This window comes from Balaenoptera acutorostrata, chromosome 11 (genome assembly GCF_949987535.1).
Source record: "Balaenoptera acutorostrata chromosome 11, mBalAcu1.1, whole genome shotgun sequence".
NCBI lineage: Eukaryota > Metazoa > Chordata > Mammalia > Artiodactyla > Balaenopteridae > Balaenoptera > Balaenoptera acutorostrata.
Window position 1 is genome coordinate 91480590 of NC_080074.1, and position 144179 is coordinate 91624768.

General features: G+C 39.5%; 1 long non-coding RNA gene across 1 annotated transcript; it reads left to right on the plus strand.

The window, feature by feature from the left end:
• The first annotated feature begins 7986 nt into the window (after positions 1 to 7986).
• Positions 7987 to 80102, plus strand: LOC130709251 (uncharacterized). Its single transcript, XR_009009763.1, has 3 exons — positions 7987 to 8132; positions 14668 to 14729; positions 80031 to 80102. It is a non-coding gene; the product is annotated as an uncharacterized LOC130709251 (long non-coding RNA).
• The last annotated feature ends 64077 nt before the right edge of the window (positions 80103 to 144179 follow it).

Genomic DNA, 144179 nt, shown 5'->3' on the forward strand with positions numbered 1-144179 from the left:
TTTGAAAATGTTCCGTAGATCCATGTTGTTATGGCAATGTAGTGGAGCAGCTGTAGAATGAGATTTGTAAAGGAAAAACAAGATCTAAGTCTTAATGCTTACAGCCTGTCGTATCAGTCGATTTCATTTCTCTTTGAAAACGTGGAGGGAGTTAGAAAATGTAAGTTAGAAAATGTGAAACCATTGAGAGATTGTTCTAGCCTTTGGATATCCATCAGGCCGAATATTCTAATACACAATTACATTAAAGCATGAAGGTCCCTTCTAAGTTTATCAGTATTAAAGCAACAACTCTAGAGGTTTTTTTTTAAAAAAAAGAATCACAAACTAATTAAACAGGAGGAAGTTTTGCTTGAGCAAAAGGTCAAGATGCTTAAAATTATACCTTTCCATATATCTCTAAAAATCTCAGAAAAAAATATTACTGTTTTTGTCAATCATTTGATTATTTGCTTTTAAATTCCAGTTATTACATTTAGGCTGAGAAATGCTTTGTACAAAAGTACATTTCAATTAAAATTTTTTTAATACCTCCAGTTGGGTGTTTATCTGTAGACAGAAATAGGACATTTCAGACACTGATTGGGCTGATTAATGGTGCTCATCAGGAAGAACCAAGGGATCATAATTAAACACCAAACCTACATGGTCTGTTGGTTTTATGTTGTATAAATTATGCATGTGTTTGGCATTTATATTTCACAGAAGAATTACAGTGCTGTTTCCCTGATGCATTTTCTACATAAAGAATATTATATGTGTGTGAATGTGAATTTTCAGTCCCTGATGTATTACCTTTTTTTTTTTTTTTTTTTTTACCTTTTTTTTTAATAAGCAAAAATTTCAAACAAAGATTCAGTAGCTTCACCTTGAGGATGCAGGAGGCTCTACTGCTTGCTCTATACTATTGCCTCTTACAAAATAGTCAACTATTTAAGGTAAGAATCAATCTAGACACTGTTGCCTTTTGAGTCAATTGTTCCTAGACTTGTTTATATCACAGAACACAGGAAGAAACCCCAAAGTCAGATGAAAATAGTTTCTGGGGTGCAATAGAGTTGCTACCTTTCTACTTTTCAAGGTAAAGGCATTGAAAATAAAACCGACTATCATCACTATTATTCACAAAAACTAGTAAGGACATAATTATAAAATTCAAAATCACATGAATTTATTAACAATTCTCTACATTGTCCCATTTTTCTTGCCTCACCTCGAAGCACTAAAATTTATTATTCACAGCATGGCACGAACCTGTGGACCACCTTTTGGAAATGATTTGCTTCATGGGTCATTAACTTCTATTTCCTAGGTAGTATTTGCACATTGTTGGCAATTGGTCATACCATGGCCATAGTACTGTATACCTAGCCTCTCAGGATAGGGGTTCTAGGCTAGCTATTAAGAAAAACACAAGGCTTATCTCTTAGTCTCTTATTATACACCCCTCCTGCTTGCTGACCAGGCCACAGCAGCCTTCTTTCAGCTCTAAGAATGTACAAGTCCTCTCCTGCTTCAGTCTCATGCTGCTGTTCCTCTGTCCATACCCATCTCTCCAGCATTCTTCACCGGGTTAATACCTCCTTATCTTCTTCAGACTCAGTTTAAATGTTTATCAGAGAAACTATCCTAGACCATGCATTTCTTTTTTTAATAAATTTTATTTATTTATTTATTTATTTAATTTATTTATTTTTGGCTGTGTTGGGTCTTCGTTGCTGTGCGCAGGCTTTCTCTAGTTGCAGTGAGCGGGGGCTACTCTTCGTTGCGGCGCATGGGCTTCTCATTGTGGTGGCTTCTCTTGTCGCGGAGCACGGGCTCTAGGCGCATGGGCTTCATTAGTTGTGGCACGCGGGCTCACTAGTTGTGGCTCACGGGCTCCAGAGCGCAGGCTCAGTGGTTGTGGCTGATGGGCTTAGATGCTCCACGGCATGTGGGATCTTACCGCACCAGGGCTTGAACCTGTGTGCCCTGCATTGGCAGGCAGATTCTTAACCACTGCATCACCAGGGAAGCCCAACCATGCATTTCAATAAGGTGTCCTTGTTAGGCTTTCTTACTAAACCTGTAGCTTTCCTCTGATGAACTTAATACAGTACAGTTAATAGACTATAAGATCTCAGAAAGTGCAGTGCAGGGATATGCTTATCTTTGTATCCTCGCCACCCATCATATGCTTGTCACATAGCTGATGCTCCATCAACAGTTGATGAATGATTAATAATTAAACAAAATATAATAACAATATTACCATTTATTGAGTGCAGACTTTGTTTCTGGTACTTTATATGTAATAATTGTCTCTAATCTTCACAATAAACTTGGGAGGTCCTTCTTTCTATGCTTGCTGTGTGAAAGAAGAAACTGAGGTTCACAGATTTTTTAAAAAAATTTAATTTTATTTATTTTTTTATACAGCAGGTTCTTATTAGTCATCCATTTTGTACACATCAGTGTATACGTGTCAATCCCAATCTCCCAATTCATCCCACCACCACCACCCCCCACCCCTGCCGCTTTCCCCCCTTGGTGTCCATATGCTTTTTCTCTACTTCTGTGTCAATTTCTGCTCTGCAAACCGGTTCAGCTGAACCATTTTCTAGGTTCCACATATATGCGTTAATATACGATATTTGTTTTTCTCTTTCTGACTCACCACTCTGTATGACAGTCTCAAGATGCATCCACGTCTCTACAAATGACCCAATTTCGTTCCATTTTATGGCTGAATAATATTCCATTGTATATATGTACCACATCTTCTTTATCCATTCCTCTGTCGATGGACATTTAGGTTGCTTCCATGACCTGGCTATTGTAAATAGTGCTGCAGTGAACATTGGGGTGCATGTGTCTTTTTGAATTATGGTTTTCTCTGGGTATATGCCCAATAGTGGGATTGCTGGGTCATATGGTAATTCTATTTTTCGTTTTTTAAGGAACCTCCATACTGTTCTCCATAGTGGCTGTATCAATTTACATTGCCACCAACAATGCAAGAGGGTTCCCTTTTCTCCACACCCTCTCCAGCATTTGTTGTTTGTAGATTTTCTGATGATACCCATTCTAACCAGTGTGAGGTGATACCTCATTGTAGTTTTTTTTTTTTTTTTTTTAATTTTATTTATTTATTTATTTATTTATTTTTGGCTGTGCTGGGTCTTCGGTTCGTGCGAGGGCTTTCTCTAGTTGCGGCAAGTGGGGGCCACTCTTCAGCGCGGTGCGGGGACCGCTCTTCATCGCGGTGCGCGGGCCTTTCACTATCGCGGCCCCTCCCGTTGCGGGGCACAGGCTCCAGACGCGCAGGCTCAGCAGCTGTGGCTCACGGGCCCAGCTGCTCCGTGGCATGTGGGATCTTCCCAGACCAGGGCTCGAACCCGTGTCTCCTGCATTAGCAGGCAGATTCTCAACCACTGCGCCACCAGGGAAGCCCCTCATTGTAGTTTTGATTTGCATTTCTCTAACAATTAGTGATGTTGAGCAGCTTTTCACGTGCCTCTTGGCCATCTGTATGTCTTCTTTGGAGAAATGTCTATTTAGGTCTTCTGCCCATTTTTGGATGCAGTTGTTTGTTTTTTTAATATTGAGCTGCATGAGCTGTTTATATAATTTGGAGATTAATCCTTTGTCCGTTGATTCATTTGCAAATATTTTCTCCTATTCTGAGGGTTGTCTTTTCATCTTGTTTATGGTTTCCTTTGCTGTGCAAAAGCTTTTAAGTTTCATTAGGTCCCATTTGTTTATTTTTGTTTTAATTTCCATTACTCTAGGAGATGGATCAAAAAATGTCTTGCTGTGATTTATGTCAAAGAGTGTTCTTCCTATGTTTTCCTCTAAGAGTTTTATAGTGTCTGGTCTTACATTTAGGTCTCGAATCCATTTTGAGTTTATTTTTGTGTATGGTGTTAGGGAGTGTTCTAATTTCATCTTTTATATGGAGCTGTCCAGTTTTCCCAGCACCACTTATTGAAGAGACTGTCTTTTCTCCATTGTATATCCTTGCCTCCTTTGTTACAGATTAGTTGACCATAGGTGCGTGGGTTTATCTCCGGGCTTTCTATCCTGTTCCATTGATCTATATTTCTGCTTTTGTGCCAGTACCAAATTGTCTTGATTACTGTAGCTTTGTAGTATAGTCTGAAGTCAGGGAGTCTGATTCCTCCAGCTCTGCTTTTTTCCCTCAAGACTGCTTTTGCTATTCGGGGTCTTTTGTGTCTCCATACAAATTTTAAGATTTTTTGTTTTAGTTCTGTAAAAAATGCCATTGGTAATTTGATATGGATTGCATTGAATATGTAGATTGCTTTGGGTACTATAGTAATTTTCACTATATTGATTCTTCCAATCCAAGAACATGGTATATCTCTCCATCTGTTTTTGTCATCTTTAATTTCTTTCATCAATGTCTTATAGTTTTCTGCATACAGGTCTTTTGTCTCCCTAGGTAGGTTTATTCCTAGGTATTTTATTCTTTTTGTTGCAATGGTAAATGGGAGTGTTTCCTTAATTTCTCTTTCAGATTTTTCATCATTAGTATATAAGAATGCAAGAGATTTCTGTGCATTAATTTTGTATCCTGAAACGTTACCAAATTCACTGATTAGCTCTAGTAGTTTTCTGGCGGCATCTTTAGGATTCTCTATGTATAGTATCGTGTCATCTGCAAACAGTGACAGTTTTACTTCTTCTTTTCCAATATGTATTCCTTTTATTTCTTTTTCTTCTCTGATTGCCATGGCTAGGACTTCCAAAACTATGTTGAATAATAGTGGTGAGAGTGGACAACCTTGACTTGTTCCTAATCTTAGAGGAAATGCTTTCAGTTTTTCACTGTTGAGAATGATGTTTGCTGTGGGTTTGTCATATATGGCCTTTATTATGTTGAGGTAGGCTCCCTCTATGCCCACTTTCTGGAGAGTTTTTATCATAAATGGGTGTTGAATTTTGTCAAAAGCTTTTTCTGCATCTATTGAGATGATCATATGGTTTTTCTTCTTCAATTTGTTAATATGGTGTATCACATTGATTGATTTGCATATATTGAAGAATCCTTGCATTCCTGGGATAAACCCCACTTGATCATGGTGTATGATCCTTTTAATGTGTTGTTGGATTCTGTTTCTAGTATTTTGTTGAGGATTTTTGCATCTATATTCATCTGTGATATTGGTCTGTAATTTTCTTTTTTTGTGGTATCTTTGGTTTTGGTATCAGGGTGATGGTGGCCTCATAGAATGAGTTTTGGGAGTTTTCCTTCCTCTGCAATTTTCTGGAAGAGTTTGAGCAAGATGGGTGTTAGTTCTTCTCTAAATGTTTGATAGAATTCACCTGTGAAGCCATCTGGTCCTGGACTTTTGTTTGTTGCAAGATTTTTAATCACAGTTTCAATTTCATTACTTGTGATTGGTCTGTTCATATTTTCTATTTCTACCTGGTTCAGTCTTGGAAGGTTATACCTTTCTAAGAATTTGTCCATTTCTTCCAGGTTGTCCATTTTATTGGCATAGAGTTTCTTGTAGTAGTCTCTTAGGATGCTTTGTATTTCTGCGGTGTCTGTTGTAACTTCTCCTTTTTCATTTCTAATTTATTGATTTGAGTCCTCTCCCTCTTTTTCTTGATGAGTCTGGCTAATGGTCTATCAATTTTGTTTATCTTCTCAAAGAACCAGTTTTAGTTTTATTGATCTTTGGTCTTGTTTTCTTTGTTTCTGTTTCATTTATTTCTGCTCTGATTTTGATGATTTCTTTCCTTCTGCTAACTTTGGGTTTTGTTTGTTCTTCTTTCTGTAGTTCCTTTAAGTGTAACGTTAGATTGTTTATTTGAGATTTTTCTTGTTTCTTGAGGTAGGCTTTTATAGCTATAAACTTCCCTCTTAGAACTGCTTTTGCTGCATCCCATAGGTTTTGGATCGTCGTGTTTTCATTGTCATTTGTTTCTAGGTATTTTTTGACTTCCTCTTTGATTTCTTCAGTGATCTCTTGGTTATTTAGTAACGTATTGTTTAGCCTCCATGTGTTTGTGTTTTTTATGGCTATTCCCCTGTAATTCATTTCTAATCTCATAGCGTTGTGGTCAGAAAAGATGCTTGATATGATTTCAATTTTCTTAAATTTACTGAGGCTTGATTTGTGACCCAAGATATGATCTATCCTGGAGAATGTTCCGTGCACACTTGAGAAGAAAAGTATAATCTGCTGTTTTTGGATGGAATGTCCTGTAAATATCAATTACATCTATCTGGTCTATTGTATCATTTAAAGCTTGTGTTTCCTTACTAATTTTCTATTTGGATGATCTGTCCATTGGTGTAAGTGAGGTGTTAAAGTCCCCCACTATTATTGTGTTACTGTCGATTTCCTCTTTTCGAGCTGTTAGCAGTTGCCTTGTGTACTGAGGTGCTCCTATGTTGGGTGCATAGATATTTATAATTCTTATATCTTCTTGGATTGATTCCTTTATCATTGTGTAGTGTCCTTTCTTGTCTCTTGTAACATTCTTTATTTTAAAGTCTATTTTATCTGATATGAGTATTGCTACTCCAGCTTTCTTTTGATTTCCATTTTCATGGAATATCTTTTTCCATCCCCTCACTTTCAGTCTGTATGTGTCCCTAGGTCTGAAGTGGGTCTCTTGTATACAGCCTATATATGGGTCTTGTTTTTGTATCCATTCAGCAAGCCTGTGTCTTTTGGTTGGAGCATTTAATCCATTCACGTTTAAGGTAATTATCAATATTTATGTTTCTATGACCATTTTCTTAATTGTTTTGGGTTTGTTTTTGTAGGTCCTTTTCTTCTCTTGTGTTTCCCACTTAGAGAAGTTCCTTTAGCATTTGTTGTGGAGCTGGTTTGGTGGTGCTGAATTCTGTTAGCTGTTGCTTGTCTGTAAAGCTTTTGATTTCTCCATCGAATCTGAATGAGATCCTTGCTGGGTAAAGTAATCTTGGTTGTAGGTTCTTCTCTTTCATGACGTTAAATATATCATGCCACTCCCTTCTGGCTTGTAGAGTTTCTGCTGAGAAATCAGCTGTTAACCTTATGGGAGTTCCCTTGTATGTTATTTGTCGTTTTTCCCTTGCTGCTTTCAATAATTTTTCTTTGTCTTTAATTTTTGCCAATTTGATTACTATGTGTCTCAGTGTGTTTCTTCTTGGTTTTATCCTGTATGGGACTCTCTGTGCTTCCTGGAGTTGGGTGGCTATTTCCTTTCCCATGTTAGGGAAGTTTTCGACTATAATCTCTTCAAATATTTTCTCGGGTCTTTCTTTCTCTCTTCTCCTTCTGGGACCCCTATAACGCGAATGTTGTTGCATTTAATGTTGTCCCAGAGGTCTCTTAGGTTGTCTTCATATCTTTTCTTTCTTTTTTCTTTATTCTGTTCCACAGCAGTGAATTCCACCATTCTGTCTTCCAGATCACTTATCCGTTCTTCTGCCTCAGTTAGGCTGCTATTGATTCCTTCTAGTGTATTTTTCATTGCAGTTATTGTATTGTTCATCTCTGTTTGTGTGTTCTTTAATTCTTCTAGATCTTTGTTAAACATGTCTTGCATCTTCTCGATCTTTGCCTCCATTCTTTTTCTGAGGTCCTGGATCATCTTCACTATCATTATTCTGAATTCTTTTTTTGGAATGTTGCCTGTCTCCACTTCATTTAGTTGTTTTTCTGGGGTTTTATCTTGTTCCTTCATCTGGTACATAGCCCTCTGCCTTTTCATCTCGTCTATCTTTCTGTGAATGTGGTTTTTGTTCCACAGGCTGCAGGATTGTAGTTCTTCTTGAGTCTGCTGTCTGCCCTCTGCTGGATGACGCTATCTAAGAGGCTTGTGGAAGTTTCCTGATGGGAGGGACTCGTGGTGGGTAGAGCTGACTGTTGCTCTGGTGGGCAGAGATCAGTAAAACTTTAATCCGCTTGTCTGCTGATGGGTGGGGCTGGGTTCCCTCCTCGTTGGTTGTTTGGCCTGAGGCCACCCAACCCTGGAGCCTAGCCGGGCTCTTTTGTGGAGCTAATGGCGGACTCTGGTAGGGCTCACGCCAAGGAGTACTTCCCAGAACTTCTGCTGCCAGTGTCCTTGTCCTCACGGTGATCCACAGCCACCCCCGGCCTCTGCAGGAGACCCTCCAACACTAGCAGGTAGGTCTGGTTCAGTCTCCTATGGGGTCACTGCTCCTTCCCCTGGGTCCCAATGCACACACTACTTTGTGTGTGCCCTCCAAGAGTGGAGTCTCTGTTTCCCCCAGTCCTGTCAAAATCCTGCAATGAAATCCCGCTAGCCTTCAAAGAATGATTCTCTAGGAATTCCTCCTCCCGTTGCCGGACCCCCAGGTTGGGAAGCCTAACATGGGACTCAGAACCTTCACTCCAGTGGGTGGACTCCTGTGGTATAAGTGTTCTCCTGTTTGTGAGTCACCCACCTAGCAGTTATGGGATTTGATTTTATTGTGATTGTGCCCCTCATACCGTCTCATTGTGGCTTCTCCTTTGTCTTTGGATGTGGGGTATCTTTTTTGGTGAGTTCCAGTGTCTTCCTGTCCATGATTGTTCAGCAGTTAGTTGTGATTCCGGCGTTCTCGAAAGAGGGAGTGAGAGCATGTACTTCTACTCTGCCCACATATTGTTTTTTTTGCCTGTGTTTGTCCAGGTAGTAAATGGCAGAGCCAGAGTTTTAACTCAAATATGGCCCATTTCAGAGCTCATGATCTTGGCTCTGTAATGCTAAAGTATTCTTTTACTAAAGAACAAGGAATTATTAATACCCAGAATAATTTCTTACTTTTAATTTTTCAACTACTTATCATACAAAAAGCATTTATTGATTGTTACGATAATCACCCCACATGCTTAGTGTCTTAAAACAACAACAGTCATTATTTGCTTATAATTCTGCAATTTGAACAGGACTTGATGTGCCAGTTCATTTCTGCTCCACATGACATCAGTTCTGGTGGCTTAATTGTGGCTGAAATATCCAGTTCCAAGAAACCTCACTCATATGCTGGCAAATTGATGATTACTAGGAACTCAGTTGGAGCTGTCAGCCATGGTCTTGATGGTCCTCTGTGTGGCCTTTCTACATGGCTAGGTTGGACTTCTCACAACATGGTTGCTGGGTTCTGCGAGGGAGGGTGAAGAGGGCAAGCACTCCAAAAGGATGGGCTCCATGTGCAAGACTCTATTTTCATCATGCCCATTAGTGGACCACTGGCCAAAGCCAGTCAAATAGCCAATCCCAAAGTCAAGGTTGAAGAGTTCTACCCAAGGAGACATGGTTCTCTGGAGGCCACCAAAGAAACAATCTGCCAACTTGCTGTTCAGTGCAGAGTTGGAACAAAGCTCTTGGTCTCATCTGTTTTTAGCCTTTTTTTCCTTAAAACTGTGAAGTGATGGCTGACTCATAGATAGTTATTTTTTTAATCACTACTCTTCTGAGAAAAAGATCAGTCATCTCTGTATTGCTCAGTTCCAAATTATTATTATTATTATTATTAAAAAATTTTTTTTGGCCACACTGTGCGGCTTGTGGATCTTAGTTCCGCAACCAGTGACTGAACCCAGGCCCTTGGCAGTGACAGCACAGCAGTGAAAGTCCTAACCACTGGACTGCCAGGGAATTCCCTCTGTTGGTCAGGATAAGCTAAGTGTCTAGTAGGAATAACAAAAAAATACCCAAATTTAACTAACTCAATGCAACAAAAGCTTATTTCTTTTTCTTGCTGTATTCCCAATGCAAGTCAGAAGGGAAGCTCTGCTTGTTATATGATAGTCCTTCAGTGACACTGGCTGATGGAGGATTGACCTTGACATATACCTAAGCAGAGGGGAGAGAATGTGCTGAACCATGCACTGGCCTTTAAAGCTTCATCTGGACATGGTATATGTCACTTTCATTCACATTTTATTGGCCAAAGCACGTCATATGGCTACACATAACTTCAGAGAGGGTGAGGAAATACAATTCTACATATGCTCAGAAGGGGATGGCTAGAAATATTTGGTGAACAGCACTTTTATGAGTTGAATTATGTGTCCCCCAAATTCGTGTGTTGAAGTCTTAACCCCTAGTATCTCAGAAAATGACCTTATTTGGAAATAGGGTCATTGCAAAGATAATTAGTTAAGGTGAGGTCGTAGGGTGGATCCCTGACCCAGTGTGACTGGTTTTCTTATGAAAATGGGGAATATGGACACAGACATGCACAGAGAGAGAACACCATATGAAGATGAAGGCAGAGATTCAGGTGATGCAGCATTAGCAGAAAGGAACACCAAAGATCACTGGTAAACCACCAGAAACTGAGAGAGAGGCAGGGAACAGATTCTCCCTCATAGCCCTCAGAAGGAACCAACCCTGCGGACACCTTAATCTCAGACTCATAGCCTCCAGATCTGTGAGTCAATGCTTCTGTGTTGTTCTAAGCCACCCAGTTTCTGATACTTATGGCAGCCTTAGCAAACTAACACAAGCACTAAGGACTACCACAATCTCTAACCTCTCTCCTATTTTCCCTTTAAAATACTTTCTCTTTTGAGATTTCCTTTCTGTTCTCCTTCTGCACATATTGTGCACTTGGGCATTAGTATTAAAGAACAACCCATTTTTCCAATTTAAGACTTTGAAGTTATTTGCAACTCCTTTTTCTTTTTTGCTTCTAATTAGAGTCAGTTTCTGAAAATATTTCTCCACAATGTTTCTTGCACATTCTTATTTTTCTCTCTTTTAACCTAAGCCTTGTTGCTTCTTGCATGGAGAAGTGATAGGTTTCTACCTCTACTTGTCTCAAGTCATGCCTACTTCTATTCACTTTACATATAGTTTTCAGAATAGCCTACTTTGAACACCAGTCTCTCTATATCATTGCTGTACTTGGTCTAACGTGTCCCATTATTTCCTAGTCTAGTTTTTACATCTCTGGACTTATCACCTCTCACCTTCTCTTCCTCCATAACTTCTTTCTCAATTTTCTGTCTAACCCAGAAGAATATACCTGATGGTTACCCATTACTATATTCATCTTGGCAATTTTACCTCAGTGCTTTTGCCTGACATTTTCTGTATGGAATGTTCTCCCCAATAATTCATGTCTTTCATTAATGGTTTTCTCAGAAATCACCTCCCCAGGGAAACTTAATGGATAATACCATCGATACTACTCTTAACCTTCTCAGCAGTTATTTAGGGTACATTATTATTATTACTTTGATCCAGGCATGGTGCTAAATGGTCTATATGAATTATTTAATATAATTTTCTTGCCAGTACAATAGATAGTATCATTCATATCTTTTAGACAAAGTTTCAGTGAGGTTGAAACCCACTGAATCTTTTATAACTAGTGAAAGTGGTCATGATTTAAAAAAAATCACTTCAGCTATAATTTATATAAAATAAAATGCACTAATTTTAACAGTACGGTTTGATGAGCTTTGGCATATGTGTGTGTATATTCCCTATAATCATCACTCCAAACAATATATAGAATATTTTCATAGCCTCAAATGCTTTTCTCATACTGCTTTGAAGCCAATTCTCCATCTCCAGGCTCATGATCTGATTTCTGTCACTATTGGTTAGTTTTGCTTTTTCTAGAACTGCATGTAAATGGAACCATGCAGTATATTCACTTCAGTTTTTGGCTTCTTTTGCTCAGCATTATGGTTTTAAGATTCATTCATTTTATGTATGCAGTAGTAGTTCTTTCCTGTTACTGATGAGTAACATTCCATTATATGACATGCCACAATTTCTTTACTTATTCACCTGTTGAATGCTTTTGTTTCCATTTTTGACTATTTTTTTAAATTTGACTTTTTTTGGAGTATAGTTGATTTACAATGTTGTGTTAGTTTCAGATGTACAGCAAAGTGATTCAGTTATACATATACATATATTCATTCTTTTTCAGATTCTTTTCTGATATAGGTTATCATAGAATGTTGAGTAGAGTTCCCTGTGTTATATGGTAGGTCCTTGTTGGTTATCTATCTTATATATAGTAGTGTGAGTATGTGTATCCCAAGCTCCTGATTTATCCCCCCTTCACATTTCCCCTTTAGTAACCATAAGTTTGTTTTCAATATCTGTAAGTCTGTTTTTGTTTTGTATATGTGTTCATTTGTATCATTTTTAAAAATTAGATTCTATATATGAGTGATACCATGTGATATTTGTCTTTCTCTGTCTGACTTACTTCACTTAGTATGATCATCTCTAGGTCCATCCATGTTGCTGCAAATGGCCTTATTTCATTCTTTTTTATGGCTAATATTCCACTGTATATATGTACCACATCTTCTTTATCCATTCCTCTGTCAATGGACATTTAGGCTACTTCCATGTCTTGGCTATTGTAAATATTGCTGCAATGAATATTGGGGTGCATGTATCTTTTTGGATTATGGTTTTCTCTGGATACAGGCCTAGGAGTGGGATTGCTGGATCATATGGTAGCTCTATTTTTAGTTTTTTAAGGAACCTCCATACTGTTCTTATAGTGGTTGTACCAATTTACATGCCCACCAACAGTGCAGAAGGATTCCTTTTTCTCCACACCCTCTCCAGCATTTATTGTTTGTAGATTTTTTGATGATGGCCATTCTGACTGGTGTGAGGTGACATCACATTGTAGTTTTGATTTGCATTTCTCTTATAATTAGTGATGTTCAGTGTCTTTTCATGTGATTTTGGGCTATCTGTATGTCTTCTTTGGAGGAATGTTTGTTTAGATCTTATGCCTATTTTTTTTGATTGGGTTTTTCTTTTTTGACATAGAGCTGCATGAGCCGTTTGTATACTTTGGAGATTAATTGCTTGTTGGTCGCATTGTTTGCAAATATTTTCTCCCATTCTGAGGGTTGTCTTTTCATCTTGTTTATGCTTTCCTTTGCTGTGCAGAAGCTTTTAAGTTTAATTAGGTCCCATTTGTTTATTTTTGTTTTTATTTTCATTACTCTAGGAGGTGGATCAAAAAAGATATTGCTGTGATTTATGTCAAAGAGTGTTCTGCCTATATTTTCCTCTACGAGTTTTATAGTATCCAGTCTTACATTTAGGTCTTTAAGCAATTTTGAGTTTATCTTTGTGTATGGTGTTAGAGAATGTTCTAATTTAATTCTTTTACATGTAGTTGTCCAGTTTTCCCAGCACCACTTATTGAAGAGACTGTCTTTTCTCCATTGTATATTCTTGCTTCTTTTGTTGTAGATTAATTGACCATAGGTGTGTGGGTTTATTTCTATGGTTTCTATCCTGCTCCACTGATCTTTATTTCTGTTTTAGTGCCAGTACCATACTGTTTTGATTACCGTAGATTTGTAGTATAGTCTGAAGCCAGGGAGTCTGATTCCTCCAGCTCCATTTTTCTTCCTCAGAATTGCTTTGGCTACTCGGGGTCTTTTGTGTTTCCATATAAATTTACAGATTTTTTTGTTCTAGTTGTGTGAAAAATGCCATTGGTAATTTGTTAGGGATTGCATTGAACCTGTAGATTGCTTTGGGTAGTATAGTCATTTTGACAATATTGATTCTTCCTATCCAAGAACATGGTATATCTTTCTGTCTATTTGTGTCATCTTCGATTTCTTTCATCAGTGTCTTATAGTTTTCAGAGTACCGGTCTTTTGTCTCCTTAGGTAGATTTATTCCTAAATATTTTATTCTTTTTGATGTGATGGTAAATGGGATTGTTTCCTTAATTTCTTTTTCTGATCTTTCATTCGTAGTGTATAGGAATGCAAGAGATTTCTGTGTATTAATTTTGTATCCTGCAACTACTGAATTCATTGATGAGCTCTGGTAGTTTTCTGGTAGCATCTTTAGGATTTTCTATGTATAGTATCATGTCATCTGCAAACAGTGACAGTTTTACTTCTTCTTTTCCAATTTGGATTTCTTTTATTTCTTTTTCTTCTCTGATTGCCATGGCTAGGACTTCCAAAACTATGTTAAGTAAAAGTGGTGACAGTGGACATCCTTGCCTTGTTCCTGATCTTAGAGGGAATGCTTTCAGATTTTCACCATTGAGAATGAGGTTTGCTATGGGTTTGTCATATATGGCCTCATTTTTGACTATTTTGAACATAGCTGCTATGAAAATTTTTGTTGAAGTATTTGTGTTTACATACATTTTTCTCTTGGGGAAATATCTAGGAGTAGAAATGCTTGGTCATATGATAAGTATACATTTAACTCAATAAGAAACTGCCAAACTACTTTCCAAAGTGTTTACAGTATACTATTTCATATTCCCACCAACAACATACCAAAGTTGTAGTTGTTTCACATCCTTGTCAACACTTGGCATTGCCAGTCTTTTAAATTTTAACCATCATGTAGTGGGTATGTTGTGATATGTCATTGTAGTTTTATTTTTCATTTTCCCGCTGTCTAGTGATGTGGAGAATTTTTTATATGCTTCTTGACCATTTCTATATCTTGTTTTTAGAAGTTTCTGTTTAAATATTTGGCTCATTAAAAAAACTAAGTTGTTTGACTTCATATTGAGCTGGAAGAGTTCTTTATATATTCTGGGTACAGTACTTTGTAAGATATATTAATTATGAATATTTTCTCCCAGACTGTGGCTTACCTTTTCATTTTCTCAATGATATTTTCCAAAGAGCAAAAACTTTAATTTTGTTGAAGTCTAATTTATTTATTTTCCTCTTATAGGTAGTGTTTTTCATGTCCTGCCTAAGAAAAATTTGCCTTCCCCAATGTCATGAAGAGGTCTGGTAAGTTGTGTCTTTCAAGACATTTGTTGATTTCATCTAAGTTTTCAGGTTTATTGGCCTAAGTTTGCTGAAAGTACATCTTTAATATCATTAAAAACTGTGAAGGGCTAAGCTTTTACTCTACTTGTAAGTTAATGAGTTGCCTGCTACAGCTGCATGGATGCCGGCAGAAGACACAAGACTCTTGGGTCAGAGATGAAGGATAGTTTATTACTTATAGCAGTAGCAGTAATTAGAGTATTAATACTTCTTTACCAGTTTCCAGAATCTAGTTCCCATAGGGTGACGTAAAGAAGGCTGGATGACACTTGCACATGCAATGTGTTGTATTACAGGAATCAAACACCAAGTTTAGGAAATCCAAAAAGTTTTTCTTGAGTGGTAATCATACCTGCCCTTTGTTCCAGAGGGAATCACTATCTATATCTTCCAAGGCTGCAAGAAATCCCTAACCCTAACCCTAACCCTAACCAACCCTAACCCATCATTAGGGAGTTCATTAATTAGCCTAAAAGGTGCCAATTTAATATATTTAATAAGTACTAATATAGCCCTTATTAGTTGCCAGACACTGATGTTAGCACTTTGTAAACATCAACTCATTTAATTCTCATAATGACCTTCAAGGTAGGCATAATTAACACCCCTATTTTATAAATGAAGGAAAAGAGGCACAGAGAACTTAAATAATTTGCTCAAGGTTATGTGGCTAGCAAGTGGCACAGCCAGATTTGAGCCCAGGTGGTCTGACTCCAGAGCCTACATCCTCTAAGATTGTACTGTGCTGCATCTGTTAGAAATAAATTTTTGTTGGCGAAGTAAGCGGTATTTAAGATATGTTTGTTGACTAGAAATGATATGCAGATACCTCTATAAATGTTGCATAAGAATATTATATCATAATATATATTAATAAGAATTAGGAAGCCCATCAGCCTAAAACTCTTTAAAAAAGCACTCAGTCCATTTAGTTCAGCACTCTACCACTTAATGGAAGATTCTGTTGTCTGCTCCAAGTAGAAGATTAGCTGATTCTGTTGCTAAAATATTTTCATGTCTGTAATGCTTGTGAGATACATGTTTGAATGTCTAAAGGACTTCCACCAAGCTCCAAGATTGTATGGCATTTTTAGTGCCCACTTACTAATAAATATTTGTATTTGTCACAATATTTGGCCCGAGATTTGCTTTCATTATAGTATCCTAACTGTTAATAAGACTGTAGATAGAGTTCTCATCTACTATTAATTTTCAGAGATTATAGACATCTACCAAAAAGAACCAGAGAATTCTGAAAGTCTTAACAGGCTTAGATCAGTTAGCAATGCCAGGTTTGTCTGACTCCAATGACTTATGCTCTTGTACAGATTATAGCTAGGTTTTAATACTTTATTCTGTACTTCCTTTAGAAAAAGACAACTCATTTATTTTGTTTTTGAAAGGGTAATACACACACATGGCAAAAAAGTTCAAACTGTACAAATGCCTAAGCATGAAATGAAGCTGCCCCAACCATGCCTATCTTTCAGTCCTCCTCTGCAGAAGAAACCGCTGTCTTTATGTATTCTTCCAGAAGTATTCTGTGAGCACGTTAGCATATATTCTTGATCTATTTCTTAATTGTTCTTTATGTGTCATTTCATGTCCCCAAATACATTTTGTGTTCATTAATGGAAGACTATTAAAATTTTTTTTTCCACACTGCTCAATGTAGTTTCTCAAAAAAAAAAAAAAAAAAAAAGCATATTGCTGTTTTCTATTTGGGTAAAATGAATAATCAAGAGAAAAGAGAGTTGGATTAAATTAAGGATTATATTCTGGTATCCAAGTAGCTGAAAACTTCAGACTCATAAGTGAAATCATACACACACACACACGCACACATCCTAGAATGGTTAACTTTGAATAAGAAGGATATCAATTTATACATTATGACTATAAGACCACATATCCCCAAACTTCAGTGGTTTTGGTTCCAAATGAGGCCATGCTTGCTTATATGTTTATTTTGTTAGCTAGTTGATTTCCATCTGCACAACCTCTAAAACTCCCCAGTCATTCTTGGGATTCACTTGTGCTCCTAACACCCATCTGGTGCTATTCCATTTAACTCTCCCTGTTGAGAGCTGCTGGCTGCAAGCTGCTTTCCAGTGGCCTCTGTGGGAAGGCTGCTTCTCTAGCCAGCATACTTTCTTACAGTGCTCCCAAAGCTGCAACATCTCTGCCAAATCTGACTGAATTCCTCGCCATTTTTACGGCCACATTGGAGCCATGTTGTGTTATTTACAGAAATGATAAAATGCCCTTTCCCCAGCTCTGCCTTGGAGATTGTTAACCTGGCACCAATCTCATGAAATTCCTTCTGCAAACAGCCACTTCAACTTTTCTCTGCAGCCCTTTTCTCTATGATAGCTCAGACTGAATCTTGAGGGCAGACTGTAAAAAGGACTAGATATTATCCTGTGTCTTTGGTCCTCTCTGGACCCTGGACTCCGCATATAAAACCATTCTTTTCTATCCCTATTTTCCATCTGGCTCCCACAAATGGATGCTGAAGCTGGGCGGTGTAGGGATGGGTGTTGCCAACCAAACACATCTGATCTCAGCTATGTAACATTTATTCTAGCTATTTAGTGGAAATATAGAACATGATTTACCAAAATGTGGCTTTACATCCTATTTGATGACATTTAGAACTCTATATTTTGGGGTATCTCTATAACATCAACGTTTTTCTTATTTTTTTCAAGGGAAGGATCTTTGAGCACTGGACTGGAAACAACTGTGTTTTGGTAGTTCACATATTAACTATTATGCTGAAATCAGTGGAGACATACTCTGAATACTGATTTGACAGAAATGCTTCACTGATTTTACTAGCGCTGAGCCAAATTCATTAACAGCCTGGATTCATTAGGAAGGCACCATTAATCCAAGGAAAATAAAAAAGATTAAATTCTTTTATTGTATTTTATAAAGCATTACACATTAATCAGAATTTAGTATGTTTGGTTTTGAGACTACTTCCATTTCAGCTGTGAATCTTACAGAGAACACATTTATTAGTTTACTTACCAAATATTTATTTGTGCCAGTCTCTGTGTTGAGTTTTGTAGGACTATGTGAATTGCAGGATGGGATTTTAAAATCCTCACCCTTTCATAGGTAGAGTGCTTACCCTTCCCTCCTGGGGGTTCTGGCTTATTCCATACTAGAATAATAGGAAATGGTAAAAATGGGAAAAAAGACAGAAATTCTTTAGAATCAGAGCTATGCAATCAGATGAAGAGGCTTCATCTGGCTCTAGTCATAGAGAGATAATTTCCCTTTGTTCCTTCTTTCTGCACACAAGACCAGGCTGAGGGGATGGAGAAGTGGAATTAGAGAAGAGGGGCAGGTGGGTAAGGAATCATGGGAGGAAGAGAGAAGGGGAGAAGGAGGCAAGAAAAAGGGACGGCTTGACATTCTTCTGAGCTGGACTCAGTAGGGACAGGCTGTGACTCCAGGGAAATGTAAAAGGCTCTTTTCACCATCTCTAGAAGCTGGGTTTATTCCTGCTCTTTCCTTAATACAATTTATTTTTGGGCAATGTGCTTATCAGCTGAGGCAGTGCGAAGGGATCTTAGGGGTCTTTAGAGCCATCAAAATCTCCATCAGAATCCCGAAGCCACCTAAGCAGCCTAAGTGAAAACAGTGTGCTAACCATGCAAATGCTGCTTCCAACGAAGTCTCCTGTGTCCTCCCTGCTCCCACAGCCAGATTGCTAAACACCTTCTTTATAGAAATTCTGGAGCCTACTGCTTTTGCCCTTCTAGCATTCAGTGGCACAGCTAAAGGATTACACGGTATGAATAAAACACAGCCGCTTCCTTTCAGGAACAAATAATTCAGAAGAAAGAAATGACAGCTGAAATACAGCTGAAATAAATACAGCTGAAATAGCTAAAATAAAATCAGAAAGTAACCCTTGGTAACTTCTGTTGTATGCTAGGAACAGTGTTGAAAAAGAAGGTAGAGATTTGAGAATGTTGTGAGCTTGACTGATTTGAAGTACGGGTCAAGGGGAAGGAGTAATTAAAACCACTCCAAAGTTCTGTATCAGGTTGATCTGAAAGTTAGTGATGTTGTTAATAGTGAGTTGGTGTCTGGGGGGAGAACAAGAGGATCTCCACTAGGGAAATGTTGAGTTGAAGGAATGAAGGGACAGATGGGTGGAGATACAGGAGGGCATCTAAATGTTTGAGTATGGAGATCAAAAGAGTGTTCTGAGCCAGAGGCATGGATTTGGTGTTACTGAATATGGTGAAACCTGAGCTCTGATTAGGATAGTGGATGGTGTTACCGCAGAGAAGGGGCTGACCATTATGTTCAGCAGGTTAGAGGAGGAAGAAAAGATACAATTGAAACATAAAAGAGCAAATAAAGTTTTACCAAAGCCAAATGAGAAAAGAGAGAAAGAAGAGGGAAGGAATCGATTGTGTGAAATGTGGCTGAGAAGTTAAAAGGGATGAGTGTTCAGGAAAGTCCATTAGACTTGATGACAGGGAGGTTATTGGTATCAGAAGAGTGGATGGGAAAATGGAACCAGATTGGGTTGGAATGAGGAGTGATGAGTAGAGAGGAAGTAGAAGGAGTGAGTGCAGATTTCAAAAGGATTGTTACAAGAATGAATGTCTTGCATGAAGGCGGATGTTAAAAGTTTGTGTTATCTATATTTCAAAGCTCACCAATGGTGAGCAAGAGGAGCAATTAAAAAGGGTTTTAAATGCTGTAAAACAATAATTTGTCTATCAGAAGACAGTTGGAGTCAGAATTCTTTTTGTGGAGAGAGAAAGGTTAAATAATTTGTGTAGGGTCAAGTAGTGATCAATGTATGCAGAACATTTTTAAAAAATGAGGCAATGGTGTCTTGATCCTGTATGTGCCTTATCTGAATTGCTCTGAGATCTCAAAGGTATGTGCTATACCTTTAGGGGAAAGTAATTTTATATTATTTTATAACAGGGATAAAAAGGTAGTTTTGATATCCAGTTCCTTAATCCCAAATCAGCTAGCTAAACTATTCCTTTTCCAGAATTATATTTTAGAGAGTAGGTTTCCAAGGTCTTAACACTTATTAAGAAATAGATCTTGGTATAAATGAGGTCTTCTTTTTTTTTCAAATACCTTAGATTTCTGGAAACAATTAGAAGACTAATGTAAAAGAAACTTAATTAGAAAAAGAAAAAAGTCCTAAATGTTTAGCTGCTCTTCTGGGTCTTCAAGTTGAATTGCAAATATAACTTGATGAGAAGAATCTAATTTGTCATAATTAGTTAGAAGACACTTAACATAGCTCTAGGAAAAATATAAACTAATTTAAAACATAGGAACACATATCAAGCTCATGTATAGGGAATATTGATTTTAGTGAACTAGTTTCGGTGTCTTTAAAATCCTCCTCGTGAATTCTAATCCTGCAATTAAGAGTAGGTCGAGAGTTGCAGAGGGCAAGACTATTTTTTTAGACTGACATCACATGGAGAGAGAACCTAGCTGGAGACAGTCTGAGAATTCTTCAAGAACAATTTTAAAGCAAAAATAGTCTCACTCTTGAACTTTATAGCACGTGAGAAAGCTATAGTACTCATATTAATCTTTTTTTTTTTCTCTAAGGACTAATTCAAAGTACTGAATAGATATGAAAAATGTCATTCCCCATGAATTTACAGTCCGAAATCTACAGGATTTTGAGTATATGTCAATTCGGAAACATTTCCATTGCCCGGTCACACAGAGATGACAGATATCTTAAGATATCAATCAGTCACTTAATTATTTTTACAGGGAGGCAGGGATTGGCTTGTTCCTCCAGTACGCTACACTGGCGCGGGAAATTGTTAGTAAGGGCATCAGGTACCCTCTTTACTACGTTGTGACCTGGCAAGGTTCTTTTCTGACCATCAGTTTCTACATGGAAAAAATGAGGAAATGTGCATCTCGCAGGATGGCTGTGAAGAGTAAATGAGGACACGGACGTGTGGTTCCTGGCTGAAAGGGCACCATTCTGGTGAGCATTTATTTCCTTTTAAAGGAAATAACTGAAAACAGAAATGCTAAATAACTCCACTCAGCAGAAGCTTTAATTAAACAGCCTGCTTTGTGCCAGCACTGGAACCTCGTTCATGGATTTCCATTCCCCATGTGCCCTGTTGCTACGGAGTCCAAACTTTCTTTTTCACATAATAAACGAGACTTCCCAGCTATTAGGTTGAACCATATGAAATGGCTGATATTCAACACTTTTGACCTATTAAAAAAAACGACCGTTTCATATGATCCTATCTTATAATTCTATTCAGACTATAAAGTCCAACTCAGATCCCAACATCCAATGTGAGATTGGAGAAGGAAAGCCCCCGGGACACAGCCATTTTTTCATGCCACATTTCCTGTACCGTTTATTTGGACACTTCTTGTATACTATTTTGTATTGTTGGCAATACTTTCATATGAATGCGTCTTGCTTTCACAAGTATTTTGTGTATTCCTTGAAGGTGTTCATTGTCTATTCTCTACTATGGTACCTGGAATTATGCATACCACATAATATTTGCTGGGTAAATTTTTTTATGATGCTAATAAGAAAGAGTAATCATAATTATTGACCTGACTGCTCTGAGGATAAAAAATTTATACTGTGCTTTCTTCCAGCATTTAACCTTTTCATCCATGTGTCTAACATCAAAGAAGGAAATTTCTTTGGTTTTGAGGAGTCTTTTAGTGATAATATATGTAATGATAATGCTGTCCTTGATACACAAAAAAGTCTGCTACTGATCAGTAGTGCAGCACGAGTCTTAGGCTGTTGTCCCACTAAAGGTCCTGGAGTCCTGTTAATCATTATGGTTTCCCTTTAGGTTCCACTTGGTTGGAGAGCTAAGAGAAGTAAGATGTTAGCTAAGATGATGAGGAACCACGTTAAATTAACTAGCCCACGTGGGGACTGATCCCTTGTTCTTGGTATGATTTATATTGTACTTTAATCAACAGACAAAGATGAGCACCAAGTAAAGCTTATTTTAGAAACAAAAATGATATTTTTCTTGGGGATTCTAATCTCCTATCTTCAGCAAGAAATAGGGAGGGGGAATCAGGGTAGTTGTATGTCCCATAGGGCAGGAACTGGCAGAAAGATTCTCTCTTATGTAGAGTTAGGTTTGCTAAATCTGAGGAAGCAGGCACAAATCAAGAGCTGAGCTTCAAAGTTAAAGGAAAAGGTCTAAGTGAGTCACCAACATGAGGAGAAGGGCTTAAGCCAGGGCATTGTTGAAGTTTGAAGGGTCAATGAACCACACACCTTTCTACTCTGGGTTCAGTTTTACTAGTAAATATGAACTTGAAATGTGACTGTCCCCAAGGTCTAAGTAGCTTCCTGCTCTTTCTCCCAGTGAATCAGACTGGTTTGGTTTAGGGCAGGCAGAGCAGCTGGGCACCTACCTGCAGGGCAACCCCTGTACTTCATGCAGGCTGGGAACAGGCTGATTATAAGAGAAGAAGATGCACAGAGGAGGACAGGCCACCTACCTACTTAGAATACCTCCTCTTGCAATCTGAACCCCTAGTTATGTCACTTTTCTTCCTATGTGGAGAAGCCAGTGAGAGGTAGAGAGAAGGGAAGAAATTTCTCCTTAAAATTCAGTCAGTGTAACAGCTCCCAGTTTCAAGGCTGACAAAGGTGTACAGCTAGGGGGAGAAACTGCCTTCCCCTCTCTCCAACCCAATGAGAATGAACTTGAAGGATTGAGGAAAGAGGTTAAATGTCAAACTGGCAGGCAGTCTGGACAAATGCCAGAGAGAGGGGGTCGGCTGCAGCCAGCACTTATGGGCTTCCTGAGGAATGAATGTGGGTACCTGGCCTCATAATAAGGGTCTGAGACAAAGCAGATGCCGGGAGTGTTATTGAATTTTCACTTTGTTGTTTCAGCATCCCCTTAAGGTTAATGTCTTTAGTTTTCTGCTTCCGGCTGTGTCGGAGTTATTGGTACAAGGATAACCTCATGCCATAAACAGTCATGAAACCGGACAAGATCTATATGCCATGGCTTTTTAGGCTTTGGACAACAGGTAATGCAAGACCATGATCCCTGAAAGAAGGGACAGTCACAAGATAAGCCCCGTGCTTGACCTGGATGTCTGCCTGGGAAACATTTCCCAGTCACAGCAGAGGATGCTGGAATTCGCAGTGGTTATTTGCTGAAGAGATAAAGATTAGAGTTCAAGACAGCAGAAGCAGGTGGAATGTGTGGGTACTGGAGAGGAAAAAGCGAACCTCAAAATGTGTATGGAGGGCTTCCCTGGTGGCGCAGTGGTTAAGAATCTGCCTGCCAATGCAGGGGACACGGGTTTGAGCCCTGGTCTGGGAAGATCCCACATGCTGCGGAGCAACTGGGCCCGTAAGCCACAATTACTGAGCCTGCGCGTCTGGAGCCTGTGCTCCGCAACGGGAGAGGCCACGATAGTGAGAGGCCCGCGCACTGCGATGAAGAGTGGCCCCCACTTGCCACAACTAGAGAAAGCCCTCGCACAGAAACGAAGACCCAACACAGCCAAAAATAAACAAATAAATAAATAAAATTAAAAAAAAATGTGTATGGAAGTTCCCCATACATACCTTGGCTGAGGATTGGGCTGCATATGTGCCAGGAGAGACTACTCAAGGCTTACTTGAGAGCTGAGACTTGCAGTTGTGGGGATGAAAGCGGAACAGAGATGCTGGAGGTTGAGCAGTGCTGGAAACATTGGAGTTCCAACCCAGCTGTGGGGAGAAATCTAGTTAACATCTCACTAATATTTGTTAAAATCCAGTTAAGATACTAGAAAACCTCTAAGGACCACATCCTAGAGTAAAACCTAGGGGAGACAGTGTTTGGAAGTTGAATTTTGCCAACTTAGAGGGGCTTGGAAAACACCTTGTGCCTTCTACAGATCCTCCCTAATGAAGCATAAAACCAAAGCCCACAAGGTTTTCATATAAGGTTCAAGATAATCATTAAGTAATTGAACTGCCTAAGAAAACAGGTCAACTTTTCAAGGGAGGATAACAGAATTCAGAGTCTTTACAGTGATTTATCCACAATATCGAGTGATTAAAAAAACCCATTATTATAAAAAAAAAACAAACCCAAAATGTGGTCCATAACCAGGAAAAAAGTTTAATAAAAGCCAACTCCAAAATGGCTCATGTGTTGAATTTAATAGACAAAGACTTTAAATTGATTATTATGAATATATTCAAAGAAGGAAGGGAAAATATTATCTTATTAACAGCAGATAGGAAATCTTAGCAGAGGATTTTAAACTTTAAAGAAAAACCAAATGGAAATTCTTGAACTGAAAACTAAATTTTCAGTGGAAAATTCACTGTATGGTCTTAGCAGCAGATTGAATGAAGATGGCAGAAGAAAGTTTATAGTCTTCAAAATGAAAATTCACCCAAATCAGCTTTGGTCGAAATTTCCTCAGTGATCTATGCTAAAAAGTTTGGAAGCATTTTGGAGGTAATTTACTCTTTTATTAATTGTACTCAGTCAGTCTCTAGGGCCTATTGATCTTTTCTTTACAATATTTTTCTTATGGTCCCTTGCCTCTTTATTTATATTTCTACTTCCCTAGTTCAAGGTATCACACTCTTGTGTCTAGATTACTGCTAGAGCCTAACATTCTGGTCTCTAATCCTTTTAGTCCATTTTCCAGTCCATCTAGTCTTACTGCTTTAATTGTTTAGTCATTCAACAAATTTTTATAAATCACCTTGTCTGTTTCTGATATGCATCTCTATTCTGTTCTGAAATCTTTAATAGTTCCAATTTTCCTTCAATAAGAAGCTAAATTCTTTGGGATTTCAGGATCCTCTATATTCACTTCTTCATCCTCCATTAATCATCCCAGTCATATTTCTGCTTGTCATAAACACTGTAGTAGACTTTTGGCCAACCACTAATGGAATGCTCTTAACTATGGGCAATCCCCCACCTTATGAAGCAGGGCTATACCCCTGCTGTAGAAACTGCAGCAGTCACTTTTCCTGCCTTCCTTGCAGTGTCATCATATGTCATAGCATATGATCTAGGTTCTCTCCTTTGGACATACTTCTCCCAGACTTTGAATCATAAGATAGAGACACAGAGCGATAGGGCCCTCACAGAACGCACTGTGATATGTCGTGGCAGTGGCAGCACCCACCCACTTTCCAGAGGCATCAGCGACAGTATCTGGGGTCAACAATGCAAACTGAGGTGTCTATGTCCATCAGTGGCTGCACTAGAATCTTCTAGACCAGTCCTGCATTACAATTTTGGTCATTGACTCTGGCCGCTTAACCTCTAAACCTAGCTCTGTAGATTTTTGTGATGTGTCTGAATCCTTAAAATAGCCAGATTTGTTTTTTTCACTGCATATGGCTAAGAATTTTGACCGAACACATATAACATACTCTACCCTAGACAGGTCAATCTTCCCATCCCAAAAGCATGCCAGGCTCCTCCTGGTCTGCCTGCTTTGCCGGGGTCATTGTAATCACTAGGAATTCCTCCATTTTCCTGTGTCTCTGTTTAAATCTTGCATACCTCCATGCTCCACTGATTTTTTCCTGACTTTCCTAGACTTGAATAATCATTTTCTCCCCTATAGTTCACATCTTAGCCCTAGGTTATATACAGTTTTCTGCTTTTCACTAATTTTAAATATATATTAATTTTCATTGTTTACTGAAGAGACTACAATGCATGCCCCAGACGCCTGTATCCCTCCTCTTGCTTAGCACTGTGTTCAGAACATTGTAGTCATTCACTGTGTCTTAAAAGGAGGATGAATTTTATGAAAGACTTTGCTTTTATTTAGTATTTCATAAGTAGCGATAATACCCAGGATAATGTTAAAATATGACAGCCTTTGTGTAGGAAGATGGCACTATTGACTGATTGAAACCATCTGACATGAGCATGTTCAGTTTCTTCCCTTCCCATCACAATATTTCCTGAAGGCTAATTTTTCTTCTCATTATTCTTGCCTCAGAGGAGGAAGTGCGAGTCTTTTTACCTTGACCCTCTTCCAACTCTTTTGAAATCTTATTCTATTAATCTGTTTCTCGCCTATATTCCTTTTTCCTTGGGACTGCTTTCCTGTACCAAAACAACAACAAAGGCTCTCACAATCTAGTTCTTTCTTCTATTACCTTCAAAGTTGCTGAATCCTTTCTGTCTTTTCATGACCAGATTTACTAACACAATTATCTTGCAGAATACGTCACTTTTTTCCATCCTATCACTTCTTGGCACCTTGCAAGACAGACTTTTTTCCTCACCACTTTGTTGAAGCTGCTTTCTTTCTTTCTTTCTTTCTTTTTTTTTTTTTTTTGATGTGGACCATTTTTAAAGTCTTTATTGAATTTGTTACAATATTGCTTCTGTTTTTATGTTTTGGTTTTTTGGCCACGAGGCATGTGGGATCTTAGCCCCCCACCAGGGATCGAACCCACACCCCTTGCATTGGAAGGCAAAGTCTTAACCACTGGACCACCAAGGAAGTCCCCGAAGCTGCTTTCTTGATGGTTCCCCAGAATCCTGGTCTATCAGTCAGTATGGGCTCTATCTTAGCCACTTAAAACTGCAAAGGTTAGCCTCTCATGCACGCTATACAGATGACCGCTGCAACATTGGGGGTGGCCTGGGGATGCTGGCCCATGACAGCTTCACTCTGAGATCCAGGCTGATGAAGCAGCTGATACCTGGAACGTTGCAGGTTGCCTTGGCAAAGGAAGAGAATTCCACAGGGTTTTGTACTCGCAAATTACATTTTCTCACCTGGAAATGAGACGTCACTTTTGCTCAAACTGATTGGCCAGAACTAGTCACATGGCCCCATCTAACTAAAGGGGTCAATTGAGGAAGTACAAACTCACATGTGCTCAGAAGGAAGAATGGAAATGTATTCAGTGAACTACCAGGTCTCCTTATTATCAAATCAAATAGAGTTTTCTCTCTCTTCGTTCTCCTTTTTTTCTGCAGCATTTGATATGATTGACTTACCCCTTCTTACAATTATGGATCTTCCTCAACTTATGAAGGGATTACCTCCTGATAAATTCCTCATAAATTGAAAATATTTTAAGTTGAAAATGCATTTTAATACACCTAATCTACTGGACATCATGGCTTAGCTAGCCTACCTTAAATGTGTTCAGCACTTACATCAGCCTGCAGTTGGGCAAAATCTAACACAAGGCCCATTTCATAATAAAATGTTGGATATTTCATGTAATTTATTGAATACTCTACTGAAAGTGAAAAACAGAATGATTGTCTGGGTACAGAGGTTTATAAATGGTATTTATCCTTGTGATCACATGGCCGACTGGCAGCTGAGGTTCGCCGCCGCTGCCCAGCATCATGAGAGAGTATCGTACCGCATGTTGCTAGCCTGGGAGAAGATCGATAATGAAAATTCAAAGTACGGTCTCTATTGATGCAAATTGCTTCTGCACCATCATAAAGTAGAAAAAAATCATAAGCTGGGGGCATATTTAAAGCCTGCTGTATGAATCCAACTATTCTCCCAGTACTTCAAACTCAGTATATATAGACACAAATTCATCATCATCATTTGCCTTTCTGACTCCTCCTGGCTAAATCCATCCCTTTAATTTCTATTCTTTATTTCTGTTTGTGGTACTACCATTCCCCATCACTGGATTTTGAATCCTCATATATTTTTAATTTCCTTTCCTTCAGTCATTTCTTCCATCTGATCCATTGCCAAATCCTGGCGATTTCTATTTTCCTAGTATTTTCTGAATCTGTTTCCATTCTCACTAAGATCTTGGATACAGCAGTCAAAAAAGCCTCATTTTCTCTGCTTTTGTCCCAATCCCCACTCTCCAAGGTGTCCCATGCCACCACCAATGTAGTCTCAGAGTTCTCATCAGGTTGTTGCTATATTAAAAAAATTCTAATATTTCTGTTTCTTAGAAGATAGAGTGTAAATTATTTATTTGGTATTCAAGGCCCTCTATTATCTAGTTTTGACCTATTTTCTAGACTTTTCTCTCAATTTTTCCTGTAAGCCCCAGACCAAATTTTATTTTTTTCATTAAGTCACTTTTGGTCACACTAGCTGAATATGAACTCTCTGTCTTTTGTAAGACTATGAAGCTTTTCAAATTTCATGGTTTATCATACACCTTATTATGCCTATTAATTACTTCTTGCTTGTATTGTAGTTTCTTTTTATATGTCTCAGCCTCAATATTTGACTTTATTTCTTTGTTGGGCAGAACCTCTTCTGAAATTGAATGGCAGATTGTAAACTGCTCTACCCACCTTAGTTTTCTTCCGATCCACCACTTACCTGGCATATTACATTGCACAGGGCAGATGTGGGATAGTTATTGCTGAATGAATGACCCACTAATTTTTCTCCGTTCTCTAAGCAGTAATGGTGACTTTCCTTGAGCTACGCGCACTCTTTCTCTTAATATTCTCTTGAGCTCACTGGCATGTTTTTCACATGGCTGGCTGGGTTTAGAGGTTTAATCTGCATCTGTGGAATGGTGGTTTTGTGTAAGTGAAGTTAATTGGCTCACGCAGAGATTGAATCCACAACCTTGGCCTCATTAGCACCTTGTTCTAATCAGTTGGGCTTTCTGGCCCAACGCTGTAAATTGTCCACAAAGACAAAAATATAGATAAGTTTTAACCAGGCTCATGTTTTTCCCTTTGTATATGGCAGAGGTGAAAATTAGTTGCCTATTGAGCTTGGACAACTGGTTTAAATTGAACAGTGGAATTAATAAATGCAATTTTGAATGAATGAATGGATGAATTTAATTGGGTCAGAATAGGCTAATTAAAAGCAATGGAGCAGATTGAGCCTTTGAAATACATAAGAAAGACACCTTCATGTGATGTTTTGCACTTTGCCCACTTCAAAAAATGTCAGACAACTACTCAGTGGGACTTTAAAATTTTTGAAGAAACTGCCTAAATGCCCCAAAGTGGTCCAGTGCAGCAAGAAACTTCTCCAAAGCCCTAACTTGCAAGCTTTCGGTGGGGCAAACTTGAAAGCAGCTGCAGCTTGGTCGTGTTGGGTTGGGGCCAGTCTTGAGCCACAACTGTGAAGAGCAGCTTTGCTGGGGGACTTTGTGACAGTATTAACATGGCAGTGCTTTAAAGTTAATGGGCTCACGCTCTGGGCTAGGAAGGTACCTGATACAGAGGGCCATGGCTGACTTGTCTGTAATCTATTGCTTTGTCTATTCATGGGAGACAGTCCAGAGCTGTCAGAGGGCCAAATCACAATTTACCTCCAAAATCAGAGGGTAGAAGCCCACATAAGGGACCAGGCACCTGGTCTGAGTTAAGTGGATTTGAAAAAACCCTTCTATTATTTATTTGCCTGCTGTGTATTTCAAACTATATTTATATCATTGTCCTGAAACAGCTCATTAACTAATATCCTCAGTTGAAATTTTAAATATTTATCATGGATGCATTAGTTTGTTTATTTATATGCCACCTTGTTACTGATTTAAGGTGGAACTGGGAATACATGTCTAAATTTGACATAGCATTAATTTTGCTTTAGGATAATAATTGCCAATTTTCTCCTCATGTACTTGAAATATTGAGAATTGATGTATTTGAAGTAATTTTGTTCTGAATGGGGAGCTCTGAGGGCATCATCGCTATCTCTGAAGTATGAACTTGTATATTCAAGGGCCCTTTTAACAGATCTGAGAAGTTTGTGATAGGAAAATGTTCATTAAGCCCAGGCCTTGGGGGAAAAGGTCAGTCTAGGCTATTGAGTGAAAACATTTAAAAGGGGTCGTGCAGTCTCAATGACATCAAAATAATTGGCAGAAAGTACTCTTGAAAAGAAGTTTTGGTGAAAAATTTGAAATACAGCCAGGAAGATGAATGTCTTTCCTTGTTTCCTATAATGAGCAGTTTAAGAAGAGTTTGATAACTACACTGCCTTGACTATAATGTCTTTGTTATTAGTTTATTTTTCCTGATTATAAAAGTAATCAATGTTCAGTGTAGAAAAATGAGAAGTTGCTAAACTAATTGCAAATAAAATGCTGAAATAAGCTCATGAGGAAAATGAAATTAGACAAACCTTAATAGCTTTTAATACTGTATCCTTTATACTAAGTGCATCAAAAGAGTATTAGGAAGAAAGCTTATGATTTAAAGGGAAAGAGTCAAAATTTGACCACAACAGAGCTTCCCTCCTGAAATCTCTACTGGCTGGTATTGATTCCATTTAGAACTGGGGGATGAAAACAAGTCTAAAAAACAAGTCTAAAAGAGCTTAGAATAAAAGGCTTTGCCTGAACAGTAGTTTTCACTGAAAATAGTGAGGTCTTTGTCTTTTCTTTCCTTAGAACTCACTTCTAAATTGCAGTGAAACACTGCTAATACACCTGTATTTGCAGTGAGATGTTATAGCTCAGTGTAGGAAGAGTAAGATAAAGAAAAATAATAGTTCTTTGGGTAACAAGCGCAAATGAACGAGTTTATTACCTAATGAATGTTGTTTAAGAGAATGTCAGGAGTGGATTGTTTCTGTGCCTTTAATGGGAATTCATCTTTGAGGCGCTTTCAAGTAGTGAAACTATGACTTCTTTGTTTTGTGATCAAAATAAAACCAAAATTTGCAGGTGCAATAGAGTAGGTAGTTGGACTTTGCTTTATCTCCTAAATGAGAGGAGCTTCTGAACATTTTCTCTTTTCCTTAAGGTAGCTTTTGGACTGAAAGTTTAGAGTAAAACAGTCTTGTGATGAAGTAGGAACAATTTACATGAAGTAAATATTGGTTCCGGAGTAATTCTATTAGCAAGACTTTCACATAATCAGAAACTCTTAAACTAGAGCTCGGGCACTGCTGTGGTCTAAATGTGATTAAAACTATGCTAGAGTACACCTTAAGAGGCTGGGCCAGTCGTGGTTGATGATTTACCCTCTTCCAAATAATTGTTGAGCAAATATCATCAGTTGACCTGGGAACCAAGACTGGTCAGATTCCCAGCGTGTATCTAGATTGTAATCAATTTCCGGCTCTTTGTATTAAGGAAGAAGCTTTGGTGTTTTTGTTTACCTAAGTAGCTGCTTCCTGTTTATAGAAGGCCACTTTTTAAAGCCATAACTTGTATCTGGCTAAAATTTATTTGGATGAAAACAACATCTGTACATAATGAATAATCTGTGTGGCACAAACAAGATAATTGGTGTCAGATGATTAGCTCCCAGATTGGTTTTTATAACTGTAGTTACTTAACAGAGGGTAACTTTGGACCACTAAACATAAACAGGCATACAAAACAACAAAGACAAAAACAGTTAAGCATCTATAAAACAGAGAGCAAGCAGGTCTGCGTGTAATAAGCCACAGAGCAATCGTTTACAGCATAATTATCTGATGGTCATATTTGTCAAGTTTCTAGTGAGAAATATCTCACTTTAAAATAACTTGTACAGTTTGGCTGAAATGTATAGGAATTTCAGAAAAGGTGATACTATGCAACTAGCTCATTGTCTACCCTGGTGATAAACTCTTCAAAATGGCCCTACGAGGTCTACTCTGGTAGGGTGAGGTTTAAACTGTTTTGCACAGCCAAAAAGGCTCTGCGTGGCTTGGCCTCTGCCCTATGATTCTGGCTTCCTTTTTCCAAGGGGCTTTCCTTAAACTTGTTTCTTTGTCTAGCTAAATCCTACATTTTTCTTAAGAAAAAATTTCCCTGCTCCTCTGGGAAATGTTTTCTTGTCTTTTTGCCCACATGGCACTATTCAGCCATAGTGGTTATTACTAAAATTTCTGTATGGTAGCTACATTACACTGGGGTCATAAAATGCTTGTTTATTCCTTCCAGAGTGTGCATGTCAGCTAGAGAGTTAAGGTTACAACTCTATACACATAGTTTTCTGGTATTTTATTCTCAGAAGGAAGACATTAGAGAAAGGATAAGTGAATACAGTAGCTCTGAACCACTCTTGTTAGGTCTGTAGCCCAAAGAAGGAGATTTGGGGAAGGATAAGACAAACTAACCTTCATTTTAAAGCTTCTTTTAGAGTGGTATTTTAGAAACCTTGTTGATCCAGCTTTTTCCCTTAGAAATATCGCCAGCACTTAATGAAAACTTGACTAGGGTGGTGAAAAACTGCTAGATTATGTTTTTTTCCCTAGGAACGGAGTATTTAACTTTGAGATCTCATTTTTCCTTCCATTTCTTTGGGGAATTCATAGATTTCCATAGATTTTTCTTCTCAACTTTAATGTTAAATCATTTTTCTAATACTGTAGAATTCTTTTTTTTTTTTAACATGTTTATTGGAGTATAATTGCTTTACAATGTTGTGTCAGTTTCTGCTGTATAACAAAGTGAATCAGCTATACATATACATACATCCCCATATCCCCTCCCTCTTGCATCTCCCTCCCACCCTCCCTATCCCACCCCTCTAGGTGGTCACAAAGCACCAAGCTGATCTCCCTGTGCTATGCGGCTCTTTCCCACTAGCTATTTTACATTTGGTAGTATATATAAGTCCATGCCACTCTCTCACTTAGTCCCAGCTTACCCTTCCCCCTCCCTGTGTCCTCAAGTCCATTCTCTACGTCTGTGTCTTTATTCCTGTCCTACCTGTAGAATTCTTCTTAAACCCTCAAGAAGAGAGTCTGTTGCTTGCACTGTACTATTTGACCATTACAAACTCATGTAGGAAAAGATCTCTGGATTACTAGTTCTAGAGGCAATATATGTCCATATCACTCTCATCTGCTTTTAGCTATTTAGTTATAGCCTTTGACAGCATTAAAAAAATAAAACATTGATTTTTTCCGCCCTTGTTTTGGAAGGGGTTGGAGGGTGAAGGAGGAAGGGAGCAAGTGGAATTTTGGAGCAAGTTCAATCAGTGAAGTCTTTCAGGAGCAAGTCTTTTCCTATATGCTTTTAAGGCTGCTCATGTAATACTCCCTCTTAGAGGAGGAGGAAGAGATGGTTTGAAACTCTGTTAAATTCTGCATGGAAGCTAGTGGAAGGGGCCAAAAAGAAAAGGCACAGACTTCTTTTCTTTATGGCCTTTAACACTGTAAAAAAATGACAACAATATCATATACTATGTTTATAGGGCTGGTTTTTTACAAAGCACTTTGTCTCACCTTATCTCATCTGATAGGGAAGGAACATCAGGTCTAAAAGTAAATGTTTCAAAATGTTTATTTGTTTCTCATAAGAGTTTATAAACTATTATATAATTTGCAGTTATTAAAAAACCTAGCTTATAGGTCACTTGTCCCAAAGTATACATTCCCTGGAAATAAGAAATACCCCCATGACAGTTTTTTTTTCTGTCTTCAAAGAACTTAAAATTCTAACAAATAATGACTTACCTTCAAAGACTATTTATATCCAAGAAACTGAAGCAGATGCTTTGTAGGGAAATTTGTAGAAAACTGTAAGCCCCATAGTGGGAACTGGAAATCTTACTTTACTTCATTTATTCATTAGCTGCACATGAAGAACTTAGTGCTTACTAAGCACTGTGTCACCAAGGCTTGAGACCCAATTTTTGCTATCGGGGTCTTAGGAACTAGCATGGAGAGACCGATAGACATCTGTGATGGTGTTATTTTGAAATGTTTCATTACTGTTATATGTTGTGCATTATAAGGAAAAATTGTGAAAAACCTTTAAATGGGCAAATATCGTGTGTTGTGTATCCACTTGCTATAAAATGTGCTGTTATTATAGCATAGTCAATTTATTTAGAATCTTGACAGTTTGCTCTTTAGAACTTCAGGATTTTCCATCCATCCATCCATCCATTTAATTAACAAATATTTATTCAGTGCCTTCCGTGTACTAAGTACTGTTCTGGGCCCTCATGATACAAGTCGTGAATAAAATAGAAAAAGCCCTGCTCCTATGGTGCTCACATTCTGATGGCTAAGGCCTTAAAAAAAAAATGAATATGTAAAATATATAAAAGATTAGATAGTGATGTGTGTAAGGGAGAAAAAAACTACAAGGAATGAGGTTAGGAAGTGTGTGTGTGTGTCTGTGTGTGTGTACGTGTGTGTGTGTAGGTGGAGAGTGGTGGTTGAGATGCTTTGATAAGGTGGCTAGAGAAGGCCTCAGCTAGAAGGTGACATTTAACTACCTTCAGGTTTAGACTCCTTCGGGACCTCCCTCTTCTATTTGTCACTTCTGCACGTGGCACATATCCCTTCAGAGATGGCTGTTCTCTGGGTACCCATTTCATCAAATAGGTGCTCAGAGTTCTGTAGGAAATGCCTTTAACATCTTTCAGAAAGGTTCTGCTATTTCAGAATTCTCATTGCCTTTTGAAACGTTGTTTTGACATCTTGCAAAGGGTACTACTCATCTTTTAGTAAAACTCGATCACTGTAGCTGGACCTCAACCTCAACTTTTTTTTTTTTTTTTTCTTGAGCTAAGAAAACCTGCCAATCTCAAAGCCTCAGAGCCTTGGAGGGGGGAGCAATTTGAATTCAGCTTTGAGGGTAAACTGCTCTTTCATTTTAAGAAAATCTCTTGACTAAGGCTTTTAGATATGCAAATGAAAGGCTTCTTTCAAAAGTTGTTCTTTTTTCTCCCCTGTTAGTGTCTGGGAAGGCCTAAAGGTGGTGCAGTAACTGGAAGCAGATGTTTCAGAGGGAGATGGTGAGAGTTCTGTATAGTCATAAAAATCAAGAGTATCCTTCATGTTTTCTTTAGAGAATTTTTTCTCCTCTACATGTAGACCCCATAGTCTCTGAAAATTATTTTTTCTTGTGAGGATTGAGTGTATATCCTATTCATGCCTTTGTCCAAGCATTTGCCAAAGATTAGAGGGAAGATGCAATTATAGGAGAAAGGATGCAAATGGACACCACAAACTGGGGGAGAGGGACCCTAAAAATGAGTTGGCCGAAGTTGTTGCAGCTTATTATTCTGGACTGTTCTGTTGAAGCCCCACAAAGGATGTTATTAAAAATTGAATAGCTTTAGACTTTAGAAAATGCGCAATTATTGAACGGTAGTGGATTGTTCTGTTACAACTCTTAGGGCATATGGGTTGGAGACGGTATATCCCTCATAATTTACTGTGGGACGAAGCCAGTTCTAGGGCAGAGAAATAAAAATTCTTGGAGGCAAATTTTAGGTTCCTACTCTCTCTGAGTCAAGCAACAGTTTTGTCTGGATTCTGGGGTATAAACAGAGTTCCTAAACCTCCCATGTGGCGGAAGGGGTGAACTGGCCTCTGTTACCTGGAGGAGTTATGGAAACTAGGCAAGAGATTCTGAAGCTGAGTTTGTGTTTTTAGGTTCTAAGAAGAGTGGGCACTGCTGGTAGCAGTTTAAGCCACTCTTTGTTTGGTTTGTCCCTTAATCATTCTAAGTCTCTGTTCAATATGTTGGTCTGGTTTTGAGCTGCGGAGAACTGTGCTTAGGAAGGAGGGACAGAAGTATCATAGTCACAGTGGGGGACAGATGTGTCCCACAGAGCAGCCTTCTCATTGAGGAATTGGCACCTCCAGTTGAACCAGACGTGGTGAGGATTTAATTTCTGAAACTGAGACTGGTGGAAGCATGAGCTATTATCACTTGACATTGAAAAACGTGACCTGCTTTTGGCGTGCTAGGTTTGTGAGGTCTATGACATATTTACCTATTCACCCAACATTTATTGACCTCCTGATGTGTGCCAGGTACTGTTTATGTGTTTGAGATACACCCATGAACAAAGCAGGCACAGTGGCTCACCTCATGGAGACAGACAGTAAATAAGTAAATTACGTAGTATGTTGGAAGGTGATAAATGCTATGAGGAAAAGGTAGAGCAGGTGAGGTAAGGGGGAGGTAAAGGGAATCAGGAATACAGGGGTGAGGAGTTGTCCACTGCTTTATTTTACATAGGGTAATCAGGGTTGGCCTTGTTGAGAAGGTGACACCTGAGAAGAAACTTGAAGGGGGTGAGGGAATCTGCCATGTAATTATCTAGAAGAAGTGTGTTCCATGCAGAGACAATAGCCAGTGCAAAGGCCCTGAGGTCAGGATGGTAGGCTAAATAGTGCACCCCCCAAATATGTTCATGTCACAATGCCCCAAGTCTGTGAATGTTACCTTATATGGCAAAAGGGACTTTGCAGATGTGATTAAGGATCATGAAATGGGGAACTTATCTGGATTATTAAAATGGACCCAATGTAATCACAACTCTTCTTACAAGAAGCACACTGAGGAGTCAGAGTCAAAGGTGAAGTGATGAGGGGAGCAGAGGTTGGAGTGATGCAACTTAAAGTTGGAGGAAGGGGCCACAAGCCAAGAAACACAAGTGACCACTTAGAAGCTGAAAAAGATAAGGAAATGGACTTTTCCCTCAGAGCTTCCAGAAGGAACCAGTACTGCTGACAACTTGGCTTTAGCCCAGTGAAACTGATTTCACACTTTTGACCTCTAGACTGTAAGAGAATGAATTTGTGTTGTTTTAAGCCACTACATTTGTGGTAATTCGTTACAGTGGCAAAGGAGATTAATAGTGTGAGTGTACCAGTGATTGTTCAAGCAACAGAAAGGGCAGCGTGACTGGAGGGAGAGAATGGTAGTAGGAAAGGCTAGAGAGATAACAGGGGTGGGGGCAGCTCTCATGAGTTTAACTGAGGTTTTGTTCAGAGGGGTGAGGTGATCTGTCTTTTACAATAGACGTGTTTGTGTGTGTGTGTGTGTGTGTGTGTGTGTGTCTGTGTGTGTTGGAAGGAGGTTAGGGGAGCCTAATGTGGTAGAAGGAGACCAGTTTAGTAGCCTAGTTCAGTAGTCAAGCAGAGAGATGACGGTGGGTCAGATCAGGGAAGTAGCAGTGAAAGTGGTGAGATTTGCTTTAAAGATAATTCCAACAATACGTCCTGACAGATTGGGTGTGGGATATGAGAGAGAGAGAAGGGTCAAGGATGGCTCCAAGATACTTGGCCTGAGCAATTGGAAGGATAGAATTGCCAGTCGACTATGCGGAGGAAGCCACAGGTAGAACGTGGATCTAAAGTTTTGAGTCTGGATTAGACACCCAAGTGGAAATATTGAATGGGCACTAGGTACAAGTTTGGAGTTCAGAGGATGTTCTGGGATGGAAATACAAATTTGGGAGTTGTTGGCAATATAAATGCTATTTAAGTGATGAGATTGGATGAGATCGCTGATGGGGTCATGGCAGGCAGGGAAGAGAAGTATTAAGACCTGGAGCACACCAATGTCCAAAGGTCTGGGAGAAGAGCGACCAGAGTAGAAAACGAAGAAGAGCCATGAGTGAGATAGGAGGAAAAGAAAACATTTTCTTGTCCAAGTGACAATAAACCCTTGTATTTAAAAAAATGCACACTACTCCAGAACCCAAGTAGAGCGGGGACATTTGGGGGACACTTCTCCGCGAGTCTTTTGTTTTTGTACATTTTGTGAGCAGAGGCACTGACGGTCTTTATTCCAGGCTATCTTTGTAAAGATATTTGTAGAGTGAACAGCTTTGGAAGATACGGTGTCTCCCTCTGGAGCAGAGAACAGTTTTATTTACTGTCCAGTATAACAAGGACAATGCCTCCTCTTTCCAGAGCTAAGTTCAGGCCAGTTTGCTAACTCTCATTATAAAAGGTTGGGGATTCCTATGCTTAAGTTTCCTCAACTATGACACAAACCCATCTAGGCCCCCTCTGCCCAGCCCTCAAGGGACTTGGGGTAGAAGGAAACTGACACAAATAAGAAGCTCATACTTCCTGCTGTGCTGTGACTAACAGGTTCTTCGTCTCCGACCCAGGAATCTCCAGTCTTCTGCCAGCATGAAACTGTAGCAGTTGCAACTAGGCTAAAACCTCAGGCCATTCAGTTTGGGACAGTCACAATTCTTCCATTATCTGGATGTACTGATAATTATCCTGCCACACATGAAGATAACAAAACGCTAAAATGTTTGTATATTAGCAATTTTCGAGGATAACCTTTCTCAATTGATCACATACCTTACCACCTTCTAAAAGAGGTTCTGAAATAATCTTTGACTTTTGGGGGGTTGGTGTACGGTCCGGCCCTGAAGGCCTACTGAGTTATGTAGGATTGTCTGTGTCTACACCTGTGATTCTCAAACTGACCTTCAGGAAAGAATCACCCGAAACGCTTGTGAACATTGCACTTTCCCACACCCCCAAAGATGCTAATACAGGGCTCAGGACCTTACCGGTTTAATAGCTCCCCAGGTGATTCTAATGTAAGTGCTTCATTACTTTGAGAAACTCGTGAAATGGCTCTGGATTAGCTAGGGTTTCACCTCTTTTGACGGCATGTTATAATTGTGTACCTTTTTCCCTTGCTGTCATTGCAAATTATTGTTGTTAACAGTGTAACTGCTTCTAGCAGCTTCTCCCTCCTGCTTCATATTTTCTGTGCCCTAAGGAACATGATAACCAAATTCGTTAACATTGTGTGTAAATGAATTAAAACAAGCTTTAAGTGAAGGACAGAGGCATTCTCCTGGTGCAACATGGGTGGTCTTTGGTGCAGAGCTTTTGTAACTAGATTCAAACTGTATAGAGTTTTTAAATTTTACTTTCTTTGATGATCAGAACTGTGTTTTAGAGAGTCAGTGTTGCCATGTATGTGCTCTCTGGATAATTTAATATGCTGATTCCAGTCCTTTCCCCAGAAGAATATGAAGTAGCTTTTGCAACGTTAATACAACATAATAAAATAGAAATAGAAAATCAGAACTATGGAAAAATGGAGAATGCAAAATGATGTCATATGGATTAACTTATTACCATATTGAGCTTCATACTTAGTTGTGGGATTCCTGGCAGTCAGTGCAAAAGGGGAAATAAAATAAACTACCTGCTTCTTCTTATTTAAGAGCAAAAAGCACGTCTTAGAAAAGATACAGTTTTTCCTGGTAGCATTTTCTAGAATAAATTTTGTCCAAGGGCTTTTCTTTATAGGAGACATTGAATGATAGGTTCCATTATCTACCCAATTATTTTTTTAAACAACAAATGAAAAGGCAAATTTCTTTTGAATGTTTCTTATTACAACATTGCATAGATGCTTAAGGCATCATTAAATCATATTTCAATCAAAGCAATGCTGGGAGGTGCTGAACTCCTGTGGTCAAAATATGTATCATTTTGGTAATGTAATAAAGTAAGGCATAACTAAGTTTAATTTTTCAGGAAAAAATGCTTGCAGAGAAAATGTTCACATTCCTCTTCTGGAATGAATGGCTGGTATCTCTCAATGAGATAATTTAACTCTGATCTATAATGTACCTACCTCTCTGACCCACCCATTTAGTTTATACATCCCACATTGTGTTGCCTTACTTACCTAAAGGTCTGTAAATACTGTATATGGATCCTGTCTTGTTGTGGCTTTTGTTTTCTAGATTGTTGTTCTGCTCACCACATGGATTAAAAAGCTGCCTACTTTTAACTCAAGCCTGAAAACCTTAGGGTACTCTTGCACTATGATCATTTGTGCTTGTGCTGTATGTTTTGCATACGTCATTCACCACACGGTTCTCCGAGGCACCGCATAAAACTTACCACCTTGACTCTAAGACATTATGTTAGCCAACTGTGACTAAAAAGGTGTTTAGATACTAGCTGTCAGCATGGTTTGAAACTCCCACTGAAAGATGGAAATTGCAGCAACAGCAAAAAATCCAACATGCCTCTAAACACAATGCTAAAGAAACAACAGTTGTCAATATCAGTCAGAGCAGAACAATTTTAGACAGGGAAGTACCAGTGAATAGAAATTTGTAAGCTCAAAAAAATGTAGGCATTTGTCTTTGTAAGTATCCTGTTTAAGTTGGAAATAGACAGCTGGTTACACAGAGCTTTATGATGTGTTACATCAAGATAAAATTTCTGGGGTGGGTAGAGCCAAACCCTTCTGTACATGGTAAATGTTTTGCTCTTGTTGTTAAGTGCAGTTTTCTTTGTACTTCCTATGGATCTCTCAGTTCGCACCAATCAACTTCCTTCATAGGATATGGAGGCTTTTCTCCAGCTAGAATTATACTTGTGTTTTTAATTGAAGGGCCAGCATAAAATATCTAGCATTTCTACTTGAGCAAGGTTTTGATGTTATCTTGAGATGCTTTTTACCATTCACCAGCAAGAAGCATAGCAACCAAGATAATTATATAAACACTCTATGTAAAAATATTCTCTCTAAATCTGTGTAATTATATAATAACATAATATAGTAAGCTATATATTCAGACTACCTCTCAGAGAGAGATTGCAAAGCTTGTATATAGACGTGCTCTGGGATATACAGGAATCTGCAGACAAGGAGGGATTTTAAAATTGGAAGCAAGGTTGAAAACAGTTTATGTTTCCAGGTTTCACAATTGGTGCCTTGAATATTAAAATGTTATAGCAATACAAAAATTATTTTCTACTTCTCAGGAAAATTTTATCTACTAATGATAATCTGAGTCAAATGGTTCAGCATTCTTGTCATAAATTCTTACCCTCTGTATGAGCAGGTTAGATATTTTCCAGAATGCTCGACTGGGCATTGAAGAACCTTTCAGGGCTGTCATGGTGGGCAAAAGGGGGACCTACAGTGGTGATGAGCTTGGATTTCAGTAGCTAAACACATCCTCCCCTAGAGGAGTTCCTGCTACTTCTTGCAAGCCAGGACATTTGGGAAAGAGCCTCGGTAGGCCAGAGAAAGCAGAGGATCAAAGTAATTAATAAGATCAACAAAATGGTTTTTAGGCGACTATGATTGAGTGATAAAAAGCAATACAACAGGTAAAAAGCAATCTTCTTTTATCGCTTCAGTTTTGGGGATTTATTGATCCTGTCATTAGGTTTGTGGTTCATGAACTAAGAAAAGATGAAATTGGAAAAAAAAAAAAAAAAGCTCTTACTATTTAAATAGGAGACTAAAGTAGGAAGAGCAATGACTCAACTTGATTCTCCTTCCTTTGACAGCTTGGTGTTAACGTTCTTTTTCCCTATTGTTTTTGCATGAAAGTAGTAAATAAGGGCTCATTAAAGCCAAACTGTATTTTAAAATAAGTAAAGCTACTACTTATGAAGCATTATTATATCTTTTTAATGGGAGCAACATCACAAATTGTCTTGAAGTTCCACTTGAGCAAAATTTTCTATGTAACCTTGATATGCTTTGCATCATTCATAAAAAATAAGAAAAATATTTAAAAAATACTATATGAAAGTAAAGTACTAAGCATTCTACTCTGTATTCTGTTCATTCTACTCTGTATTCTATTATCAATCATTGTAGGATGGGCATTATACCATATGTTCTGTTCCAACTTTACAGGTTAACAAAATTGAGGGTAAGTGGGTTTAGGGAATTCACTCAAGGTTATGTAGTTATTAAATATATGGTGGGGATTATAACCAGGTTTGTCTAAATGGGGAATTTAAACTCAGGTTTACCTAATTCCAAGGCTGACATTCTTTCCATGAATTTCCTAAATAATGAGCTCACACAGCTTTAGCTTCAATGATTATATTGGAATTAGCTAAGCTGAATGACTTTTACTACAGAACACTTATAAAAAGAAAAGTAGTCAAAGAGACTTGCTTCATCAGAGGTGTTCAGAAGAAAACAGATTTACTCCAGGGAAAAATTCAAAGGGTTCAAAAGTTCAAAGACCCATAGGAAGGAGGCTTTCTTTCAAAGGGAAGGATTTAAGTTTAGGACAAATGTTGCTGTAGGGCAGTGTGGCCTAAATCTACCTTATTAGAAGGCTCACTTGTGATGCTTGTTAAAAAATATAGATTCTTAGCCTTCCCCCTTAGAGAATCTGATTCAGCAAGGTTTATGTGGGACCCAGCAATCTGTATTTTAACAAGGACTCCTCCTCCCAAGAGTTTAGTTTAGTCTATGATCAGGCAAGTTTAGAAAACATTGCTTAAAAAGGATGGATCAGTATTCTGAACTCCCAGAATCTAACAGAGATATGTATTTTAAATAGATGTTAGAAAAAGAGTTTAACAGCAACAAAAAAATCATCAAGGAGAGTTTGTTTAAAGGTAGGTGTAAATACCAGACTGTGTGAGAAAAAATAAATCAGAGTAAATGGAGTTCAAGTAAACTAAAGGATAGTACACATATTATTCAGGACTTTTTCAGATGCATGTGACCAGAGACCAGCTCACACTAGTTTAAGCAAAATAATTTGGGGGGTGGGATCTACTGGCTGACAAATACTGGAAAGATTCAAGGGCTTAAGTAATGTGTGGATTCCACTTCCCTGATTGCTGCTTCATTCTCAGGGAAGGCAGTGATTGGCCAGCATGAGTCACCTGCCTGCCCAGGTGGTGGTGTTTTATGGTAAGTGACTGGCAGTCACATGCACCTCCTGGAGAGGAGAGGCAGGGTTCTTCAAAGAAAAGAGTGGTGATACAAGAAAAGGGCATGGGGAGAGAGATCTAGAGCTGGGGAGAAAGTGATTTAGGTCGGTCACTACTGTACTGTCACACACTGTCATTATTATTTTCCTGTTATTTTGTGCCATATTTAAGACTTTGCATAAATTGTAATATTAACTGCTTAAAGTATTACAGATAAAGTTAAGTATTGTGAAATACTTCATACATTAAACATGCGGGAGGGCGGAGTCAAGTTGGTGGAGTAGGAGGATGTGGAATTTGCGTCTCCGCGCAACCAGGGCGCCTACCAGGCACCGATGGGGGACCACGGACACCTAGGGGACGGGAGGAAACCTCAGTGACCAGGTAGGATGTGGGGCGTGGGGGGGAGTGAGGGGAAGGAGAAGTGGAGGTGGGGCGGACCGGCAGCCCTGAGGAGCGGCTGGGGGAGGGAAAGGGATCCCACGCCCAAAGGGGGAAATTGGGGGACCATTGGGAGGGCAGAGGAGCAAAAGGGAGAGTGGCCAGGTTTCCCCTGCCCACTTGGGCCCCCAGGAGCCTGCTGAGATCCTGGGCCTGATCCTCTGCCCACTGAGGCCCCCTCAAGCCTTGCAGGTCCTGAGGGAGTGGGAGGGAGGGAAGGGGAGCAAAAGTAAAGGCCGGACCTACAGGATGGCACCCCTGAGGGGTGGCTGGGGGAGGGGGGGAGTTCCTACATCCAGCAGGACCCACCCACAGTTAGGGGTCCAGCGGGGACAGGGGAGACCCTGGGGAAGAGGAGGGTGGGGAGCGTGGAGGAAAGGAAGGGAACATGGCCAGCACTTTCCCTGTCCACTTAGGCACTGGGAAGCCTGTTGGGCTCCTGGGCCTAATCCTCTGCCCTCGGAGCCTCCCTCCTGCCACGCAGAACCCAAGCCCCACCCTTACACCCCCACCCAGGGCCCCACCTCTACACTCGGAGACCCCTTCTGAGACCCCCTCCAACATGCTGGGCCTAAACCCCACCCACACACCCTCACCCAGGGGCTTCCCTGCAAGCTCTGGAACTCCACACTCCAGAGGCCCTCATTTGGACATGCTGCCTCTCCCCTTCCATGCAGGTCCTAAGAAGAGGCCACACCCCAAGCTTGAACGTCACCTCGACTAGGCCCCACCCATGCTCAAATGTCACCTCCCACCCGCCAAGGTCCCACCCCACCCTAAACCCCGCCCCTGCCTAAGTTCCACCCCTGCCTAAACTCTGCCTCCATAGCCAAGGCTTTTTTTTTCTCCTTTTTACCTCTTTTAGATTGGGGTTCTGTTTTACCTTGTTGATTCATCGTTATTGATTCATTTATATTTTCATTTTTTCTAATAAATCTTTTATTTTTCTAATTTTATTTTATTCTTTATACTTTGTTATTGTTCTGCTCCTTTTGGCTTGTTCCCCCCCCCCTTTTTTTTTTCTGTTAGGGTTTCATTTTAACTTGCTGCAGTTGTTTCAATTATATTTTTATTTTTCCTAATATATATATATATATTTTTAAAATTTTTAATTAATTTATTTATTTTTATTTTATGGCTGTGTTCGGTCTTCGTTTCTGTGCGAGGGCTTTCTCTAGTCGCGGCAAGTGGGGGCCGCTCTTCATCGTGGTGTGCGGGCCTCTCACTATCGCGGCCTCTCTTGTTGCGGAGCACAGGCTCCAGACGTGCAGGCTCAGTAATTGTGGCTCACGGGCCCAGTTGCTCCACGGCATGTGGGATCTTCCCAGACCAGGGCTCGAACCCGTGTCCCCTGCATTGGCAGGCAGACTCTCAACCACTGCGCCACCAGGGAAGCCCCTCCTAATATATTTTTTATCTTTCTAATTTTATTTTGTTTTTTATTCTTTGTTGTCATACTGCTCCTTTTTTTTTTTTTTTTTTTTGCCTCACCACATGGCTTGCGTTCCCAGGCTGGAGGTCGGGCCCGAGCTCCTGTGGCGGGACCTCCAAGTCCAAACCACTGGACTAACAGAGAACCTCAGACCCCAGGAAATATTAATCAGAGTGAGGCCTCCTGGAGGTCCTCTTGTCGGCACCAGAACCAGGCTCTATCCAACTCCCTGCAAACTCCAGTGCTGGACACCTCAGGCCAAACAACCAGTAAGACAGGATTACGGCCCCACCCACCAAAAAAAAAAAAAAAAAAGAAACAACAAAAAAATATGTTACAGATGAAGGAGCAAGGTAAAAACCTACAAGAGCAAATAAATGAAGCAGAAATAGGCAAGCTACCCGGAAAAGAATTCAGAGTAATGATAGTAAAGATGATCCAATGTCTCGGAAACAGAATGGAGAAAATACAATAAACATTTAACAAGGATCTAGAAGAACTAAAGAGCAAACAAACAGTGATGAACAACACAATAACTGAAATTAAAAATACTCTAGAAGGAATCAATAGCACAATAACTGAGGCAGAAGAACGGATAAATGAACTGGAAGATAAAATGGTGGAAATAACCACCAGGAAACAGAATAAAGAAAAAAGAATGAAAAGAATTGAGGACAGTCTCAGAGACCTCTGGGACAACATTAAACACACCAATATTCGGATTATAGGCACCCCAGAAGAAGAAGAGAAAAAGAAAGGGTCTGAGAAAATATTTGAAGAGATTATAGTCAAAAACTTCCCTAAAATGGGAAAGGAAATAGTCAATCAAGTCCAGGAAGCACAGAGAGTCCCATACAGGATAAACCCAAAGACAAACATGCCAAGACACATATTAATCAAACTATCAAAAGTTAAATAACAAGAAAAAATATTAAAAGCAGCAAAGGAAAAGCAACAAATTACATACAAGGGAATCCCCATAAGGTTAACAGCTGATCTTTCAGCAGAAACTCTGCAAGCCAGAAGGGAGTGGCAGGACATATTTAAAATGATGAAAGGGAAAAACCTACAACCAAGATTACTTTACAGCAAGGATCTTGTTCAGATTCAATGGAGAAATCAAAAGCTTTAGAGACAAGCAAACACTACAAGAATTCAGTACCAGCAAACCAGCTTCACAACAAATGCTAAAGCAACTTCTCTAAGTGGGAAACACAAGAGAAGAAAAAACCCCACAAAAACAAACCCAAGTCAATTAAGAAAATGGTAATAGGAACATACATATCAATAATCACCTTGAATGTAAATGGATTAAATGCTCCAACCAAAAGACACAGACTGGCTGAATGGATACAAAACAAGACTCTTATCTATTCTGTCTACAGGAAACCCACTTCAGACCTAGGGACACATACAGACTGAAAGTGAGGGGATGGAAAAAGGTATTCCATGCAAATGGAAATCACAAGAAAGCTGGAGTAGCAATACTCATATCAGATAAAATAGATTTTAAAATAAAGACAGTTATAAGAGATAAAGAAGGACACTACATAATGATCAAGGGATCAATCCAAGAAGAAAACATAACAATTATAAATATTTATGCACCCAACATAGGAGCACCTCAATACATAAGGCAAATGCTAACAGCCATAAAAGGAGAAATCGACAGTAACACAATAATAGTGGGGACTTTAACACCCCACGTACACCAGTAGACAGATCATCCAGACAGAAAATAGATGAGGAAACACAAGCTTTAATGACACAAGAGACCAGATAGACTTAATTGATATTTTTAGGACACTCCACCCGAAAGTGGAAGAATACACTTTCTTCTCAAGTGCACATGCAACGCTCTCCAGAATAGATCACATCTTGGTTCACAAATCAAGCCTTGGAAAATTTAAGAAAATTGAATCATATCAAGCATCTTTTCTGACCACAACGCTATGAGATTAGAAATGAATTACAGGGAAAAAAACCAGTAAAAAACACAAATACATGGAGGCTAAACAGTGTGCTGCTAAATAACCAAGAGATCACTGAAGAAATCAAAGAGGAAATCAAAAAATACCTAGAAACAAATGACAATGAAAACACGACGATCCAAAACCTATGGGATGTGGCAAAAGCAGTTCCAAGAGGGAATTTCATAGTAATTCAAGCTTACCTCAAGAAACAAGAAAATTCTCAAGTAAACAATGTAACCTCACACCTAAAGCAACTAGAAAAAGAAGAACAAAGAAAACCCAAAATTAGTAGAAGGAAAGAAATCATAAAGATGAGAGCAGAAATAAATGAAATAGAGACAAAGAAAACAATAGCAAAGATCAATAAAACTAAAAGCTGGTTCTTTGAGAAGATAAACAAAATTGATAAACCATTAGCCAGACTCATCAAGAGAAAAAGAGAGAAGACTCAAATCAGTAAAATTAGAAATGAAAAAGGAGAGATTACAACTGACACCGCAGATATACAAAAGACCATGAGAGACTACTACAAGCAACTCTATGCCAATAAAATGGACAACCTGGAAGAAATGGACAAATTCCTGGAAAAGTACCACCTTCCAAGATTGAACCAGGAAGAATTAGAAAAAATAAACAGACCAATCACAGGTAATGAAATTGAAACTGTAATTAAATATCTTCCAACAAACAAAAGTCCATGACCAGATGGCTTCATACGTGAATTCTATCAAACATTTAGAGAAGAGCTAACACTTATCCTTCTCAAACTCTTCCAAAATATAAAAGAGGGAGGAACATTCCCAAACTCATTCTATGAGGCCACCATCACCCTGATACCAAAACCAGACAAAGATACTACAAAAAAAGAAAATTACAGACCAATATCACTGATGAACATAGATGCAAAAATCCTCAACAAAATACTAGCAAACAGAATCCAACAACACATTAAAAGGGTCATACACCATGATCAAGTGGGATTTATCCCAGGGATGCAAGGATTCTTCAATATATGCAAAACAATCAGTGTGATACACCATATTAACAAATTAAAGAATAAAAACTATATGATCATCTCAGTAGATGCAGAAAAAGCTTTTGACAAAATTCAACAGCCATTTATGATAAAAACTCTCCAGAAAGTGGGCATAGAGGGAACCTACCTCAACATAATAAAAGCCATATATGACAAACCCACAGCAAACATCATTCTCAATGGTGAAAAACTGAAAGCATTTCCTCTAAGATCAGGAGCAAGACAAGGATGTCCACTCTCACCACTATAATTTAACATAGTACTGGAAGTCCTAGCCACAGCAGTCAGAGAAGAAAAAGAAATAAAAGGAATACAAACTGGAAAAGAAGAAGTAAAACTGTCACTGTTTGCAGATGACATGATACTATACATAGAAAATCCTAAAGATGCCACCAGAAAACTACTAGAACTAATCAATGAATTCAGTAAGGTTGCAGGATACAAAATTAATGCACAGAAATCTCTTGCATTCCTATATACTAAGAGCGAAAGATCAGAAAGAGAAATTAAGGAGACAATCCCTTTTATCATTGCAACAAAAAGAATAGAATACCTAGGAATAAATCTACCTAAGGAGGCAAAAGACCTGTACTCAGAAAGCTTTAAGACGCTGATGAAAGAAATCGAAGACGATACCAACAGATGGAGAGATATACCATGTTCTTGGATTGGAAGAATCAACATTGTGAAAATGAGTATACTACCCAAAGCAATCTACAGATTCAATGCAATCCCTATCAAACTACCAATGACATTTTTCACAGAACTAGAGCAAAAAATTTCACAATTTGTATGGAAACACAAAAGACCCTGAGTAGCCAAAGCAATCTTGAGGAAGAAAAATGGAGCTGGAGGAATAAGGCTCCCTGACTTCAGACTATACTACAAAGCTACAGTAATCAAGACAGTATGGTACTGGCACAAAAACAGAAATATAGATCAATGAAACAGGATAGAAAGCCCAGAGATAAACCCACGCACATATGGTCACCATATCTTTGACAAAGGAGGCAAGAATATACAATGGAGAAAAGACAGCCTCTTCAATAAGTGGTGCTGGGAAAACTGGACAGCTACATGTAAAAGGATGAAACTAGAACACACCCTAACACCATACACAAAAACAAACTCAAAATGGATTAAAGATCTAAATGTAAGGCCAGACACTCTAAAACACTTAGAGGAAAACATAGGCAGAACACTCTGTGACGTGAATCACAGCAAGATCCTTTTTGACCCACCTCCTAGAGTGAGAGAAATAAAAACAAAAATAAACGAAAGGGACCTAATGAAACTTCAAAGCTTTTGCACAGCAAAGGAAACCATAAACAAGACGAAAAGACAACCCTTAGAATGGGAGAAAATATTTGCTAATGAAGCAACAGACAAAGGATTAATCTCCAAAATATACAAGCAGCCCATGCAGCTCAATATCACAAAAACAAACAGCCCAATCCAAAAATGGGCAGAAGACCTAAATAGACATTTCTGCAAATAAGGCATACAGATTGCCAACAAACACATGAAAGGATGCTCAACATCACTAATCATTAGAGAAATGCAAATCAAAACCACAATGAGGTTATTACCTCACACTGGTCAGAATGGCCATCATCAAAAAATCTACAAACAATAAATGGTGGAGAGGGTGTGGAGAAAAGGGAACCCTCTTGCACTGTTGGTGGGAATGTAATTTGATACAGCCAGTATGGAGAACAGTATGGAGGTTTCTTAAAAAACTAAAAATAGAACTACCCTACGACCCAGCAGTCCCACTACTGGGCATATACCCTGGGAAAGCCATAATTCAAAAAGAGACATGTATCACAATGTTCATTGCAGCACTATTTACTATAGCCAGGACATGGAAGCAACGTAAGTGTCCATGAACACATGAATGGATAAAGAAGATGTGGCACATATATACAGTGGAATATTACTCAGCCATAAAAGGAACATTGAGTTATTTGTAATAAGTGGATGGACCTAGAATCTGTCATATAGAGTGAAGTAAGTCAGAAAGAGAAAAACAAATACCGTATGCTAACGCATATATATGGAATTTCAAAAAGTGGTACTGATGAACCTCGTGTCAAGGCAGGAATAAAGACGCAGACGTAGAGAACAGACTTGAGGGCATGCGGGAGGGTCGGGGAATCTGGGATGAAGTGAGAGAGTAGCATTGACGTATATACACTACCAAATGTAAAATGGATCGCTAATGGGAAGCTGCTGCATAGCACAGGGAGATCAGCTCGGTGCTTTGCGACGACCTAGAGGGATGGGATAGCGCGGGTGAGAGGGAGGCTCAAGAGGGAGGGGAAAGGGGGTATATGTATACATATAGCTGATTCACTTTGTTGTACAGTAGAAACTAACACATCATTGTAAAACATTTATATTCCAATAAAGATGTGAAAAAAAATTAAAAAAATAAAAATGTATACACAACCCTGGTGTGGCATTTTCCTGGAAATTTCCTGTAAATTGACAGCTAAAAATCAGAGCTCAAATTGACCATGCTGCTCATTTTCCATTGCAATTGAACAGAAGAAGGACATGGCTTCCAGGGCAACTATAACAAACCTCTTTTTTTTTTTTTTTTTAAATTGGAGTATAGTTGACTTACAGTATTATATTAGTTTCAGGTGTACAATAGAGTGATTTGATATTTTTATAGATTATGCACCATACAAAGTTATTATATTATTGACTATATTCCCTATGCTGTACATTACATCCCTGTAACTTCGTTATTTTATATCTGGTAGTCTAACATGTCTCTTTAGGGCTTGCTCCACTCCCAAATAATGAGTACATCATTATTTCATTTCCTTTTACACCCAGTCCTTCCTTAAAGGACCTATTTGAAGTGATAAGTGCTCTTTGGAAATTGATTTCTTTCCAAAATTAAAAGCATCGATTTTGCTAGAGTTTTCCAGTGATGTTTCCAATAAAAATTCGTGACTTTACTTCCTTGAGTATACATTAACCTCCCTTCCAAAAAAGGCTTTATTATCAGCAGTTGCAGTGATAGAGTGATTATATTTGAGTACCTTTTACTGAAAAGTTGTGGAGGTTTTAAAATATTTTTAGCAGACTAAAAAATATAGGTTATATTAGCAACTTTTAAAAGCGAAATGTCCTTTAAGATCAAAGACAAAAGAGACAGTGAAAGAGAAACCATTCATTGGTTGAACAAATCTTAAATACCCACTGTGTGGCACATTATAGTAAATAGTTTGGGAACGTTGGTATGTGTTACTTGTTATCTAGGATAAGATAAGTGTTTCTAGAATATTAGTTCTCTAAGTCTCTCGGAAATCTGTTGCATAACAGCTTTTGCTCTGTAAAAACTGGAGATTCATGGTTGTTGCCATCACCAGAAACATGAGGAGGCAAAGCCGGTCCTTGGTACTTGCTCAGTTCCCTTTTGGGATTCCTTCCTTGCCTCCTGTTCTTGCTCCTTCTGGTCAAGTTTCTGCACAGCTCATTCCCTGAGTGCTGTCCCTCTGGGGCTCCAAAGGGTCTCATTATTTGCTCCCTGTCTAGCTCTACTGTCTCACAGTGTGCTATCTTCCTGAATTACCCCTTTTACCAGTTATGATAAGTATTAGTTGGTGTTAAGATGGTATTATGGTTAAGAACACAGTAATACCTGAATCCTGCCAGGCTTTCCAGCACCCTTTTTCTCCAAGTTCCCAAGGGAGAATGCAAGCATTGCAAAGTAAAGGAAGAAAATGCTTTGCTCACTTATGCTAGGAGAGAACCTGGTGAGGGAGGGTGGACTTGGTGGCTGAAGCTAGAGGACCACGGAGCTTTCCTCTCCTTCAGCCTACACTCAAACCTTGAATCTTCCTGCTATATAATAAAAGGCCCATTAACATACTCAACAGCTCCGAGAAGATGGAGCCAGAGAGACAGATGGCAAGAGAGATGGCAAGTGTCCCTACTCTCCCAGGAGGCTCTGGCCCTGCTGCCTTGTGGGACAGCAAATCCTTCAATGTGTCTTTAAGATTTGTCTCCCTTCCAAGAGCACAGTTTAGAGATGGTGAGCGTTTCCTAATAACCATGAATTGTTCTGTACTTGCTTTTTCCTTGCACTCTGCACAGACTGATATTAGTGGATTAGACCTCACTTCTGAAATGCTGGCTGTCGGCATTTGTGTGACCCTCTTAACTAAGGCACTGGGGTGACTACAGAGAGGATGAAGCTGAAAGGCAGGCAACTTGTTCCCCTCCTGCTACTTGCCACCACTTGACTTGAGGCAATTCGCTCAAGTTCTCTGATCTGTAATCTAAGATATTACTACCTTTGATATTTTTTCTGAAGGAAAGATAAACTCTCGACATATCTGCCACCTCCCAAATCCTAAACGTCTTATTTAGGCTTTTAGGGAGCCCAGAGTGTGAGGAGTTTCTTTTTTCTTTTTCATTTATTTACTTAGAAGGGAGTGAAAATAAAGGTGGAAGCCTCATCTGCTTCTACGGTGTCAGGACAAGTTACCCAAGAGGCTTGCTTGCATCCAAGTCTCCAGGCCTCCTGGGAGAACAGATGCAAAGACCTCGGAGGCTGAAGGCAAGGCCTTGGGAACAGCAGGACGGAGAGGTTCTAAGGAGAAGGGACTCACTGTGGCCCCAGTGTCTGGCAGCAGTGCTTTCAGTGGCGCGAGGCTGCAAAGAAGGGCCCAGGTGCTCCGTGCCAGCCTCCGGTTCGTGGTTTGGCAGGAGCAGAGTTCGAAAACCATGAAGGGTTCCTCAGGAGATAAAAGGCAAACAAATGAAGGACAGTAGAATAAATACCTTCCCCATCGAAAGGTCACCTGACATAAAATTATAGAATATGTTAATCCATTTCTGAATACCTTCCTGATAACCTTGAGGACTTGTTGGGAGCATGGAGAGTTGAGAATCCCTGCTCATAAAAATCATGTAATATTTGGAGAAAGGAAGGTTGCAGAAGAAAAAATACGATCTGAGAATGAACTCTTCCCTAGAGAGATTCTCATTAGTTCCTGATGAGCAAGGCGTTCGTGGTAGAGCAGAGGGCATCCCTGTCTTTACTGACACACTGAACACGCGTTCCCTGGGCCTCCCCGTCTGTGCACACACACGGGCTCAGGCTGGCGGTCTTGCCTATGGTTCTCTGGTTCTTGCCTTCACTGGGCCACGGCCAGCTCTCTGGTGCTCCTCAACTTCTCATCCACTTATTTCCGCCCATATCTGACATGTATCTCTTGTGCTTAAGAGCAATTCTGTTGGCTAAAGATGTTGCCAAATCCGCCATACAGTAAGTCCCCTACATACGAACGAGTTCTCTTCCGAGAGCACGTTCGTAAATCCAATTTGTTCGTAAGTCCACCAAAGTTTGCCTAGGTACCCCACTAACACAATTGGCTATATAGTACTGTACTGTAATAGGTTTATAATACTTTTCACACAAATAATACATAAAAAACAAACACAAAAAATAAAACATTTTTAATCTTACAGTACAGTACCTTGAAAAGTACAGCAGTACAGTGCAACAGCTGGCATACAGGGGCTGGCATCGAGTGAAGAGGCAAGAAGAGTTACTGACTGGAGGAGGGAGAGGAGGTGGGAGATGGTAGAGCTGAGGGATCATTCAGCAATAGGAGACGGAGGGCAAGCTGCACTTTCACTCACGCCTGACGTTGATGGTACAGCATCTGGTTCCTCGCTGGAATCAATTCTATCTACCCTCTTGAAAAAAGGATCCATCGATGTCTGGGTAGTAGCTCTTTTTTTCTCGTCATAGATGACACGGTAGCACTGGATTGCATTCTGAACGGCTGCTGCAACCTTCATGTACAGTTCTGTGTTCGGGTTCTGTGCCTCAAAAACTAAAGTGCCTCCTCAAATAAAATCCCCTTACCATTTCCTGCATCTTGAACCTCTTCGGTTTTTCAGTTACTTCTTCTTCCTTTTGTCTCTCTTCATCCTTTCTCTGGGCCTCCAATTCCTGGCACTTCTTATCAGTACCAGCTATATCACTGCTGCTTTTACGCTTGCTTCCAGACATCCTGGCTTGAAATAAAGATACTGTACTACTGTATTCTATACAGTACTGTACAGTAAAGTACACAACAGCACAATCGCTTGTAGAGGATGCACATACGTGACAATGTACGCTAGACATGTGAACTAGCTTTCGTGATTGGACATGAGAACGCATGTTCGTATCTTTGAAAGTTCGCAACTTGAAGGCTCGTATATAGGGGACTTACTGTATTCTTCTTTCTGGTCCTTTTGCTCATTGTGATCACCCTGGGGGGTCACTGCTGTCTGGCTGCTGTGGCTAGAATCAGCGAGGGTGCTCCAAGCATGGTCAGTGAGGGGCATTCAGTGCTCCCAGAGGGCTACCTCTGAAGTCTCCAAGCAGCAAGGTGAGAAGTGGAGGGAGGCTTCTGTCCTATCCTCTAAGTCACATTGTTACTCAGTGTTACATGTTACTTGGATACAAGTGCACTGTAGACCTCTACTGGGTGATTTGTAGAATCTCTCATTCAGCCTGGGGCCTATAGTCAGTCCCTATAAAATGGCTCAGCGTGAGTCCCTGGGGCCAGGACTGGGAATCCAACCGGCTACAGATGCTGTGTTCTTCTCCTTTCCCCATTGTCTCCTCCCTCTCTTTATGTGTCTTTTCCCCAATGTAAATCAATTCTTGCAAATAGATGCTTGCCGACCACCTGCCCCCTTTTCTCATGTATATGCCTTGACCAGTAAAATTTTAGCATTTGGGACCCCTGCTATACTAACAATGTGTTTCGTTGCTATATTCATTCAACTCTGCTGTCTATATTTAGAGTTCCCAGATAAAATACAGGATGCCCAGTTAAATTAAAATTTCAGATGAACCATGAATAATTTTTAAAGTGTAAGTATGTTCCAAATGTTGCATGGGACATACTTATACTAAAAAGTATTTGTTGTTTATCTGAAATTCAAATTGAACTAGGTGTTCTGTATTTTTATTTGCTAGATCTGGCAACTCTAGTCTTTATTACCTTATTTTCATGATTATAAAATATTTAAGAAGCTTTTTATGATCATTATGGATGTTGATCCAGTTTTTTTTTTTTTTTTTTCTGTAAGGTTTCCTTTAGCCAAAATCCCTCTACAGAAGAGTTTTCGTAACCCAAGCTCAAAATTTGGAGAGTTGGCTGTCATAATCAGTTTCTTCCCCAAAGCTGAGAACCCTGCATTGGAAAGTAGAGATGGGGGAGACTGGGAGGCCTGGCTTCAACAGCAGGAGGGTGGTCTGAGGAGCTTGGAGATCTAGGATGACATTTTTCAACAGAGGTTTGGGAACAGAGACCCCTGGGATATTACTCATGTCCTTGGTTATTGCTCAAAACAGGTGTGCCCTGTATAAGAAGGATTTACCCAAAGTTAACGCTTAAGCAAACAAAACAGGAAACCTATGAGAAGAGCATCCAAGCAATTCTGATGTTAACAGTTATATCTCCTGAGTTCTAATATTCTATGTTGAAAAATTCTGAACTAAGGCTCTGTGGATTTATATAAAATGACAGAAAATACTTTTCCCGTAGAGAGATATGAAAATAGAAATAGTGCCTTGAAAACTTTAGCCTTAGAAATACAGTCTCTATCGATCTGAATTGCTAATGCAAAAATATTGTGCTTTTATTTTTAAATCTATATGCCTCTGCCTTAAATTTTCATAAATATTGTAGCAGAATATTAACTTCCATTATTTATGAATCTGTTGAACTTTGCAAGGATTTGCGGACAGTTAAAAGATTACAATTTTAAGGATAGTTCGTTTTACATCATAAATAACCTAAAAGGTCATTCAGTATTCTACAATAACATCCAAAGAGTAGATATTGAGAGTATTAGAAGAGTTGACAATTACTTATAAAACAATCCATTGATTTAAAAAATTTGGAAATTAAAAAAAAGTTCAATCAGGGTTAATATGTACTGCAAAGTGGTTGTTTTTGTTTATAACTTTTCTGAAAGTCCTATTATTTTTCTATATTCAAGGTCATTGTTTTTTGGTTTGTGGCATTAATTAGGGTACAGGCTAGGCTGCTCTAACAAACAGACTCAAAATTAAAGTGACTTAAACAAAATAGAGTTTCTTTCATTCTCTCACACAGACATAGACACACACAGACACACACACACAGACACACACACAGGCCTAAATGTCCTGGGCTGGCAGGCACTTTTCCTTTTCTCAACCTGTAGCCTCCACGTTTGGGTCCAAGCTGGCTGTTTCTCTCAACCAGTGGAAAGGAGCAAAGGAACCAGGAGGTTCATGTTCAAATGTGTTGAGAGCAAGACCCAGAAGTGACACACATTATTTTTGCTGACGTTCCACTGAACAGAACTTCAAATGGTCGCACTAGCCACATGAAACACTGTGAAATAATCTGGGTCCATCTCAAAGTGTTATTTTCTGCTTTATTTAACTAACAGGTGTTGACAAAATAAGCAATGAGATTTTTTTAAAGCAGAAACTCCTTTTTGTTTTTTTTTTTTTAATTTTTATTTATTCATTTATTTATTTATTCATTCATTTATGGCTGTGTTAGGTCTTCGTTTCTGTGCGAGGGCTTTCTCTAGTTGTGGCAAGTGGGGGCCACTCTTCATCGCGGTGCGCGGGCCTCTCACTGTAGCGGCCTCTCTTGTTGCGGAGCACAGGCTCCAGACGCGCAAGCTCAGCAATTGTGGCTCACGGGCGTAGTTGCTCCGCGGCATGTGGGATCTTCCCAGACCAGGGCTCGAACCCGTGTCCCCTGCATTGGCAGGCAGATTCTCAACCACTGCGCCACCAGGGAAGCCCCTCCTTTTTGTTTTAATGTCTTTTACTTTCTAATAAAATAATCTTATCTTGATTAACTTTCACTTAAGGTAATAATAAAATTAATTCTTATTATGTAACATTATAAATAGTATCTGTTCATCTGGGTATTTTTGTAGTAATTATGAACTCCATGTAGGATGGAGTTAGAAAAGTATAATTGTTAGAAAAGTATAATTGTCACCGTAAATGGAAAATAAGCTAATATCTAGGTTTAGTCCTAGATGGGGGTTTACATGCTTATGTTTCTATTGGATTTATGATTTAACGTGGAACTTTCTGTTTTCAGAAGTCTGGTATACTGAAAGTGGTTTTCAAATATTATGCCAACTAAAGCATTTGTTTTGACTTTTTTTTTTCCCCACATCTTTATTGGAGTATAAATGCTTTACAATGTTGTGTTAGTTTCTGCTATACAACAAAGTGAATCAGCTACATGTATACATATCCCCTCCCTCTTGCTTCTCCCTCCCACCTTCCCTATCCCACCTCTCTAGGTGGTCACAAAGCACAGAGCTGATCTCCCTGTGCTATGCAGCTGCTTCCCACTAGCTATCTATTTTACATTTGGTAGTGTATATATGTCAATGCTACTCTCTCACTTCATCCCAGCTTCCCCTACCCCCGTGCCCTCAAGTCCGTTCTCTATGTCTGCATCTTTATTCCTGCCCTGCCATGAGGTTCATCAGTACTGCTTTTTGAAATTCCATATATGTGCGTTAGCATACGGTATTTGTTTTTCTCTTTCTGACTTACTTCACTCTGTATGACAGTTTCTAGGTTCATCCACCTCACTACAAATAACTCAATTTTGTTCCTTTTTATGGCTGAGAAGATGTGGCACATATATACAATGTTTTGACTTTTGAATCCAAAAACACTTTGAGAGACTTAATGGAAAAAACTTCTCTAATGAAACACTGTTTCCTTCTGTGCTGCTTAATTGTATAGTTTGGTTTATATCATAGACGTTCTGTTTTTCTGTGACATGTAGGCTGAGCTGCTGAAAGTGTCGACTAATATGAGGGGTCCGTGATGCCTCTGGAAGCTTGGTGACAAGGTGCCTCTCAGGCCAGGCACAGGGCCTGCCACCCCATTGGTTAGAGCCCAGAAGTTTCAGAGAATTATGAACAAGGACTTAAACTGTACTGTTCCCTAGCCTCTTCGAAAATAAGACTCTCCTGGGGGCACTTATTCAATATTTAACTTTCCAGCCCCCTCGCCTAGAGATTCTGATTCACTGGTTCAAGGTGGGGCTTGGGGCTTTGTCTGTCTAACAGGTACTCCAGGTGGTTCTTACCATCAGGGGAGTTTGAAAATCACTGCACAGTGAGAGACTTCATCCACTGTGCTAAAGGGCAAGGCAGCATCCTCGTTCAGGGGGTCCTCAGCTCCAAGTGCTAGGCGGGGTGGCCGCCAGTCACCACCCAGTGGCTTCTTAACCTTGTCCTCTGCCGTGGAGGAGCTGAGGTGACCGTGGCCACTGTCCACTGTGTGCACCTTGAGGGACACACCTTTGTTCTTTGACAGTGAGTCGAAAGATAGCATAAAGTGTTTTCTCTCTGGTTCCAGACTCACTACCTGATGGCAACTACTTTCACCCAAGAGGAAATCGTTTCATGACTATGGACACTGCCCTAGCTGTCCTTCCTTACACTCCAGTCCTGAAGCAGAACTGACAGTAGTTGACAGCGATCACTACCTCAGCGTTGTGGGTTCCTCAGTCTATCAGTGATGGCTATCTTACTTTTTTTTTTTTTTTTTAAGGATTTTCTTATTTATTTATTTATTTATTTATTTTTGGCTGTGTTGGGTCTTCGGTTCGTGCGAGGGCTTTCTCCAGTTGCGGCAAGCGGGGGCCACTCTTCATCGCGGTGCGGGGACCGCCCTTCATCGCGGTGCGCGGGCCTTTCTCTATCGCGGCCCCTCCCGTCGCGGGGCACAGGCTCCAGACGCGCAGGCTCAGCAATTGTGGCTCACGGGCCCAGCTGCCCCGTGGCATGTGGGATCTTCCCAGACCAGGGCTCGAACCCGTGTCCCCTGCATTAGCAGGCAGATTCTCAACCACTGCGCCACCAGGGAAGCCCTATCTTACTTTTTATAGTCCTTTCATCTCTAGATTCTTGGTATCAGAATATTTTCCTTTTCTTTTCTTTTTCACTCATGGGAGCAGGGAAAGTAATGGTCTGTGTATTGAAACTCTCTAAACTTTCTCTGGCTTTGAAGAGTTCAAGTTAAAGCCAGAGCCCATAATAGGATAAAAATAGTCAGGGCCTCTGATAAGCAGACATGTGGAGACTATTTTTTTTTTTTTGGAAACTTTATTAAACATCTGAACTGGAAACCTCTTCTTCTAAGATTCTGAATCCTTGGTCACCCAAATGGGGCACTATTTAGAATCTGATTTTAAGCAGGGGTTTTTACACAAGTATTTCCACCTTTGCTCTCCAAGTTCCAGTGCATCTATGCTCCACAAAGTGGGGTGGCCATAGACTGCCTAGTTAATTCTAAGTGGAATTGTGCTACCATCCCATGACTAAAGAGCCTTGAGTCAATAGTGAGAAATTTTTTAAAAAGCATCATCCTTTACTGTGGTTTGCAGTTGCCTTGAATAGTTAGTAGGCAAGAGCATTCTTGTCTGATGCAGGATGACAGGTGGCTCTAAAAGCACACCTCTATTCTCAGAGTGTCTCCTTGAGGCAACCCAACTGGGGCAGTTTCTGTTCAGTGTGGGGTAAGTACCAATTTGATGAGATGGCTCACTAAATTTTAGAAGGTGCAGAAAGAGTCATTTTGAAACCCTCTTACAGTCCTAAGCAGGCCCTCAGATATAGTAAAATACTGGAAACAGCAAGTATGTTTTTACAAACTGCAAAATGAACATCCATAATACCCATCTTCTGGAGCTCCGGAAATTATCGTCATTCATGGTAATGGGGTGACGTCTTTTCTGGAGAAATAGTGGCTATTCAGTAAGTATGGAACAGCAGTCTTTCTTCTTGTGTTTTCTTCTCCTCTCTGCCATTCCTTAAATGTGACTTTCTTCTCATTTCTATTGTAATTCAAAGGGAAAGGACTAATAGAATCACGGGATCTTATGGGCTTGAAAGAATCTTAATGGTTGTCTCGTTGGCCAACCGTCTCCTTAATGCTGGGGAAACTTTTACATCCCACCAAGTTGCCCTGCTGGTACTTATCCTGCTCCAGGGAGCTGGAAGCAGCTTCCCAGTTCTTGAGACAAATCATTCTCCTCGTGAATGACTCAGATTGTTCAAGAGCTTGCCCCCCAACTGAGCTGGAAACTGTTTCTGATCTCTACCTATTTTCTCTCTTCCACACGGCCACTCTTTACATGTTCGCTGACACCATTCATAACCTCACGTGAGTCTTTTAATAATAATAATGATAGCTGCCATTTACAAATAGCCAGGCCCTGTGGTTAGTACTTTACAGGCATCATCTCACTTAACCATCACCATAAACCTGCATGTCAGGTGCCGCTAGGATCTTCATGTCACAGATAAAACCCTGAGGCTTAGAGAGGTTAAGTGATTGGCGTAAAGTCACGGAGTTAAGAAGCCACAGAACTGAGACTTGAACATGACTGTATTTGGAATTTGATTTCAGGTCAGCTTTATAGTGAATTCCCATTATTTGTTTAAGAAGCTCAAGTTGCTCTCTGCTATTGGTGGCTACAATTGGCCTAACAAATGTAATTGCTAGTCTGCACTTTACAGTATCCAGCTTGGATTTAGAAAAAATGGCAATTTTTTGTTTCCTGTCTCCAGTCTCACAGCCTTTTCCCCCTTTACCTGGATTCTTAAAGATCACTGAACATGGTTTGAGCTACTTCTAACAGGAACGAACTATGTCTACAGAGCAGGACATGTACATTCCCACTTTGCCAGGCCTTTGGGCAGTGTTTCAGGGGTCGCCCACCACTGCTGCTCTACCTGCCCCTCCTTTCACAAAGTACAAAACATGCATGTCACCCAGCAGGGGAAGGGAGAAGAGTTGGCAAGATGGGGAAAGGAATACATTTCCTTCTTGTTTTATCCTCTTGTTTGAATACATCCCCTTGTGGCTTAGAAACAAAGCAAGACTTATGAGATACTCTATTTTCTTTTTTTAATTTTTATTGGGGTATAGTTGATTTACAATGTTGTGTTAGTTTCAGGTGTACAGCACAGTGAATCTGTTATACAAATACATATATCCACTGTTTTTTACATTCTTTTCCCATATAGGTCATTACAGAGCACTGAGTAGAGTTCCTTGTGCTATACAGTAGGTCCTTATTAGTTATCTATATTATATATAGTAGTGTGTATGTGTCAATCCCCATCTGAGATACTCTATTTTCTGAGCAAATTTTTGGTGTTTATAAAGCCACTGTTTGAGTATGTTACAACTCTGGGTTGAGTCAATCTAGACAGATCACCCCAGTCTTTTATCAGAGAAAACATAGTACCCACCTGACTACTGTTACATGAATGAAGAGATTTCCCAAGAACCTGGGAAACAGAAGAGACCCTAGAGGTAGGAAAAGAGGAAACATGTTTGGCCACAAAAGCAAAAAAGTCAAACACATAGTTACACACTACAGTTACATCTTTAAAAAAGTGTGTGATCACCAATATATCTGTAATTCCTCTTTCGCACATTTTCCTGGGAGTAATATTTTTTTTTAACATCTTTATTGGAGTATAATTGCTTTACAATGGTGTGTTAGTTTCTGCTTTATAATAAAGTGAGTCAGCTATACGTATACATATATCCCCATATCTCCTCCCTCTTGCGCCTCCCTCCCACCCTCCCTATCCCACCCCTCTAGGTGGTCACAAAGCACCGAGCTGATCTTGCTGTGCTATGTGGCTGCTTCCCACTAGCTATCTATTTTACATTTGGTAGTGTATATATGTCCATGCCGCTCTCTCACTTCGCTGGGAGTAATGTTTTTAAGAGTGATATTAAGGGTAGTAATATTTCCCTGATTCTTATCCACTCAGATCCACTCCTGGTGCAGCTCATGCACACTCAGATTCAGGTCCTCTCTGCTTTCATGTGTTGGGCAATCCATTTCCCTATTTGCTGCATTGGCTGCTCTCAGTAATGTCTGATGCAGAAGTCTTGCCTGCCCGCCAAGCTGGACGAGGTGCACTGGCCATTGCTGCTAGCTGCCAGTGACTGGCATCCAGAGAGCTAATGCCGCTCCAGGCTCCCAAAGTTGCTCTACCACCTCCAGGCAGGCCAAATGTTTGAGTCCTAGCCAAAACCACAGACTCAAGTTCGGAAACCTCCTTCCCCCACCGCAGAGCATTATTTTTTTTAAAAAGGCCTATTGAGATTTAGCCAACTCTCATTACTGCAGTGGAGAACAGGCTCATTTGTATGTCGATTTTGATTCTCCTGTTGTTGTCATTTAATAATTTATCTAATTATTATTATTATCACTTCCACCAATGAGTTAACACGGTCAGGAGCAGAAATTGGAAATCCAGTCAATTTTATTAGCAAATTTTGTGGAATGTTTGGTGAAGAAAAGTCCTGAAAATGTAGTGCTGGCTACAGAGAGATTTTAGGATTATTCGCGGGCTTTGCTTATCTACGCCCTTCCAATCATGCACTACCGCAGATAATTGGAAATGTGCCGTGTATGCGTTACCACGTCAGGACACAGCAAGATGACACAGTGTGAAACGGCAGATTTGGGTGATGATGGTAGCTTGGTCTAAAGCAGCGTGATAAAATTAGTTAGCGAAAAACAAATTTAAAAACAAAGAGATAATGTTACTGAACTAAACAGAATGCAAAATTAGTTTGGAAATATAACAGAAAAAAATCCATGTGTTTAATATTCAGTGTATGGACCCGTAAAAAGTCAATTAAAGGTTTAAAATTTCAGTGCCGATCCATATGTCACTGCATATTTCCTTAAGCCCTGGTGCAGAAATGAATATTTCTAATAATAATCCTTTCCTCATGAGGTCCCTTAGGCCTACCATGCTCACGAGTTAGAGCCTGTAGTGAAAAGAACTGATTGAAAAATTATGATAGTCCTCCAAGATCTGAGAGGTGCAACATACGAATGTATCACAGCCAGTACAATTGGTATTATTTTCAGCTTCAAACAACTATGGATTTTCTTCTACCATCGTTTGTTTGCAGCCTGCAAACAATAGTGACCTGTAATTTTATTCATTAGTTTTCTTACCCCTCCCAAAGGGGAAAAAAAAGAAGTTAAATGCCACAGAGCTGATGTGATAAAGATGGCAAGGAGGTAAGAGTTCTAAATTCAGAAACTCTCTGCAGGAAACAGTGCTTCATTAAGAAGGTGCACACATGGGGAGGGTGGGAGGGAGGGAGATGCAAGAGGGAAGAGAAATGGGAACATATTGTATATGTATAACAGATTCACTTTGTTATAAAGCAGATGCTAACACACTATTGTAAGGCAATTATACTTCAATAAAGATGTTTGAAAAAAAAAAAAAAAAAAAAAGAAGGTGCACACAAAATTATTTCAACTCTAATTTCAGATTCTGTCTGAAAAAATAAAAGAATTTGATTTTATTATCACTTGCCTTCTTCTTGGGTTGGAGAGCTGATGACTGACACAGTAGAGTCCAGGCAATGAAAGCAGAGTTTGAAGGCTCCGGCCCCTCTCCTGGGGATATGGCCAGGCAGGCTGGAACAGTCCCAAGAGCTGACACCCTTGAAAACTCACTTCTGCTGTCCCCTGCTCTGCCTCTCCTGGCTGTGTGCCAGGACAGAAAAGGCAGCAGGAGCGACTGTGCTATTACTTGATTTCTCAGCATTCAAATGTGACTGACCCCTGATTTCCAAGACACACAGGCCCCTGTCTTTACTCTGGTTCTTTGCCTTCTCAGCGTGATAGGAGAAAGGAGAGGGGCAGCAATGCCACTTGAAGTCATCCCATGATACTGGAATGTGGAAAAGACAGAGAGAGGCTTCTGAGCGGCAATGATGGAGTCATCTCTCAGGAAATCTGCAGCAATAATTATTTTAAAGAGGGGAAAAGGGTGGTGGGACTTAGAAAGAGACCAACGTGGCATTGTGAGGGATGGAAGAAGCCAGGTGAGGTCAGTTTAAGGGATTATGAAAGGATAGGTTTGGAAAGACAGGGGGGAGGCAACTTTATGACCTTTTTTTGGCAGATGAAAGAACTGAGATGCATGGAGGCTGTGACTTTACCAAAGTTTCAGAAAAGTAAGACTGATTATTTATGGGTAGGTTTTGATGTTATGATAACAGGTTCCAGCACTTCTACAAACAGGCGTGAGTGCTGACAGGTGAGGAGGCCAGCGCATGTGTCAAGAGTCTTTGCAAGAGTCTCGATATACTTTTATTGTGCCTCCAATCAGGGCACTGTTCTGAGGCTAGATCTTATCCAAACAATAAGCTCTATACTATTCTGAGCTTCACTTTCAGAACAGAGTAAAAGGAAGCTTTCCGAGCTTCAATTTCACTTTGCATTAGTGCACTACTGTAGATGCACGTGACACGCATACCTTGGAGAGCAAAAACCACCACCTTCCAAGGGATAAGACAACCCTGCCTTTCTGCCTTTTCCTCCTCTCCTTCCCCAGGCGAGATTGAGAGTGGGGTGGAGGTAAAGGCGTTAAGCATCCTTCTTTTCAAAATGCCAGTTTTCTCTTGGTTCCATGATTCTTTGTATAATTGGAAGAGTTCCTAGAGCAAACCAAAGCCGCAGTGGTAACCCAGTCATCCCTGAATCGTATTAGTCAGACCATTACAGCTGCCTGTCGTGCAGAGATTACAAACCTCCAGGGCACGGGCTAGGTCTTCTCTTCTGTTTTATATTACTTCAAACTCAATATGGGCCCTTGAGAAACCACAAATATGTGATTTAGTATATGATTTAATATAGTATATGATTTAATGTGTCACCTCAACCACTATATATAAAAAATTGAGAAATTTAAGAAAAATCCTGCCTAACTCTGTAAGTGAATTTAAAATTGAAACACAAAAATAAAACACTCTATGAACCTCTCGTTTTAAATTAATGTGTCATTCTAGTAGACTACTGCTTAGCTCAGAATAAAAATGTGGCAATAGCTTCTAGACTTTGACCAACACCTATCATTTGACACCTGTGTCCAATTAGTTTTCAACACCCGTAGCTTCCTACGTAGTACTGCTGGTGTCTACTCCTTCTTACCTATATGGGATGATGAACGTTCACTAAACTTATTGTGGTCATTATTTCATGAGGTATGGAAGTCAAGTCATTATGTTATATGCCTTAAACCTATACAGTGCCGTATGTCAGTTATCTCAATAAAACTGGAAAAAAAATAACCACTCATAATTACCTAGTTCTAGAATTCTAGTATCTGGCAGGTGCAGGCATTCATAACATCATTTAAAATTACACAGTAATTTAAAAGTTTTAATATTATATTGAATAGAACTGACAACTGCCTGTATCATTCATCCATTTATTCTTTTCTGTATGAAACTGGTTTTGTATCTACATCACATTGTAATATAAAGTCTTTCCAAGAACATGATACTTTTAATTACAGTTAGTGGCAATTTTATCCTTCACACTTGCTTTTCAGGTTGTGTTGGAAGCTCTGAAGAGTTTCTTGTGGCTTTAGGGCCATCCGTTGGGCTCCAAAGCAATCTAGATAGGAGTGCTTGTCGGTATCACCCTTTCCTCCTCGCATTTGATTGTTTCCTTGTTCTTAGTCTTACATAAAGACACTTAACCACCCTCTCCCATTCTCCTTGGTTACTTCCTCTTATTTCTTTCGCTTGACCCCTTTTCTTCCTGTGCCCAACTGGAGCCATTCATTAACTCTTTTGTAAATGCTTCATTAATGGCCATGCTTAATCACAGCAATTTCCCTCCATGAAGTTCATCTTCCTCTGTCATTGGCCAGTGTGTGAGTCTTGACCCATTTCTTGATGAACTTGTGATGCTGTTCGTCTTTGAAGACCTTGAGTAGTTAATTCCAGTGCCGGCCTCTGCTTCAGGCACAGGCACAGCCGTCAGAGTGAATATTTGTACAGTGCTGAGAACAGCACCTGGCGGGTAGTAAGTGCTATGCAATTCCTAAATGTATAAATAAATAAATTGTGCCCTACACGTACTCGGTTTCCGAGACCAGACTTTGGTTTGCTTACACTCCTTTTCACCCTCATTAAGTCCCGTGTTGTGAACTGTAGTCAGTGGTGTGCTGAAGCTGGCTTGCACTGGCTTACCAGTAACTTGTTAAATTTTCAGGGTTTTTGTGAGCTGGTTATTAAACGAGGCCATAATTAAGGATTAAGTTCTAGGAACTTAAGATTAATAATTTATTTTAAAAACGGAGGTAATAAATACTCAAAACCCATCACTTCCTAATGATATTTCTGCAATTTAGTATCATCTATGTGTTGAGGTTATTATGTCTGTCATATCTGTACCACAGGTAGCTAACTCGACAGCACACGGCAATTGTTGTTTACTTCAGTGGCTGTTCTTCTTCAGTGGTTAGAAGGGGACATCTCATGCTTTTTCATATATCACTCTATACCAGAAACTGGCTTCCAACCTATTCTAATGAAATCTTTTCCATTAAAAAAAAAATTGTTTAATATAGCATACATCCAAAACAGTACGGAAACATAAATGTATAGTTTAATAACTAATTTGTAGTAAATACCCATGAAACCACTACCCAGGTCAAGAAATGGGACATGATCAGCACCTCAGAAACTCCTAGTTGCCTCTCCCCAGATTGAGGAAACCCTTCTCCTGACTTAATAATCTTTTACTCACCTTTCTGTAGAGTTTCACCATTTCTTCTCATGTAATTCTACACCACCATTTATGTCTGATTTAGAATTTTATATCACTGAAATCATACAGGATGTATATGTCTGGCTTTTTTTCTTTTCAATATTATTGTTATGTGCTTCAGACATGCTGTCGTTTTTGCTAAAAATTTTAATGCTTGTAACTCTTGTGACAAGCGGGCATTTGGTCCATTTTAATGAACTTATCCCACTAAATGAAGGTGAAATTTAACTGAGGTGCTGAAAAGGGGAACCTTCATGTATTCCAGGTGTTTCCTGGCCCCAAACTGCCTTCAGGCTCTTTCCATTTTCTCCTCTCGAAGCCAGGCCACCAGAGCCAAAGCACTCAGCCATTTTGTGCAAAATGGCCTCATTACCTACGTATTTGCTCTCTCCTTCTCTCCTCTGTGCTCTCAGAACCAAAGTCCTATGGAGGTATAGACCCCACAGCAATCTTCTAAGGGCAACACCTGCCTGGTGGCAGTTGGTCATAACCTTGGGGGCCCAGGTAGGAACTTGTCATTTACTTGAAGGATGCCAGTATTGCTGCCAAGGAAGCCTCCCTCCCACCCTGTGTTGGGGGGGTCAGACCTGCTCAGGTTGGAGCATATGTAGGGGTGGGAGTGACATGTCAGAACCATGGTGAGTGGCCAGAGACAAGAAGACACTGAAACTAATAAGCTACCCTAGGAAAGGAGCTATTAGAGAAAAAGAAGGAATTTTTGGTAGTTACAAATATGGTTGCTGATTAGGGACAAATTAAGACAAGTGGAGAATCCATCCATGAGCTCCAACAAACATCTAATAGGAGTTCTAAAAATAGAAAATTGAAGAAAAAAAGAAAGGAAAAAACAATATAAATATATCTCAGGATAGATGAAATATATGAGTGATCGGATTGAAAGGGCCTATGAAGGGCCATACTGAATAATAGTTTTTAACATCTTACATTAGCTATATCCCTGATAAATTTCAGAAGACTAAATTTATTCAGATGAATAAAATGAACATTCTGAAAATTATTCAGAGGAAAAGCTACTTACCTTCAAAGGAAAAGGAATTACATTGGTTTCAGACTTCATCAACAGCACTAGATGCAGGAAGATAATGGTTCAATAATTTCAAGTTCTGAAAGGAAAGATTTTATTCTAGAATTCTAGACCTGGCCAAAAAGCCATTTCCAGAAATTCTAGCAAGAGGTCCAGAAATTTTGTCTCTTATTAACTTTTTCTGAAAAATGTATTTGCAGATATGTCAAGAGAAGTAAAAATGAATCTAAGAGAAAAGACGATATGGATCCAAGAAACAATAAAACTAATCTAGTAATATGATAAAATCCTTGGATGATCCAAATTAAGATGAAGCCCAAGGTATTCAGAAAGAGTGTCTTCAAGAAGAAAGCAAATTATACTACAAAATTTTATCAAGAAGTTATGTCATCTTGTTGATAAGAGAATGATTTGTTTTACCAATCACAAGAAGGAGGGACAATTAAGAGCTGGGTAAAGGAACTGTTTTTTTTTAAAAAATCATAATCCAAATGTTGAGCAAACTAAAACGTGACATGGCTTTGAGTAATTGATGAATTGTAAGAAAAGTGAATTGATTTGACCCTAATGTTTGGAATATTTTCCTTCCACACAGTGTTAGCTGAGATTTGGAGTTTGTTGAGAAGTTTAAATGTGATAACATTTGAAGGTACCCACTATACAGTAACCCACCCACTATGGAACACCTACTGTATAGTAATTGCTCAAACATTAGTTCCTTCATTATTCCTACCCCAACTCCTAGCACTTCTAAGTACTTATCAGCAAAACTTGTATTTTAAGTAAGCATATAAGCCTTCCTAAGTATATAGATGAGGTTTCAATCATTTAAAAAAATTTTTAAATTTCCCTTTGGGAAGAAATGAAAGCAGCTTGACCAGATATATAATCAAATGATTGCATTGGGTTGACTACAAAGTTCTAAAGCAGAAATAATATTTAGAAAGAAGATTTTTTTTTGGTGGGGTTGTTAATACTCTGAGTACCTTAAAGGAATAATGTAGTAACTGAAAATACAATATTAGAACACAAGTACCTGTTCTCTCTAAAGGAACATCAGTGTATCATAAAAGACCAAAGTGATACATTTCTGATTGCTTTAGTCTTTTTCTTTCTTTATATATAGCAAAGCATATATTCCCACTGCTCCGTTGCTGTAGACATTTCAAGGAGATTGGTGTGTTTCAATAGGTTTCCTGTCCTTCCTTCAAAAGAAGCAGAGTGTATGAAAAATCCTAGGCAGATCATTAAAATTGTAATAATACCCCAATGTGGAAGATGAAAGGGAAGATCTCTGCCTCATGCTGGATTTATTTTTAGTACTCAGTGGTGTGTTTTTTGTATGGTACTTGGATCAGGTTGTCCAGAAGGAAAGGATCACATTAACATTGGTGTTTGCGGTGAGATATAATATTATTTACTGGGACTATAGCCTTTGAAACCTAGATGAAAATGAATGGAGATGATCCTGCGTCAAATCCCATTTATTGTAACCAGTTATTTTGGCCAGTGATGTGCCTGACAATTCAGTGTAAACTCATCTCTCTTTTTTTTTTTTTTAATTAATTAATTAATTAATTAATTAATTTATTTTTGGCTGTGTTGGGTCTTCGTTTCTGTGCGAGGGCTTTTTTCTCTAGTTGCGGCGAGCGGGGGCCACTCTTCATCGCAGTGCGCGGGCCTCTCACCATCGCGGCCTCTCTTGTTGCGGAGCACAGGCTCCAGACGCGCAGGCTCAGTAGTTGTGGCTCACGGGCCCAGCTGCTCCGCGGCATGTGGGATCTTCCCGGTCCAGGGCTCGAACCCGTGTCCCCTGCATTGGCAGGCAGATTCTCAAGCACTGCGCCACCAGGTCCCCTCATCTCTTTTTTATCAATTTATTGCCCAATTTCAGTTAGCAGTCTATTGCCTGAAACATGCCAGACCACATTCAAAGTCTGTCAGATTTACCCGAGAGTCTTAGATCATAATCTATTTGCTTCCACGTCAATAGAGCCCTAACCGCTCCTCAGAATTTTCTAAAAATGCAAAGTCAGTAGGGTTGGATATCCTAACCGCTAATAAGAGGTGGCTCAGTTATTGATGGCCCTGTGACTTCAAGTGAATCCTGTAGCAGCTACCCTTCCTCTTTGTTTCTGCCTGACTTTTCCAGCTCCCCTGTTGCGTTAGGGCCTCAGCAGATTGAGATTTGAGGAACACATAGGTGGCCGAAGGAAGCCAGGCTAATTTTAATATCTGGGGAGTTTTGGAAAAGGTTGATGGAGAGGAAGTTTTAGAAATGATCCAGAAACTAGAAATTTGCATTTGATTTCATCTACCATTGGCATTGCAGGATTAGCTTTGAATGTTCACATAAGAACAGTATTTTTCACAATGACCTGTTTTAAAGAAAATCACACTACTCAAAAATGTTAGTAGACAATGTTCTTTTTGCTAACATTGTGATTCTGGGCAAGATACTTAACTATCATCCTAGGAAGTAGGTGCTGTTTTTACAAATGAGGAGACTAAAGCCGAGTGAGTTAAGTATCTTCACTTAGTTCATCTTAGTTCATAACTTAGTTCATCTCCCCCATGAAGATGAACTAAGTTATAAAACATGTGTATGGTGGTACTTGTGCATATTAAATATAAATATAATACATTACATGATGTAAATATTTACAAGATAGAGAAGAGTAACAAAAAAGTATGACCTTTTAAATAAACGAAAAGGTGCTGAATCTTTATGCTGTTAGATTTTAATTTAAAGATTTGTTAAATGCTCCAAGTTTCAGGTCTAAGCAATTTAAAATTTTAGTAGGAGGCAGAGTTTCACCAGATTTCTTTCTAGGACTACAGCATAAAGTGCTAAGGCTGCTTTCATGTCGTTTACCTCCCTTTCTTTTTCCTGTCCATCACAATAACCAATCTGTTCTCCTCTTCCCCTATGGATACGGTTCCCCTGCGGGTTTTGACTTTGAGAACTTGAAATCAGTCACAAATTTGTACAACTAAATATTGCTGTCAGGAATGCCAATTTTTTTAATCTAAAAATACTAGAATTCTATTAGGTAATTTTTATACTGAACACTGTGCATCATGGAAAATGATCTCTGAAAAAACGTAAAATGTGCCTCAGCTGAGTATTGCATGTTTAAAGCTTTAAAGCATGTGACTGTACATCAGTATGAACACATTTTTTTCCCAAAGGCTTTTCTTTTTAGAATCAATTTCACCAGATTGTTTTCTAGGTCAGGCACAGTATTTTTATTCGTTTTCTATTCTCTTCTTCAGTAATTTTAATTAGAATTATGTTAGTCATTATTCGGCTTTCCATATGTCTTAGTATCTGCATATTTTGCATCTCTCTGTCTTCTCTGCTTCATTCTGGGTAATTTCTTTGTGTGTGTGTACGTGTGTGTGTCTGTGTGTATATTAGTTATTAATTTTCTCTTCAGCTGTGTTTTATTTTCAGTTTAGCCCATTGACTGAGATCTTGATTTCAACATTATATGTTTCCTTTCCACAAGTTTTATTGCAGATATATCTGTCATTCTTTAACAGTCTCATTTTGATAGGTGATCTCTGATTTTATCCTCTATTTCTTTAATCATTTTGTATGTCATTGTTCTGTATTCTGTAGCTACATTTGTAATCTCTACAGCCCCTGGGTCTGTTCTTTCCCCTCTCTCTCACTGGTGGCTTGTTTTCAACTACGTTTGGCATCAAATATTGTGAGTTTCTTGCTTGATCCTTTGTGCCTAAATTGAAAATTTGAGAAACTGTTCTGTAGAGAATTTCCTTTTTTTTCCTGCTGGTGGTACCCTCCAACCTGGAGCTACCTAAGCTCTGCATGTGAGTTGTAGGTCCTTGTTCTGAGACTCATACTGGCCCAAAGCTGGCTTAAGGCTGACTTTCCAGACAGCGTTGCTACTATAGCGCTGCCTTCTGGGAACTCTGCTCCTCCTGGATGTCTGCTACCAGTCTGGACCCAGTGACTTTTTCAAAAGAGAGTATGTCCCTGGGAAATGTTCCTATTCCTTTGAGGTTAGCAATATTTCACACAATATTTTGTTTCCAAACTTCAGTTGTTCTATAGAGGGATGTTTCCTTGAACCTTCTGGTCAGGCATATCGCTGGAAGCAGAAACCTGTTATTACTTGTCATGTATACGCACACTTCACAGGCAACCTGAGCATGTTTTGCCTTATCATTCGTGAGTATTTATAGTTGTTTGGATGAGTATATGTTAAATAAATGACATATATCTATGTATGTATGTATCTATCTATCTTTCTATCTATCTATTATCTCTCTCACTGTTTTATTAACGTTTTAAATGATAATATTATCTGTTAAATCTGAAACAGTCAGATTTTAAAAGTAAATATTCAATATTTGTTTTGTTATTTTGTGTCATGACTTATTTATATTCTTTTGTATATACCAGATATTTCATTTACCTAAAAAAATGGCTACATAGTATTGAAAGGAGATGTAGGAAGAATTGTTTGTCAGTGACCTCACAGAAAACTTTAGCATGCTCAGACTGATTGTTTATGAGTATTTTGCAGTGCTTTGGGCGAGCACTTATTACATAAAATGACATCAAGGAGGAAAGAGAACATCTGGAAATAGGAAGATAAGATTATTAGATGAAACTGAGGATCACAAAAGGCTTGGATTATATGTATAAAAAGAAGAAAAAAACCCCCAGGTATATTTCCAAGGCACTGAGCCACCCAACGAACTGGGCAAGTTCAAGAATATAGTGAATTCTGAGGCCAACTCGAGGGAATGGGCAGTGTCCTCAGAGATGCGTCCGGGCTCACTTGACTGAATAAATACACATAGACTTCGTTCTGGGAATCGAGCCAGCTCACATCAAACGGCAGATTGAAAATTTCAGCAAAACTACTAAAGTATTTTATATTTGAATATTTACAGTATCATCAGTTCCTATAACATAATCCTCTCCATAAGGCTTTAAAATAAAAATCTTCTTTCTACTGAAGTTAACTTTTCTGTTATACTCAATAAAATCAAAAATGAAAAATCACAATGAAATCATGCATTGGTATGAAACGAGAAGGCTCATAATCTAGGAGTCTAGAATGTAGTTTTTCTTTCACCCAAAACAAATTCTCAAAATATATTGAGGTCTTAGTTCTTGAGAAGAGTTATAGCACAACTTGCCAGAAGTGGTCTTTCCAAAGCGCTAATCATCGTTCTGTAGCTGGATTTTAGATTTTAATGGGTCTCGTTGTTATTTGACAGTAACAGTCGTGTAACAACCATGTGCTAGGTCCCAAGGAATTCCAAGGCAAATAAGACACGTCCTCTGCCTTTTGTTTGCTTACAATCCGGCAAATCACAAAGAAGCAATTAAGGTGCAAATTTTATGACACATTCGGGGCAAAGAAGGTGCTTTTTGATTTGTATTTGTGCACTTGACACGATAAGACCCAGTTGATAAACATATATATAGCTTTATAAAGCCCACATTTTAATGAAGTTTGAAAGAATATACAAAAATATTAACTGAGTGATTATTTCTGGGTGGTGGGATGGTCATGTGTGAATTTTACTTTCTTTTTTTGTCTCTTTAAAACATATTTTCTGTAATGAACATAAATTACCTGTTAATAATCATTAAAATGGATTATTCTTGTTTAAGTATTCAACAAGCAATGACAATGGCCCTTTTAGGTAGGGATTAAAGTGTTGTCTTTAATCTTTAAATTGTGGCCCTAACACAGACCAAATGCTTGTTGCTGTGGTTACAACGGTGAGTAAGTTATCACAGTTCTACCTTCGTGGAGTCTAAAAGTCCAGTGGACAAGGCAATTAAATGACCAATTACAAGTGTGGCAAGTACTGGACTGAAATAGAAAATGTACAGATTTTATGGGACTTAATAACAATAATAACAGTTATATGCCAAGTATTTAAAGATGTAATCCTCATAGTAACTTTATTAAGAATGCCTAATAATCACCCCCTCCCCAGGTTTCACTTATGAGGAAACCAAGGCTTATCGAGGTTGAAGTAAGTTGCTCAAGATTACACAGTTTAGGTGCCAAAGTGTCATGAGGTCTGCAGCCTCTTTTCAGATGGTTTGGTCCAAGGGCAGTGTGTGTGTGTGTGTGTGTGTGTGTGTGTGTGTGTGTGTGTGTGTGTTGGTATCCATCTCTCTATATATTATCAGTATGGCAAGCTATTAACTGTGCTGCTCTTTCAAATTTACTGTGGGAATAAAAAATTTCAAAATTAAAAGGAAGGTTACACAACTGGTAAGAGTTGGGAGTCACATCCAAATCTAACACCCAAACTCATGTACTTAAGTGCTCAGCTACTGCCATCTTGTATGTAATCTCTCCATTCTCGGGCATATGTATCATTTTATATGAGGAAGCAGGAACAACATATAATATGTAAACCGACTGAAATGTCATAATTCTCTCGTAGCTTCAGTTGAATATTTTTAAAGATTATATGCAGTTTGGACCTTGGAGCAGCTAACTTGTAATCCTGTTTTGTATCTGTTTTCTGATACATGCTCAATTTGACTGATTGTCATTCAATGGGTACTTATTAATCACCTACTCTACATTCAATCCTGTGGTAGATGTAGCTAACACAGAAAAGTTCAAGAGTTCAAAATATCTATCTTTTAAAGAGTTTAGAGTCTGGTTAAGTAGACATGATGATACATGACAAACAAGAATGACCAACACCAACACAAATATATGAGCAGAATTTTGATGCAGACTCTAAGTGCTCTAAGAAGTGAAAAGACAGATACTGATGTGGTCTGGAGTAATTAGAGAATGCTTTGTGAGGAAGGCAGTCTTAGAATCTCTTTGAAAGATGGTTAAGATTTGAAAGTTTAGGAAAGGACATTCCAGATGGAAACAATATAAGCAACGACACATGAGTATTTTGTATTCATGGATCAATGATGCAGCCTGATGGAAAGGATTTGTACAGAAAGGGTGTTTAATAGTGCGATGAGTTGGATTGGAAGATATAAATTCTAAGGTGGAATTTCTTGTAATAGAAAAAATTACAAGTAAAATAAACTAAGGTTATATTTATCCGAGGTGCACATGATGAAGCTTTCTTTATGAAAATCTTTATGCTCTACTTTTTATTGTTGAGGCTGCCATCAGAACTCCTTTCAGTGAATCGGGTTTTTTGTGTTACAATTACAGGTTTCAGTAAGACACATATATATATATGTGTGTATATATATAATATATATATATATATATATATATATTTTTTTTTTTTTTTTTTTTGTTAAACTGTATTCACTGCAGGGAAGTTGTCAAATACCTTGCTTGCCACATCCCTCAGGGACCCTGATGTTGGGAACAAGGAACTTTTCTCCCATGTTCTTGATTCCACATGGAGGAAGCTGCAAACTATATATCTCTTTGCCCCTCACCTGCTCCTCCTTTGGGGAGGGGTGAGTTAATCTGATGGGTGATTTTGGAAGGAAGAACTGGGCAAGGGCAGCTCATTCCCTCTCTCTGCTCTTCTTTTTGGGAGTGAGTCTGTCCACAGAGTGTGCTCTCAACTGTCCTCTGCTGTTCTGGAAGCCGTGGTAAAGGGGGGCCCTGCTGCCTTTACTGGGGGCCACGGCAGGGACTGGCAGAGGGAGTCGACCTAATTCTGGGTTCAGTGTGTTAAGCCTATTCGTCTACAGATATAGGTCACATTCTCAAACTGCAGCTTTATCAGTGGTAATCTTGTTATTGTAGCTTCACTGGCTTGTTCCTTTCTTCTAATTTCTCAGCTGACAGAAAACCTGGGTAGGAGAGAAGGTTGCTATTTGTCGAATTTCTTCCACACCCCATCATCTTATGAAAACAATGTTCATATTTGGACATTGAAAACTATGAATGTACATCTTTCATTTCATTTTCTTCATCATATTGTTCAAAACCAGTTCTTTTACTAAATTAGAACAATTGTATATGCTTTTATAATCTACGTATCTGTGTTTTAGTCCTCCCCGATACTGTATTTGTATTCTAATTTCTACTTTCTTTAGTTCTGATTTTTTAAATTTATGATGAACTATTTTGTTTATGTGCTTTCTACATGCCATCTTAAATATTTCTGTGGAATTAGGCCAAGTTTAAATCATATAATACTTCCATGATATGTTGACAGACCTGAAAGATTGGCTGGGTATAGAAAATGAAGGAGAGAAGTTAATTAGAAGTGAGTCAAAATCTCACATAAATGACTGTAAGTAGGTGGCATTGCTGTGAGATGTCACCATCTCACAGATGGCAGGTGATGGTTTTCAAGTGAACAAGGGACATCTGAGTGAAATACCCAGAAGATGGTGCATTAGAGAGGAGCTTGGGCTAATGAAAGAAAGAGAACAAATTGATAAAGAATGAATGAGGAAGGTTGGAGGGGAGAGAGAGAGAGAGAGAGAGAGAGAATAACCATATGTTTTGGAGGAATTTCCATAGTTGATGTAAATAAAGAGGAAGCACAACTAGAGAATAAAATGAAAAGGATCAGACAAAGAAGGAGGAGAAAGTAATGTTCCTGAAACTGGGGGAAAGAACAGGTAGTAAACATGCAAATGCTGCAAGTTCTGTCCACTGCAAAACAAAGTTTTAGGAGAATGATGATTGTAAGCCCATTGCTAGGCAACAATCTCTTTGAGGGATTTATTTCTTCTTTCGCTAATTTGTTTACCCCATTCCAGAAATGTTTATACAGTGCCCAGCATAATACTATATAATTTGTGCTTGGACGTGATAAGAACTAAATAAAGGATTCAATGGATGAATCTAGCTAGCTGGTATGTTTTGTAGGGTGGTTCTTCCTACAAGGCTCTCCCCTGCTTTGGAAGGCTGGCTGTGAGTGTATAGTATGCGGGTGTGGGCGTCAGCTGGAATGTGTGAGCAGGAAGTATATAGTCAAGCTGGCCTGTCTACTGGACGATTAAATAAGAAGCACCTAATTCTGTGGTATCCCATGCACTCTAGGAACTCTGCCCTTTCCAGGCGTGTTGTTCAATGTTTTTAGAGAGCATTTCTTTGATTTTAGTCTAGGGCAAATGCTGCTGCTGCCAGTCACTTTGCACACGTGGACGTGGAGGCAAGTTGGGGGAGGGGGCTGCTGTTGCAGCTGCTGTAGAGACTGTCCTTTGATTGATCACCTGATTTCTACCCCCTTCCCACTCAGTTCAGGGTTTGGAGCTTCTCTGGAGCTGAGCTGGGAAGAGTGGCTTCTCCTTCCCCTGCTGCCTTCTCCTCCGCATGTTCTTGACCACAGTCTGTTCTCCCAGCCCCTCCTTTTCCATCTGCATAATTCCACCTGCTTTCTGTTTTCTAGAAATCATTCAAATCTGTTAATGTCACTCCTTCTTGGGGCTGCTATGAATTTGTTCTCTCTTTTTTTGGCATAAATTATTGTCATTTCAATTAAATCTTTGCAGGAAGGGATGGTAAATATATGTATTCAATCTACCATCTTGCACTGGCGGGCAACTCACTTTGTTTTAGAGCAGAAACTAACACACCATTATAAAGCAATTATACTCCAATAAAGATGTTAAAAAATAAATAAATAAATTGCCAAGACCCTTACTCTGTTATTGTTTTCCTTATGGACGTTTGAAAGATCTTCATTTCTCAAACTGCGTTTATGATAATAAATTAATTGTGATGATAAAAACATATGTTTCCCCTTAAAAAATCATTGTATCTAAGGGCCAAACAGAGCTTCCAATCAGCAAAAGTAAACTATGACATCAAACTGAATTGATGCAATTCCAGGCAAGAGCAAGAAATTTGATATTTTTATTTTTTAACACAGCTATTGTGTCAGAAAATAAATTATTAATGTCAAAAGCTGATTCAGATATTCCAAATATTTATCAAACAATAGTTACGTTTTATGCACTCTGCTAGACTCTGGGTGTATTGGTGAATAAAATGCCCTCAAGGCATTTGTGGAATAGTGGGAGAGACATTAAATACACCTAAGTATAAATAAAATTGTGGTCTTTTAAAGGAAAAATGTAGGTTACTATGAGGAAGCATAGTAGGAGGAGCCTAATTTAGTTTGGAGGATCAGGAAAAATCCTCTTTGGGAGGTGACATTTAAGCAGAAGCCTAAGATATTAGCTAACAGAATAGCAAGGGGAGTATTGGAGGTGATGGAACAGCAGGTCAGTTGCTCAATGGGGTAGGAATGGGCCAAGAATGGGGGAGAGAGGCCCAAGATGAGGCTGGAGAGAAGGGCAGAGACCAAATCAAAATCCTGCAGAGTCTTGGATTAATATCCTAAAAGCTGTCAAAAGGTTTTACCCTTGGCATTGATTTGACCTGCTCTGTACTTTTAAAGGTTTGCTCTTTTTAGCTTTGTGAAGAACAATTTGGCAAGGTGGTACTACCGCAGTAGTATAGGTGAGAGATGATGGTGGCGTGGCTAGAAAATGGCCATGGACATTGAAAAAGGTAGATAAAATTGGAGACATACACACACTCACACATTGTATTGAATTGATAGAACTTAGTGATGGTTGTGATAGGGTTAGGAAGGGAAGTTGAATAACTTCTAGGTTTCTGATTTGGGCAGCTGGGGAGATTGAAGTGCCATTTACCGAGATGAAGGGTATAGAACAAGGATGAATTTGGGGAGAAAAATTAAGAGTTCAGTTTCTAATTTTTACTTGGGAGGGAGAAAAATCCAAGTAGAAATGCTAAGAAGGCAGTGGATCTGGATCTCCGAAAAGAGATCTTGGCTAGAGATATAAATTGGGGAATTGTCATCATATAGATATTATTTAATGCCACAGGAGTGGAAGGTATCAGGGAGAAAAAGAAAAAGAGAAAAACCACACGACTAAACCCCAAGGAACCTCAACATTCAGAGGTTGGACAGAGAGGAGAAGCTGCTCTGAGAATTTGAAAAGAGTCAAAGAGGTCGATGTCAAGTTGATGTCAAGGTTTCCAAGAAAATAGAGTATTTTAAGAAGGAGGGTATAAATGGTTACCCCTTTAAAATATTCCTAATATACCTTGTATGTTCAAGGATCCATATTACCTTTTTCCTGTAAAGGTTTCAGACAGAGATGAAACCACATTCTAAAGCCAGGGAGAGATTCTGGGAGTGGAGCTGGCCAGGCGGTCTTGGTGGTGTGCGTCACTGGTTAATGGGAGACCAAGCAAAGAAGTGTGTGTCAAGGCTCTGGCTTATCTAGTGCCTCCCCCTCCTCCACACTGCTTCCCACCTCAAACATCTTTGCATCATAATCTCAACAAATACTATGCTAACATATTACTTGAAAAATTGTTGTGAAGACAATACCACTGGAGAATTTCTCAAAGAGAGAAATTTCTCCTCCTATTCCTGTCTAATATGGTGCTCTGGACCAGACTGAGAACAACTGAAACAGTTAATACAAGTAGTTTTATTTTACAAGTAGTAGGGGAAAAGAACATTTGTTTTTAACTCAAGTTTTCTGACTGATTTTATGTGAATTTATGTGAATCAGATAAGTCTTTGACCATGTGCATCTGAACATTAGTTGAAAATTGAATATCAACTTCTCGAGTCCTTCTACCCCTGGCTAGCTTACCATACTTTATGAAGATAAGATTATAAAGTATTGTCTTTTTTTTTTTTTGCATGTTGTTTTTCAAATCAGCATAACAACCAAATATTACTTTTCTGAGTTTTGTAGTTGTGCAAATGTAAGAGAAAATACTAGGTGAAATCATATGAAATTGTCATTTGATGAAAAAATGGCCAAACCTGGGCAATTTCATGTAGTTCAACTTAATACTTGACATGTGTCTAGCAGCTTATCCCAGAAATGGCTCTTTGTTTTTGTTGTTCAAATAGTCTCTCTTAGTTACTGTGAGCTATGGTAAATTAACTTGTACTAAATTTAATTTATTTTATTTTGAATTTTTATCTCCTTACATACTTTCTTTGTTAAATGGTTTCAGACAGTTCTAAGGAAGGAACTTAATCCAGAATGTAGTGAAAAGCTTTCAAGTTTTACTCATTCTTTTCTAGTCCTTTCCTTATGCCTAGGATGTAAATGGATGAGATTTCATAGAAGCTCGTCCTGTGCCTCAGAGCTATATTCTAGTATGTTCTTGAGCAGTGAAGGCAACAGCTCAGAAAGATACCTTTGGCTCTCTTGAAGGATAGTAGCTTTTATTTTATTGCTCTTCTCAGGCAAGATGATCTTTAGCTATTTTATGAGAAATTTTATAAGAGAGCAAATTTCCAGTGCTTAACCATGGTCTTCTAATAAGGTCTTTCATTCTTGGTCAGAATCAGCTCTCATATTGTTGAATTTATCTTTAAAATTTTTTTATTTTTTACTTTTAAAATTGTTTATTGAAGTATAGTTGATTTACAATGTTGTGTTAATTTCTGCTGTACAGCAAAGTGATTCAGTTATACATATACATACATTCTTTTTCATATTCTTTTCCATTATGGTTTATCACAGGATATTGAATACAGTATTGTGCTATATAGTAGGAACTTGTTGCTTATCCATTCTATATATTATAGTTTGCATCGGCTAACCCCAAACTCCTAGTCCATCCCTCCCCCACCCAGCCCTCTTGGCAACCACAAGTCTGTTCTCTATGTCTGTGAGTCTGTTTCTGTTTTGTAGATCGGTTCATTTTTGTCGTGTATTAGATTCCACCTATAAGTTTTATCTTTAAATTTAACTGAGGCTGGAATTGTTTGGGGGCTGCCAGATAGTAATTTAAAAAATTGTGAATAGATTCAATAGTGAGTAAGATTAGATATTGATTTTATGTTTGCATGAATACACATGAAAAAAAGAATTTCAAGTTTTGTTATAGTTGTAAATAGGTAAGTAGTATTCTAATTCACGGAATTTGAGTTATAGTTACTCGTGTGCACGTGTTTTAAATTTGAAAAACTGTCAATGGGAAATAAATTGAAATCGAAGTTAACAAGGGCCTGTTAGTTCCTTCCTCCTAATATAGACAAATTATTTGAAAAACCACAGAGTCCACAATCTATGGACTCTAAAATGATACACATAGTTGCATTTTCTTGAGATTGTACATGTAGTATCTTTCAGAAGATTGGGGAAACAGAAAAGAATAAAGGAAATCAGAACCCTTTGTAAATTTACTACTAAGAAATAAAACCTATTAATGTTGTGGTGTGTTTTGTTTACACATATGTAACAGAACGTGGCCATTTAGACTGTCCTGATTTATTTCTTTTTTCTTTGCTGCAAATGAAAGGTGGTACACAACAATTTCTTCTTATCTTCTGGAAGGGGCTGAAGATGAAACTTTCCCTACACTCAAGAAAAGGCAAGCTATTGTTAAATATAGTTAAATAGCTTTTAATTGTTTAATTTTGTTAATTGCTTAATAGTTAAAGATATGAATTGCAGGTTTAATGGGGCTTCTGGGTGTATTATAAAAGAGAAGAGGAGTGTAAGTTTTGAGGAGAGATGAAGTGCTGCTCAAGAAAGCCTGAAGAGAAAAGGTGGGCTGGGGGGATGTGTGGCATGGGATGGCAGTGGAGATGTGAAGAGTTAACAGAGATGTACCTATTAAGGTGGGAAATTTTGTCCAAGGAAGGAGAGGGCCTGATTTCTGGGAAGTCTCAGATGAGTGAACCTGACAAAGGGATGCTGTAAGGGGCGTTATTGAACTTACCAGGATGTGCACTGGACCTGAGTCTCTGCCCATTGATAACCCAGCCTCCTGTAGCCTCCCACAGCACTTCACCCTTTCCAGCAGGGCCAGAGAAGGGTTTGCATTCTGTCTGTAGCTAGCGTTATCACTCATTGCCCAGCAGAAGTGATCCTGTCCATGACACAAGACTTTGCTTGGTCCCTGTTTGAGTATCACATGTGGACATCCCTCCAACAGGGACCTGGGAGTCTTTCTTAGTTTGGCTTCTTCTAGAAGTAAATCCGAGATGAAGACTGAAGTATGAGTAATTTATATGAGGATGATTCCAGGAAACCCTGGTAAGAGGGTGGGAAGATGAAATAGGGGAGAGATGACAGCCAATAAAGGGATCCTAGTCAAGCAAGTAACCCCTGTAGATAACTGGAAACTCACTGAAGAACTCTAGGAAACTGCAGAACGTGTGCCTCAGGGTTATCCTCGCCCCACGTGAAAGGAAATGTGGCATTTATACCCCAGTTCCCTTCAGTCATTGGTTGAATGCTGCTCCTGTGGGTTGTTAATTCTCTGACACTTCCGACCTACCACGTGTGTGGACAGAGAGGCTCTGGCCACCAGAGAGGGTCATTAGACAGTTGGAAGTCAGCTTTGTGCACTACAATGGTAAAGTTTGAGGGTGTATGGGTGGTACACTGACAATCTCTGCTACAGTCTGCCCCTTGGCACTGCTCAGATCCACTCATGCTCCATGATGAGTTCATTCCATTCTGTCATTCATTCTTCAAGGTGGCGACCAGTCACAAATGCTTAAAAAATTTTTTTCAGCAGGTGCCCTCTAAATCCCTTGAGTCCCAAACATACTTAACCCCTGTGCCTGTTTTATAGAAGAAATTCCAGCTCCCCATGAGATTCGGTCACTCTTGCTTGTATAATAACTCACTTTGTCTGCTGATCTATTAGCATGAATGATGAAAATGCCTGGGAGGCAGTCATAGCTTTAGGTTTAGTGGACCCTTACTTTGTCCTTTACTGTATTTCCACTCACCCAGGAACCAGGATCTTTAGTCCAGTTGACCTTAAAGCTGAAGGAGCAGTAAGCACAAACTCCTTGAATAATTTACTGGGACTAATGGTGAGAAGGGCCACGTTTACTCTCATTCCTTGGTGCCCGGACCTACTTCAATCCTAACTGTTGACACAGAGCAGCAGATAATGGCCATTCATTCAAAATATGTACTGCATCCTAACCTCATAGGCTATTATCCCATAGCAGGCAGCTCAGCTGTGCCTTTAAGATGTTGTTCAAACATCCTAAAAGGCCAATAGCTTTTGGCGTGAAGTATATGGTAGGAATGAATGTGAGCTGCTCTCCAATCCAAGCAAATGCAAACTGCTTCAGATACTCTTTCCTGTAGGGAATCGAAAAGAACTCCTTCAAATCTGTAGCTTCATTCCAGACTCTGTGCTAATTTCTTCTAGTAAAGATACTACATCCAGCACTGCTCTAGTGACTAAGATTGCCATTTAGTTAAGTTTACTGCAGTCCATTATCATTTTCTGTGACCCATGGGGATTCTGTGTGGCCTAAACTGGTAAATTAAAGGGAGATTAGTTGGAGACCACCATCCTGACTCCTTTAGAACTTTGAGGGTGACGCTAATTTGTCATTCTTTCCAGGATGTAGTATTACTTTGATTCACAGTCTTGGATGGGGAAGGGGCAGATTTAGAGACTTACAGGTTGCCTTTCTTACTACTGTAGCCCTTATTCCATAGGTTAGAGAACAGAGGTGAGGGTTATACCAACTGCTAAAATGTATCTACCATAATTATGCACTCAGACTGGGAGAATGACCACAAGAGGATTCTTGGTCCAGATCTCCAACTATTGCTTTGCCTCTGTAAGTTCCCCTTCTAACAGTGGGACTATGACGATGTTTTGAATCTCCTAATATCTCAAGAGTGTCCGCTCAGACCATGTAGCCAACTGTTCTCAAATAATCTGGGTGTTATCGTCTTTTTAAAAATAAATTTATTTATTTATTTTTGGCTGTGTTGGGTCTTGGCTGCTGTGCATGGACTTTCTCTAGTTGTGGTGAGCAGGGGTTACTTTTCATTGCGGTGGCTTCTCTTGTGGCAGAGCACAGGCTCTAGGTGTGTGGGCTTCAGTAGTTGTGGCTCACGGGCTCTAGAGCACAGGCTCCGTAGTTGTGGCTCACGGGCTTAGTCGCTCCGCGACATGTGGGATCTTCCCGGACCAGGGCTCAAACCCGTTTCCCCTGCATTTGCAGGCGGATTCTTAACCCCTTCGCCACCAGGAAAGTCCTCTGGGCGTTATCTTTATTGTAATGAATATCCACAGGTCCCTTTGTAGAAGGATTGGGGAATTTGTTATGTTTATAATTGCTATGGTATCACGGTGTCCTTCCTCAAGAAGTCAGACTCTTCTTCAACCAGTGGGCTTTGGGTCTGAGAATTGGCTTGGACCTGGAATCAATCTCATCCAAGGAACACTGTGATATATTAGCCATTGCCACAGATCTTGGTGGGTCAGGATTCTCTGATGCCATTTTAGACTTGTTGCTGTAATGGTTATTGTTAGTGTTGCTACTTGGCCTCTGCAATTCTAGAATCCATTCATCCGCATTGATACCACGAAGCCCAGTTGCATACCATTAACCCTACCATCAATCCTGGCTTACAGAGAACATCCAGCACTGAAATTTTCAAAAATGTCTTGTACACCTCAGTAGCATATTACTGTTTCTTTAGTGAAGAGTGTTCTCTGGCCTCCTGGGGAACATATACAGCTGATGAGTCCTCCGATTTTATGTATAATAGACACATCCTGGCATGTCCACCTTTGGACCAACCTTGGGCCCCCTTCCTTAAACATCTGCCAAGGAAATTCTGACTTACATCTCCTTTACTGTAGACCATCATTTTGTTCCTAGCTTCAAGTAGCTATTCCAGCAAGGTATTAGAACAGGTTACAGGTATCTGTCTCTTCCAGATGTTCAATCCTGAGTCACAGGAGAGTACTCCTATATTATAAATATTCCCTTTACTCAATAGTATTTTCTGCTTCCTTTGGTTTAGTACCATTAAATCCATTCCCAGGCATGTTCTCCCATTCCTGGCATGACATAGTAGCCAGGTCCTACAGTTCTTTTCATAGATAATCCCTTTCTTCCAATCAGAGAGAACCACGTTTAATCATGCTGAGACTTAACCCTAGTTATTGGCCTGGAAGTAATCAGAGGAGGTGGGAGCAAATCTTGAGGAGGCAAGTGTTATCTTGTGAGACATCCGCCATAGGTGTGGATTTTGCATGATCTGTAGACAAGAGAAAGCTGCTATCTTAGCAGGGGGATTAGACAATTTCTGCCAGCCCAGAAGATTTAGGGGAACGTAGGTGTTCAAGTTTCTCAAGTGCGTCTAACCAGATGTCCCTGTTTCAGTTTTCTGAATCCCACTCCTTCAATATCTAGAGTCTTCTCTAGACTTGCTGGTCTCTGAACTCAGTCTCTCATTGTAATGGCTAATCTCAGATTCTAGGCTTGATATTCAGCAGCTGCTCTTTTAGCTGCAAGAGTTAAGTGTCTCTAAAGGCTGTCACGGAGGCCATCTTTTCGTTTCCTCAGTGTGCTCTGATTGGTTGACCTGAGCCTGTCAATACTTTTCCTTTAGTGCATCAGTGATGTTCAACAACAACGAACTAATCAAAAAACCTCACAGTCTTTATAATTTCTCCCTAATTCTGTGGATATTGCATAAGTGAGTACACCTTAATCTCATCCCAGTTCACCACAGTTGAGAGTCTTCCTTATTATGATTCCACAGCTAAGTTATCACTCCCCACAATTTATCAGTATCCAATTCCAGAGTCCATGATAAGGATCTGCTTCCTAGAACCATTTGTGTCACCAGCTGTTTCAGTATGGGTGTCCACAGAAGTATAACCTGAGATGAAGACTTGGTACAATCTTTGGGGATGATCTTAAGGAAACACCAATAATGTTGCGTTATCAAGCCAGTTAGCTTTGTGGGTAACTGGAGTTTAATTCTGCTGGGAGAACACAAACAGTCAGGACAGAACATGTGTCTCAGAATTGTCTCTCTGGAGGGGTGAGAAGTTGGCTTATTTATACCACCACTCTAGTCAGTCACTGGTGGAACACTGGTAGAGATGGAAATGTTAACTATCGGTCACTTCCAGCCTGTTCTAGGTGCAGGCAGAGTAGACTCTGGATGCTAGAGAAAGCCCAAAGGCAGTTGGAAGCCAAGCAGTGTAACCTGCCTTATATGACCTGAGGAAAGCTGCTGGGGTGCTGACAGTGTCTGCTCTGGGACCCAATGACTCAGCAGAGAGCCCTGGATGCCTTGTGGGCTTGTGGGTCACATGTATATTTGGGGGTGTCTGAACTCAACATGTTTGAGATCCCCAAGCTGGGACATGGCTAGATGCTGCCATATACATATACATGCTGCATGTCCAATTTTGTACCTTTTTATCACTTAACATTGTATACAGTGAGTATGGTCATATTACCCAAAATATTATTAAAACCATTCTTTAGGTGCCATCAGGAGTTTCATCTTCAAATGAGAAGCCACGTTATACTCTTTAATGACCATTTTTGGAAATTAAAAAGCATGACAGAATGTTGACAAACATATTTTTATGGCTATATCTAGATACAGTTTTGAATCTGTAAGCTTAGAGTGCGTCCCATATTTTAAAAATGCAAAATGCACACCGAAGTCCAGATGTAGTTTGTACGTACTTTATCATGAGGACGGTTCCCTTTCCTCCCTGCCTCTGCTCCCTGTTTGTTCTCTCACAACTGCAGAAGCGTCATCTACATGAATGCTCCTGAGAGACAAATTGCTTCCTATCCTGGGCCTCCATCGCTTGTCTGGAGTAGCGCTTAAGAAATAATTACTTTGGGGATTTCAGAGTACTCAGACCTAATGAGTTCTTCTGGCTGTTTCTCAAGTAGTCATAGGACTTGCGACTGAGGCACCAGAAGACTGATTTGAAACATAGGAAGCAAAGATGTGATGACTATGGCACAACCAAGAAATGCAAAAGGCGTTTTGTGATGCCCAACCCAACGTACCGAGTTATATACTCATCAGGTGTGCAAAGCTGGGAGTTGCTAGTTTCTCATAAGTAGAGGTGGGGTGGGGTAGGGTGGCCAGATAGCTATGAACAAAATGATGGAGGGCTGTAGGGTAAACAGTGCATGCCGTACATGACCCGGCAGACCTTTAGAAACTTAATCCCCCCAAAGAGCATGCCAAGGAGGAGGGCATTCCATAATTCATATGAGGCAGCATCGAGTGTGTATAAGCTACCCGTGGAATGAGCTGGGCTCAGAGCGGCTGAAAAGCATAAAGTAACTTTGACTCGCTTCAGAAATGCCTCTTATACAGGCTCGGTGGCTCTTCCCTCTCCCTGGTTCCTGTATGACATTTCAAGCAGGTTTCATAGTTTTAAAGCTACTTTTAGATGGATCAATGATCCCCTTGTTTTAGTGCTAAAAGCCCAGATCAGTCTAATAATCAGATGATTCCTGTCTAGTCCACTGTTTTATAAAAATAAAAAATAAGCCCAATGTATTTCAAATTCACTTACCCAGCTCAAGGCTGCTTCAGGCTTGTCAACCAGCAGTGGGAGAGCAGCTGTGGTCAGCTTCTGGCTCTTGATGTATTTCCTTCCCCTGGGAAGCGGCTGCTCTGACCCCTCCAGAGCTGGCCCAGCCAGAGAGCAGATCGGGAGCAAAGGGGCCGTTTTATGAGGAAACATAAACAGCTTTTCTTCAGATAAACCTACCCCTTTCCTGCGTCTGTAGCAGGACAGCTCACTCCCAATATAGCCCCCTTTCTTCCAACTGCCATCTTTTTCCTTTAGTTTTGCCCAGTGGGAATGAGCTATTATTTTTCAAAGTCAAAGGGACACACATCAGACTTTTCCAGTGTCCTGTGATGTTCCTCTTTTCGGCTTGAGGTAATGGGGACCCACCCTCCTCCTCAGTCCCCAGGAAAGGAGAGGAGAGGTGCCATGGTAGCCCAGCAAGTCTCTCTAAAAGAAGCATTTTCTCTAGTGTCTTCATTCATTAAACCCTTGAGGTGTGAGATAGGCTAACACTGACAGAACTGGTTTGATACTTTCCCAGCACGCCCTACATTTATTGGTGCTCTAGAATCTCACTTGAGGATTTGGGCAGTACTTGCCACTTCTATTACTCTTGGTCTTTGGAAACTCAGCTGAAACTGAGATACGTGTAATTTTACCACCCATCTCCTGTGCTTTGGCGTCAGATGGGCATAGGTTTGAATGGGAGCTCTCTTGCTTGTAACTGAGCAACCTTGGACAAGTATCTTAATTTCTTTCAGCTTCAGTTCTTACTTCTGTATAAAGGGGAAAATAGTATTTCTCAGAAATAGGTTTGTGAGGACTGCACATGCATGAGTTCAGGACGTGGGGCTCCTAAGATGATGAACATAATGATGGCAGGGGCTGGGTTCCCTTAGGTTCTTGAGTAGCTTCCTGCCACCACCTACTAAAGAGAAAGCTGCGGCCATTGATGAGATTTCCTGCCTACAATAATTCCCCCAGCTCTCCACTCTTAGGGTGGTGGAAATGCCTGGGCAGTGGCAGGGTGGCACTTCTAAACATCTTCCTCCTTCAGCAGAATCTTGGGAAGAGATGAAAAGACATAAGAGATGGTCATAGTCCGTTATTCTTTTCTCTAGTTATTCCCGTCATGTACCCATTGGAAGTGTTGGAGGAGTCCTCTCCCTGGACATTCGTTCTCTCACCAGCCTCCCTTACCGATCAGGAAGGGGGTTCAAGGAAACCCTGGCTGGTGGTGGGGTGCCAGGCAGTCTCTGCTTGCAGGGAAATTTGATGTGGCAGCTATAACTTATTATCCTTGCAGCTGCCCTGCAAATGCCAGAGAAAAGAGCTTTGTAAATAAGTGCGAGGAGCTGATAGCAAAAATTTGAGACTGCCCTGCAGTACTTCAAACACCTTTATAGGGCACTGGTTTAGTACTGGCTCACAGAAGGGTAAGCTACCTTGAGTACTGAATTAGCATGTCCCCAGGGCATTCTTTGGCATTCTACCCAGGCCGCTAACCAAGTCCTCCATGCTTCATTTATGGAATCTGACACTATCACAGACTCCAGCAGTCTAGCTGCAGGCTCTAGTAAACTCCTAAATTAAAAGTCAACCCAGTCAAGGATATTTTGATGTCCAGGTATTTGTATGCAGCTCCCATGAGGATTAGTGCCCAAGTAACTTCTGACTTATTGAAGTAAATGCAGATCCTTCTATCCTAGCTTTATGTTTTTGCACAGGAATTTTTTAAAGCTGAGATGAGATTTTTTTATGTAGGTCAATCACTTTAAGAATGCTTCATTTTGCAGAAGGAGGCATATTACATATGTAAGGCACTATTTTGCAGAAAGGATAAAAATACTATCCTGAAAATAAACTATTCTCTTTGGTTTTGTGCTTTATAGCCCCCATTCTAACAGAGTCCACCTAACAGAGCCATTGAGGAAAAGGGAGAAGGAAAAACCTGTTAATGAAACAGTCATGAATAGCATTGAGGTGGACAGAGAGAGGCTTTCTCAGCTTCTTAAGTCATGGATCTAGGTGGTTCATAGATCAGGTAGTTGATCAGAAGCCACCAAACATTTAACTACGGTGCTATTTAGGTGTCACAGACCAGTAGTGTGCCAACCTGTTGGCAAGATTAAAAAAAAATAATGTACCTTTCAGAGCAATGCAACCAACTAAAGTTTTTATTGGTTCCTTTTTTCACCCTCATCCATGACATGCAATTTAGAGTGGAGTATTGTCCCAGTTACTCACCGGTGATGTGTAATCAATGTGCGCAGCGGCCACTCAGTCATGTGGGAGAAAACTGCACTTAGAGTCTTTGATCTTACAATGTCTGGTTAGCTATCAATTTACAGATATGGTAAAAAGAGAAAAAGAAGCAAAAACAAAAATAGAAGCAGACCTTCTGAAACTTCTGTTGTTTGTTGGTACTTTTTTGGGTGCCGGATCCTTTGCTTATACTATGTTGTACTTAGAAGAGGTAAATGGCTTAGAAAAAAGGACTCAGTGGAAGTTCTACTGTTTACATTTTGATCTGTAGGGGAAATAAGTCATTTCAGTTCAGTCTTCTCCTCTACTGCAAATTATGGCAAATGATTCCAAAAATTCCAATGGTTTGTAATATAAAATTGTAAAGCAAGCACTTTTTATGAGAAATGAGCATACTGCTGATTAAAACACCCAACAAGAGGTTTGACATTGAACTGAAAAACTTTAGAACTGGAAGGTATCTTAGAGAACATCTATGTAGAACTTTTTCTCCTTATCTGTGTCCCTATTCTGTCAAGGGGAAAACTAAAACCCTAAGAGATGCGGTGGCTGTCCCAGTTCACAGCACAAGGTAAGAGACCGTTGTCTAATGCTTATGGCTTTTTGTTTCATTATATCTAATGGGGGAATTTTAGGACTGTGATAAGACAAACCAGTATGGAAATATCTGGGAGGGGGGCAAGGTGGGATGAACAGAGAACTGTTTCTAAATTTCCTGTGCAGCCACAAATAGAATACTCAAGAAAACCATCTGAAAGAAGAGCCATGGTGATGTGGAGGAAGGTGAGGAAGAATTAACCCTGCCAAGATGTTAAAATATATTATAAAGCTTTACTAACTAAAAGATGTGGTACTGGTTCATAGACATATAAACCAATGGAACATACTAAATCCAAATATATATAGAAATTCTATGATAAAGTCATCTTCAATAAGTAGGGAAAAAGTAGCCTATTTAATAAATGATATCGGGACAACTGGTCAGCCATCAGAAAAACAATAAAGAGTTAAATGTAAAAAAAGAAACCCCAAACATTCTATAGAAAAAAAAAAATAGTGAATGTCTTTAGAACCTTGGTATGGAGAAGGCCTTTTTGAGTATGACACAAAATCTGAAGTCCATAAAAAGAAAAGATTGATAAATCAAAATGCATAAAAATAAATTCTATGTGGTGGGACCATCAAGAGGGCCAAAAGACAAAAGAAGACCTGGTGAAAATATTAGTATTCTCATGTCACATATAGAAGAGTAACCTCCTTAATATCTAAGGACTCTTGGATGATACAGAAAGACCAACTCAGTAGAAAACTAGTCCAAAAATATGTACAGAGGTTGTACAGCAAAGGAAGTAAAAAGGACTCAAACATATTACAAAGATATTCTATATCACTCTTGTTAAGTGAAATGTAAATTATATATCCACTGAAACGTACTTTTGTAATTTATTGAATTGGCAAGAATTTCAAAGATCAATGACACACTTGTGTTGCTGAGGCTGTGGAGAAACAAGTACTTTCTAACCAAATACTTTCTTTGATGATGGTGGGAAATTTAGGACAATTTAGGAAGATCTCTCAGAATCAAAAATGCATGTACCCTCTAACCCTTTAAGTAATTCTACTTGTGTGTTCTTCTACACATACTCTTGCTCAAAGTACACAATGATTATACAGACATAAGTCACTATGTACAGTTCTATCTATCTATCTGTTTAGCTGTCTAGCTATCCATTTATATTTTAAAATGTTTTTAAGGATATTCCCTTGTGAATACTAGCAAATGTGTTGAAATAAGCTGAATGTTCACCAATAGGTTACTGATTAAACAAATCACGGTATAGACATGCAATAGAATATAATACAGCTGAGGAAAAAAGTATAAAGTTCTTTGCATATGGAAATGGAAAAACCTTTCAGGAATATTAAGGAAAAAAAAGGTAGAGTGCAGAACATTGTATGTAGCAGACTACCTTTTTTTCTTTTTCGTAGATTTTTGGGAGTTAGAGGAGATGTATATCTGTATTTATTTGCTTATGCATAAAAAACTTTAGAATTACTCACAAAGAAATAATTATAGTGGTTACATCTGACAGGTGGTAGATTAGGAACTGGCAGGATGGTGAAGGGAGTTGGAAGAAATCTTTTATATAAATATAAGGAACAGGGAAATGTATTACCTTTTCAGTTAAGTAAATGTCAAAAAGGGAGAAAATATTAGGAGAAAAAAAAATACCACGGAGCCTCTGTATCAGTCAGGGTTCCAACAGAGAAACAGAACTGTAGAATATATATAAAAGGTTTGATTGCAAAAAGGTGGCTTCTGTGACTGCGAGAGCTGGTTAGGCGAGTTCAGAGTCTGTACATCAGGCTGACAGGAAGGACTGGGTGGAAACTCTGGGAGGAGCTGATGCGAGGCGAATTTCTTCTTCCTCAGGGAACTTCAGCTCTACTCTCAAAACCTTAACTGATTGGATCAGGCCAACCCAGATTATGGAGGATAATCTCCTTTACTTAGAGTCCATTGATGGAGGATGTTAACCTCATATGTACAAAATACCTCTACAGCAACACCTAGATTAACGTTTGATTGAATAACTGGAGACTAGAGTCCAGGCAAGTTGACACATGAAACACTCTGCCTCTGAAATCCAGTTGGGATTAAAGAACTGCAAGTTGGGGCTTCCCTGGTGGTGCAGTGGTTGAGAATCTGCCTGCTAAAGCAGGGGACACGGGTTCGAGCCCTGGCCTGGGAAGATCCCACATGCCGTGGAGCAACTGGGCCCGTGAGCCACAACTACTGAGCCTGCGCGTCTGGAGCCTGTGCTCCGCAACAAGAGAGGCCACAATAGTGAGAGGCCCGTGCACCGCAATGAAGAGTGGCCCCCGCACAGAAACGAAGACCCAACATAGCCAAAAATAAATAAATTAAAAAAAAACATGTTAATTCATTAAAAAAAAAAAAAAAGAACTTCAAGGTTTGAACATGTTTAAAAACAGATTGTTTTTCCTGGATTTTCTGGGATAATCCTGGTGTCAATTTGATCACATCTAAGATGCTATTGATTGTAAGACACACCGTTATTTTTTGTACCACCAATCAAGAAAAAACGTTAAACCAACATGTTATTGATTGCAAGACACATCCTTATCCTTATTTCAGTGATGTTAGAATAATAAAACTATGTGTATATTAGAACTGATTAAAAAATACTCTATGCTGTGTTCTTGTTTGACCATGTGCAGCTAGACCAATGTGTCTGACCAGTCTGTTTCAATTTTGATTCAGAAAATATGATTATATTATACATAACTCATGTTTTTGGATTGTCTGCCCTGTTTTCTGGCTCAAGAACTGAAAATTAGCTCTGTCTAGAGTCTATAGGTCTGTCTCCAAAGGTGGGGAGGGGTTGGGAGGCTTTTTAGGTAGAGAGTGAAGGATGGGAGGAGAGTCCTTTGCAGACCTCTTCCTGCCCTCCTTTCTCCATCCCCATCCTAAGCGGGGAGGAGGACCACAACAGTCTGGGGCATTGTTTGCCACACGCTGAGGGTATGTTGGCTTCTCCCATTTCCTCTTCTTCCTCTGCTGGTCAGAGACTGCAGGCCAACCTGAGGTATCTCACATGCTGAGCCTAAATATGAAAAGATTGCTTTCATAATGATAACTATAGGAATGTGCAAATTTCACTCAATGGTTATGAAGTATACTAGCTCCTAATTAGTTTAACTGTGGGACAGAAGGGTGACAGAGCCTCCTTGCGGTCCAATTTAGAGTTACAGAAAAAAAAGTTGGGTGCCATGATTCTAGCCAGTGAGTGGAGAAATGACATCTGGAACCCCGCTGAGTCATCATAATCAGTTACAGTGGCCTACATGTCCTGAGGGAGTGGGCGGCTGGCCCCTCTATTTGCCAGGGCCAAATTTACAAGCGCCATTATGAATTAGAACTCTTATATGTTGCAGATGTTTGAACAGCATCTCACTGAGGGTAGCCTACTGTTTGTAGAAAACTGGTTCTGATTCTTAACTTCAAAAGGGCCAAAAAGGCATATCAGAACCATGCCTTGTTCAGCTTAACTCACTAATCTTTCTGTACCCTGTTTTACTCTATTTGATGGAGTCCACAGAGGAATCTTGATTTTGACACAGTGGGTTCAACAAAGTAAGCCATGGTACAGACTGCCTTTAATGCTCAGTTAGTGGGAATATAGAGCTCAGAAAAGATCAGCTTGCTTTTATTTAAACTGATAGTAAAAATATAAAAAAGATAAGAACACAAAAACAACTGAATCACTTATAGACGCTTATTTCTAAAGTGCTAGGTGACGATTTAGGGTGTACTTGTGCTGTTTAAAAAGATGGCATCATAAGCTCTTCGTGCTTTGAAATTTGCTTCTTTCTTTATTGGTTTTCTTTTTCTGAAAAACAAACTATAAACAATTTTAATGGTGAATTTCCTCCCTAATTTGCCAACCACTGGAGGTATTATTGTAGATACAATGTCAAAAGAAGAAAACAAAATCCTATAAAGGAGCAGGAATAAGTACCCCTCAAACAGTGAGTACTTCTGAGAACAGCTGTTAATATCCATTGTGTTGAAATCTACTTAAAATGTACAGGTGTGTACAATAGCCTCATAGCAGCCTGAGGAGCCCTTTTGTGTCTGACAAATAAGTCATCTGAATGCATCAAGAACAGTATTGTGCCTCAAAAATATGTTTTATATTAAAGGTATTTGAAGACAAAAAAGAAAAAATAATAGCCAAGGTCTAAGGTTCTCCCACGCAAAAGAGGAAAAAGTCATTGAGAAGAGAATTCAGAAGCTGATGAACTTTGACACTTATTTTCATTATTTTTGACAATAGTCTCCCATTATACCTCTGATTCTACTGTGAAATCTAATTTTCACCTCTACCTTTGAAAATATGGTTCTGAAATATGCACAACATAAGAGGTAAAATTATGAGCGACCTCATTAAGTGAGTCTGTTACTTGAAAAGGTAGAGTGCTTATTCAATGAAAACATTTACTGAGCATCTTCTATATATAAGATACTGACTCTGGGATGTGGAAGATGCAAAGATGGGTAAGACACAGTTCCCGCCCTCGTGAAGCATGCAGAAGAAAAAGGAGAGAAAACTGTAAAAATAATTAAGTCATACAAATGAATGCAGTGGGATATAATACTTTCTTACAAATTCAGCCCTTCCCTCTTTTCAGACTTGAAAGCTGGTCGCAAACCTTACCTCCTCACTTTCCCCTCTCATACCGTGACTGCAGTGTTCTTTGTCTTGGAGTCCTCCATTTGCAGAATCTGGATTCTAAGTAACACTTGCTTGTTTCTTCCAGTTTCTAGCACAGCTTTGAGAATGAATGTGTGAACTACTAATTAAATGAATGTGTAAGAAAGGATCTTTTTCTAATCTTTCCATTTAAATATTCTTTTCAACAAAAGCTTCTTCTTTTCTAATAAGAATTGATGCCAGTACATGGCATCAGTTACAATTTGACTATTTTCTGCATTTGTAGAGACCGCATTAGGTTTTGATTCTAGGCATCCTTTAAAAAATATAAAACCTGAAAAAGAGATGGGTAACTGATTTCTCGAAATTGCTAGTTTTCTGTTATTGGTTAATGGAATCAAACACAAGATGGCTGTGTTGATCTGAAAACCGGAGGAATGCTGCTGCAGTGAGAACAGGAGAGGGAGGAGGGCAGGACAGGGGAGGGAGGAGGGCCGGAAGGCACCGGGCAGCACGAGGGCTTCAGTTACCTGCAGGATGCATCGTGGCGTCATGGGGAGAGTACAGATTCTGGAGTCAACACACTGGATTGGAAGCTTGCGTATTAGTTGTGCCTCCTTGGACACTTAAGTTCTTTAAGTCTCAGTTTCCTAATATGTAAAATTGGTTTAATACCTCATAGTTGCTGAGAGTGTTAAGTGAGACAACAAATGATTTAGCATGTGTTACCTGTGTATTTCACGGTGTCTAGTGCATAATGAGTACTCAGTAAATGTTTATTTCTCTCCCAGGGCAGAGGGAAAGTACTGGAAATAAAAAGCATGAAGGAAATGCTAAGGAAAAAAGGAAGAAAAGAATGTAAGATGAAGTTCATAAAGTGACGGAGGTGGTGCTGATTTTGAGTATCTATTAACTACAGAAAGCTGGTATTGTCTAGGAAAATAGTTATCCTTTTTCTAGGCTCACAGGTAGATGGGTTGAAAGACCACTGGATTGGGGTTTAGGAGGCTTGGGTTTTAGGCTCAGCTCCCCCACTAAGTAGCATTGCCTTGGGCAAATCACTGAACCCCACTGGGCCTCTGATCCACCATTTATTAAAGGAAGAGTTCATTTAGATGATCTCTTCCAGTCCTAAAATTCTTGATGAAATATTTAAGATGAAAATAACTGAGAATCAACCTATGTATTTCATCTAAATCTAAGTAGTGACCTTGTAAAGGTCAGGAATGAGTTTTAAGACGTTTTATTTATAAAGGAACTATTTACAACGGTGCAGTGCTAATATTATAAAAACAGTGAGGCAGTTACCCCTTCTAGGCCTGAAGGTGGGGTGGGGTGGGAGATACAGAAAGAGTCTTGTGGAGGCCACTTCAAGAGGAACCATGACCTTGGGTCAAGGACATAGCCAACCCTAGGAGATCTCACAGAGTAGGGGCCAGGGGAACAAATCACTCCATCTCACTCTTCCTTCTGAACTCCTGTTGGGACTTCCAGTTGTTATTCTAAAGCCAACTGGAAGGCTTGGGATAAAAGAACTTAATGTTAGGTCTTGGGGCAGGGAGCAGGGTAGTAGGCTGGGGAGTATATGTGGAGGGAATGTGGAAGGCTTATGGTACAGATCTAGATTTACATTGGAGTCTTAAGTGAGAGCTTGTTTGCTAACGGAAGGACCCCAAGATGCTGCTGTTGCAACCAGCCTGTGGTCCCACAGAACCTGTAGATGCAAAGATCCAGTCTTCACAAGACAAAGGCCCTTGCTGTGCACGTCTCCCCACCCTGAACACATCCTGTCTATCCTAGTTTAGCGCTAGTAAGAGCCCTTACATGTTCATAGTATCAGAGCGCTCTGGAACACACAATCAGTCTGATCCCTGAGCCAACGATATGTAAACTATAGCTAGATGTTATATAAACGACACAGAGCTTGCTATACTTCATCGAGAGTTCCACTCAAATTGCCCTAGAAACTAAAGAGGGCAGATATTTTGCCTCCAGCAAAGTAAGTTTTATTCTGACGCTCCGTATCTTCAGGGCATTTTTGGTTACCTTCAGGGAAAATAAATAATTGCCAGTAATTGAGGGCTGTCTATTTGCCAGATGTTGTACGTACTTCACATGTGAAGTGAGATAAAATTAGGCCACTTCCTTTGAAATCCTAGAAGGGGTCTGGTAAGACTTCTTGGGCAGATTTTTCTTATTAAGTGAAACATTGGATGTATAAGAAGACCTGTTTGCTGTTCCTCAGTATAGCAGGGAGGATAAAAGAAAAATGTACTTAGGGAGTCCAGTGGACTTTCTTGGAGGAAGGGGTATCAGAATTCTTCTTTCAGAGATTTGAAATTCGGGAAATAGGTCTTCAAGCTTTGCTATCAAAAAGGGGCCCTGTAGTGCGTTGAACAGTGTCCCCCCCCAAATTCATGTTCACTGGAACCTCAGAACATGAGCTTTGGCAATAGAGTCTTAGCAGGTATTAGTTAAGGTGTGGTCGTCCTCACTCATGGGCCCTAAATCCAATGACTTATAAGAAGAAGAGAGAACTCACAGGGATAACAGAATGAAGAAAACATGTATAGATGGAGGTAGAGGTGGAGTGATGCAGCTACAAATCAAAGAATACCAAAGATTGCTGGGAGCCACCAAAAGCTAGGAGGCATGAGACAGTTTCTCCCTCACAGCCTCCAGAAGGAACCAGCCCTGCTGGCACCTTGATTTTATGCTTCTAGCCTCCTAAACTGTGAGAGAATACATTTCTGTTGTTTTAAGCCACCCACTTTGTGATAATTTGTTATGGCAGCCCCAGGAAAGGAATATGAGCCCTAAGGCCTTGAAAAGGAGCTCCCGGAGGGGACATGGTAGCTGGGTTAGTGCCCAGGCCCAGATGCAGGAGTCTGAGGAAGGATTAGTTGCAGCAGAGTAACCTGTGAGCCCAAGAGTGAGACATCATTAGTCCTGGGCAGAAATTGGATCCAGCAAGGCCATTACTGAGATGGTAAATAAGCGTCCATCAGAGAACACAGGAGTAGTCTTTATGTCATACCGTGTGACAGAATCAGGTGCGTGGACCAATGGGCAGCTCCAGCTGTCTCTCTGATTAACCTAGACTTGTCCTCTTTGGACGGACTACGTCCTCAGCATTCTTGGACTCCTTGGCATTGGAGATGAGTTAAGCAACAAGAGGGAGACATTGAACATCCAGTTGGTAAGAGCGTCTGGGTGCTTGAGTTATTAACTCTAAATGAAAAGAGTCTTGGCCATGTGTTTATCCTGAGTTGTTGAAGCTGACCGTGCTGCTTATACCTTTATGACTTATGGGGTGGGTTAGAGGTATTTATCATGTTTAGATTGTTCTGGAAACTTGGAGAGATTAGGTAACTGGCTTATTGTCATACAGTCTAGATTTGAATTCAGAGCTTGTACTTTTAATGGCTGTACTTTCCCTCCTCCAAGACTCACTGGGAAGCTACTGGATCCTCATCGTCTCACACAGAAATGTGTCCAGCAGACCAGCACTGGAATCAGGTGGGAGGGGGTGGTCTGTACCCCAAGCTTGAAGCAGGGTCCTGAATGTGGGCATGAGTATGGTGGAAGCTAAGGAGGGTTGAGTGGAGCTGGAAACCAGGTGTGCGGTGGGCAGACCGAAATGGAGCCTCAGAGATGGTGACAAGTTGACACCACAGGGTGGGGTTTTCTGGGTGAATCCAGATGTAGCAGCCAGCTAGCAAGCATGGCTCAAACAGGACTGGGTTGTCATGGAAACAGAGACAGATCCAAAGGCCAGAACCTGGAATCCAAACCAGGGCAGAGCGAGACAGTGACTGAAGCCACACCTGGGGCAAAAAGGGAGCGCGCAAAGGGCCAGGGTGCACTGGAGAGCCCTCTGGCCCTGGAGTGCCTTAAAGGCACTCCCATGCTTCTGACAAGCAAAAAACCCTTCTATTACCTCTCTTTAACTGGTTTACTGGTTCCTGCTCAAATATATTCAGCGACAAGGTTCGGAGGTAATGGTTCTATCTTTAAACAGTTTAACTGTGATATAGTTTTGTTATATGGCACTAAAACCTGGTTCTGAACCAACAGGGAGTGTTTTCTCTTTCTCCTGGGGGCCAGCCCTTAAATTGTTAGTCACAGAGACTGGCTGGAGGGATCTTCAAATTCTCAAGGCTTAAACAGCAGAAACTCTGATTCACTAAGTCCGAGACAGGGCCAGAGAGTCTGCATTTAGAAAAACTCCCAAGATGCCTGGCATGTGCAGCTAGAGTTGGAAACCAGTCTTGTAGTTTCCTTCATTAAAATCCAGCAAACTAGTGAATATAACAGGAAAGAAGCAGACTCACAAATATAGAGAACAAACTAGTGGTTACCAGTTGTGGGGGCAGGGGCAATATAGGGGTGGGAGAGCGGGAGGTACAAATTACTGGGTGTAAGATAGGCTCAGGGATGTGTTGTGCAACACGGGAAATAGAGCCAGTATTTTGCAATAACTGTAAATGGAAAGCAACCTTTAAAAATTGTATAAAAATTTTTACAAAATCCTGTCGATTCTACCTGCCGAATTATTTCTATAAACAGCTGGCAAGGCTTGCCCTCCTCACCATGCTTGCCATCTTGCGGCCAGCTTTCATCATCGTCTGCCTGTATTATTACTCAGACTTACCACTGGTCTTCCCGTCTCCAGTTTTTCACCCTTTTAATCCAACCTCCTCACAGTTGCCAAAGTGCTCTTTTAAAACTACACGTATGAGCATGGCACTCCTTGCTTCCAATCCTGTCCTCACCATCCATGGCAATAATAAGTGAAATAATACTAAAATAAACAGACAACCAACGATGTATTAGGCCTTTGGCAGTGAGGCCTCTTCCTGCCTTCCTTCCCCTGCTGTGCCCTGGCCATGCGACACCATTTGAGGTTCTCCGATGCTTCCTGCTTTCTCAGCATTGTGCCTTTGCCTTCTTCCTTCAGCCAAGAATGTTCCTTTCCTTGCCTGATTAATCTCCTGTTTGTCCTTCTACACTCAGCTTTGGCATGGCCTTCACAAATAAGCTAATCCAAGACTCTCCTGTACCACATAATTCGTTATGCAATATTTTGACTTGGCTATTCTGGTAAATTTTACCCTGAGGACATTTTTGATTCCAGGAACATTTTTATACACCATCATTTGATTTGAATTCACTTTGATGGAGCCTAAAAAAGTGAACCATTAAATTCTTGACTTAAAAGAATCCCAAGGAAAAACATTTATTCTTACTCCATTACTGACCTTTACAAGCATTGCTGACCTTCCCCTCTGGGGGTGGGGAGAGAGAGGGGATATGGTTTGGGGATAGGGTGAAGATGAGAGTGTGGACTGGAACAGAGTCAGAGATGGAGGATGGGTCCATGATGGAGCAAGGGTTGGGGTCAGTGTGAAGGGTCAGAGGCTCCTGCGAATATGGGAGTGTAACTTTTGTTACAACTTCTGCTTAGATACTTACAAAATGAAAAAAAAAAAGCTATTTTGACATGCCTATTTTAAATTAGCCACGTGTTATGGGTTGAACTGTGTTCCCCATCACCCCAAAAGGTGTTGAAGTCCTAACCCCCAGTACCTGTGAATATGACCGTATTTGGAAATAGAGTCTTTGCGTATGACCAAGTTAAGATGAGGTCATTAGGGTGGGCCCTAATCCAATATGACTATCCTTATAAATAAGGGAAATTTAGCTACAGAGACAGCATACATAGAGGAGAGACTACATGGAGAGACACAGGGAGAACACCATGTGAAGATGAAAACAGAGATCAGGGTGATGTATCTACAAGCCAAGGAACACTAAGACTTGCTAGCAAATCACCAGAAGATAAGAGAGATTCATGGAACAGATTGTCCCTCACAGCCTTCAGAAAGAACCAACCCTGTGGACACCTTGATCTTGGACTTCTAGCCTCCGGAACTGTGAGGCAATAAATTTCTGTTGTTTTAGCTGCCCGGTTTGTGGTCCTTCATTTTAGCAGTCCCAGGAAATTAATGCACCATGAAAAACAATTGTATCAAGAAGTCCTGGTCAAGACGTCCTGTTTCAAGGTGAGTTGCCTGTCCTCTGAACTCCCAGAGCATCATTACTCTGTATGTTAATGGACTGAAACTTGTCTATCTTGGGCACAAAGCTGTTAACTCTCTAAGGTCAAAAGCTTGCTTTTTATTCTGTTTTTAGTACCCAGTGTATCAAGCCTAAATAATTTAGGAACAAGCAAACCATACGGGCTGAGGATGCTGCGAGGTTGAGATTAAATGGTTTCCCTGATTCTCAGAGTTATTAGGGTTGGGATTGAATTCTGCCTTGGTCTCTAGGCCATTTACTTTCCATTACGCCATGAAGAGTGCTAGCAAATTTACCTCTAGTGTTTTCCTCTTCAGGCTAAACTTCCTTTGTTTCTCTAGCCTTGCCTTATGTTCACAGGTTTTCAAAGCCTTCATTATACTGGTTACTCTACTCTGGATAGACTTGATTTTAAATAGTGGCATCTAAACTGAACACAATCTCCCATCACCATTACCTCCTTTGATACAGACCCTGGGCTAGTACTCATTTACTTAAGTCTGTTTACACATTCTGGCTAATTATGAGCTGCAACCTACCTCCCGTGCAATGCTTTTTCACACAGAAAGTTTATCCAAGTCTCCCTCTCCCTCACTCTCTATTCAATTTCTGCAAGTTTTGGACTCAAATACACAACTTTATAATTAACTCTGTTAAATCTTGCTGTTTTCCCTAGTGTTCTGATTTGTTAACATAATTTTATATCTCAATATATTGTCTTAATTATATTAGCTCTCTCATTCAGTTTTGGGGCATCTGAAAATATGCTTGGGGTGTTATTTATGTTTTCAAATCACTGCTAGAAATGTTGAACAGTTGGATGTTTACCCAGTAGAGAAGAGCTGGTTAACCATCAACTCTCTGCTTTGCTTTTTTTCTATGTAGTCTGGGATCAAATTAACACAGATCTGGAAAGCAGAATAAAGACTTTCCAATATGATGCCAGGCCAGCAGCTCTGTGCGCACGCTTGGGTAGCAGATAGTAAGATTTTCGTGAGTTACAGATTTCTTCCTATCACAGCTGTTCTTCCCGTCTCGACTGGGCATGTCTGGTTCCAGCAGTCTGGCAACAGCCCCCTCCTTACCCAGCTGTGCTAATGCGACCTGGCAGAATGGTGGCTGTGTGTTCTCAGATTTTCCAGTCGTAGAAAACTTTGCCTAAACTTCCCATTGCTTTCTTACCTTCAGTGAAAATCCTCTTGATGGGGATTTTCAATAGGAAATTAGTCAGCTTTTTCCAAACTCTGCTACCATCTCAGGTGTCAACTAATTGGTAGGGCATTTAGTTAACATGGGATTTAAAGTAATCTAATAAAGAGTGGGCACTATGGAATTTGTTTCGGGTCCAATTTCAGTTCTGTTAGTGGACTATGTGGCATTAGCTAAGTTATTTAGCCTCTCTGTACTTCAGTGTTCCCATCTGTGACAGAGGATCTTAATACCTGTTAGTATTAATGAGTTTTAAATTGAATTAGGGGGGTAAGTAAGTGCTTATTATAAGGGCTGGCACACAGGAGGCATTTAATAATCATTATCAACATCATTATTATTTAAGCACAAAGCATTTACATCTTTTAAAAACACTAAGACTGAGAGGACTATACATGAAATACTTAAATTGTCCTTAGCGTTACTAACATAAGAGCTTAATGCCCCTATCAATCTCGGCATGAACATGGGCTTATTGAAATTATTTCACACATCTAAGGAATGCCTCCAAATAAATGGCATGGTTCACCTGATTACCCAAGTCCTTTCACTCTAAGCAGAACTGATTCACTCTTCTAGTATGCCTTGGAGATTTGTGAAATCCAAAAAAAAGGGAGCAATCTCAACAGAAAGCAGCCCAAATTTTCTAAAATAGAAGCTAAAAAATCCTCTACAAAGTCCTCAAAAGAATGAAGACAAATTCTGATGAGGTCCATCATGCACTATTAACTAAATAGGAATGTTTCCTTAACATTTGTACATTTGACCACCACGCTCCATAAGGAGACTATGAAAATTGTTCTTCCATGGAATTGACTTTTATAGTCCAGTTTTTTATTGTCTTAGCCTGCCTACTCACTTTCACTCCTGTTCTTTTCCTGAAAATCTGGTTTTTCTTGTCAGATTAAGAAAGAACTGCAGTATACTTTGGTAAACCCGTGTTTGCCCTGTGATATGATCACTATAATAATAACTGAAGTTAGCAGTCAAAATTCAGTTCACTTGAGTGAGTGTTTATCACACACCTTTTTATATGCAGATGCCACACTAGGGCCTCCAGGGGTTTAAGTGTTGGTTTCTGTCCTCAAAGCAATTACAAGTAAAGAGGGACAATTCCAGAAGAAATTGCATCAGCAAAAGCATAAGGGAGGCAGCGAGGACGGGCAAGATGTTCAGAGAATAGGGCTGGAGCACATGATTTGTTTTGGGAAGAAGGAAGTTGCAAAAGGAAGGCTAGGGAACTGACTGTGAGCCCTTGGCTATAATTATTTTTCACGCTATTTTCTATTTGATAATTGATCTAATACATCAAGTGTCAGTTTTCATTGAACAGAACACTGAAATAGTGGTGCTCAAGTGAGATGAAGTCAGTGTTAAATAGCTTTTGGTATGTGTATCTGTTAGTTCTCTCAGTATTAAATTTGCTTGTCTGACATATCAGTTATTTATTAATTAGTGATGAAAGTGCTCTAAAACTTCTAATGAAAAGCTTCAGAGATTGACAACTCCGTCTCTAAATTTAAAGTGCTTTTTCCCCTGTACCATTTGCTTCACATCTGTAAATCTTGAACCAACTCAAGGTAGATGGGTTACGTCATTTTATTTCCATTAGATAGGACTTGGAAGAAGTGACTGTGACCATGGACGGTTTGTAAGGGCAACACCGAGCTCTGATTTTTAGGAATCATAGTTAGCCTTTGGTAGTTACTAAGAATATCTGAGATTACCAGTCCACAGGCAAAATAAAATCTTTATTAAAAAGGCAACATAAATGTTAAAATCCTAGAGAGAATGTGATAGGTGACATACTGATTCCAGGGTCCAACCCGGGGTATCATTTATTATTCAACTGTTTGTTTACTTTCCTGTCTTCCTTCTGCCAGAGATGGTGATCCCTGTTCTCTGGGCTCTTTAGCGCTTTGGATATAAGCCCTGGCAGCTTCTGGCGTAGATAGCCTTCAGGCATTAGGTATTGCATTAGGCACTTATCCTAAGATCAGAGCTAACACCATCGTATCTGTGAGATATCCCTGTCCACCTCTATTTTTTTTTTTTTTAAATCTCAAGTTAGACAAAAATATACGGTGAGAAGTAGAATGAGCTCTCCTTCGCTAATGGCCTACATAAGTCTGGTCCAAGTCCATAGTCTTTCCTTTTACTGATGAGTATAGGTTTTTAAGCTATCTACTCTAGCATATAAGAATGGACACATTTCTTTTTTCCCTTAAATCAACTTAAATTTGCATTTGAGCTCCCATCCTGTTGGGACTGGTAGAAAATTTGATCGTTAGTATCATCTGCCCTCTACTCCACCAGGTTGCACACAATTCTGAGGCATTTTAGGCTGCACCAAAATATCAAGGAAGCTCCTCCTGTCTCATTGATAACCTCTGTGATGCCTGTTGTCCACAGTCCTTCCAAGTCTAACAACTGTGTTGCTTTTGTTTCAAACTTGGAGATCATTACTTTTGACTTAGGGCTCAGTGTCCCTGAGTGACTACATAGCAATGGTCTGAGTTTCACCACCTTCTCAGCTTACTGCTATCGAGCAGGGCTATTCTTGGGAAATGTGTGCTTTTGTTATCCATACACTTCCCTTTACACTGTTCTCAAGTCATGGGTCTTTTTTGCCTTATCCTCTAAGACACTGGCATGATATCTTCAGTGAAGTCAGTCCTGTGCTGTCTGCACAGCAAAACACTTGAATCGAGAGGTCTAAAGGATCTGGCTGCCTGCTTGGTAACATGGAAAGGAAATGGAAGGGTGGTCTGATATGATTAAATATCAGTAAAATATCTTGCCTCATTCTCACTGAAGGAAGTAGGATTCTTAGTGAGACCCACTTTCTCTTCTAAAAGTTTTTCTTTACTGGGTTCCCTTACCTTCAATATTTTTTATACAGCCTCAATGTTTTCAACATTTTGAAGCTGTTTCAGATCTCTACTAAAAAAACATTGTCATTTCTCCCCCTAAATACCTTTCCTTGAATAATGATAATCACACTAAACTAGTTTAACTCCTCTGTTATGTGTGTGCCCATGCAATGTATTTCTAGAAAAGAAACAATTTTACATTAGTTGGTCACAATCACATATGTCATCCAGAGGAAGCAGGTGGGTGTGAGCAACCATTTTACTTCTTTCTTTTTCCTGTTGAGTTGCCACTTCTGAGTTAATCTGATTTGGATTTCTGTGAGTTCTTTCTCTCCGTGGTCTCTTCTACCCTGCACAAGTCCCAGTTCTGCTGGTGCAAAGAAAAACCAAGGTCATGATAACCTTTGTTTTGTACTGGAATGGCTGTTATCAATTCTTATGGTTGCTGTGTTAGTCATTAGAATTTTTTCATCTCAATATTGGCAGGTGGTAGGATTACACTGTCTTAATTTTGTAGTTAGGCATGGCCATGACTTGTTTTGGCTAAGGTGATGTGTGTCACTTCCAGGGGTAACTTTACCAGCTAGTGCATGATTTTTGTTGCCCCATGCCATGCTGTGGTTCATCAAGGAAACGTGTGTTAAGATGGACCTCTGGGCTTCCCTGGTGGCGCAGTGGTTGAGAATCTGCCTACCAATGCAGGGGACCCGGGTTCGAGCCCTGGTCTGGGAAGATCCCGCATGCCGTGGAGCAACTGGGCCTGTGAGCCACAATTGCTGAGCCTGCGCGTCTGGAGCCTGTGCTCCGCAACAAGAGAGGCCGCGATAGTGAGGGGCCCGCGCACCGCGATGAAGAGTGGCCCCCGCTTGCCACAACTAGAGAAAGCCCTCGCACAGAAACGAAGACCCAACACAGCCATAAATAAATACTTAAAAAAAAAAAAAAAAAGATGGACCTCCATTTAGTCTCAGTCCTCGGGTGACTATAATGAGCAGAATTCCTAGGTCGATTCACACTGGCCATGAAAGAGGGAGTGAGAAACAGGTCTGTGCTGTGTTTAGTCACTGAGATTTTGGGGTTGATTTTTACTGAAGCATAACCTAGCTCATACTGACTGACACAATTCTCTTTAATAGTGGATTAGCTGTTCTAGATTGTTTAGAACATCTAAGAGATACAAAATAAATGTCTTACTAATATCCACACACTCTTCGGTTTAAAAAAAAACTTATGATGTCTTTGCTTTTTTCCTTGGTCTTTCAAAGATCCCTTTCCATCTGAGCGAGTGTGGATGGAATGAAAAGAAGAAGTTGAGTGGGGTGGACAATCCCTTTGTGCCACAGTGGGTCTGGGTGCTGGTAGTCTCCATTTTCCACAAATCTTCATATTTCTCAAATGATACATACATAGTTAAACACATATACTTTACTTCTCTCTTTTGATAAGTCATTTGATTATTCTAAGATTGAAACCTCAGGAATTCCTATGATCCAAGACCAAAACCAAGAGCATTTTCCCATACCAATGTGGTTGCCGTATCTGCGTTCAACAGAAACTTCAGGTCTAGAATGACACACACAGCATGCTCTTCATTCAGTCTTATAAAATTATTAAAGCCCTAATATGTACTAGGGCCGTTGCTAATCATAATCAGTGATAAGTGCTCTGAATAAAAATTGCAGGGGAAATATAAAGGCATGTATCAAGGAGAATTGATCTATTTGGGGGCATCAGGAAGGTGTTCTTGAGAAAGCAACATTGGAGTTGAGAGCTGAAAGATGAGTTGCATTTGGCCAGGAAAATGATGGGAGGGGGTTTTGAACCAAGAGTTTCTGCTGAGTAAGTAACGCTATACTTATGAGGAATCTGAGGCTGGAGGAAGCAGGACATATTGGAGAAAGAAAAAGAAGGCTTGTGTAAGGCGGAGCACAGAAGTGAGTGGGTGGTATATGATAAGACTGAACAAGTAGCCAGGACCAAACTAACAGGGCCTGTATGCTGAGTTGAAGATTTGGTTATTATTTTAAAAGTTATGGAAATCCACTGAAAGATGGATATCTAAGGCTGGCTATTGACACCGTGAGATTTGGGCTTATGACTGGATTTAAGATTGTTCATTTATTTATTCATTCATTCAGCTTTCACATGGGGATTACATAACAAGGTGTTGCATCAGCTGGGTTTACCTTTACAGAAGCCAGAGAAAGGGCAGGGGAATTGTCTCCAACAAGCTTAATCATCTGTAACTTGCTTTGTTGTGGCAGCTGAAGTGTAGGGCATGGGGTAGTGATGAGGTTATCTGAATTTATTGGACCAAGGCTAAGACAGATAATAGTAAGGCTTGTCTTTTTTTTTTTTAACATCTTTATTGGAGTATAATTGCTTTACAGTGGTGTGTTAGTTTCTGCTTTATAACAAAGTGAATCAGCTATACATATACATATATCCCCATATCTCCTCCCTCTTGCGTCTCTCTCCCACCGTCCCTATCCCACCCCTCTAGGTGGTCACAAAGCACCGAGCTGATTTCCCTGTGCTATACAAGCCTTGTCTTTTTAATATACTCTCCCAGGGACAGGCTATATCCTAAAATATTGATTCAATAAGCCAGACTAAGGCAGGGACTTTATATGTAATTGCAAGCAGAAAATATGTTTAGATGTGGATAGGTAGTAGTTTACAGAAGAAGGCCATATGTTTATTTATCTATTTATTTTCCAGTTTTATTGAGATACAATTGACATATAACATCATATAACTTGAAAGTGTACCATATAATAATTTGATGTATATATATATTGTGAAATGATCACCACAATAAATTTAGTTAGTATTTGTCACCTCACATAATTAGAATTTTTGTTTTTACTTGTGATAAGAACTTTTAAGACCTACTCTTTTAGCACCTTTCAAATATACATACAATATTGTTGATTATAGTCAGGTCACCACTTTATATTAAACTATATTGCCCAGGACTCATACAAGTTCTCCTTGATGTTTGGTAGCAGCTGAATCATAGTTTAAAATAGTCTGAACTTAACCTCTGAGCTCTTCTGGTAGGAAGCAATTCAGCATTGTCAGGAAGCTGAATTGAATGCCCTATAAATCATTTCCACATATGAGTTTCCGTTGTTCAAAACAAATCCATATTCATTCCAATGATTTCCCCTTCATTCTTTTCAAACTCCCAAGCAGAAAGGATTAGATTCAACTTTCCTCTCATAAATTACACAGTTTTAACTGAGTAAATTTGCATAAGCATCGAATACCAACTTCCTACAACTAGTTGAAAAAGACGTAGCATTTATGTATCACATTATCTATTCATAGATTTTCAAATTATAAATTATATGACTTTTGTAGAATGTAACTATGAGAAAGGTCAGCTTCAAATCCCATAGCAAAGGTAGAGCCAGAAGTGTTGTTCTACTTAATGAGCCTGAGATCCATGAATTAGAGCCCAAAGAAGGACAAGGAGAGTTGAGGAATGGAATAGAATCCCAGAGGAGCCAAATTTAAAACAAAATAACCCTTTGGAGGAGTGTCTCAACATGAAGCCTTGTGTTAAGCACAAGATCCAAGCCATCTGCTCATGTTCACTCCATACCAAGCCTGATATTTGATATTCTGGATTGATGATAAATTCCTCTGGGACTCCGGGGAACCTTGCCTGGAGATTGGTTGGACTCAGGATGTTTAGTTGCATGTGCCTGGCCGAGTGAAGATGGGTTTATAGTTCCCGTCCTCTTACCTTCACTTTATTGCACTTCACTCTGTTGCTTCTGCCCATCAGATATTCTCATTCCTTTCCTCCTCATGCCTTTCATTTCCCCCACCAAATGTAAATTAATGGCCTTATTGTCTTTATTCAATTTCCATCTTCTGAAATAATGTCTCTCCTTGTCTTCTAACCAGACCATACCCATCCTTCTTGGACCTTCCTGAATTTTCTCTCCTTCAGAAAGCCTTTTATGATTGTCATTCAGCTTTCCCCTCCCTTTTCCTTTTTCTCTGAATATCTATTGTTCTTATAATCAAAGCACAAAATTTCATGCCTAACTGTTCTGAATTTTTTTTAATGAGGTTTGTTGTATCTCTTCAGTGAGCTATAAGCTTTATTTCTTATAGCTATATAAGACATAAATTAATAAATTTAATATAATAAATAAATTTAATATAAGAAAGAAAGAAAGAAATTCTTATATGAGCTATAAGAAATTTATTTCTTCTTTCTTTTCACTTGTTGAACAGGTTTCAGCTGGGCATAAAGCAGGTACTAAAAACCTATTGACTAATTATATTGCTTTCTCTTTTCTTCCTGTCAGGATTGTCCTGTATTATTTGAGGCATTTAGTTCAGCTGCTTTTGGGAAAATTTTACTGTTACAGCATGGGTCTTGCCAAATGCATTAAAATAAAACATGATGCAAATGAATTCTAGTAATATGGCAAGTGAATTCTAAGTTTTATCCATCATCAGTTTCCTAAGTATTCATTTCACTTATGTAAAATCACACCATTTTCTGAAATAATAATAATAATAATTATATATATATTTCAAGGTACAGGTGATTTTCATGTCTATTTTAACAATGCACATTAAGATCACTTATGTAATCTAAGTGGAGAAATAGATTTACAAAAAAATGTTGCCTTAAAATAAAGAAGTCTAAAGAACTGTTTCAACATTTACTTTTATCATCTCCAGCTTTTATTGGTAAGTTCCATGAATTATTGACTTATGCTAAGCGAAATATTGGTTTGTTGACCATTGACAGGAAAATTAGATTTTTCTAAAATTCCTGATGGAATGAATTTAAGGATGTGAAAAATATGAAATTAATTTAGTCCCTTTAAATAGGAAGACAGCTGTTTGGTTACTTGGAATGCTCTAAAACATATTTTCAAAGTAATGTGTGTTCATGTAGAAAATTTTAAAAATACAACAAAAAAACCAAAATCAATGAGCCTAATCTCTGAGATAATAACTATTAACATTTTAGTGTTCCTAGTTTTTTTAAACTCAACATTTTACCATAGACATAAAATATATTTGATATTTTTGTTCTTAGCTACATGGAAATAAAGATAAATGCAAATATTTATAAAACTTTTTAAACTTGTGAAAATGTGAGCACATTTTATTAACTTTATAAATTTTTGCTATGATGAGTTATAGTAAAAAGCTTAGCTTCTTGATTGGCAGAGTTTTAACTTTTACTATTATGTCTAGATGGAAAGTTGCTGATTCTGACCTTGAGGGCGATTAATTTTTAAAAAAATATTTTGAAGCCTTCTGGGTAAATTGTTTAGCACAAGCTAGAACATATGCTCCAGCTAGAATTAGAGACACAGTGAATTTTCCCCTTCAAATTTTCAGTGAATTTTAAGTGTTTGAGAAACACGCCAGATTGACAGATTATGTTAACTCAGAAGACATCATAAACACTGATAAGTACAGAGAAAACGTATCTGCTTTGAGCACACTCAGAAATAACAGCAAGAACTTTTATAAAGCACAAAACACATATGGGGGAAGTGCATAAGGAAAAGACATTCACAAACAACAAAGAATTAAGGTTAGTCAATTATATAAAAATTGTGGTATAGTAGACTATCGGTAATTCTTCTTGCTTTTATTGTCTTGGAATGATCATGTGTACAGTTTTGAGTAATTAACCCTTATTTTTGGAAATGTGTGCATGTGTAGGAGCTGGTTTAGAAACAAATGACAAATATTAACAACACCAGGAAAATTAGATGTCAGGATCCAAGTACAAATTCATTTAGTTTGATGTGTATGTCTGCAGCATTTTGCCATTTAAGAGAAACTGCATAAGTGAAAGTGACTCAAAATCCAAACCATGTTGATATTATAAAGTGAGTCTCCAGAATCATATTTGTAGAACACCTCCTTCAACTGTGTGGGACTAATATAGTATAATAAGGCATTTTGCAGAAGTAGGTTTCTAAGATTTTCTTCTTTCCCCGATGCTAGTCATCTCTGGTAGACCCAACTGGTGGATCCATGTTGGTTCCAGAACTAAGGGGAGAAACTTACTCTCTCACTCATCCCATATTTATGAAACAATTTATTCAACAAGTATGACTGAATGAATGAATAAATGAGGAAAGTAAACCCTTTAGATTACAGCAGAGTCATGCATGTGAAAGGGAAAGCTATGTATAACTAGAAATAAAGCTTTGGTTGTGAAGGATACGGATCTCCTCAAGAATTATCCAAAAGTTGTTCTTGAGAAAATTTTAAAGCCACCTGGACAAAATAGTAAAAAGCACAATACAGAGAGCAATTGTGTAGAGGGAATGAGTGAGATAATTTGATAAGCTTTAATTATATCCCAGCGCAGAGAAAAAGGTCTTTCACAGCCCAGATTACAAGAAGAGCAGAGGAGAGGGTAGAGGCTCATTTTTGCAATCCTACTGCAATCACCCCTCATTTGGACCAAGATTGACTTGGTCTCTACACAAAGCCCAGCTGTGTCTCCACCCACTGGGGGAAGAGGGGAGTCAAGACAATTATCCTGCTAATCTATCTAAAACAGACAAAATTGCAAAAACAGTTTTCTCATTTCTCCCTGAATTATCCAGATAAGGGGTCCAGCATGATTAAGTTTCTGGGGGAATCTTTCTCTCCTCTTCATTTTCCCTGTAATTCAGGCTGTTTCCTCCATTTCTGCAGCTGAAATTTGCCTACTGCTGAATACTTTGAATTCTGTACCTTTGCAATTTGGCCATGAGGTCACTATGTAGATCTGAGAAGTTCCATATCTCAAACACATGCACACACACACTCACAAAATGGAGATCCGTTCCCACAATAATTCTACTTTGATACACTCCATATTGTAGATGTGCCAAATGAAGAGCAGAAGCTTATATAAAATAGCCCAAGGTTTGGGGGAGCCTTAATCTTGTTTTTCTAAGTACATTCTCTGTTCTTTGACAGAAAGGACCATGTTGTATATTTCTCATTGTAACTTCCATAACACTTAACATGGTCTAGTCACATAGCTGTTTTTTAATAAAGTATTTTTGACATTGAAATCTCAGTTTCAAGCTTGTTTAATGTGGTGTGAGTCTTTAAGCAGAGTCTTTAACATGTATGAAGCTGAGGTAGGGATGGTTGCATGTTGTCTTAGTCTGTTTGGGTTGCTGTAACTAAATATCATGGCCTGGGTAGCTTATAAACAACAGAAATTTATTTCTCATAGTTCTGGAGGCTGGAAGTCCAAGATCAGGGTGCCAGCGTGGTAGGGTTCTCCTGAGAACCCTCTTCCAGTGGCAGACTGCAGATTTCTCACTGTGTCCTCACATGGTGGAAGGAGCAAGGGAGTTCTCAGGGATCTCTCTTATAAGGGCACTAATCCCATTCATGAGGGCTCCACCCTCATGACCTCAGCACCTCCCAAAGGCCCCACCTCCTACTGTCTTCACTTTGGGGATTAGGATTTCAACATATCAATTTTTGGTGGAGGGAGGCACAAACACTGATATATAGCACATGGTTTTTAGGGAACGACTTGGCCTATTTTAATCTCTTCATGCTGTGGGGAGGGCAGCAGAGGCAGAGTCAGGCTGAGAAATGGCGGCTCTTTGATGGTTGTAATAATTTAGTGACTTTTTCAAATTACTTTTCTTTGAATGGTCCTTTAACTTTTATTTTGAGAAGTAACTGAATAAGATGTGAGAGAAGGATAAAGAAAGAGAACTAGCTATGGCAGTTCTCAGCTTTTCTAAAATAATCCTCAGAAAGTCAATTTTGGCCTGAAACTTGCATTCCCCTCTTAGCAAAAGAAAAAACCAAAACACAAAAAACCCTGTGGTTAATCAGATGTAGTTTCCTTAGAAGGAAGGCAGGGTTAGCAGGCTGTTACGACGTCTAACCCTCGCTAACCTTCCACCTTCCGAGTTTATTCTTTCCATCTATAACCAGTTTTCTCTGAGAAGAGTCCAGATAAAAACAAATTTCTTCATCTCATTCCTTTCCAGTGACATACAGTGACTTCAGAAATGGGCAGTATGTACATTTGCCCAGCCTGGGAACTGGCTTAGGGCAGAATTTGTGATGTGAAAAGTTTGGATAAAACGTTTTGCTTCAGGACACGGCTGAGCCATGTGCTACAACATAATTGAAATATCCTTGGCTCCATCTAAGTCCCCTCTAACCTTTGGAGATGACTTTTTGGAGGTGCGCAATACAGAGATGAAAAATTGAAGCTGCTTGGATTGTAATTCTTTTTTTCCTTCTTCCTGAGTTCTGCCTGGGAAAAGACTGACTTATTGAAAAGTTTGTATTCTAGACACTCTCCACGATGCATGTGGTTGGGGCAGCAGTGTCAGGTATACGGTGTCCTAGGGCTTCTGGAGGTTAACTTCTCAGCAACATGTAGTCAGAAGCCACCAACCGAAAAGCCACAGACAAAGTTGCACTAAGCTTTCTTTATAAGAGTTTACATTGTTGACCCTTAATCATAATTCTGGTATTAAAATGTATTGGTCTGAATCTACATTAGCATCCTCTGGGATTTAGAAGCAATTACATTTAAAAATGGAATTGCGGTCCACACGTAAACAGGAATGCTCTTTAAAGCAAATTAAACAAAGGCTCTAATTACAAATCCATTTAATTTACAGACGGAGAGAATAACCTTTGGTTCATTGGTAAATAAATATGCAGAGAAACAATAATCCACAATTTAATAACATGAACAATGTACTTCTTATAAGCTTCAGGGCTGATATTTGATCATAGTTTCCATATCACTTCACCTTTTGAATTTTAAAAGGGTTGAGAAGAAATTAGTATGAGGAGAGAAGAGAATGAGTTCTAAGTTAGATTCTGGTTACTCTTCCTTATTTATTATGTCCGGAGATTATATACAAAAGACCTCTTTATGACAAAGCATGTTTACAATGGGCCACAAGTCCTGACTTGAAACATTCATTCTGTCTGGCTAAACTGTGAAACTGTTCATATAAAATAGGTTTTCTGGCCAAAAATTTTAGGAATGTATCAGTCAGAATGTAGCCAGAAACACAGAGTGACCAAAAATAGTGTTATGGCCTGAATTGTATTCCCCTAAATTCATATATTGAGGCTGTAACCCCCAGTACATCAGAATGTGACTGTATTTAGAGATGGGGCCTTTAAAGTGATAATTAAGTTAAAACGAGGCTGCGGGACTTCCCTGTGTGGCACAGCGGTTAAGAATCCGCCTGTCAATGCAGGGGACACGGGTTCGAGCCCTGGTCCAGGAAGATCCCACACGCCACGGAGCAACTAAGCCCGTGAGCCACAACTACTGAGCCTGCACTCTAGAGCCCACGAGCCACAACTACTGAGCCTGCGTGCCACAACTACTGAAGCCCGTGTCCCTAGAGCCCGCGCTCCACCACAAGAGAAGCCACCGCAATGAGGAGCCTGCACACCACAACGAAGAGTAGCCCCCGCTCGCTGCAACTGAAGAAAGCCCGCACACAGCAATGAACACCCAAAGCAGCCAAAAAAAAAAAAAAAAAAAATGAGGCAATTATGGTGGACCCTAACCTAGTAAGGCTGATGTTGTAAAAAAAGAGAAAATTCGGACACATATGAGAGTCCCCAGGGATGTGCACTAACAGAGAAAAGACCATGTGAAGAAGCTGCAAGAGGGCAGCCATCTACAAGCCAAGGAGAGAAGCCTCAGAAGAAACCAATCCTGCTGGCATCTTGATCTTGGACTTCCAGCCTCCAGGACTGTGAGAAATTAAATTCTGTTATTTAAGCCACCCAGTCTGTAATATTTTGTTAAAGCAGCCCTAGCAAATTAATAAAAGTATTAAGGGAAGTAGAGGTTGTCTATAGAAATTAGAACTCACACAAATGTGAGACAGGGGGAGGAATGAAGAACTGAAGAGAATGAAAGATCAGAAAGTCACTAATCACAATGGCCCAGAATGTGGGTTCTCAAAGTGATGTCTGGGGACACCCTGACATCCCTGAGACCTTTTCAGTGGTCATAAAGACCCTTTCTGGAAGTCTGCAAGGTCAAAAATATCTTAATAACAGTGCTGAGATGTATTTTCCTTTTTCTCTTTCAGTCTCTCATTAGTGTATGGTGGGGAATTTCAGAGGTTACATGGCTTGAGGTCATATTGAGATGGAATGTGTGTGTGTGTGTGTATTTTGTGTTTTAAAAAAGTCTCAGTTTTAATTTATAATATTTGTAGATATAACCCATGTATACTAAAACTCTTTGGGGTCTTCAGTAGTTTTTAAGAGTATGAAAGAATTCTAAGACCAAACAGTTTGGAAGCTCAAGCATGAAGCTTTGGTGAAAATATGCAAGTTGGGGTTTGTAGGAGAATCCCAAAAGCTGTGTGTCTGGTAACTGGCATGGAATTGTGAAAGGGGAGCTCATGGAGAAGGCTGTGGAAGCTGCTGCCTTCATGGTAACAGCAGTCAAACATTTGGTAGTTGGCTTGGGACCCCCATCAGTGGGCAGGCCAGGAGTCAGGAAGACCACAGGAATCTGGACCTCTCTGGACTTCTCCACGTCTATCTGTCACTGTGTCTGACTGCCATGGCTTGTTGAAAGTAATGGCCCCTGTTTCACTTCTGACTACTAAACTTTTTGCAAATTTCCCTCTTGGTCAACTCTAATCCAGAACATACTTAGTTCCAAGTCATAGATAAGAGAGGAATAAACTAATAGACAAAACATAGTTTTGCACAATCTATTCCTTTTTCAATTTAGCATATAAACCATATTTAGCTTTCAAATAAAAACCATAGAAGAATCTTGCTTCTGTAATATGTGATGAAACTATCCCTTGTACAAACGAAAACATGGTAATCCTGCCTTCAAAAGAGAAAGTCTCACGTACCATTTTATCCATATTTTGGGAATGTTCATTCCTCTTCTAACTGCCTCATTCTTCCCATTTGAGAAACTGTAATTAAATCCTGATATATGGTGCAAGTCATTATCAGTACTTTAAGTTAGATAGTAGGTAAATGGGAGAGGAAAATCTTGGTTCATCTCTATTTGAATATATTCATATCAAAGCAAGGAAAAAATATTTATAACCATTACAATTCTAGTTTCTGCCACTGGTAACATGGTGGTATTTAAAAGTTCCCTCTTCTACTCCTCATTTCATATTCTCTTTGCCTTAGAAAGAACCTGAGCTGGCCAAGGTTCCCTATGATCCAATGCATTAATCCCAAAGGATCTCTGACATCAATAGTCTTGCTTGTATTGGGTTGTTGTGGTCCATGAACTTTCACCACAGAATGTGAGATGCTAAATGGCACTACAGAGAATTTTCTGGGTTCCAGGCATAGTCCTCCTTGCTTACATAGTAGTAAGAGAAATCCAGTTTCCCCTTAATAGTCAGGGTCAACCACCCCAACCAGTGCAGTAACCCCCTTCTTTGCCTGTTATTTCAGTGGAATAAAGAGCCCAGGTGTCCAGATAGCAGTCTCAGCTTCCTGTTCAGTGAAACTATAGCTATGTCCTCTGGTGGAAGCAGTCCTCCCTTGGGAACTAAGACTCCTAAAGCAGCTTAGCCCAAAAATGTGGAGACGAGGAAGTAAAAATTTTGCTAATGAATCATTAAGTGTAATGGTGAGAGGAATTGCTCGCATATGTATTTCTTGATTCCCAGGTCATGAATTCTGGCTATGGTAGAAAGAGTATCATAGTTTGGGCACTGAATCAGAGCATATATTGGCTTCTAAAACAATATCCCAGCTCTAAAACCTGGCATGATAACTGAGTCTTCAGGCCATTCCACTATTCTATCAATCCAGCTGCTTCATAGTGATGGAGAACATGGTGAGAGCAGTGAACCCCTTGATTAAGAGCCTAATACCACATTTCATTCACTGTACAATGAGTCCTTTGGTTACAACTAGCGCTGTTTGGAATACTATGAGGGTGAATAAAGCATCTATAAATCCACGAAAACTAGTTTTGCCAGAAGTATGGAAGGCACGGCAAATGCACATGAAGAAATGAAGCAAATTGATGCCTCTTCCATGATGGGTCATATTCAGTTAATCAATGTACCTTCAGTTCTTCTTAGTTGCCATATTGAGGGCTCAGTGTTGGTTCCGGCTGATGGCAGATTATGGTCTCAGATTGACCTTGCTGAGTGAAAAATCATGTTGCTGAACCCTTGCGAATCTCCACTCCTGTTGCTGTTGCCATTTTGTTCAGGAGCCCATATGGTAATGACAGAAGTGACTGGAGAAAAAGTGACTGACCTTCACAATTGGGTCATGTTTTCTATTTGATTGGTAAGAGCCTTGTCTGCTAAAATTCCTTTTTAGTGAGCAGTTACATGAGGCACAAATATCCTCACACTATCTGCCAATTCTGAGAGGTCTGTCCAAATAACTTCCCCTGACCTTGTTGTCATCAATGTCACAATTGTGCTCTTTCCAAGTCTCCAGTCACCTAGAGAAATGGTTAGCCACTGGTCATGAATGAGCATAGATCCATACCTCTGGAAATCTTTCCTTCCAGGCAAAATGAATATATCCAGTTTTCTGCTCAAAGATCTGCCTGCTGGGACAGTTTCCTTTCACCACTGTCCATCCTTGAATGGGCTACAGTGCTCTAACCAGCCACTTGTAGGTTGTACCAGTATTTATATAAAACCAACTGTAAAGCAGGCTCACATTCTTCATTTATCAGCTACCTGGTCCCTATTTTCACAAGTTTGGTGGTTTAGAAAATACCTAGTTCATGATGGGTAGCTCAGATGAATAGTTAATTGGTGGTTTATGTTCAAGAATTCAGTTTGTATTAGGACCCATGAACAAGCTAGGGAGAATAGTTAAATGGAGAATAGTTATCTGTAGAAGTGGAAGCAAAGATTAACTGCTTCAAAATACTGAAGACCTATATTGTGATTCACTTATGATGACCAGCCACAGGCTTTCTACAGCATCCCTTTAAGCACCATTAGATCTATTGGATCATATGGACGAAACAGTAGAGCAACTTGCATGATAAGCTGCATCTGGTGCAGAGCCTTCTCTTCCTCTGGCTCCTACTCAAAACAGATAATTTTATAGATTACTTAGTAAACTAGTCAGAGCAGCCTGTGAAAATGATGTATGTATGTTGACTCCAAAATCTGAAAAGGCTCATTTGTTGTTGTACCTCTTTTTTAGTAACAGGAGGTACAAGATCAGCAACATGCCCATCTTAGAGGGGTTATCTCAACATGCCCCAGACCACTGAACCCCTAGAAATAATAGCAGGAGTTGAGGTCTGTGTTTATTTGCTCCAGGTGAAAAAGAATCACATCTGGAACAGCAGTTGCAATTGGAGCTGAAACCTGAATAAGTTTACAATAACCCATTGTTATTCCCTAAGATCCATTTATTTTCTGCACAGTCCAGAGAGGCGAGTTAAATGGGGATTTGGTAGGAATAATCATCCTTCATCCTTCAAGTCCTTGATGGTGACACTAATTTTTGTGATCCTTCTGAAAATGTGGTTTACTCTTTTTGTAGGTAGAGACTTATAGAAGTTTTCACTTGCTCTTTCCTTTAATCTTCCTTAGGGAATCAGTATGGTTATTGTATTAGTCTGTTAGGCATACCATAACATAACACCACAGACTAGGTGACTTAAACAGTAGGAATTTATTTTCTCACAGTTCTGGAGGCTGGATGTCCAAGATCAAGGTGTTGGTTTTGGTTGGTTTCTCCTGAGGGCTCCCTTCTTGACCTGCAGGTGGCCACCTTCTTGCTCTGTCCTCACATGGCCTTTCCTCTGTGTGCATGTCATCCCTGGTGTCTCTCTCTGTGTGTCCGAATCCCTTCTTCTTATAAGGATACCAGTCAGATTGGATTAGGGCCCTCTATAAGGGCTTCATTTTAACTTAATCACCTCTTTAGAGGCTCTGTCTCTAAATACAGTCACATTCTGAGGTACAGGGAGTTAGGGCTTCAATATAGGAATTTTGGAGGGGGACACAGTTCAGTTCATAAGAGTTATTCTGTCAGTTACATTCTGGAACTAGGGAAATAGCCATGGGGAATCACTGGGTCCACTTTGGGAGGAATCCAAGCCAGAATTCCCTCCACCTGATTTCTGTAATTCTGTACTCTGACTGGTAGACCACATTTGGTTTGGGTCGCTGGGAATTCATGTTGGATGTGAGCTACTGAACAGAAATCTCTGGAAAATGTGGGAAATTACTTTACCCAATGCACAGTATGCTGGAAAATGGTTAATTAGGTAAATGGCTGTCGGTCCCTTTAGGAAAATGTAAAAGGAAGATTTACAGTACACATTTTAAAAGGGTAGCAGGGGATCTTTGTAAAGGGGACCTGGCCTTTTCTTCATCAGTGGACTCTGGGTCTGGGAAGAAACTGAAGTCTGGAAATTGGTTGAGGAGCCATAACTTTATGGAGGTGATTGAAGCCACACTTCTGCTCACCAGCACAAGAAAAATCAAATTAAACTTCTGTAGTCTGCCCATCTCTTTCAGTCCTAGTGATGGCATGATTAATTCAAAGAACTTGGGGTGGGCTGTGGGGACTTTCTGATGGTTTAGCTTTGCTGCCATTACAATAAAATCCATTTCATACATATTTTTATTCCCCAGGTTTCCATCACTATAAACTGGCAAAATCTGATAATTGTTCTGGCATGTGTGGGACCTCTTACTGGGCCATGCTTTGTACTCAGTCCCCTGGGTCCTACTAGGATTTGAGGCTGGTTATAAGTGTAGAAGCAATGAGAGGTCATGGAGATGGGTCTTGAGGAGGATCATCATTCCCCTGCAAGGACCCCCATCAGAACATGTCATCAGTCTCTTCAGATAAGGGAAGGCTACTCTCCTTGGAGGGGAGATGAACAGCCGTTTCTGTTAGAAGGGGGAGTTCGGCAGAATTCAGGTGTTCAAGGTCCTCAGCTTCCTTCAATCTGTCCAATCTTTCAGGACCCCATTATTTCCCCAATCAGTATCTTAGCTTTAACATAAGGAACCTCTTAAAGCTATGAATTTAATTTACATTGTAATTCAGTCACCTGCAGATTCAGATTTGGGGTTTAGTTTTCAGAAAATAATCCTGTATATACAGGAGATGAGCATTTCCTTCAGGAACATCATAAATGCTTTTTGCCTCCTTACCTGCATCATGATCAGGGACTTTTCAGCTCAGAGATGATCATTTTCTTTCTCCGAGCTCCATTGGTAGACAAAGAACTCCATAGCCTTTATTCTCTTTCTTTCCACTATGATGTTTGACGGATGCAGCAATCTGGTCATCCAGAGCCTTGACTTTTATAGGCACTCAATTGCTGGTGACTTCAGGTCAATTTAAGTGACTTTTGCCACTGGATATCACGGACTATTATTGTCTCATTTAGTAACAGCAACAAGGTCATTAATTCCTTTATATCTAATCAGAACAGAGGAAAAAAATGTCAGATTCCCCTCCCTATGATCCTGTTCTTCTGAAACCGCATTCAGTGCTAAACTGGGGCCATCAGCAGACGCTTAATAAACCAACCACTAAAATACCATGGGGTTTACCACAGAAATTAGAGTTTATATACATGCGGGAGGAGCCAGGAAGTTGGCAATCTGGATGAGAAGAATCAGGATTAGGAAAAGTCACTAATACAAAAGCCAGAAGCATTAGTGTTAATGTGTGGTCAAAACTTGTGGGAAAGTCCCCCAAGCGGAAAATCCGCCCAAGTGTCTGTTTTAAGCAGAATTGCAAAAATGAATTACACTGAAGGGGAATGTAAAGGGGGAGCTGGTGGAGAGGTCTGTGGAAGCTGCCACCTCTATGGGAAATGCAGTCTAGTATTTGGTGGTTGGCTTGGGTTACTCTTGGCTGAGACAGCCAGAAGCTGGGAAAAGAGCTTAAAGCTGGAGCCCTTTAGGCACTTTTACCACCTCTGTCACTGTGGCCAGCTTTAACCCAGGAGTTTATGGAAAGGGTATCCTGGGAGATGTCGTTCCCAGCCTCAGAGGGAAGTGATAACACCACGTTGACAAAACACAATCTGGCATATAGACAGACGGTGGAATGCGGGTACTCCGTGACATAGTTTTACAAATTAACAAGCAATTTAGTATAATAGATATAGTGTAATATTTCTTTATTTTGCTCCCATTCATCAAGGTTATCAAGAAGAGCAATACCAATTATAATTTAGACTCCTCACTCCCTTATTTACTACAGGAACCTAGAGATTTTACTCAGTCCTTGAAAAAGAGATATCCATTGTGGTCAGCATGTGGCTGCTCTCAGTGCAGGGTCCATTTTTTTCAGAGACAGGCATCTCTCAGTGCAAACTTTGACCACGGGGCAGTCATCTTCCTAGTGGCCATCTTTAGGCATCCCACACATTTTTCCTATGTGAGTAACTGTTTGACTTTGGGGCAGTACTTAGGAGGAATTCTGCCCTCTCTATATTACAGGGAGCCTATAACTTCTCTTCCCCAGATTCATTCATGTCAAAAGGCTCCCTTCTCTACCCCTAGAACCTATAGCCTCCAAAATGTCTCCTTTGGGGGAGAAATTCAGCTTCATTCTTCTGAGAGACTTGACCTTCCAAAACAAAGGTCTATATAGAGCTGTCTTCATAGTCTTCCCATTCCTACTGTCAACAACTCCCTTGATTTCCCCAAATTGGAAGGTTACTTTTCTTATCTGTGATTTAAAAAAAGAAAAAAAAGACATAAGTGAATTTCCCAGTCACTCTGCCTTTTAGCAAATAGTTATAAATATCTTGTCTGTTGACTAAATCAAGAAAGTCACTGTTTCAAATAGATTTCCTAGGATTTTTACATTTATTTTTTGCATACTAACTTCAGAAAAATTTGGTTGGCTTTAATAACATTTGGAACACTTTTAAAGGCTGTAAGAAAAACCTTTAAGTTTGATGTATGGTTTGATCTTTGAGGATGAGTTTTCAAATTAGTTTACGTTTTGTAATTTGAAATGAATTTCAAAGATGTTTGATGGTAGATATTATGGAATTAAGTGATAATGTTGTGAAGACTTTAGTATACAGAACCACTAGTTTGTGACTTGAAACCATACAGACTCTATTTTGATAAAGGACATGCTATGTATGTAATGGTGTGTGTGTATGTGTGTGTGTGTATTTACCTTTGTGTTTACTCATATCAGTATAAGGGAAATTACCTGTTATGGAACAGCACTAAACCCACTCCTTATCCTCTGGTTCACCACAAAGCAATCTTGTGTTTTGTCATTATTACCACAAAAGACTCTCCAGATTTGATTTCACTGTTGGGGAGTTTTGTATCCTCAGGCTCTGGACAAAATGATAAATAAAAGGCAACAATGACAGATGTAGGACACAATATTACCTTCGATATTGACAGTGGCTTAGAGGATGTGGCTCTAGTTCTATTTAACAAAGTGACCTTACTAGTACTGAACCCCAGAAATAGACAGGCTGATGCTAACAGATGCGTTCAATGTTGGACCAAGGTGGACACACTACCTTTACCCCCACCATAAGGCAGATGATTCTATGCTGTCTTAGGACGAGCTGCTTCCTAAAAAGGAAGAAAGACAGAGCTGGGCTCAGCACACCCAGGTTATTACTCCCAAATTCACCAATAAGTTGAATCTTTCCAACTCCCTTAAGGTGGAATGATTAAGAGTGAAGCAGCTCCCTGACTTCAGACTATACTACAAAGCTACAGTAATCAAGACAATATGGTACTGGCACAAAAACAGAAATATATATCAATGGAACAGGATAGAAAGCCAGGAGATAAACCCACGCACATATGGTCACCTTATCTTTGATAAAGGAGGCAAGAATATACAGTGGAGAAAAGACACCCTCTTCAATAAGTGGTGCTGGGAAAACTGGACAGCTACATGAAAAAAAATGAAATTAGAACACTCCCTAACACCATACATACACAAAAATAAACGCAAAATGGATTAAAGACCTAAATGTAAGGCCAGACACTATCAAACTCTTAGAGGAAAACATAGGCAGAACAGTCTATGACATAAATCACAGCAAGATCCTTTTTGACCTACCTCCTAGAGAAATGGAAATAAAAACAAAAATAAACAGATGGGACCTAATGAAACTTAAAAGCTTTTGCACAGCAAAGGAAACCATAAACAAGATGAAAAGTCAACCCTCAGAATGGGAGAAAATATTTGCAAATGAAGCAACTGACAAAGGATTAATCTCCAAAATTTACAAGCAGCTCATGCAGCTCAATAATAAAAAAACAAACAACCCAATCCAAAAATGGGCAGAAGACCTAAACAAACATTTCTCCAAAGAAGATATACAGATTGCCAACAAACACATGAAAGAATGCTCGGAGGAACCAAGATGGCGGAGCAGAAGGATGTGCTCTCACTCCCAATTTTTTTTTTAAAATAAATTTATTTATTTATTTTATTTTTGGCTGTGTTGAGTTTTATTGCTGCACGTGGGCTTTCTCTAGTTGAGGCGAGCAGGGGCTACTCTTTGTTGCAGTGCGTGGGCTTCTCATTGTGGTGGCTTCTCTTGTTGCAGAGCACAGGCTCTAGGCACGCAGGTTCAGTAGTTGTGGCACACGGGCTTAGTTGCTCTGTGGCATGTGGGATCTTCCCAGACCAGGGCTCGAACCCGTGTCCCCTGAATTGGCAGACGGATTCTTAACCACTGTGCCACCAGGGAAGCTCTCACTCCCTCTTGTGAGAACACCAGAATCACAACTAGCTGCTGGAAAATCATTGACAGGAAGCCACTGCAACTCACCAAAAAAGACACCCCAAATCCAAAGACAAAGGAAAAGCCACGATGAGATGGTAGGAGGGGCGCAATCACAGTAAAAGCAAATCCCATAACTTCTGGGAGGGTGACTCACAGACTGGATGACACTTATACCACAGAAGTCCACCCACTGGAGTGAAGGTTCTCAGCCCCACATCAGGCTCCCCAACCTGTGGGAGCAGCAACAGGAGGAGGAATTCCTAGAGAATCAGATTTTGAAGTCTAGTGGGATTTGATTGCAGGACTTTGACAGGACTGGGAGAAACAGAGACTCCACTCGTGGAGGGCACACACAAAGTAGTGTACACATTGGGACCCAGGGGAAGGGGCAGTGACCCCATAGGAGACTGAACCAGACCTACCTGCTAGTGTTGGAGGGTCTCCTGCAGAGGCCGGGGGTGGCTGTGGCTCACCGTGAGGACAAGGACACTGGCAGCAGAAGTTCTGGGAAGTACTCCTTGGCGTGAGCCCTCCCAGAGTCCTCCATTAGCTCCACAAAAGAGCCTAGGTAGGCTCCAGTGTTGGGTCGCCTCAGGCCAAACAACCAACAGGGAGGGAACCCAGCCCCACCCATCAGCAGTCAAGCAGATTAAAGTTTTACTGAGCTCTGCCCACCAGAGCAAGAGTCACCTCTACCCACCACCAGTCCCTCCCATCAGGAAACTTGCACAAGCCTCTTAGATAGCCTCATCCACCAGAAGGCAGACAGCAGAAACAAGAAGAATTACAGTCCTGCAGCCTGTGGAACAAAAACCACACTCACACAAAGATAGGCAAGATGAAAAGGCAGAGGGCTATGTACCAGATGAAGGAACAAGATAAAACCCCAGAAAAACAACTAAATGAAGTGGAGATAGGCAACCTTCCAGAAAAAGAATTCAGAATAATGATAGTGAAGGTGAACAAGGACCTCGGAAAAAGAATGGAGGCAAAGATGGAGAAGATGCAAGAAATGTTTAAAAAAGACCTAGAAGAAATAAAGAACAAGAAAACAGAGATGAACAATACAATAACTAAAATGAAAACTACACTAGGAGGAATCAACAGCAGAATAACTGAGGCAGAAGAACGGATAAGTGACCTGGAAGACAGAATGGTGGAATTCACTGCTGCGGAGCAGAATAAAGAAAAAAGAATGAAAAGAAATGAAGACAGCCTAAGAGACCTCTGGGACAACATTAAACGCGACAACATTCACATTATAGGGGTCCCAGAAGGAGAAGAGAGAGAGAGAAAGTACCTGAGAAAATATTTGAAGACATTATAGTCGAAAACTTCCCTAACATGGGAAGGGAAATAGCCACCCAAGTCCAGGAAGCACAGAGAGTCCCATACAGGATAAAACCAAGGAGAAAAGCCCCAAGACACATAGTAATCAAATGGGCAAAAATTAAAGACAAAGAAAAATTATTGAAAGCAGCAAGGGAAATACAACAAATAACATACAAGGGAACTCCCATAAGGTTATCAGCTGATTTCTCAGCAGAAACTCTACAAGCCAGAGGGAGTGGCATGATATACTTAAAGTGATGAAAGAGAAGAACCTACAACCAAGATTACTCGACCCAGCAAGGATCTCATTCAGATTTGATTAAGAAATCAAAAGCTTTACAGACAAGCAAAAGCTAAGAGAATTCAGCACCACCAAAGCAGCTCTACAACAAATGGTAAAGGAATTTCTCTAAGTGGGAAACACAAGAGAAGAAAAGGACCTACAAAAACAAACCCAAAACAATTAAGAAAATGGTCATAGGAACATACATATCAATAATTACCTTAAACGTGAGTGGATTAAATGCTCCAACCAAAATACACAGGCTTCCTGAAGGGATACAAAAACAAGACTCATCTATAGGCTGTCTACAAGAGACCCATTTCAGACCTAGGGACACATACAGACTGAAAGTGAGGGGATGGAAAAAGATATTCCATGCAAATGGAAATCAAAAGAAAGCTGAAGTAACAATACTCATATCAGATAAAATAGACTTTAAAATAAAGAATGCTACAAGAGACAAGGAAGGACACTACATAATGATCAAGGGATCAATCCAAGAAGAAGATATAACAATTATAAATATATATGCACCCAACATAGGAGCACCTCAATACATAAGGCAACTGCTAACAGCTCTAAAAGAGGAAATTGACAGTAACACAATAATAGTGGGGGACTTTAACACCCCACTTACACCAATGGACAGCTCATCCAAAATGAAAATATATAAGGAAACAGAAGCTTTAAATGACACAATAGACCACATAGATTTAATTGATATTTATATCATTTATAAAGATATAAAGGAAGGAGGACAGAAGGACCTTCCATCCAAAAACAGCAGAGTACATTTTCTTCTCAAGTGTACATGGAACATTCTCCAGGATAGATCACATCTTGGGTCACAAATAAAGCCTCAGTAAATTTAAGAAAATTGAAATCACATCAATCATCTTTTCTGACCACAACGTTATGAGATTAGAAATGAATTACAGGGAATAAAACGTAAAAAACACAAACACAAGGAGGCTAAACAATACGTTACTAAATAACCAAGAGACCACTGAAGAAATCAAAGAGGAAATCAAAAAATACCTGGAGACAAATAACAAGGAAAACATGATGATCCAAAACCTATGGGATGCAGCAAAAGCAGTTCTAAGACGGAAGTTTAAAGCTATACAAGCCTACCTCAAGAAACAAGAAAAATATCAAACAAAATATCTAAACTTACACCTAAAGGAACTAGAGAAAGAAAAACAAACAAAACCCAAAGTTAGCAGAAGGAAAGAAATCATAAAGATAAGAGCAGAAATAAATGAAATACAAAGAAAAAAACAATAGCAAAGATCAATAAAACTAAAATCTAGTTCTTTGAGAAGATAAACAAAATTGATAAACCATTAGCCAGACTCATCAAGAAAAAGAGGGAGAGGACTCAAATCAATAAAATTAGAAATGAAAAAGGAGACGTTACAACAGACACCGCAGAAATACAAAGCATCCTAAGAGACTACTGCAAGCAACTCTATGCCAATGAAATGGACAACCTGGAAGAAATGGACAAATTCTTAGAAAGGTATAACCTTCCAAGACTGAACCAGGAACGAATAGAAAATATGAACAGACCAATCACAAGTAATGAAATTGAAACTGTGATTAAAAATCTTCCAACAAACAAAATCCAGGACCAGATGGCTTCACAGGTGAATTCTATCAATCATTTAGAGAAAAGATAACACCCATCCTTCTCAAACTCTTCCAAAAAATTGCAGAGGAAGGAAAACTCCCAAAACTCATTCTATGAGGCCACCATCACCCTTATACCAAAACCAGACAAAGATGCTACAAAAAAAGAAAATTACAGACCAATATCGCTGATGAATATAGGTGCAAAAATCCTCAACAAAATACTAGCAAGCAGAATCCAACAACACATTAAAAGGATCATACACCATGACCAAGTGGGATTTATTCCAGGGATGCAAGGATTCTTCAATATATGCAAATCAATCAATGTGATACACCATATTAACAAATTGAAGAATAAAAACCATATGATCATCTCAATAGATGCAGAAAAAGCTTTTGACAGAATTCAACACCCATTTATGATAAAAACTCCCCAGAAAGTGGGCATAGAGGGAACCTACCTCAACATAATAAAAGCCATATATGACAAACCCACAGCAAACATCATTCTCAATGGTGAAAAACTGAAAGCATTTCCTCTAAGATCAGGAACAAGACAAGGATGTCCACTCTCGCCACTATTATTCAACATAGTTTTGGAAGTCCTAGCCATGGCCATCAGAGAGAAAAAGAAATAAAAGGAATCCAAATTGGAAAAGAAGAAGTAAAACTGTCACTGTTTGCATATGACATGATAATATACATAGAGAATCCTAAAAATGCCACCAGAAAACTACTAGAGCTACTAAATGAATTTGGCAAAGTTGCAGGCTACAAAATTAATGCACAGAAATCTCTTGCATTCCTACACACTAGTGATGAAAAATCTGAAAGAGAAATTAAGGAAAGACTCCCATTTACCACTGCAACAAAAAGAATAAAATACCTAGGAATAAACCTACCTAGGGAGACAAAAGACCTGTATGCAGAAAACTATAAGACACTGATGAAAGAAATTAAAGATGATACCAACATATGGAGAGATATACCATGTTCTTGGATTGGAAGAATCAATATTGTGAAAATGACTATACTAGCCAAAGCAATCTACAGATTCAATGCAATCCCTATCAAATTACCAATGGCATTTTTTACAGAACTAGAACAAAAAATCTTAAAATTTGTATGGAGGCACAAAAGACCCCGAATAGTCAAAGCAATCTTGAGGGAAAACAACAGAGCTGGAGGAATCAGACTCCCTGACTTCAGACTATACTACAAAGCTACAGTAATCAAGACCATATGGTATTGGCACAAAAACAGAAACATAGATCAATGGAACAATATAGAAAGCCCAGAGATAAACCCACACACCTATGGTCAACTAATCTATGACAGAGGAGGCAAGGATATGCAATGGAGAAAAGACAGTCTCTTCAATAAGTGGTGCTGGGAAAACTGGACAGCTACATGTGAAAAATGGATTCAGAACACTTCCTAACACCATACACAAAAACAAACTCAAAATGGGTTAGAGACCTAAATGTAAGACCAGACACTATAAAACTCTTAGAGGAAAACATAGGAAGAACACTGTTTGACATAAATCACAGCAGGATCTTTTTTGATCTACCTCCTAGAGTAATGGAAATTAAAACAAAAATAAATAAATGGGACCTAATGAAACTTAAAACCTTTTGCACAACAAAGGAAACCATAAACAAGACGAAAAGACAGCCCTCAGAATGGGAGAAAATATTTGCAAATGAATCAATGGACAAAGGATTAATCTCCAAAATATATAAACAGCTCATGCAGCTCAATATTAAAAAAACAAACAACCCAATCCAAAAATGGGCAGAAGACCTAAATAGACATTTCTCCAAAGAAGACCTACAGATGGCCAAGAAGCACATGAAAAGCTGCTCAACATCACTAATTATTAGAGAAATGCAAATCAAAACTACAATGAGATATCATCTCACACCAGTTGGAATGGCCATCATCAAAAAATCTACAAACAACAAATGCTGGAGAGGGTGTGGAGAAAAGGGAACCCTCTTGCACTGTTGGTGGGAATGTATATTGATACAGCCACTATGGAGAACAGAATGGACGTTCCTTAAAAAACTAAAAATAGAACTACCATATGACCCAGCAATCCCACTCCTGGGCATGTACCCTGAGAAAACCATAATTCAAAAAGAATCATGTACCACAATGTTCATTGCAGCTCTATTTACAATAGCCAGGTCATGGAAGCCACCTAAGTGTCCTTCAACATATGAATGGATAAAGAAGATGTGGCACATATATACAATGGAATATTACTCAGCCATATAAAGAAACTAAATTGAGTTATTTGTAGTGAGGTGGATGGATCTAGAGTCTGTCATACAGAGTGAAGTAAGTCAGAAAAAGAAAAACTAATACCGTATGCTAACACATATATATGGAATCTAAGAAACCAACAAAAAATGGTCATGAAGACCCTAGGGGCAAGACGGGAATAAAGATGCAGACGTAGAGAATGAACTTGAGGATATGGGGAGGGGGAAGGGTAAGCTGGCACAAAGTGAGAGAGTGGCATGGACATATATACACTACCAAATGTAAAATAGATAGCTAGTGGGAAGCAGCCACATAGCACAGGGAGATCAGCTCAGGGCTTTGTGACCACCTAGAGGGGTGGGATAGGGAGGGTGGGAGGGAGGGAGACACAAGAGGGAAGAGATATGGGGATATATGTATGTATAAATGATTCACTTTGTTATAAAGCAGAAACTAACACACCATTGTAAATCAATTATACTCCAATAAAGATGTTAAAAAAAAAAAAAAAAAGAGTGGATCTAGGCCAGGAACACTAACTGAGCAGTCCTCTTAGCAAAGAAACCTAAGGAAAGGGGAAAAATTTTATCTCTTAATACTATTGGACTGAGAGGATTATAAAGGTAGCTATGACTCATCAAATTGCTTCAGTCTACACTTTTGTCTGATTCCTTTAGTCCCTGAGACTCTATTGGCTGCTAACCTGTGATTAAAATTCACTGGGGGCTGGGGGTAGTAGGGATGTGTATTTTGGAAATGGTTCCTAAATCTAAAATATCCCCTTGGACTTCCCTGGTGGCGCAGTGGTTAAAAATCCTCCTGCCAATGCAGGGGACATGGGTTCGAGCCCTGGTCCAGGAAGATCCCACATGTCGCAGAGCAACTAAGCCCATGTGTCACAACTACTGAGCCTGAGCTCTAGAGCCTGCGAGCCACAACTACTGAAGCCCGTGGGCCTAGAGCCTGTGCTCCACAACAAGAGAAGCCACCGCAATGAGAAGCCTGCGTGTTGAAACAAAGAGTAGCCCCCATTCACCACAACTAGAGAAAGCCCTCATGCAGCAATGAAGACCCAGCGCAGCCATAAATAAATAAATAAATAAATAATAAAATAAAATAAAATAAAATATCCCCTCATCCACCCTCTGTTAGAAACCATTGACTTAGATTGCAAATATGCCAATTTATTCTCCCCCATGGCTTTCATGAATCTTCAATTTCTGTTGGTCGTTTGGCTCTGACTCAGCGCTTCATAGACCCTGCAGGTTTGCATATGTTCTACTTTTCTGGTCCTGGAGTTTCACCCAGGCCTCAAGCACACTGCTGTCCCTATGACAACCAAGCCTGAGGAGAATGGAAATGAGGCAAGAGCATGCTTATGGGAGAGTAGCTGCCTTCACGGCCAGCACTGATTGGGAACAGAACAGTTGGCAGCTGTAACACTCCACCTTCAGGTCAGCAGCTAGAGGCCCTGGGCTGCCACCAAACCGAAGAACTTAATCTGGACAGGGCTGGAGGAAAGCAAGAAGGGAAGGATGAAATGTCATGGGACATATGGGAAGGACATCTGTTTAGCGAACATTTGAATGTGTAGCAAAGGGTGTCTTGTTCAGGGCTCACGAACTGACTGATGCATTGGGAGGAAGATTGAATTTGATTCTTTTTATGACTTGGACTCTCCAGTGTGCTCCTTTCCCTCTCTTCCATTTGCCCTTTCTTTTTAAACTAGGCTGCAGTCCACATTGATGTTATCTGTTCCGACCGGAAAGCATTTGAGTTTGTTGCCCCAGGTCTAGTGTGAACTTGAGATTTTTTTTTTAAAAACAATCCAAACTTTTGATCCTCAATCTGCAACCTTTTTTGGCTTCCTTGGGGAATGATCCTTAATTTCCTCATTGCTTCGTTCCTCCCTAAACTTCAATATAATCCTAAATGCTTGGGCAGTGAGGATTCAAGTCAATTACTAATTAGGATGGCACTATGGCTTTTAAATTCAAAGACTATGGTATGCTCTTATGTTATGGGCTGATCTGTGTGTCCCCCCCATCCCTTTGATCTATATGTTGAAGTCCTAACCCTCGATAACTCAGAATGTGACTCTGTTTGGAGACAGGGTCTTTAAAGAAGTGATTAAGTTAAAACGAGGCTGTTAAGGTGGGTCATAATCCAATCTGATTGGTGTCTTTATAAGAAGAGGAAATTTGGACACACATGGGGTGTGCACACACAGAGGAAAGACCGTGTGGGGTAATGGTGAGAAGGCGGCTGTCTGCACTCCATGGGGAGAGGCCTCAGAAGAAACCAAGCTTGCTGGCATCTTGATCTTGAACTTTCAGCACCTAGAATGTGAAAAAATAATTTTCTGTTGTTTAAACCACCCAGTCTATGGTATTTTGTTATGGCAGCCCTAGCAAACTAATATCAACCATTTAACATAGGAACCTGCTGCTGTGCATGTATCCTAGGGGAAGGGAAAGAGGGAGATTCTACTACCTTTTATACTTTTATCCTCAAAAAGCCTTATGTAACAGTGTCTCCACTTACACCAAACATCCTGACTTCTTTTTGTAGCACATGTCACTAAGCAGACCATATTCCAAGTCACACTTCTCCAGAGCCTCTTTTTTTTAAAAGACTGATTTATTAAGATATATAACTACTAACTAAAGACAATCTAGTACTTTCACTGGTCTGCCTGTCACTCAGACCGAGTGGCCTAGATATGGTGCAGACCCGAGGGTAAAAATTAATCTAGGTCACCCTGCCTCATGGTTTCATTTCCTTTTTTCCCTATAGGTTCCTGTGCCCATATTGTGTCCAAAATGAAGTAGAGGGATAAATACAGTCATATGGAAACTGTGGAAGCTGAACTTGTACAGGGCGACATAGGGGAAAGCTGAACAAACAGATTGTAACTTTGATTGACATGGACAGTTATCTGGGCACCTTGGGTAAAAGCACTCCTGCGTGCTGTTTAAGGCACCACAGCAGATTTCTAGTTGAAAATAATGCAATTGTTGATTTCAAAAAAGAAAACTATATTTCCTATTTCAACCTATCTTTTCAGTTCCTTCATCCTCAAACATTCCTCTTCTTAAGATTATTTATTTATTCACTTAGCAAACACTTTGAAAGCCTGGTATGGTTCTTGACATTAAAGATAGAAAAATGTATGAGACCTATGACCTGCCCTCAAGAAATTGCAGTCTAGACGGAGGGGGCAGACATATAAACACATAATTGCAGTGACGTGTGTCAGCACACTTCAGCTTACACAGATGAATTTTGTGTAAGCAACAGCCAAAGGAAAACCACGTGGCATTCTTTGTAGAGAATGTTGTTGAAGTCCTCAATATGAAAGCCACGCTAGATGAAGGCCTAGGAAGACCTTCCTCTGAGGAACCACAGTGAATTCCACCCCCTCTTTCACTTGGATGGAAAGGAAATCCAGAACAAAATTTGTTAACACAATTTTAGGAAATTCATAGTGAGGCTTGGTATCTGAGAACTCCTCCACGCTCTTTCACCACCCCCAACGCCCCCCCTCCCCCGCCCAACACACACACACAGGGACGAGGAAGAAGCAACTTGGACTAGGTTTTCTTCATTGTCAGAATTGTGCGAGAGGGCAAGGTGTGTGTGGGTAGGGTGGGAGGATGTAAGTGGGGAACACTGGGTGGGGGAAGTGTTCATGGGAGGGAGAGTTAAGGAGCCAGGACCTTGGAAGGTCTGGTTTCTCATGCAGGATGAGAGAACCAGAACCAGAAGTTTGGGTTAAGGGCTTAATTTCTGACTTGAAGGCTCTTCCCCTGCCCCCCACCCAAATACAATCTCTAGAGCTTTGGAACCTTCGCGGGCATCCCTTCTGTAAAGAACTGTTTACATTGTTGAGGCTAGCGTGTTTCCTTCAGGGAGAGACAAGGGCGGTGGCATTCATCATGGCAGAGAAAGGGTGCCCTCCCAGTTCAGTGATGAGTGGCGGCCTCCTCTTAGGGATTCCCAGGCCGTGAGCAGCATCTTCCCAGAGCCCTTGCACAGCTGAGGAAACAAGGTCTGTCAACCCATAAAAAAATAGTTCACAGCAAACTTTGTGGGATAGGAAAACCAAAGGCGCTTCTTTCATGGGCCAGGACCTTATGGCTTGACTAGACACATAAAAGTCTCCTCATGATACTAGCTTCTCATTATGCATTCCCCATAATGCTTCTCATTATGCATACATGTACCAGCTTCACATTTTCGCCATTTTACATTTAATACTTGTGCTACTCTTTACTTACTATTGCTGTGAATAAACTCATTTTGAAATTCTAAAAAATAGTTAACTTTGTTCTAAATAACTAGTACTTATGAAATCATAGGTTCTATGTGCTGTATTTTTTAAAATGTACGTAAAATACAAGTAAAATTTCAAAAAAGTTAATTTGCATATCACTTAAAATCTTCTCGGGCTTCCCTGGTGGCGCAGTGGTTGAGAGTCTGCCTGCTAATGCAGGGGACATGGGTTCAAGCCCTGGTCTGGGAAGATCCCACATGCTGCGGAGCAACTAGGCCCATGAGCCGCAACTACTGAACCTGCGCGTCTGGAGCCTGTGCTCCGCAACAAGAGAGGCCGCGACAGTGAGAGGCCCGCGCACCGCGATGAAGAGTGGCCCCCACTCACCGCAACTGGAGAAAGCCCTAGCACAGAAACGAAGACCCAACATAGCAATCAATCAATCAATCAATCAATAAAATCTTTAAAAAAAAAAAATCTTCTCATGTACCAGTTTGGGTAACACTGTCATAATGTATTTATCAAAAACTTTTTTGATTATAAATTTAAGAAATGTGTTTTTCTGAGCTGCCTTAGTTCCTCTGTGGTGGCTCGTGATGGGAGCACATACAGGAGGGAAATATGGGTACCCGGCCGATGCTGTCAGGATGGAATGTGGGGTCTCAGGGTACGTCTTGTTGGCTTCCCACCAGTAGAAACCCTTTCTGGAGCTGGAGGTCCTCTCTCATCGGATGATGACCCTTGCGCTCCTGATTCTCATGGCCACCCCGACCCCAACTCCTGCCTTATTCCTGTAATTGGGGGATTCTGCCATAGCGGAACTGGTCCAAGGAGATCATCCTTGATTTTTCTGACTTTAAGTGAAAAACCACAAATTTGTCACATTATCTGGAAGAACACACAAATTGGCGTTTCTAGGTACTGGGGCTGCTGGATAGCCAGTTTTACATTTTCTGTATTTTTATGAAATTTTGGCCTACTTTTGACTATATTATTTCAGGCCTGCCTAGCAGAACTCATGCATAAATAGACAGCAAGCCTTGTTTTTGCCTGAATTACTATGGTGATTGCAAAACCTTTTCTCAGCTTTGGCTGGAGAGACAGGGTAAGAAGGGGAGATTTGGAGTCAGTCCTGAGTAAATCCCTGTACTTCTTTCCATTCCTCAGACTCCCTCTGGCAGGATCCTCACCTTTGGTGTCTTTACCTGTGACAGCCAACTTGCTTACAAAGAGACAGAGCAGCTTCTGGGAGTGAAGTCTTTTAAAAAAGCTTTTAGAAGCAAAAATAGCCTGTTTCTTTTCTATGTGAACCCAGATTAATAGTTGATCGCTCTCTCTTTTTTTTCCATTTGCAAAGTTCAGTTGCACCTTTTTCAACAAATGTGGTCTGAACGAGCACAGCTTGCGGTGGCCTAGAATTGTCACATATGGAAAATAAACTGGAAAGGAAGTTCACTTAAGAAATGGAGAAGAAGCAGCGAGCAGTTCATTTTAGGACCATAATTGGCCAATGTTCCTTCCTGATGTGTGGCAGCAAGTTTTACTGTTGTACAGCAAAATCCACTGATACACTTCCCAGGAGATTTCATAGAGCTATTCCATGACTGCCTTGCCAGCTACAATGCACATTGAGAGTTGGCTGTTGAAGAAAGCCCAAGGTTTTGTATAGTAAGATTAAGTAAAGAACTAACATTTTCTGTGAGCTAAACAAGGGGAGACTTTCCTTTTGGAGCAAGTGCATTTTAAGAGCAGAAGAGGAAGAATAACCTTGCGCGTTTATTTTTTCAACAGTAACACTGAAAAGATTCAAATCAGCTAAAAAGTGTTTGCCTTCCATTTGCATTTAGCCTTGTCTGTGCTGCTCTGTGAATTGGCCATATCCCCTGCATCACTTTTTAAAACTGATTTCATAGCCTGATGCTCTGGGATAACACTGCTTTCAGAGAAGTGGAGAGGTTGAATTTTTAATTCTGTATACAGCAGGAGCCTAACTCAGAAGGGGATGAGGCTCTCCCGCCACACCTTGACCTGCTGATCATAGCTGAAATGAAGTTGACAGCCTCTGTGGTCCTGCATTAGAATTTTAGCCTCCGTCTTGGAGTACCTCACGTGTACAGCGTGCTGCTCCTTCTGTGGGTTCTGAACCATTACATCATGTAGCACAATCCTTAGAACAGTCTGAAACAGTGAACAGTATTATCCTTTTTTTTTTTTAAACAAGGAAATAAGCATGGATATGTTAAGCAACTTGCTCAAAGTATCACAGCTTGGAAACACCTGCCTCTGAAACCTATTTTCCTTCCACGCTGTTGCAAGCGTTGGTGGTGGAGTTCAAAGTACCACTGACCCCTAAATGTCTCTCTTCATGTGCAAACTGACCAGAAACTCTCCTTTAATCAAAAGAAAGGCTTTGTCCAAAATGAAAACAGATTCATAGATACAGTACAGAGAACAAACGAGTCGCTGCCGGAAGGGAGGGTAGTGGGGGCGAGATAGGTGATAGGGATTAAGCAGTACAAACTCCAGTTATATAATAAATAAGTCACGTGTATGTAATATACAGCATAAAGAATATGTAATACAGCATACAATAATACTGTAATAACTTTCTGTACAGGGACAGATGGTTACTAGACTTACAGTGGTGATCCTTTCATAATGTATGCAAATGTCAAATCATTATGTAGTACACCTGAAATGAACCTAATATTGTATGTCAACTATATTTCAATTCAAAAAATGAGACGTTGTGTGAGGGGAAGGCGGTATACGGGAACTCTCTGTGCTATCTGCCCATTTTTTTCCTGTAAATCTAAAACTGTTTCAAAAAATAATTTTTTTTATTGAAGTATAGTTCATTTACAATGTTGTGTTAGTTTCAGGTGTACAGTAAAGTGATTCACTTATACATCTATTTATAGTATTTTTCAGATTCTTTTCCCTTATAGGTTATTATAAAATATTGAATATAGTTCTCTGTGCTAGACAGTAGGTCCTTGCTGTTTATCTATTTTATATATAGTAGAGTGTATATGTTAATCCCAAACTCCTAATATATCCCTCCCCTCCCCTTTCTCTTTGGTAACCATAAGTTTGTTTTCTATGTCTGCGGGTCTATTTCTGTTTGTAGATAAGTTCACGTGTATCATTTTTTTTTAGATTCCACATATAAGTGATATCACATGATATTCATCTTTGTCTGTCGTACTTCACTTACTATGATATTCTCTAGGTCCATCCATGTTGCCGCAAATTGTAATATTTCATTCTTTTTTAATGGCTGAATAATATTCCATTGTATATATATACCACATCTTCTTTATCCATTCATCTGTTGATGGATACTTAGGTTGCTTCCATGTCTTGGCTATTGTAAATAGTGCTGCAATGAACAATGGGGTGCAAGTATCTTTTCAAATTATAGTTTTCTCTAGATATATGCTCAGGAATGGAATTGCAGGATCATATTGTAATTCAAAAAATAAAGTCTTAATTAAAAAAAAAAAGGCTTTGTCTTTAGCTGGTTCCTGAAGGCTCTGGAAGACACTTATTTATGTCCAGTGTCCATGGTTAGATTTATGATAGTTCTCAAACTTGTTCTGGATGCAGACACCTAAAAGTCATGGTGCTTTTTCAGTGTAATAAATGAAATATGGATATATTAGTCTTCTACCTCTGAAATACCAGTTTTTGAGAAATGAGGGAAATAGAAGTCAAATATTAATTACCAACGTGGGAGGGAGGGAATAGTTAGGGAAACAGGGATGAAAAAGTGGGACTTATCTGAACTTGTTTTACAGTTTTGTCTTTGGAAACATTTTTTCAGTACTGTTAAGAAATTATTTTAGTCTATGTTTTTTAAAATGGTTATATATATTAATTAAATTAGTAAAATATGAGCTTAAAACCTTATAAGCTTTCACTAAAAAATATTCTTGATTCATAAGCAACTCTAGGTATGTTTCCACTATTAAACTGAGATGCACATCAGTGTAACTGTCTTTATGCATTAAACCACAGCAAGATTAAGGGTTTAAAAGAGAATTCTGGATACTCATTTTGCCAAGTTTTCAAGTCACACCGTATATGTTGCAAAGAAGGATCTTTAAAAACACGTTTACTGAGATATAATTCTTCCACCATACAATTTACCCTTTCAAAGGGTACAATTCAATGGTTTTCAATATATTCACTGAGCTGTGCAACCATCAACACAAAAATCTATGTTAACGGTGTATAACATTTATAGGATCATTTTTCTTGTTCACGAAGTACATAACTTAAAAGTTCCTTCAGTGAAGGTCTGTTGGTGGTAAGCTCCCTCAGTTTCTGTTCATTTGAAAATATATTCATTTTACTCCCGTTTTAAAATGATAGTTTTGCTGGATTTACAATTCTGGATTGACATTTACATTCTCTTAGACTTTGAAGATAGTAATTATCAGTCTTTGGCTTCCATTGTTGCTAACAGAGTTAGTTATCAGTATAATTATCATTCCTAGTAAATGACCTGTCTTTTCTCTCCATCTGCTTCAAAGTTTTTTTTTCTTGTTTTCGGCATTCTGTAGCCTTATAAAAAATGTCCCCATGTGGATCTCACTTATCTATCCTGTTTGGTATATGTGGAACTTCCTATATATATATCCTTTATCAATTCTGAAAATGTTTGCACTGATTGTGTCTTCAAACCTATCTCTTCTGCATTTTAAAATGTTCTCTCCTTCTGGGACTCAGTTGAATGCATGCTAGAATATCTCATTTTTCTGTTATTTCATACAGTTCTTATTTTCTTTCTGTACAGCACCCTAGGTAACGTCTTTAATCTTTCTTCCAGTTTACCGTCTTGCTCTGTTCTGATGCCCCACTCGTTCACTGAGACTCCATCTTCACCCTATTTATGTTTTATTTCTAAATGTTGATTCTCCTTTAATTCTTTATGGTGATTTCTGATTGTTACTTCTTTCTTGATCATTTTTTGGACCATACATTTTAAAAGATTGTAACATTTTGTACATGTTCTTTTATGTGTTGTATCTAATAATTCTAAAGCTGAGTCTTTGATGCCCTAAAACTGTTGTCTGTCTTTTCTGCTCATTCTCACAGTGGATTCTATGGCCTCTTTTTTGGCCATTTTTGATGTTGAGGTCTCATTATTTTGAACTTAAATCAAATTAGATCCTAAATTGAGGATACATTTCTGAAATTTATTTATTTGTTTATATATCTTACTGCCTGTATTCCTTGACAAGACTATAAGCTGCTTGAGGTCAGGAACCCTATCTTGTTCACACTGTATTTACAGTGCCTTGAACAAGGCCTGATATATAGAAATTATTCCATCTCTGTGTATTCTCTCATCCTCTCTTTCCCCCTACCCAACATGCATGCACACACTCATACTTTGTCATATAGTTTCAGGGCTACCATTGATTCTAATTTAATAACTGCTAATCTAAATTCATTTGTTTGGTCATATACATATAGCGCACTCAGCTTCTAAGAAGGGAAAAACGTATGTGCCAAGTATTTTCAGGTCATATTTCCTTATATTTTTCTAATTTATTCCTCTAAGATGCTTACTTTAAACACCAGTCACTATTGGTTTGGGATCAATAGGGCTTGAAATTGCAAGCTAAACACTTTTGCCATCATGGCTGAAAAAGGGTAAATATAGTTGAGAATTCCTTACTTAATCCCGAAAATAATTTCATGTGTTTTCTGGAGAGACCTTTCTAAGTCACAATAAGTTGTTAAAAATCCTCAGCATAAATGAGGTAAGGCACAAACATTGGCTTTATTAAGGTTGCAATTATTTAAAATATGAAAAATGAATCCTACGTTCTTGAAAAATAGTTCTGTGATTAAGTAGACTACTTCAGGAACACAGAGAAAACATAACCAAATTACTAATGCATTTATAAAACTGATATTTACCCAGGAATTTTTGTATTTTACCTGTAAAACAAAAGATTTTGTATTTTGAAACAGTCTTACCAGGCTCACGCTTAACTTGGAATTGAAAATTATTAACTATTTCTCATTCTGAAGTCTGAGCTTTGTATGCTAGATCTTCTTTAGGCATTTGTTAAACACCTACGCAGAGTAGTAAGTAGAGCCTCAGAAATTAAACATTTCTCTCAGTTTAGTTGCTTGCATACATAGGGCATTTGACAATAACCTCCACACTATAAAGTAGGCACTGATGTTCGTTAAGGTCATAAAAGATAATGTTAATGAGAACCCTGGAATGAATCCCTTAAGACAAATCTTTGTGCCACTAGGGAAATGGTTTTAGGAACTGAGTACTATGTACATTATTAATGAATGGTATGCTTACCATCAAAGCATCACTCATGGACTTATAATCTGCTATCAGAAGCAATGTTTACTTGGAACTGAAGTAGCTTTATAAAACGTTTTGAAGACCCTACAAGGATCACAGAAGACTTGGTGTTTCTACCTTTTTTTCCCTGAGAAATGTAAGGCTGTCAGAAATCCTACTTCTTCACCAGCAACTCTGTGTTCTCTGCATTTCATCTGGTGAGAATGACTTTACTGGACCACTTTTAAGACAAGATATTTCAAGCCTTTGGAGAGCTTCCAGATCCCATGGGTACTCAACAGGAAGGGAGTCAGTGACTGAATTATCTGTGTCAGTGCTTCAATTCTCTCTCATCCTCATTTTGGAGCTTCAGCTTCTAACACCCTTTCTGTTGTTTCTTCCCTTGTGCTTTATTCATTCTGACACTCCGAGTACAGGTGAAAAAGATAGACTGAAGTTTCTTCAACTCACACCAGGTGAACAATGTTTGAAGTAGTTGGAAAGAAGACATTCTGCATTTCTGAAAATATCAAGACTCTTGGGAAAGGTTTTAGCCTTGGAATAGTAGGGTAGGGGATCAGATTATGCTTGGTTTCATGAATAATGACATGCATAAGATACTAGCAGATATTCAGGAAATGCTTATTGAATGAAAGACTTATTGAATGAAGTTATTACACACTGAAAACAGGATGATGATATAACTGGCTTCTTTGAAGCCAGATATAAAGTAAAGCACTTTTTTTGCTATCAAATCATCTGAAGTGTCTTCCAGAATTTTATTCAGAGATTAAATCTTCAAACCAAAAGTTGAAAATGCCCTAAAAAAATTTTATAAAGTGAAACAAGGAGCTAGTGTAGGTTGGCTTAAAAAATAAATGTACACCGAGTGAGTATCAAGTTTGTAGCTATACAAATGTTTAATGAAATCGCTACCACAATAACACAGAACTGACCCTGGAGAATATCCAGGTAGACTTGATTACATTACATTTCCTTTATATAGTTCTCCAAACCCAGCTTGGCTTCCTTTATATTCAGATATTTTCCTCTGGATGAGGCTCAGTTGTGCTTTTTGACTTGTCCTCACATTTGCCTGTTAGATTCCCTTAAAGGACCAAGGTCTCTTTCTTCAACACTTTCAGGCAAATGAATCTTTTCTAAAGTATTAGTCTGTTGATAAAGTCTCCTTTACCCCTTTTTCTTTTGTGTTGAATGTATTGAGGTCTTTCACTCTCTCCCTCTAAGTCCCTTCCCGTCCTTCTAAGGCACATAGAAATATGATACAGGCCTATTACCTTCCAACCAAATGTACTGGAAGAAATTGTTCAAAGCAAAATGTGCATGAAAAGAAGGATCATTATGAGTACTGACATCTACGGACCATGCTTAATGGTGAGCAAAGGAATGGAATTCATAAACGAAAATAAAATTTTTTGATGTGGCATTTCAGTGGCAGCTTCATTTGTAATTATGGGACATTAAAGGGTTTAATAATTATCACCATTATTAATAATAAAGCCACCTGAACAACCAGTCACTCCAACCCAGTCATCTAGAAACATCATGGCAGCCTCTTATCTAATTATCACTTCAAGCTTTTATCCACAATACAAATTAATACGAATTTATCGACTTCTTAGGTTTTAGGGCAGGCAAGATGGCAACAGCAGCATCACAAATTCTGTAAAAGATTAAAATTGCTAAACTTGTTTTTCACAATTAAAATAAAATTATTTTGTAACCAATCTTACATCTGCCTCTTAATGAAAAATTTCTCAGAATTTGGGATGATAAACTAATAATGATAACAACAACAACAATAATAATAGCAGCTTCTACTTGATGAAGGCTTCATGTGTGTTAGGCACTAGGTTAAATGATTTACATACATTGTCTCATTTGTTTTTCTACTTACCAGCCCTTAAAGTAGGTATCATCTCCATTTTACAAGCAAAAATTGAGGCTTAGCGAGTTTAACTTGCCCAAGGCCACTTAGCTAATATGTAGAAGAACGGAAACCTCAGTCTGGGTCTGATGGCAAAATCTAGTCTTTTGGCCATGTTGCTATTCTGTATGTGCGGTGTGTGTGTGTGTTTGCATGCGTGCACATAGGGATTGTCCATATACACAGCTCAATTGATCATGAAATACAATAAAAAGCTGTTACTGTTGGGATGCTTGCCGTGGCTGGAACAGGCTTAAATCTAAAAGGCAGCTTTGGATAGTGAGTCATTTTTTATGGGCACCATGTCTATGCCTGGGAAGGTGTCATCAACCACTTGATGATGCCAACTGGGATAACCAGTAATCACTAATTAGAACCTTTCCTCATGCGTCCTTATTCGAGAATTTTAGAGATACAGACATATAATTCAGCTATTATGTTATGCAGTTATGAAGAAATTTAACTGTTCCATCCATATATTTATGATTTATCAAACATTTTCTGTATGCAGGTGTTGTTTTAGTTTCTAAGAACTATTATTTTGTTATACTGATGAAAAATCTGATGTATATACAGTTTAAGCAGGTTACCCTAAAGTGTACAGATTATAACTGGCAGAGCTGGGGTTGTAATCAGACCACTATACCACAGAGCCCATGACCTATTCCAGGGGACTCAGTGGTGAAAAAGATGCTCTAGCCCTCAAGAACGTAGAAGAGAAAGATATAAATAACAGTTCTCTGCTTTAGTCCATGAATACCGATGAATTAATTTTCCAAATCAGAGCTTCAATGTGCAATAGAAACTTCCAATAGGTTGTGAGGAAACTTTCTTCCTTGTGATTAATTTGTTTATTAATAGAGCCTTGAACTAATAAAGGTAAGGCTGACAACAATGTCTGCTGAATTCCTGCCTTTAAGCTTAATGTGGCTTGAAATACTACACCTGGATAATTCATGTCAAAACAAGTACTTTCAAGCCAGAACTTCCCAAATATTTAGCTTAGAATAGTAGCCAATAAATATCTGGTGTGTGTTGCTATTTTTCCAAATCTATTCTTCACTTACATGGGTGTAGATTAAAAAGGTTCACATAACCCTGATAAAATGAAGCTTGTGCATCTTCTAATGGAATCTTTGAATCAAATACTCTCATGAGGTATCTTAGTGTGTTTGAGCTTCTGTAACAAAGTACCATAGACAAGGTGCTTATGAACAATGGAAATTTATTTCTTATGGGTCTGGAGGCTGAGAAGTCCAAGACCAAGGTGCTGGCAGATTTGATGTCTGATGAGGGCCCGCTTCCCGGTTCCTGTGTCCTCACATGGCAGAAGGGGTGAAGGAGTCTCTGGAGTCTCTTTAATGAGGGCACTAATCCCATCATAAAGGCTCAATCCTCATGACCTATTGACCTCCCAAAGGCCTCGCCTCCAAATACCATCCCATTGGGAATTTGTTTTCAACATATGAATTTTGAGGGGACACAAACATTCAGTCTACATCATGAGGTCAAATAATAAATGAGGCAGTAAAAATGAAAAAAAACCTACGAGCTAAAAGTGAGAGTAGAGATCAAGATGTATAGTTTTGATGATTGGGTAAAGACAGAGTTTATTACTTCATTTATTTTTTTTAAACTCAAACTGTTCCACAAGGGATTTGAAGTGGCTTATACAAAAAAAGATAAACAAGTATGTTAAAAACAACAAGAATTTTTAAATAAAAATATCGAGTAAATATAAATTAGAAGATCAAGGTAAAATTATAGGCAGAATTAAGTAAAGAGTTTGAGGTAATGATGCATCTGAGTCCATTTTTAAATTGCTATCTGTGAGAAGGTAAGAACTTACACTGAATTAACTACATTGGGTATCTCTACCAGATGATTTGTCTGGGTAGATGCAGGCTTCATTGGGCATACCAGTATAATTTTTAGCATATGTGTGTGTTACAACATTGCTCTGAAAAACACAAGCCTACTCATTCACAGAACAAAAGCTGGACAGACATAAAATCAAGAGATGATGTCACAGTCTTAGTTAAAACATCCATTCAGTCTCATTCATTTGTTTTACTTTCATAGACTGGGAATTTTCCATTGGAAACTGCGTTGTGATTGACTTGGAGTACATTAGCAACACAGACTTAATGAGCTACCATGCATTTGCCTGCTTTAGACATTTCCTTGTCAGAAGGATTGGCAGTAGAGTGACTCAAGTGGGCTGCTTACTGGGTACCACCCACACTCCCCCACCTGCCTCACTGTGGTCAACAATTCTACCACCAGCCTGGCAGGACTTGGGAAACCACCTGTGATCACTAACGGAAAGTACTTCATGTTCTTGTAGTACAATCAGCAGACAACTGTTTATTACTGTTGTTATCTTTATCATTATCATTATTTTTGAATGGAATATGGAAGGAGGAGGAGATGAGGAGGAGAATGGGGATAGGATGGAGATGGTAGATGTCACATGGAGAACAAAGAGGAGGAAAATAGCAGCGAGAGGGAAGAAGCACTTAACAAAGGAGAAATGAGAGAGAAAGAGAAAGACAAAGAATGAGAGTGAAACTGATGGGAAAGAAACAGGTTTGAGGAGGAGAACCAGAGACAGAATCAATGTGACGTCTTTCTTTGCCCTGATATGATCCCACTAATTCCCTGTGGATGCCAGCTTGTTCATTTCTGTTATGGTGGGGGAGGACAAGCAACAAGACATCAGAGGTCACTGTCTCGGTCCCTCTTCAGTAACTCCAGCCTCTAAGAACCTGTAGGCAGCTGTGGCCACTGTGGGAACAAAGCTCGGAGGGAAGGAGGAAGAGTCTCAGTTTCTTGGTGACTCATTCTGGCACTGACTTGGCCTTCTGAAAGTAATTTAACTCTACTGAGCTGAACTTCGTCAAAATTAATAACAGGATACCTGTTTATAGAATAGGTTCAGTATTACCAACAAAGTGCTGCCTGAGCGGGAGGCTGGGAAGAAGAAACAATGGCTGAAGAAAAAGAAAAGGAAAGCAAGAAAAAGGAGAGAGGACGATAATAGCTTCCAACATTCTTTCGGTTGTAGGGACCTTTTGGTGTGTGTGTGGGGGTGTTGTGGGCTCATATGTATAACGCAATTGAGATTTAATGGAACTAATACTTCAGTGCCTGTTAGGTACGAGACAGAGTGCTGGATGCTTTTTCTATGTAACTCATGTAATCTCTCCAACAGTCCTGGGCAGTAGCTGTTATCATCCTCCTTTAACTGAGGATAGGAAAATAGCTTGCTTGGTATAACAGGTTTGAACTCAGGTCTACAGGATTTGAATCCTGATAAATGTTTTTAACTTCAAAATAATTGTAAAATCCGGGTTATACTTAAAAAAGACATATATACATATATATTTGAAAGCAAGTAAACTTTCTGCCAGAGTCATTGCCTCTCTTTTCCAGTGTCTAAATTTGTCTTAAAATCCCAATGTATCAGTCTATCTTTCAGCCTTAGAAAATACTCAAGGATTTTGTGGTGGGAAGAAAAGGGAAGGAAATGAACTCTGAACTCAGAAACCTGGCCTCAGATTTTATTCTCACAGTTAGATGATCTTAGGAATCTGTAAAATAGGATTAATATGAGGCTTTTTTTTTTTT